Genomic DNA, 107,424 nt, shown 5'->3' with positions numbered 1-107,424 from the left:
GGTCAAACTATTGGTAATAGCTCCTGAAATAATAGAGTTTTTGCCGTGAAATTTTCTGTAAATTCCTAACTTTTAATTAGCTTCAAAATAAAAAACAAGTTGACACCTAAAAATTTTCACACCTTGAGCATGATGACATTTCTGACAGTAAGGTGTCACAAAAATTGACACTTTTCCAATACAAATTGATTTTTAATGTCAAATATATCATTTAAACCGTAATTTATTGAATATTTAGGATAACATAAGCATTTTAAACTCAGGCAACTTTATTCTAAAGCTTTTGTTAGAATACAATAGCTAAAATTCTTTTGTCAAAAGTTACCTTACGTGAACAAGGATCTTGTGTGCCAAATTTCATCCAAAAAGACCCACTACATCATAAGTTAAGGGGTGGTACAGGAAACCCCCCCCCTAGTTCTGAACCGCCCCTAAAAGCCTAGGTTGAATAGGCTAAGCTAGACATATTGAAACTTAATTTACAAAAAAGATTTTAACGTCCCCTTATTTTCTGAATTCACTAGCAATTAGAAAGATTTCAATTTAGATAGGCGTTTTTTGGGTCGTACACCGTATATTGAATATTCTTTGAAATTTTGAAAGAAATTTCCGTAGTCAATCGATTTTACCGTTCGATTGATAGGGATTTCAAATCAGAAATCAAGATTAAGATAAACAATATTTCAAACACAAGTTTTTTTTAATTTGTCTTTACTTTGTCATGAAAAAGGCTAAAAACAGGACCGCTTATGAAAGAACAAATAATTTTAACTTATAATATTAATTTACTATATATAATTTTGCAATTTGAGACGATTTAGATTTATTCTTACATTGTTTTATATATTCAAACTATCAAAAAGGTTTCCTTACTACATACGAAAAAGTTAAGCGAAAGGAAAAAAAAACTTGAATCTTTTGAGAAAACTATCACATATTCTCCATCACACACCACTTCGAATTATTTTAACTTTCTCAAGAAAGAAATAGCGAATAGACCAAAAGCAAAAATAGTCAATCAAAATAATTTTTAAATTATCACAGCTAAAGAAGTTTAATCGTAAACAAATTATTTTAATGAAAGATATATAAAAAACGCAATTCCCAATTGCAATCAAAAGTATTTATTTTCAAAATAATGTCTGGAATTCGATAATTATTTTTCGATGACGTAAGAATGTATAAATTAGCAAAGAGGCAAGAAAATTCGCGACTCCCTTTTCATAAGAAAAATTCTCGTGTTTCTTTTTTGTGACAAAAAATTTCATGAGAGAATGAGGCTGAAATCTTAGAAAAATCTGAACTGGGATGGATACAGTACACGTTTTTTATAAGAATAAACTATATAAGAACAGCTTCGATGGTCAAAATGTTAAGAACAAGTTAAGAACATTTTAAGGCTTTGAGGACTCTAAAATATCCAATATTTAGGAAATGGACAAAAATGCTCAAAAAATGGTGAAAATAAGAACATGTTAAGAATATTTTTAGGCTTAAAACTAAAAAGGCTAAGAAGGCTTCAAAAAAATTGAATGTTCTTATAAAAAAACCTTGATTGAATGATTCTATAGGAAAATTATATTAAGAATTTTTGTTGCTAGTGTTTCGGTGTTCATGACCCCTTCTTAACAGATTTCGATGAAATGAAATTAGGAGTACAACATAGAAAGGATAATTATGAAAAAAGCAAATTTTTGAATTTCTGCTGACGTCAGCATTTAATTTCCAAATTTCGTACTTTGCTGATTTCTGCTGACGTCAGCAAGATTTGAAAAAACGTTTTATTCAAAATGATCCTTTTAATGATATGCAACTTTGGTCCAAATTTCATGTTTATATCATCGGCCAAACTGGAGTTATTCAAGAAACAAGCTTTTGCTGACGTCAGCATTTTTTGCTTTTTTCCTAATATCTTTTTTTTTGATGTAAAAATTAATTTTCAAACAGCCATTCTAGTGATCTTCAGTTCAATAAAAAATGGGGTATTTGCTGGTTGAAAAGATGCTTGAGAATATGGAATATGGTCAATATTGTTGAGAGAAAAAAATACGAAGGTCAAAATTAACTTCTTGATGAATATTGTTGAGTGAATCTGCAATCTTACAACATTATCCAGTATTGGATGAAAAATAAATTCATCTGAGATAGGGTGGACCATTTAAAACAAAAGAAAAGTTTTTGAATAAAATTTTTATGGAGAAAAAGGATTTCATCTGTTCTGGTCTGTAAAATATATAAACATATGCCCTCCTCGCACCCCTCACAGTTAGTTTGGGGTTACTGTTTGAAAGTATTTTTTATGATCTGGACCATCAAGCCCCGAGGGGTGTTATTCGGTAGTTTCTCAAAGTTAAACAATATTTGGTGCCTTATCATCTAAAGTGTTACGGTTTATTTCGACATGACATTTCAAATTCTCATCAGGAACATCAACAACATTGTTTTCACGTTTTTTCTGGTGATGATGGTTCTGTTGCGATGCAAAATCACTTTCAAAAGATGTCAGAAAATCAATAAAGGATCCGATCAACGAAAAAGACCAGAAAAAGAAGACCAGCTCCACAGTCGTTATCAAAACCAACATAAGAATATCGAGTTGATAATAATACTGTAGATTTGGAGTTATATCACCGAAACCTATTGTCAGCATTGATATACATGTGAAATAAATGAGATCGAAATAGCTGTAATGGCTCATCGCTGTGAATTTATAGAATAATGCTTGTGTTCCTACTGTGGTGAAAGTTAAGAGAAAATGAATAAGCGCAAATTTACGTTTAAACCATACAATTTTTTCATGTTTCAAGCAAGTGTTTTCAAAGCATACGATGAGATATTTGATAGTGTTGTTAATTGCTTTGCCAAAAAACAGAACAGTCGCTGACGCCATTGGAATACCAATAATTGCTATCAATATTGTCAATCCTCTGCCAGGAGTGGATTTCGGAACAATGTTACCATAACCTGAAATTAAGATCATTTATCAAGTTATTCCTAACGTTAGGAAATTTTCTTTATAGTAAAATCGCTTGATTTTTTTAGTCAAAGCACTTTAAGGGGTAGTGGAATCAAAATAACTTGGGTACCAACTTTTTTTCGGACACCCTTTGGTGTGATTCTCAGACAAATATGACGGTCTCAGGCTAAAATTATAGGGTCAAAAATTAATGAAAATTTTAGCTTAAGAAAAAAGAGACCTCTTGTATATTTTTGGAAAGCTCTATCTCGAGTTAGGTACAGAAATCACCTATACTTGCAATATATCTATAAACTTAATTTTTTGAGAGCTTTCCAAAAATATACAACGTTCCGTTTTCTCAAGCTAGAATTTTCATTAATTTTTCACCCTATGATTTTTGCCTGAGGCTGTCATATTTGTCCGGAAATCACACCAAAGTGTCCGAAAAAAAATTGGCACCCAAGTTTCTCGGTCGAACTTTAAATTGCTAAAAAACGAGGAATTAATCAAAATTCTCAATATATTTTGACCGAGATTATATTTAAACCACTTTCCCATTGAGGAGACCAATAATCTATTTGAGTTACAAAAAGATTCCAATTAGAGAGGGAGTTGTTCTGGTTCTATTCATGATGTGCACCATTGTAATGTCTTCTTACATTACACCACGGACCCAATAGCTGATTGGTTGTGAGTGACGTAAAATCAGTCAATACGTCACTTTCAACCAATCAGCCATTGGGTCCGTGGAAGACATTGCAATGGTGCATATCATGAATACGGGAGTTCACGGTTGATGCAGGTGTGGGATTTACCCACTTCGGACTGGGTTGCCGAGTTCGTAGAAAATTTCGACGGAATTTCAAATTGACCCATTTACTCAGGAAAAGAATTTAGAAAAATAGTTCAAATTGTCGGAAATTCTGCCGGAAATATTGATTTCTAAAGAAATTTTTGACGGCACTGTATATTTTGTTCTGGTCCAGAATATGTGGCGGAATTTGAGGGAAAATGACTTTGAAAATGACCCTTGCTATCTATCGAAAATCTTATTCGAGATATGACCAAATAAATATGTGGAGTAGTCTGTCTCACGACAAGAAAATCTAATACAAAAGCATAAGACTGATAAGAAAAATAAAATAGGTTACCGATGGTAAAAGTAGTTGTCAGCATAAAAGTCATCCATTTGAAAAACTTTTTATGATCAATGGTGCAGCTTTTCTGCGAATATTTGTCAATTTTGCATTCACGATTGTGGCAAAATTTAGTGACATTGATATAAAGTTCAAAAGCTTCTGTGTCATTCACAAATGTCGTCTGGTTCATTGTACCAACATTTTGACAAAGTTCGAAAGATTGTTGGTAGTCGGCTGGACATTGTTCGGGAACATGAAAATAACATTCTTCAACGAAGAAAAGGATGATTGATGATACAAGTGAGATAGCTAATGCAGCTATTGAAAAAGCGATGAATCGTTTCAAATTGTTCAGAATCTCTTTCCAGAAAATTATTTTTGATTCTTCAATGTCTTCGATTATCATTTTCCATCAAGACTTCACAGCTCTTCTTCCCGAAAAACGAAAACACAGGTACTGTTTGTCTTTTTGGGGGAAATAATTTTTTCACCCCTTTTGCTAATTATATTTCATTATTATTTACGTCGGTAAAATCTTTCTTGAGAACACAGAAAGAATCGAGTATGGGGTGTATTCAAAATATCAAAAATATCAATTATTTATATAAATCACAATAATTTTATTTCAATCAATAAAAATCAAATGAAATTGGGAAATTTTCTTATTGATTATACACGCTTTTTTATAAGAATAGTGTACTTTGGCTGAGGGTGAGCATTATTCTTATTTTTCTACTGCTCTAAACAATAGGTCTATTGTTCTAACTCTTAAATCTCACCCTGATATTCTTAAAGAATTTATTCTTATAAAAAAAAGCGTGTATTCAAATTTTCAAAAGTTTACAAAATCAATGAATTTGATTAAAGCTCGTATTCAGAAACGAAATTACTTGTTGACGTCAAGGCCAACTGCTGCGTGCGCTCAAAGTTAATATGTTTAAAGCAATTTGGACTTCTTACCCTCTGGTGTTAAATAATGCTCCTTCCTCGTTTGGTATTTTTTACTTTTCTTCAAAAAAAACTCGTTCCGAATTTTTTTACATAGCATATAAATATTATGCAAAAAAATCTCGGAACTCGTGAAGTATCTTTTGTATTGTACTCGCAACTGTCTGATAACTATTACTTATCGTTCATGGATACACACAGTAGATAAGGACAGTTAGGAAAATATTTAACGGGGTGTACGTACGACTATCTTTCTGCTTTGGAGAACAGCAAAAGTTCAAATATTTTCCCTGGTTTGAGAAGCTGTCATTTTCAACAATCGCTTCATCCTACTGGTCTATCGCGTTATTATTTTTCGCAACATAGTTTTCATCCATAATAGTTTTCTTTTCTTTCTTTGGATATCCAGCAAGGTCAGTTTCAAGTGATGTTAAAAAATCAATGATAGATGCCATCAGAGAGAAAGTCCAGAAGAATGAAGTTACCTCAACGGCTGATAAACCAATGATTTGGAATGTAGTGAGACTGCTAACATAGTCGAAATCAGGCGATATATCACCAAAGCCGATAGTCAACATTGATATACAAACGAAATAGAAAGCTTCAAAGAAACTTCTATTGTTGAACATTGTTAAATGATAGTACAAGGAATACAAACAAAACGTCAATATTGTTATAAGAAATTGTATTGTAGCCACCTTGCGTTTAAACCATACAATCTTGCCACGTTTCAAGCAAGTGTTTTCAAAGCATACAATGAGGTATTTGATAGTGTTGTTAATTGCTTTGCCACAAAACAGAACAGTCGCTGAAGCCATTGGAATACCAAAAATTGCTATCAATATTGTCAATCCTCTGCCAAGGGTAGATTTAGCTACAACATGTCCATAACCTATGGTAAATTCAAGAGATTCAAGATTCAATTTTAGGAATTGAGCGCACACAGATATCGAGATATTAGATATAGAAATCATTACATTTAGTAAAGTAATCTACCAGGTCTTGAAGATTTAGGGTACAGAAATTAGGACAGGAAGATTATATTTTTTTAAACTTGGACCATTGCATTGAAATTTTCCTTAAGTTGTTAAACAACCCTGTATCAAAGTATTTCCCATTGGAAAAATCGGAAAAATACCCTAAAATGTCAACCCAACTGGGAAATTGTCTTTGTTTTAATCCCCATTTGAAATTCAATGGAATTGTACTCCAAAACCATCCCCATTAGATTTTTTTCGACCATTTTCCCCCATTGGGATTTTGATAGAAATTCATCCCCCCCTGCGGGAAGAAGTTCCACTGGGACTGGGAGAAAGGGATATTGTAAAGGCTCTGGCTACAAAATTGCATTGAAATAACAATATTAGATAGGCGCAGGAAGTGCATTGAGAGATTTCTGTGATAAGTCACATTTACAAAATGAATTCATTTTAAACTTCAAATACTTACCAATTGTAAAAACAGTTGAGCATAAAAAACTCATCCATTTAATAAAACTGGTTGTTGTAAAATCACAATTTTCCTTTGAAGTTATTATAAATCCATCCTTATTGCATTCAACCAATTCAATGTGATTACAAAATTTAGTAATTTTGGTATAAATTTCAAAAGCTTCAGTATAATTCAAGGTTGTCGTCTGGTTCTTTGTATCGACATTTTGACAAAGTTCGAAAGTTTGTTGGTTATTGGCTGGACACTGTTCGGGAACATGAAAATAGCATTCTTCGACGTAGAAAAAGATAATTGTCGTTATACAAAGACCTACTAGGAGGGCAACGAGGAATACAACATATTTCTTCAAATTATTGATAATCTCAGTTTTGAACTGTTGCTTTGATTCTTCGATTTTGGTTAAAATCATCTTATCATGTGAGTTTATTCTTTGACGTTCATTCACAAATTAAAGATTTGGTTTGATACTTGAAGAATATCTTTTAGCTAGAATTTTTTTTTTTTATATCAAAGTTCTAATTTGATTGCTTTTCATTCATTTTTTCTGTTTTGTTGGCTTTTTGGGGAAAGAAAACAAATGGGAAACATTGATATGGGAAAACTAATTTATAATGCAAACATTGTGTGATCCGTGAAATCCCATCATTGGAGTTTCAGCAACTAATTCTTGATTTTTATATAGTAATTCTTTAAACAAAAGTATCGAACAATTTTCAAAGAAAGGGTCTATCTATCATTTTTTTTAATAAAAATTCCTGACTAGTGAAAAGCCTAGCCTTTTCGGTCTCATGCTCTTTTGTAGAACAATTTTAGTCAAAACCTAAGAAAAATCCCAATCCCAAGATTTCCGAAAAGGCTAAGAAAATTCTGATGAAGCCCTCTTAAAGTCAACACATTAAAGGAAGAAATTTTGGCGGGAATTTAATTTGGCGGACGAAGGATATTTTTGTCTAAAAAACGCCATTAAAAAAGAAAAAACCTGAAATAGCACACTGGGGGAATAAATAGAGCAACTTAAATTTGGCGAATAAGGGAAAAAATTAAATTTGACGGAAACTTAATTTGGCAGATTTTCACCAAATCCGCCAAAATTTTCTTTCCGTCAAAATTTCCTCCTTTAATGTAAACTATTTTAATAAGAACATCCAGATTTTTTGAAGCCTTCGGGTGTTCTTACTTTTTGAGTTTTAACCCTGAAAATGTTCTTAACATGTTCTCATTTTCACCATTTTTTAGTCTATTTTCTTAAGAAATCGGGTGCTTTTGATCTGCAAAGCCTTAACATGTTCTTAACTTGTTCTGAACATTTTAGCCATCGAAGCCTTTTATAAGTTCTTATATAGTTTGCTCTTATAAAAAAATATGTGAGCGAATAAAGTAAAGCAAATTTTAAACATTTTAAGCCACAAAGTCAAACAGGAAGAAGAACAGCTAAGCCTCAGTCTTATTAGCTGTTATAAAATAATATGTATTGTACAACCTTGTAATTTTTCTTAACGCCAAAAGTGCTCGATAAAAACTCTTAAGGGCTACATACACTACACAATATATTGTCAGGCAATATATTGATGATATATTGCTGAATGTCGACAATATATTGAAAAGGTGTCCGCAATATATTGTCAGCTCGATTTGCAATATTCCAACAATAAAGGGGGATTGTTTACGGAAAGAAAATTCCTTTTTATAATAGAGTACCAGTTGTTTACTTCGTACATTACGGTCCGCAAACCATATTGTCGAATATTGTTCGTCAATATATTGTGTAGTCTAAGTAGCCCTTTATAAAATAATAATACAATACGAATAACTGGTTTGGAGGTCAATACGGTAAAATATTGACCGCAGCCGAAGTACAGACCGAGCTTGCGAGGTCTGTGCGCAGGATAAGGTCAATATTTTACGTATTGACCGAGAAAACAGTTATATTATTGTGCTTATTAACTGGTGAACATTCTTTGTGTGTTTCTGGCCAAAAAAATGCATTTTCCACTCATTTTCCATTATTTTTTCGTTTCTTTTTTACCCAATATTTTCTTTGATTTATTCTGACGTCACTTTCTTATGAGAAGTCATTGCAACGTCAGTTTTTTAAATCATGTATGAAACAAATTTCCTTTTTCAAAATCATCGTCAGTTTGACCAAAGCACTGAAGTGGTCTTTACCGTTTTATATTGACCGCTAGAGAACCAGTCAAAATAGCGCATTTTCGTGTATTGACCGGCTTTTACTTCAACCAGTTAATAAAGGCGAGTATAAAGGAGGCCCCCCCCCCAGCGGACGCAAATTTCACGCATTCACGCAAAATGTTTTCGCAATTCACGCATTCACGCAAGTTTTTCTCGGAATTCACGCAAACCCAATTTTTTGGGAAATCGGGGAAATTTTCGGAAAAAATCGGGGAAAATGTCAAAAATAGAGTTACGTAATTCACGTAATTTCCGCCATTATGGAGTAAAACGTTCGATTTGCATAAAAAAGTATGACAAGGCTGTACTCGAGATATTATTCGACCGGATATGGTCATGCACTTGAGAAAAACTTAACTCAGTAGTGATTTTTTCATGTAGACCTGACTATAAAACACCGTGTTTGGTAGCGTCATAAGAAGTCCCCAAATAGAAAGCGTTACGTAATTTTTCAACTTTAATCACACGCCATCACGCAAAATATTTGAAGCTTCACCTTCTCCAAACGATCGTGACAAGTTAGAAGCTTCTCACGATCGTTTGGAGAAGGTGAAGCTTCTGCAGTTAACGTATCGCGATAGTAAGTGAAAAGATATGCGCCGCAGGCGAATTTTTGTAAAAAAAATAGCTTAAACATTATCAAAAATAGGTCAAACAAACTCGAGTATGACACCATGATGCTTAGCTCAAGGGTAAGGAGACGCAACCATTGTTTACGCAGAGAGGAATTTTTTGCATTTCTGTCACTCGCGTTTGGCTAAAAATGCTTTCTTTAACACCATTGAAAAAGAATGTAGTCTAAATTCGTTAGAGGCAAGGTACGATCGCTTGATAGCTTTTAAAATGAGGTAAAAGAATGAACATTTGTTGCGAGCGAGGCGATCAAAAAAAATTAAAAAGAAAGGTTTTAATCGGGGCTCGCGAATTAATTTCCTACGTGTAGGGGCCGAAAACATAGTGACTAAGGAGGCGCAACCATGTTTTGCGCCGACAGGAGAAAATTTCTATTTTAACCCTCTGATGTGCTTAAATACGACTCCATTTCAGACTAATTTTGCCAAGAAATCAGGTTATCGAAAGTCTACAGTAAAGATATTTTTGAAATAAGTTTCTTTTTATTTGCAAAAACGTGGTGAAGACTCATGGCCGCCTCCTGCCCCCAGTGGGTCTGGCCCTGGCCCTGGATCACTCATCATGCATAACCATGGTTTTATCTTAAACAAACACTTTCAAGGGGGCAAATTAGAGTTATTTAAGATTCGAGGGCCAATACATGTTTGGCCCGAGCAAAAATATCTGGAAATTTAAGGTGTCTAGATTGCTAGAAAGCGCATCTAAATCATGAGTCGTTTTATAAAATAGAGAATTTGAAAGTTGCTGATTTTTTTGTGCACCTTCACCTGACATCCCTTGAATTTGGGATAGGTGCGCACCTTGGGGTTTTCTACAAACTGTGAAAAGGAAAAATTCACGCGTTCACGCAAAAAAACAGGGCAGATTCACGCATTCACGCAATAGAAATATGGATTTTCACGTTCACGCAAGTTTTTTCAATTCTCGCATTCACGCATTGTTTTTTTCGATTTTCACGCATTCACGCAACCAAAAAAGCCCATTCACGCATTCACGCAAACCGCTGGGGGGGCCCCATAAAGAGATTCTCGTTTTTAAATCAGGCCCTCCAGTCTATACATGTTGGCGAAGAAAGTCAGAGAGTCAGGAGTCTAAAAAAAGAGCTTCGATTTCTCTTATACCGAGTCATGGGTACTAAAGTCTATTCACAATAAGTGTGCACTCTTTTTTCATTTACCTATAACTTTTGAAGAAATTCTTCAATCTTTATAAATTTGGTATCATTGGAAAGATATTAGTGAGTGGAACAATTTGAAATAAAAAAAAATTTAAGAAGATTATAAAAATGAAGATGAAAATGAAGAAGAAAAAAATGAAGATCTTGTAGAAAAGTGCTGTAACTATCATTTTCACTGAAGTGAATCTTTAATCATCGAACGTCATCACTGTGAAAAAAATTCTCAAAAATATTTATTCAGTCAAAAGATATCAAACAAAGTTATAAGCTGATTGACGTCTAAAAACGCTGTTTTCTGCAGTTTTTTGCTGTTTTTTGGGGTCAACCACTTATTAACTTTGTATCATAACTTTATATTGAATAAACATTTTAATGAAATTTCTTCACAGTGATGATCTCCTAAGATCAAAGAATCTCTCTAGTAAAAATGAAAGTTATAGCACTTTTCTACAAGATCTTCATCTTTTTCTTCTTCTTTTTCATCTTCATTTTTAGAATTTTTTTAAAGATTTTTTTATTTCAAATTGTTCCACTCACTAATATCTTTCCAATGATACCAAATTTATAAAGATTGAAGAATTCCTTCAAAAGTTATAGGTAAAAGAAAAAAGAGTGCACACTTATCGTGAATAGACTTTAATTTAGTTAGATTATTATGAGTAGCCTTATTTAGTTCTGTTAATTAAAAACACAAAAAGTTTGTATTATTTTAATAATTTTTTGGAAAGAGAATCATGATTTTAAGAAATTTGAAACATCTACAAGTCTATAAAAATATGTACAAAAATAGTGCAATTTACGTCAAATTTGTGATTCAAGTGCAGGAAAACATGTCATTTATTTAACGCATAAACATCAGCTAATCAACAATTTGAATACTTCGTCAGATTGCAGAAATTGTTTCTTGCAAAAAAAAAAAAAACGAATTTCAACATCTGTTATTCATAAATGTTCATGGCTTTATCAGCAAAAACCGGATTCTTGAAGTTTAATGCAAATTGACCACTTTCAAATTTCTCGTATCGCTTCTTTAACCTACATTAAAATTAATGGAATATTTATCACAACAAATATACAGATAGACAGACAGACAGATTGATACATGCGTAAATAAAATTTCATGTCGCGGGAAAAAAGGCTCTATCCTAAGACAGACAGAGATTCCAACGTTCAGGAATCAAAAGTAGGACTTTTGGATTAAACAAAAGTAAAATATCTAAGACTAAAATAATTTCCAAAGGGTAATAGACCGGGCGTAACTTGGATGGCTAAAATAAGGCAACTGCTGCCTGAATAAAGTTTATTGAAATAAGGACGAGTGTTTACTATGGAAAGACCACGGGTTTTTAATCAGTAGTGGCAAAATTTAACAAATTCAAAATTAAGAAAATTTGCCACAACTGGTAAAAAACCGGATTGTTTCCGTAGAAAACATTACTTATATAGTAGGGGGTCATTCTTTAGGACCAGTGACAACAATTTCCGGAGTGGAGTTTTTTTTGTTCATTCGCTAAAACACAAAACCACTTATACCATTGGAAAGCTCTCGAAAAACGATATACTAGAGGACCTTGAAGCGGATATGGTCGATTTCTCAACGTAACTCAAGAAAAACGGTGCCAAAGTGACGTTTTCTCGATGTTTGGCGTTAATTTTCTCGAGTTACGTTGAGAAATCGACCATATCCGCTTAAAAGTCCTCTATATCGTTTTTTGAGAGCTTTCCAAAGGTATAAGTGGTTTTGTGTTTTAGCGACTTTCGTCAAATTTCGGGTCCTAAGGGTTTTTGCTTGTGACGTCAGTCTTTTCCCCATGAAAAAATCGCTGGACCTAATCAATTTACTCCCTCTCAAAAAAGTTTCTAAATACATTCTTCTTTCGAATAGGCAAAAAAAATTCCACTCCGGAAATTTTTGTCACGGGTCCTAAAGAATGGCCCCTACTATCAGTGAATATTATGAATACAGTAGTATGTATCGGGAGGATATTGAGCGCAACGGTAAGTGAAATCGATACAAAACAATGTCGATAGTTGATGTACGGCTCTATATCGCCTCATCTAACTAGACGACGGTATTTTGTTTTTTTTACCGTCGCAGAGCAAAATGGACGGCGATTTTAGAGACACGACTACTTTGCTATAAACTGCCTCCTTAGATTTAACTCGAATACAGTCAACTCTCTGTAATTCGAACTTCTATAAATGGAATCTTTCTATAATTCGAACTAAAATATTAGTCTTCTCAGCTGGTAAGTGGTTTAAATTACTCTCTGTTATTCAAATCTTTCTCTAATTCGAAGAGAACATTTAGTCCCTTGAAGATCGAATTAGAGAGAGTCAACTCTACATAAACTCAATAATAATGAGAAATGTTTACCTTTGTTCTTTACAGAAGAGGAAGATGGAGACAATCATGAAGAAGAGGAGCAATACACCGAGAATAATGATGATCAACATTGGTGTCTTTTCAACGCCAGCTATTCGTTCATCAGAATTGCCAAGTTGTCCAGTGTTTATACAGGAGTTTTGTTGTTGTTGTTGTTTGACTGAAGATGATGGTTGAATGTTTTTTGAAGAGGATTTTCTTGGTTGAATGTGAGTACTAGTTTGATAAATGTTGGAAATTTTGCTATTTCTTTGGGTTGATTGAACTTTTTGATTGGAGCAAGATTGTTTTATAAGTTTTGTTACTGTAATTGTTGATATTATTTGTTGAGTATGACATTTTATTGTTGAGGATGAAGAAACTAGAACGTTGGTTGAAGGTTGTATATGTTTGATTGGCGTGGATTTAACTTCTTTTGTTGAAGATGGTGAATATTTTGTTCTCGATTTTGTTGAAGATGGTTTAAGAATTTTTTGAGAGTTGGATGATATGAGTACAGATGATGTTTGTTTTTGTGCTGGTGAACTTTGTTGAATAGATTTTGTTGATGAAGGTTTGACAACATTTATTGTTGATGAAGATGGTTCCAATTTTGTTGAAGAAGATTGTTGAAATCTAGTTGACTGGCTTGAAGACAATGCTGCAACATGACCTAAAGTAAGAGATTTAGAATTTTAAATGCTCTTTGGAGCATTATCTTGAAATCGATTCGAAAAGACTGTGTAAGGTGATTCTAATATTTCGATATAGTATACAAATTTCTTAGTTCTATTCAATTAAAATGGTCAACCCGATCTGTAATTCTTCAAAAGGAGTAGGTCCCAATCACCAGGGAGAAAAAGTTAATATATTTGATAGCGGATCATTGTAATAACTGTAGACATTTAAAGTAATTTTAATTCTTGTAAATTGGAACATAATCTCTCTTCCAATAAATGTATTTTGAAAAACAACAAGTTTTAAAATAATATTTTTGCATTAATACTCAAAAAAACTTACTTGAGGATGGCCGGATATCATTTGCTGAGCTTGAAGTTGCAAGAAGAAAAGATTTTGAAAATGATGGTTTAACTGCTAGCGAACTGGTTGTTGGAGGTATTGTGGACGTTGTTGAAGACGGTGATAAAGTTGTTGATGATTTTGTTGATGATATCGATGGTGGTTCACTTGAAGATGAGGACGATGGAGTTGTCGAAGGAGGTTGCGTTGGTGGAGGTGCCACATATTTGCCTACAAGTTTATCAGAGGTGAAAGCTCACATTAACTATTAGCGACCGCAGTCGGAGGCTACCCGAAGATTTCTCTTTTGATAGCTATCTACCCAAATGTAAAAGTCAAAGCTTTTGACAAAGCTCTGTAACTCGACATGAGATGTTTCCTTAACGTTCCCTTCAGATAACAAACCCATGAAGAAAATATTATAACTCGAATTTTCAATGACTCGAACAAATTTTAGTCTTGTGCACATGTTCAAGTTATAGATAGAGACTCTACTGTAAATTCAAAGGCTAAAAATTATTTTACAATAAAAATTAATTTGGCGGTTAAACAACTTCAAAAAAAAGTATAACAGTGTAGTATTTTGTGTAGGATTATATTAGTGATTTTGGACTGCATCCAAAGTTGACACCTATTTTTACTAGTAGTATTATTATCTGGCCTCTATGGACTTTACAACAACATCATAGCCGATTTCGCAATCAAAATTTAAATTACCTTTACACATGCCTTCATCTAACAATATTATTTTGTTTGACTCGAAGTCGGCTCTTTGAAATTATGCTGTAGTACAAGTAGGGCGTCTCCCTCTAATTCGAACTAACATTATTCGAGTTTTTTTTAGCTCGAACTAAAAGCCTACCTAAAAAAGCTTGACATGTTTTACAAAAAAACTTTCAGAATTAACTGCTTTAGAACTAGGTAGATAATAGCTGGGGAGGGATACAAAGGAAAAGGTTGAGTAAAAAAACTTTACTAAAAAGCTCACCGTGAAAACACCATGGTATTTTTCTATTATCGTGATTTTCTTTCCAACAACAACCTTTTGTTGCTATGCAATGTTGCTTATCGATTCCATGGAAACCACAATCTTTTCGATCGTCTGTTGGAATACTGCATGTTTCTAAAAGAAGAACATATCATCAGTCTAGCAATTCAATTATAGTGTCTTTTTGTTAACCTAAAACGTTGCCACATTGACCCTGAAGATCAGCTTTCATAACATAGCTAGATAGACAGACTACTCCTGAAGGAAGGTAGCCTGGGGGGGATACTTAGGCAAAAAGGGGCTGGGTATGTATGTGCAGGCGGTAAGGGTCGGTTTCGTTCTCCAATTGGGGATTTTCAAAACTGCATAATGATAGAAATGTATAAGATATTTCACAACTGACAACAAACATTGTGAAATTGGAAAATGAAAGGTCATTGAAGTGGAGGATCTCCTTTTGACCTCGGTGTTATAAAAATCATACGATTTCTAAGTAATTCGAACATCTCTTTCATAATATTGCCACTCAGGTAAAAGAAAACATACAAAAACATAATGCCTGGGATTTTACATTACATAAATTAAATACGCGTTTTTTTTGTAAGGAACCTTAAATTGGCTCCGAACCTGGATTTCCAGAGAATTTCAGCTTCAAAGTTCCTTATCGAGTTATCCTTATTGACTTGACTGCTAAAATTGGATTTGCTAAGTATGTAACGAATGTCTAAGTATAACACTGGACTACAGTAAAGAAAAAGGCGTTTATTGAATGTTGTTTCGTCAATATTTTGTCATTTTTTTGTTCAAGTTTTGTAAATGTGAGCAAGTTGAAGTTTGACTTTCTATTCCTTAACTTAATTTCTTATTCTCAGCCTGAGCAGTTCCTAAATAACAATTCCTTATTTTTCGGACCATTTTCAGCCTCTAAGTTTCTTACAAAAGTGTTATAAAAAAAACGTTCAGAGTAAACGCGTTTCAAAAAATCAAAACACATTTTAATAAAAGATTTGTAGCGAAGGAATAACAATCCTTGCAAACCATAAATTATTATCATAGGGTGTAATTAAATGCATACCTAAGCAATTCCTGCTCGGGTCGTACCAATTTGGCAAGCATTCTTTGTGGCCCTTGATACAAGTGTAATGTCCATATTGATCATCTCTTGGCTGACATGATTGGTGCGTAATGATAACCTAAGGGACAATATAGTATCATTTAAATGTATTTATCATAGACCAGAATTTGTAAATAGGATCATTAAAGGAGGTTCAGGGGGCAGTATCTGATTCTCCCATCCCAGTAGCGTAGACAAGAGGGGCACAAAATTTGTGTAGGAGAGCAGATCTTTATTACACAGTAATTATCTTTTATATTATGAATAGATAGTTACAGCGTCATAAAAATCTGCTCTCTTACACAAATTTTGCGCCCCTCCTGTCTATGCTACTGCATCCCGTCATTTTTCCCCCTTAAATTTCGTCACAAAAAATTTCTTTGCAATACTAGATTTGCGCGAAAATGCTGGAAATTTTGAATATACAAACTTCCGTTTTATACGGACTAAAGCGACCCAAGTTTCTGTCTCCGACATAGGGCTTAATTTCGAAAATTCCGTCCAAATTTTCGTCTAGTTCCTCCACCCCGGGCCAGAAAAAGGCTTGTTTCCGTTCCTATCTGCCAGCCGTGAAACCTTCACCATGAAACTCTACTGATGTTATTTCGGTCAAACAAAAACCGTGTAAATTTTCCTATTTATAAAAAACCCCGGCCAGTTAGCTTTTGATAAATCCGGTTGAGACGATTAAGTTGCTGAGTCAACGTCATCAAAATGATCAAAGGGCGACGTTAAGTCTGCATAGTAGACTATATTTCAATTCATCCCTTTCTACTCCCTTTTCATCCTCCCAGACATAAAAGTAACAAAAATATGGATTAAGAACAACATCCTTCCGTTTTGGCTATTGATTTTAGAAAAAAAATATGAAAGCTATAAATCTCTCGAGGACTTAAGTGTTTAGGAACATCGCATAGTTTCGGAATTCAGAATGAATTAACACCATATCGAGTATCAGGAAATATAGGTAATAAAAAACCTCGAATGTTATTTCCGTTGTAAAACCGGTTGTGGTTCGGAATTTACATTTCGAATTTATAAATTGAGAAAGTACTCGATTGTTTATTTTCATTTGGTGAAAACTTTAAATACCCGTCAGCCATTGGGGGAAGTAGGATAGTTCTCCCAATAGAAGGAATGCAAGATCATGGTAAATCTACTTTTTAAAGCCTTTATGAAACAAGACTGTCTTAAATTCGATTTTTAAAGGATCGGAAAAAAGCTGCCAACATATTGATTAGTAGACACATTGTGCAAGGGAAAGTTAACAGATTTTGATCAATAAAACACGCTTTTTTATAAGGAAAAACTATATAAAAAATGAGGGTTCGATGGGCAAAATATTAGGAACAAGTTAGGAGAACATTTTAAGGCTTCGCAGACTCTAATACACCTGATTTCTTAAAGAAATGGGCAAAAATACTCACAAAATGGTGAAAATTAGAACATGTTGAGAACATTTTTAGGCTTAAAACTCAAAAGGTTAAGAGCACATTCGAAGGCTTCAAAATTTTTAGATATTCTCACAAAAAAAACGTGTATGATATCTAATAAAAAAGTGAACGAAACATTGCAACATCCATAGACATTCCTTGTTTGTTTGTTAATAGTCAACGGTGTTCTCTATATCTAATCCTACTCTTTGGACGTGCTATGAATTTGTTTACATTATAGGTAAAAGGACTGGACTAAAAAATCATTGTCACGGACAAAAACTGTTCAACTGCTGACTTATGCAACTTTGAATGCGTTCGTGAGAGTATGCTGACATGCGATGTAGGAGTTGTAGAACGTTGTAAAAAAGAGAAGAGTTGAAGGCAGGAAAGTTTGTGATTACTTTAAATGAAGTTATAAAGCTAAGGATGATATTTATCATATTGCTTTACTTTTTCCATATCCCAAATGGGATCCCAACTTATTAAAATTCCCATACAAATTCTGATTAGTCTCATTTTCCTCAACTTTATTCATCCATTCCTGTCAAGAATGGACCTTGTACTCGGTAAAATGATAAAATGAAACCTTAAAAAGGTCGCAAACAGTTTTAGAAATATTTTTGATATATTAAATGTGTCTTTGAAGACAATTTCTGTTTAGACATGCTTCGGCATAGTGATCCATACTAGCATTTTTGCGACACAATTATTGACATATTGCTTTAATTGATTTATTAGGATGTATGCCTTGTCGGATAAAAGAAGGGGAGGAATCTTTATTATTTTCTGTCTTCTTTTTAGGCTTTTCTCAAAGTATAAAGCTTCAAACAAATTGAATACTGTATATACACCCGTCTCACAGCCATACTGGAACTTTTTTTCTCAGTAGGGAAAAAAATTCCTATTGAAATCCCAATGGGGATAGAAATTCTATTGTTCCAAGGTTAAAAATCCAGTGGTGATGGTTTTGGAGTACAATTTTTACACATTGAATTTCGAGTGGGGATGAAATCAAAGTCATTTTCCCAGTGGGAACGAAATTTTTGCCAAGTTTTCCAGTGGGGCTGGGGTCCCAGTGGGTCTGTGACACAGGGGTGTATATAAGTAAGTAAGTTTGCAACCACAGTTGAGGGCGACCCGAAGGCTCCCTTTACGTATAGCTGTCTACCCGAAGGTAGGGGAGGGCGCCAAAAAGAGAGGTATCAAATACCATTTTGGGAATCTTTGGTATGACCCGGCTGGGGATCGAACCCCTAGCCTTGCGCACCGTAGCTGGACGCTCTACGGTCATGCTTTAATATATGATAATGAAAAAGTTGTCCCTAGCTTTATGACAATTTAACCCTGTCAAATCTTATCCCTTGGTTACAAGCAATACATCATAGAGGCTTAAAGACAGGGTAAATGCAACGGTCCGGCGAAAATTGGAAGATCAATATCAAACATACTGTAAACCCTCGCAAATTTGAACTTCATAAATATTCGAATTAATTTTGTGACGCTCATAATATATTTTGTATAATTCAAATGCATTAGATTTGCCCGTTTGACTTTGAAATAGCGACAACCGACTGTAAAAGTGAAAATCAAAGCCGATTCGAATTTCCACTGTATAGAACTCCTAAGGCTAAAGTTATTCAAAGTTATAATACTTAAAGTCAGATTTATCAATAGCCATTAAGGCCGAGGTAAACGATTCGAACATTCCATCCAACATGCCATTTTCTCTCTGTTGGACGGAATGTTGGAATCGTTTACTCGAATGTAAAAATCGGAAAGGAAGAAAAAATTATGTTGGAAGAAGGAAAAAAGTGTTGGGTGGGAGTTTGATCGCCATCAAACATTTTGTCCAACATTTACTTATTTTTTTCGTGTTGGATCATGTTGGATTCGTTTACTCAGCTCACATCCAACATTTGAAAGGGAATTAGAAATAGAATCGAATGTTTTTTTGTCAAAAATTCGAAAAATCTCGTAACAAATTTAAAATGGTAGAGAAGCTACTAGCTCGAATGTTTTTTTTTCGGAAAATAAACCAAGTGCCCCCCCCCCGGGCACTGAAATTAAGCGATCTATCGTAGAGGTGTGACCCTTTAAAGGTACGTTTTTCAGGCTTCCCAAAATGCACTGTATATGTGTAAAAAATGAGAACATAGTTTTTGTTGCAAAATTTTAGAAAATTTGACCATTTTTTGCTTTGAAATAGATATAAATAAATTTCAAGAAATTGCACCATAAGAGTCGATTTTTAGCCAGAATTTTCTCTGCATTTTAAAATTCCAATTGTTAGACTATAATTTTTGTCCGCATGAACAGCAGTAGTGGCACTGGTTACACTGGGTATAAAAATTCTCACCATTTCTAATTTGAAAAGAATGAATTAAAAAAAGAATGAATGAACACCCATGTTGGATGAAAATGATGCTGGACATTGCGACGAAACGACACCTTTCCAAAATTCATCCAACATTCGTCCAACATTTCAATTTCTATGTTGGATGAAATGTTGGAATCGTTTACCTCGGCCTTTACCATTGGAGGCGCATTTGCGATAAAAAGCACAAATAAAAACATTTGACCGCAAGGAGGAAGGGATAAGAGGCTTTTTATGGTGCCAAATATATCTGCTATGTTTGTTTTAAAAAGTGAAGTGCATTTTATACAAACAGTCAAAAAATTTTCAAATTAAGCAGTAACTGTACTAGTAATAAAAGATTGGGCAATACTTTGAGAAGCTAACGTTTATTGGTATGTTGTATATCAACATTCCTTCTATAATCTATTGTGTCGATTTTATGCCAAATTGCATGGAACGACCGATTTAGTAGTCCGTTTTATGTACTGTTTTGGACTATTCTCCTATATTTTTGGGGAATCGTATTTTTAATATGCGTACATCGCGCCTATTTCGATCTTTTTAGTAACAAACAGAGGTAAAATTTCTTCGGGTGTGCCTGACAGAAAAAAAAAGATCTCATCCATTGATTATTGACGCATATCAAGATCAAGATTCATGTAGCTTCTGAGTTAAATTCAAATTTTACTAGCCAACGTTCTGGCAGAGAAATCGGTGTGGATTAGACCCATTGAGTTTAAAGCCCGAAGGGCTAGAGTTCAATCTCTAACCTTTCTCAGGCAAGAAAAAGTGAAGCCTTAAAAAATGCGCCATATTTTTGACGACAGATTGAATCTAGCAATTCCTTTGTTTACGATTGAAATTTAGCGGTAAATTTTAGTTTCAATCTGTCATTTGTGTAAAAACCAGGCGAGCCGCTCAAGGCCGCGCAACTTTGGTAGGATTTGTTGGCTTCAAATCCTACCAAGGAAATTGACTTCTAGCCCTTCGGGCTTATACTTCATTGATTAGACCTCAGTACTATCGAGCACAATAGAATACACGGGTTGCAAATGCATTCAAAACTCTTGATTACTAGAAAAAAGTTCACGCGATTTTATTCCCATGTCCCATTTTACTTGCTTTATAACTTAAAGCTGTTAACTTCATTACTGTTAATAAGTTCTTTTTGGTCACTTCCAAACGAAAATATGACAGAGGGGGAGTATAAGGGGGTAAGACACCCAAAATACCTCCCATAATTTGTCCATAGTTTCCGAACAAAAATATTACAAAATAAATGCATGGAATGGCATTCCGGGCACTTAACGTCTGATCATATGAAAGGAATTAAGCTCTTAGAATAGATAGTTTGATATCTTTAGAAATGTTGATGAAAAATGATACATTTGTATGGACGTATATTGTCAAGTGTTTGACAGTGCAGCTGACATGGGAAAATAATAAGAGAAATAAACAGAATCACTCGCTTCTTCGAGGTTTCCTTAAAACATAGTATAAGAAAGCCGCGGCTTTCTTATACTATGCTTAAAATATAGAAGAGCCAACAAAAAAGTCTAACACAGATAGAGGATAAGTCTAAAAATTCGAAAGAACATGGTTTAGGAATTTGATCATACAGGTATTGTAAAGAAAATTTCGAACTTTGATCATATTATACTACTATTATTATAATACCATTGCCGCTAGAGGTCTTTCTAAGAAGTGTATCCACGCCAGTTGGAATTTAAAAAAAGATTAGATCATAAAAGGCACGTAGTGGGGAAAGATCTTGAAACATCATGCCAATTGATATGTATTGTATGCTCGTTTTTCAATGGACTCTCTTATATAAATATTTGAAAGCAAATGGTAAGCTGGTAAAAGGGGTGGCCCAGAGGTGCGTACCCTAAAGAAAAGTATAGCTCGAAAACCAATTGAGAGTACAAAGTTTAATTGACTAGTGACTAGCCTTGATCCTGTATACACATCATTATTTACTCAAAAATAACATAAAACCTCTGCTTAAACAACCAACAACAATGACATAGCAAGAATTTTGGATGAGTTTTGAATGGCCCCTAACCTCTAAGAGGTTAAATTCACGTCAAATATTTGTAACTTTAAAAAAATTACTGTTCAATCTAAAATAAACAACAAACAATTTATTTAAATCAACTACGCAATCCACTCCTATAACCATCCCCCTTTACAACCTCAAAAATTATTGCATTTTTGGAATCTATGGAATCTAAATGCGAAATTCTCTTTCACTTTTTAAAAGCATTTGAAGGCATTTGAAGCAAATATCATGGTCACAGGAGCGTCTGTAAGTCATACTTTCGATGAAATTCAATGAAGTGAAAATTCTGATTTCTTAAAAAGAATACCTCCGCTACCCGGCCAGATCAGTAAGGAAGACAAGAACAAAGAAGTCTTACCTGTAAGAATTGAAGCAAGAAAGTAAATAAAATTCTCTTCATTTTCGAAAATGTGATTATAAAATGACGAAGCAAAATTTGTAGAATGTGAAAGAAGCTGTTGGAATTCGTTGTCCTCTTGATGCGGCTGTATCCATGAAATAATTGGGTCAAAAATGATTTTTCGTAGAATATATACTAAAAAACCTGATGCACAAAAGAATGGTTGTTTATAAAAGGAAAGAGCCGATTCTGGGCTTTGAAAAAACGTTGGGAAGATATCCCTGTAGATAATCAAAATAAACAAATAAACAATCATATCAAAATGTAATTTTACACGTTTTAGTGCGTTTCCTTTCTACTATAGAATAAGTTTTTGCTAATCTCTTTGCATGCTTAATCAGCAAAAATTTTCACCATCAATGAAATACTGTACACGTTTTTTTATAAGAACATCTAAAAATTTTGAAGCCTTCGGATGTTCTTAACTTTTTGAGTTGTAAGCCTAAAAATGTTCTTAAAATGTTCTTAATTTCACCTTTTTGTGACTATTTTATGTCTATTTTCCACGAAGTCTTAAAATGTTCTTTTTGGTCATCGAAGCCTTATATTCTCACATAGTTTGTTCTTATAAAACACGTGTACTGTATGCCAACAAAGTGTAGAAGGAAAGGAGGAACAAAGGGAGAGAAAGTAGGAAGTTACGTCAGATCGCGCCAATGAAGTTGCTTTATTTTTCTTTTGACCAATAGCGTGGAAGCTTTGCTCGAAAAAGTGCGATCAAAGCGCGCGCAAGTGGAGACCGGCCTTAACTCCTAGAATATTTTGGTAAAAATACTTCCTATTCATAAAAAAATCTGTCTCAAGAGATATAATGACCATGGTTAATTGTTTGAATACGAGGCAAGTGATGTTCGTGACGTAATTTATGAAAAGGTCTATTATTCCTTTTCATATAAAAACGGAGAGTATATGTTTTTATAAGAACAAATTTTATAAGAACATAAGAACTCGCTGGTCATAATATTAAGAATATATTGCGAACAAGGCGTCGGGCCTTTTATCAGCATATCGGCGCTTTATTACAATCATAGGGTGGATATGTAATCAATAAACAAATATACGTTTTACACTCAATCAACTTGGCCACTTAACTTATGTAAGAAATATAACCGAATACACCTTTTCGGCCGTAGTCGCACGTGCCACTTTACTATTTAATCATCCCCCTAAACTCGATCCAATCCTTTTTTACACCTTTTTATATTGTCTATAGGTGCGAAAAAAAAACCGGGCCGGTTTTAGGTTGGTAAAACGGACAAATAATGCCCGAACGGCAATTGGCGGCTACGGTCGAAAAGGTGTATTCAAACCCTACCTAAGAGATTACATTGTAGCCCCTCTTGCTTATACCCCACTGGTTAAGCACACTCATCCAAGCGTAGACGATAACATCGTCCGTTACAGTGATAGTAAAGGCGGGAAAATATGGCAGTATGGCGTTATGGCGGTATACGGGAAAAAATCGGCGGGAGAGTTTCGAAGAGTTTTGAAGACTGGAAACTCTACCGACTGTTAACTCTTTTCGGCAAAAAAACCCGTTTGCGAATTTTCTTCGGCTTTGGGCTTTTTTCTTAGATAGCGATTTGTCTTAGACTATAACATAGTCTAATCCAAGCGTTATAAAATTTTTGATACATGATATCCCAGGGGAGCATTCGATTCAAAAACGACCATACGTGTGGCCCAAAATTGAGTCTCCCCCCTGCGTGACTATGTCCGATTCAACTATTCGAAAACTTTCATAATTTTAATATGTAATTCATATTGGCAAATATTCTATTTTTAGAAAATCAAAGTTCCCACGAAAACTAGATAAACTTGTGTCTTTTAATAGAAATTACTTTTTGAATCAAAAAAGTGCTATTTTATACTGATAAACGAGCAAACTTTCATAAATGGGAAATCTTTAATATCGATTTAAGCGCGTAGAAAAATAAAAAAATTACCTTTAATTCTAAATACCGTTTTGACCTGATTCCAAAGAACTGCCTTTTCAAAACAAGTAATTTCTTGTACAAAAAAGTAACCATTTATGTTCTTATAAATTCATCTTTAGGTATGAAAATTTAAAAATCTCCTTAAATAACAAGACGGTGGCGTTTCCAAGGTGTCGAAGTGGTGACGAAATTTTGTATACTCCAAACCATTCCTTCTTCATATTCAAGTCTTGAATATTTGATTCAATGTGATTCCGGATCAATATATTTTAATAAATGATGATTTCAAAAAAAAAATTGTCAAAAATATTTAAAAAAATTTGACAGATTATTTTTAAATAATATAATTTTGATAGTAAAAAAAATTAATTGAAGAATGAAAAAGGAAGTACATATTTTTCCGGAGAAAATTCAATCGAAGAAATTTCTTGTTTTTTATTAACGAAATATTTATTTATTTTACATATTAGACCATTTATGAATATCTGACAGTTAAAATGTGGAACGGTGTGGTTGTTGTAAATTTCCAAAAAAGTCAAAGTTGAAATTTCTTTTACAAAATGAAGAAGCTTTTCGGTGAGTAATGTGATGTAATACAATGTACAGCAATGTTATATTTTGTACCGAAAATAAGCCCCCAAGTGGTTTACGTGATGACGTGATAAGGACTTTTTTCTAGTGTGATTACGTGATTTGGAAATTTCTTTTCGTGATTGCGTGATGAAAGGTCAAAACGCGATCGTAACTTGAAAAAATTTTGAGCCGTGATGCGTGATTTGGACTTTTTCAAAGTGATGCTTGCCATTCCTTGATACTGTGGTCTGAGTATATCGCTTGGGGGGCCTCCAAAATACAATCTAAAGTTTACTCTCGCTAATTGAGAGTTGAACATGAAGTTATTTTGTTTCCGATACAGAAAAATTCTAATTGTATAGAGTGTTTTAAGAGGGCTTTACAGAAGGACTGAGAATCAATTCGAAATTGGGTTCTTGTAGAAAAGAATTTGAATATGGGTTTGGATGATATAACCTTTTTTGGAAATTTACCCCCCGGCCCCCGGACATTGTGACTTTTGACCCCCGGATAGCAGATCTAACCCCCCGGACAAGCATTAGTTGACCCCCTGGACATTCAAAATTACCCCCAAACAGAGCAAATTTACCCCCCCCCCCGGACAAGGCAAATTTTGTAGATTTTTCACGACACCTCGGACACTATACCCTCCACCATAACATTTTCTGGAAGAGCATATCATGTCCCTATTATGGAAAGATTCGAATAATAATTCAGATTAGCAAGAGTCTGCAAATGTTCTCAAAATCCTAATTTTGCCCTTAAAAAGGCTAAATATCGGAATAAAAGAAACAAAGACAGGGATAAATTTGAAATGAAAAATAAAGGATAGTAAACCTTCATGCAGTAGTACTTTGAATAAACACCCCGGGCGTTTGTTAAATTTTTGGATTATAGAAGGGGCGTTTAAAAGAAGGGGGCTTTTATCAAATAAATAAGATAACTTTTGGAACGTGGATTGGAACCTTATATTGCCTTTTCATTGCTGTTTGAGTACAAATATGTCATTTTAGGGATGTAGAAATGGGTCAAAACCAGTTCGAATACATAAAGAGGACGATTATTGTTGCATAACTAAGTTTCTCTTCATATTATACTTGCTTACTGCTTCATGTTTCAAATAAACGCCGGTCCTAGGGGGAGGCGTTTATTCGAAGGGGGCGTTCGTTAAAAAATTTTCCTTAAAGGAGGGGCGTTTATTTGAGGGGGGAGTTCGAGAAAGCGGGCGTTATTTGAAGTAATACGGTATATGAAAATGATGAGTGTTATTATTTTTAGTGGCAACCATCATTGCGCTGGTTTTGGCCAACAAAGCTCAAACTGCTTCTTACTTTTATGAAGATTTCACATCATACGTAAGTGTATTCAAATACTTTCCTTCCATAGGCCAATTCACAGTCGCAAAGCGTAATGGGTAATCAGGACCACTGCGCGCTAATGACGACTTACTATTGGTTCAAAGTTTTGAAAAATGTTGTAGATTTTTGCGTCTAACCAACTGGAAACCGTTATCGCGACGCAATCAGTCCTGATTACTCATGATCTATTTCGACTGTGAAATGGTCTATGATTTCCTGCCATTACGAACCAAAATGAAGCTATTCTATTGGATGGAAATGACGTCAGTTAAGAAATCGTCCAAAAGATTTGTTTCATTTTGTTCTTGTATGGTAGGAAACTGTAACTATAAAGTCTGTTTCTATATAATTTGCAGTAGAGACAAGAAAGTTTTCTTTTGAACTTTGAACTTTTGATATTGCGTCTGCCAGATATCGTTTAAGGGGTAAGGGCGCCCCAAAACAAACCTATTCTTCAAAATTTCATGCCCTTTCCGATGTTAGCTACGGGAGCTCCGGAAATCTCTTAGTTCCGGAGTTAAAGCCCAGTGAAATTGGGTCCCGGAGGTCTTTTTAGGTCTCTGGGACTGTTTAAAGAGAAAATTCTATAGATTTGAGTACAGCAGCGTTTATCAAAAATAAGCAAAACAAAACAAATGGTCAAAGCCATTATTAACCTCTCAGACAGAAAATGGATTTTACTCAACCAATTAGTCTAGCAAGCTAGACGACTAATTCAGACATATTAGAAATAAAGCAAAAAAGTAAATTTTAGTCGTCTAGAAACCTTTGTGCACTAACTCCAAACAAAAAAAAGTGTCAATATCGCAATTAAAATTTTTTACCGCTCAAAACAAATTCTTGAAAATAAAATGTGTGTGGATTTGTGTGTTAAAAATGTTTCATTTGAGTTGATTTTATTTTGAGAGTTTGTTGTTGCTTGATAAATTGTTTTTTCGCTACGCAAGTTTCTGCGTAGCTAGGCCCGGTATCTAAAAGGCTGGAACACCGGATTCTTCCAGTCGTTTATACAAACTAAATCCCGTATCATTATTTGTGTTTATTATCAGTATTACATGCATTATAAACGACTCCAGTCTATCAAGCAATTAACTTTTGCATCTCTTTTTAGATCAACTTTGAGAAAAATGCAACAGACCCATTCACTTTCAAAATGTCGTTCGACGAATCAGAGCACACTTACGGACCGTTTGACGATCACGTGGTTTTCATTGTAGAGGCACTCGCTTTTGGTAAGTTTAACCAATGAAGTATAAGCCCGAAGAGCTAGAAGCGAATAACCTTTCTCAGGCAAGAAAAAGTGAAGCCTTAACAGAATGAACGTATATTCCCCGCCTTAAGTCTAATCTACTTTTGGCTCCCGAACCGAATTAAGCTTTACTGCACTGGCTGACTGATAACTTTCTCCTACAATTCTTTTTGAAGGTTGGACCCCCGTCTCCGTGACATTTGCCGATAGTGTGTCTGGCGAAGAGATTCATAATTGGTTGGCTTTCTTAGATTCTGATGTGTTTGATTTACAAGTAGTAAGTATGAGAAACAACTATAAAAAGAGTATATGGTACAGTTCATGAAGCACGGAGGTTTGGCTTTGCTTTTCATAGCACACCTCCTTCTCACAGACCCTCTGGGACCCCTTCCCACTGGAAAAATTGGCCAAAATATCGTCCCCGTTGGAAAATTATTCTCCAATTTTTGAAAAGCTGGCGAATGAAAAATTAACCCCGGCGAATTCTAGATAACTATACCGGCGAAAGGGGGTAGTGGGTTTAGCAACTGACTGTACATGCGGTGAAAGAATTGGCTTTTAGAATCACACCCTTAAATTGCAGCAAAAAATCAATGAATTTCATACCGCTACAGTGCATTTTTCTCAAATTTTCAACTCTTTTAGTGCAAAAAAATCAGAATTTCCGAGAAATAATTGCGGATTCGCTGAAATATCCACCCCTACAATGCATTTACCAAAGGATGCACCCTTTCAGTGCATTTCTGCTATCTTGAAAACCATACCCTTAGCCGCCGCACATACCCGTCGGTCAATTAACCGGACTGCCCTCCCCACTGCCTAAATGAGACCCCAAAACATATTTATTATCTTGAAGTTTCCACCCCCGGTAGTTAAAAGTTTGAATACAGTCCAACCAACACGCTTATTCTGGACCCCCGTCAATTAGTTATCCGAGAGTAATTTCTTCCTCAATTTTGGCACATGGAGATTATATCATCCATAGATAAAAAATAAATAACAAATTAAAAACAGTTGACTGTATTCAAAAATAAAGTTACTTTTCTTTATTTCTATTTTTTTTTTAGTTTCCCGTATCAACGGACCCAACAACTGCAGTAAGTTGATATCAACATCACTGATCTATACGTCACCCCACTGGATCGACATCACTGATCTATTTGTTAGCCCACTGGATCATTTATTTATAAGTCAAAGCGAAACATTTGAAAGAGGGCAAAAAATAAATTCCAGAATAATATATAAAACTAAGATAGTATGATAAATTTTTTATTGTTTCTAACGTACTCTTAGGTGCCAAATAAACGCCCCCCGCTTGTTAATTTTTGAAAATTTTCAAACCCCTGGACCTTATTAGGACCCCTCCCCGTTTATTAATTTTTAAGAATATTTTCAGTTAGCAAGAAGAAGTCGCCTTTTTTTGCTCCAAAAAGCCAATGAAATCGCTAGAATCTCACTGATGCGGGATAAAGTTTTTTCTTTCTCCTTGATTTCTCAGGTGGGAAAAGCACAAGTAAATCTAGTGTTCAACAAGAGCGATGTGGTGACAGCTCAAACTTACGTCAATGATATTTTACCGAATTGCACCATACGATATGATGGTGTCACCTATTTTATACCTATCTCACTCAATCAATTATCATTGGGCTATAATGATCATGTTGGTGTACCGGTGCAATTTTCTCAAACGTTTAGCAGTCCATTTGATCCGACTCTGGACTATCAGGTCTTTTGTGGACACTTGAATGTGTCAGGCTATTTTTATCACCCGAGTAAGTTTAACATTCTTTTATGTTGTGTTTTTATTCACCATCTCGGTAAACAAGCGTCCGAAATTCAGAAAAGGCCTTTAAACAGTTTTTTTTGATTCCAGACATGTGTCTGGATTTATTTTTTGCGACAAACTAATTCTCGACAACATATTTTTTCCAGTAGACACCCACCCAGCTTTAAACAGTTTTTCACTCCTTACATCAGGGCAAAATTTTCGAGGGGTCTGTATACAAACACAATGCAATGGTTAAACTCAACAAAAGATTTAGTTCACTGAACAGTTCACAATTTCTTAATCATCTTTAATTAATAACTCATAATTTTAATTTGAGAAAAGTTCAGGCACTGAGACAAGGGTATGTGTGACAATCAATCTTTAGTGGATAAGCGATTCTCTATTTTCACCTAGCTCTGACATAATACCGTGATACCTTATCGGCCCTTTTTACGCCGGCACTAATTTAACGCCGGCCCCTTTTAAAGCCACGAGCCCAAAAATAACGCCAATAAGGGCTGGTGTAAAAAGGGCCGACAAGGTAATGAATAGTGTACTGTTGGACGCATTCGCTTATCCCGAGATACGGATAGTTGTTTTGGATTAAGATTTTTCCAGTTGGACGAGTCTGACGAAAAATATGTATTAAGGAGACTCTCTTTCACACAGACTCTTAAGAAATTGAATAAACTTGTGCCCCTTTGAGACATTATAGTAAGTTTATGTATCTGTTTTTTCTGCGACGGGGACGGTTAGGGTCTAATATGGTTAGATCCTGATCAACTGGGTACGACGGTAAATCAGCACACTTTTACCTTCCTAAATTTCGCGGGCAGAACTACGACAGAACTTTCAGTCACTCTACCGTCCTTAAGGGCTCTGACCATAGTCAGAAAATTGATTTTAGTATCTGAACATAAAAGGTATGTTTTAGATTCTTTAACACTTTTAACAAAGAATTGCCTTTATAAATTGCTTTTTAATCAAATCCCTTAAGAGTAATTAAGAACTTAATTGCTAAGATGACGTTATGAACTTTAAAAAGACGTTAATAATATGTTGCATCACCTTCTTTTATAAAAAGTGCTAAGTTTTAATGGGTAATTAACCTTTTTGTTTCGAACTCTTTTCAAACTGTCCGCAAAAAATTGAACTATTTTAAATTTTGCGGAAAATTTTTCTAAAAAGATGTGTCAAAAGTTATGACTGTTTATTTAAGCATAATCCAGATGAAAAATTGATGAAAAACCACTATTTTGAAGATTTCGAGACAAAGAAGCATTTACAAAAATTTTCCGCAAAAATTCTTATTGTTCGGTAAAAGATACATCATCTACTGCAAAATTTTTTTCAAAATGTTTTTTCTTCGCCGAAACTAAGCTCTTCAAAGTTGAAATACTCTTCCTCGCAAAAGTCTTCATTTTCTTCTTCATCAAATTTTTTCAATGCAATTTTTGAATTTTAAGATTCAAGAATAGTTTGTCTAACAGAAAATGTATAACATGCCATAGTCTTGTTGGTTACATCCGTCAGAAAACACATTTTAAACACGGCAATTATGAAAAATTCACTATGGTCAGAGCCCTTAAAGGGGAAATAAAAAACTAAAGGCCGGACTCCACTTTCGCTCGAAATGGGGGACAGTTTTTTTCTTAACCTTTTTTGCCTGAAGAAAAGATTACGTCATAAAAAAGTTTCGCACAAACAAAAAACAAGTTGAAGGAAGTTCTACTTTTTTCATCCGCTATGTAAATTTCGACCAATGGAATTGCCTTACAGAAACATCAAAAAGTTTTCGCTCATGTCGCGCGAAAGTGGAGAGCGGCCTTAACTAGCTTACGAAGGAGGATAGTCGGAGAATATTAAAAAAAAACAATATGTCCATTTTACTTTTTAGTGAGTCCAGCGTACAGTATATACGACACAGACGATTATATCACATTTAAAGAAGTAGTAATATTCACTGGCACTGACTCCTTTTGGATAGGCATCGATTATGATATATTAACAATGTTCAAGTAAGAATTAATTATTGAGCTTTTATTTTCTATTTGCCCTTGTAGCTATTCTGAATCGCAGACCTCTACAAAACCGCAGGTAGTATAATAAGGAGCACGAATCCGTTAGTGGATGCCAGCAGCCTTGCTTGTAGCCTAAAAGTGTGTCCCAAAGATACTCGTATCCCAAAAAAAAGCGAACATAATATTGGAAACGAAGGAATGAATGAATGAATGAATGAATGACTGAAGGGATAAATAAACATCAAAAAACAAGGAAACTGTAAAATTTTCTCGGGGAACGGTGAATTTGTAGATTTAGGGATGTGAATTTGTTTAGCAGGCATTTTTCGTTGTCGAGGGACCCCTGCAATGTTATGTACGTGACTGAGGGGATAATGGATTTTTCTTTTCTTTTATCCACCAATCAGAAAAGGAGTAATGGTCAACCTGGGTGGTACTACAAACCAAACGGTGGTAGAAACCGATGCACAATTGAATTTCGATTGCTCCTATGGGACAAATAAAATTTCATTGACCGCTCACAACATTTTGACCAACGAATTTGATATCATACTGAAAGATAATTTGGCGCAACGTATCTACGTGGTGAATTCAACGTTGGTGAAGAAAGTGAACGAACCAGTTAAATGGAATAACGAGACAAACAATTACGAGGTTAGTAAAAGTCTATTTCAAAAATATAGAAAAAATCTTTCGAAATCTAAGAGGCGATTCTTATGTTTTCTACCTTCATAATGGTGGTTGTTTAATAATGGTAGCCTATACTACTAGACATTACTACTAGACGCTATTTTCTAGGTCATTTAGTGAGTTACTCTTGTTGGCCAAAACTATGTATACTCATATTCAATGTGACGTAATCAAACTTGATCTACTTCAAAGAATGAAGTATTTAAAAAGTTTTTCACGAGGGGGGTGGGGTTCTGCTAGGAAGGTCTAGGAAAGTTTATTAGGACCCAAAAACAGACGTCAGGTTTGTGTATGCTTAAGTTTTCAAAGCATCCAGGCATTACATATGCTTAATACATGCTTATGAATTATTATGGTCATAATTCACTCAAGCCAATTTTTTTTAAAGTCTAAGAAATTTTGCAAACAATCGATTCAAAAAGCGTCTAGATTTTTGATGCAGTGAAATGTGGCTCGCCGTGAAATGTCTTTTTTTACTTGACCACTTGCAAACCTTTCTGAACAGAAAAAAAATTGACGACTTGATAAATAAAATATTTCAGGCTGGCGTATATGCTTATGTTATGCTTAGGAAATCTGCAAATCCGAACCTTCATATACTATAAGTACTATTATGTACCTTTGGGTGAATGACGTTTCTGATTTCTTCTCTTTGCTCACAGCTTGCTTGGTCATATGAGTCAGGTGTGATGATGACAGTGACTGTCTCTGGGCACGAGATCGGTCAACCAGTCGTTATTGCGTTCATTGAAGAAGTCGCTGATGAAATATTCTTTTTCGTTGAAGTACCCGACTCTTCTTGTAAGTATTATCATACAGTTGACTAAAACTGTCCCAGTCTTTTTTTCGCACCTATATAGACAATAGGGAAAGGTGTCAAAAAAGGATCGAATCGAGTTTAGCGGGATAATTAAATAATTAAGTGGCGCGCACCTGACCGCACGACTACGGTCGAAAAGGTTTATTAGATTTTCAAGGGGGATTGGATTTTCCTCGAATAAGAGAGCGTATCGAATGGTAGAGCGTTGTTTACGATGGTTTCTTGTAGATGGTGACTTTCAATATTATCGAATTATCGGGTGTATGGAATTTATACAAAGTGGTGATGTTATTTGATGCGATACACATTTTTCATAAGCAAACTGGTTGCTAAAGCTCAAGCCCTGGAATTTGCCAATCTCGTAAAGTAAAATGTGAGCAAGAGGTGAGCTAGAATGCTAAGCAACTCCAGCCTGACCCGAAAATCGGAGTTGTTTATATGTGTAACAGCTTCATATTCAAATTTCCCAAAATTGTAGCTTTAGATGATTTTCACGTTTTCGTCATTTCTTTACCAGTTGAAGACGTATTCGTGTCGTCAAAGAACGGAGAACAAGACGCCCCTTTATTTGAAGAGCTGCCTGTCCCGTTCGATCTCGAAGAATTAATCCCACCATCGGTAAGAAGTATTCAAGATCAAATTCACTGACCTTTATTCAAAATCTTTGACTCAGTTATATCATGGAATTATCATAGAAACTGGAATAACAACTGGCTGATTTTTACCAATTTCTCAAATACTAGCCTTGTATTTTAGCATTTATTTTCAAACTTTTGGCCAGCAAAAGTACAAATGGCCAGCAAAAGGACAAATAGAAAGAATATAGAGAACTTTTTGGAAATAAGTGTATTAAACATTTTTCAAAATCAGAGTCTTTCGAGCCGCCAAGACAGTTGTCCTTTGCGGACAAAGTCTGTATTAATTGTTTTCTGAAACAATGGAAAGACAATACTTCGCTCTCCACCGTTTCATTCGATGTTTATCTAGAGTCTCTATAATAATTCCATGGTTATATACGCTATCTTTGTTTGGAGTTCAAAGAAAAAGGGACAGCCGCATGAAGCGCTAGATTTACTTTTCATTAGATATTTATGATGTAGCGCGTCATCGACATCCAGAAAAAGTTGTAAGCAATGCATTATAAGCTTCTTTGGGGTTCACATACTGGTTTTTGGACCTTTAGAGCGTCATTTCAAGTTTGAGCTATATACCGGGTGGGTTAAAAATAAGTACTGGAAAACCAAATTGACTCAATCAAAAATGAATCTTATGCTTTAAAATTTTCAACACGTTTTTTTTCAGTCTATTCCAGGTACTTACTGAAAGTATTGGAGAAAGATAATGTTTTTTGGAAAAATATAGCATATTTTATATGTCCCCTTAACGTTAACGTTTTATAACATATCTTACAGGAGTTGACCTACTACAACTGTAGCACACGCCGGTGTCCAATCGAATTCACTATTTACGGTATCGATGAGAACAAGACGGTGTGTAACATCTCACACAACTTTCTTCCCCAATTCAACTTTTCGTGTCACAGCATCCCAGACAACCGAAGTGCTTATGTTGAATGTTTCAACGAAACTATGGTTTTCACGTACAAAGCTTATTGGAGAGATCACCCCATTGTCAATATCACTTGCTATCACGATATAGAAAAAATGAACGTTTGGTATCAAGATGGAGTTGAATTAGAAGTTGAACCGGTTGAATTGAAATTTGATCACGGTGAAATACAACCTGATATGACTATGAATCTTCATTTCGAATATATACGTTTGGTCAAAAATGTCAGTCAAGTTAGAGTATTGGAGGTGGATTTTGACAGGAAAAAAACTGTAGTACATGACATTACAAACATTACCATGTTTGATTTCAATAGTACTGTTGGTCATATCCCTTTTACATTTGTCCACGGGAAGAGTTATAGAATCTGGTTCGAGTTACGAAATGGTGTCTACATTGATGTTTTTGCCAAGACCTTCACTGTCCCTGAAATTTCAGTCACCACTCTCAAGAAATATCATGCAGTAGCACACGACTTCTTAATAGACGGCTACTATCCTTACAACATCTCAGCATCTATGGGAGATGGTTTTTACAGGTTCAACTACACCAAATGGATCTGGACATACATGGGTCATGTCAATGAAACGGAAGATGAAATATTACATATACCATCAATGCCGTTGGTTAAAGACTGTTATTTATTGCAAGTCAGCGTAGAAGGCCTAAACAATCTAGAAATGCGTTCGAACCAAACGATGTGCACTGAAATTGGTATCAATGCAACCATGGAATTTGATTTTGCCGTTTCCCTTGGTGTTACCTCATTCTTTCGATCGCTTGTAACGCGAGAAGGTACAGATTCTTGCCTAGCCATTGATGTTGACGGAACATTATTTGCAAATAATATGACAGCTTGTACAATGCACGGAATCACTCAAGCTTTAGGTAATTGTTATAAATACAGTTGATACTCGCTATATAGAACTCGAACGGGGAATCTTATTCGAATTACAGAAGAGATTTGAATTATAGAAAATATTTTAAGTAGAGGGTTCTCCTTGGCAAGGACTGGAAATAACTCTCGTCCCAAGGTTTATAAGCATCAGAATTTTAACCAAACCCTACGTACTCGCGATATCGAAAACAATCAATAAAGTGTTGACAAATCGGACACGAGCTCTTGAAGATCAAAGAAACACGCTGAGACTGGTTCAAATTCTGAGGCTTATGAACTAATTTAAAGACCAACAGCTCTCTAACCATTGAGTTTGAAACCCCAAAGGGTCTAGAGAGGAATCTTCAACCTTCCTCAAGCAAGTGAAAGTGAAACCTTAAGTCTGCCCCGCATATCTAATGCTCATCCCTCTTCCATCTATCTTAAAACAGGAAGCGCAACACAGTTAACATTCAATCAATCTCAAACACAAAATGGTGACGCAATTGATCTAGCAATAGCAGAACATTTATTCTCGGCTGCCGGTGAATACACGATTAAGATGATCGCTAAGAACAATGTGCACGATCAAGTGGAAGAATATGAACAATCAATCATTAGTTTGGATTGCAGAGTACCTGAGCTCACCATTCTTGGTAGGTACAATAGAGTCTCCATAACTCGAATATCAATTATACGAATGTCTCATTAGATCGAACAAATTCGTTGCCCCCGTCAAATTTCCTAATGAACTCTTAAAAAAAACCTTTAAAAATCGAATGTTCCCTTAACTCGAACAAGATTTCTGGACTTCAGTAAAAAACCCTTTGTAACTAATCTCCGTAACTCGAAACCCTGCATCTCGAATAGCCTTAACAAACAAGAGCTTTTTCATCCTTTCAGGTATGTGAGCTTTCAAGCCAGTCTCTATTACTCAATATTTTCAATAAGTGAAACAAATCTTAGTCTCCTGTGCGTGTTCGAGGGATGGAGAGTTCAGCACAAAGAAGTAAAGTAAAGTTTAAAACAGCCAAGAAGAAAAAAAAATATCTAAAGATTTCTAACTGTTCCATTTTGGGTTTGTATCCAAGTCAAGTTTGGTTAATCTGAGATCAGATTGTGAATGTTTTCTGCACACCACGCTGAAGCTATAAAGGGATGTGTGAAAACATAACAATCTGACGAATATGCGATCTCGAAATCGTAAGGACCGCGTTCGTCTAAAAGGACTAGGAACAACAACAAAGTTGCCTGATTGTGTTTATGAATAGGGCGCCGTATCATTTTTTAGCTTTCCAGCGGTCAACAAGAATCTTGTTGTAGAATTTTCCGTGAGAGGACTATTTTCCTTAGATATGTAATTTTCAAGCGCCTTCAGAGGTTTACTGTGCGCGTAAGAAAATTATGAAAAGATGTTATCAGGTTATTTTAGTAGACACAGTGACTTCAGACATTTGATGCAAGACCAGAACACAACTCCCCTCCGTGTAGCTTTCACGCAATGATTGATAGATGTAAATCAGCCGGGACAACAAATCCTATTCTTTGCTGAAAACAACCGTAAAAAAAGACCTGTGGGTGTCTAGTTGCGCACAGGAGCCCCTCCTTAGCAGTTTTGCATTATGGCGCGATTGGGCGTGATCAGGGACTTCTCTGACAGGGAGGGCCTCACACAGAATTATAAAGAAATCATCTAATTCTATTTACTTTTAAAAAGACAACACACGAGGTTGACAGTGGTAGTTCCCCCTGCCGTAAAAACGCTTACTGTGCCCATTGGTTTATCCTTGGGAACAACACAACATCAACTAACAACATCGACAAACAACAATTTATACAAGCAACTAGATTTTAAAGAAATATACAAAAATAACACCATATCCAAAGACGGCCTCAGATCCTTTTCATCGTTCTATTTATTTTTTCTTCCGAATACAGGTGCTGGTTTGCAAGAAGACATCCAGGTGACCATCACTCGCGGTCAAAAACACCGCATTGAAACACAAATTGAAATTGACTGCTCTGAAAAACATTACCGCAACAATTTCACCATGTTCACAGGTTAGTTTGAGTAAAACATGTGAGCCACCTCAGCTTGCACAATGTTGTTTGAACGTTCATTTAACGTTATAAGAACGTAAAGGACGTCAGATGGACGTTATTAAGGCCGGTCTTCACTTTCGCACGAAATGGGCGACAGTTTTTTTCTCAGCCTTTTTTGCCTGAAGAAAAGATTACGTTATAAAAAAGCTTCGCGAACAAAAAAAAAGTTGAAGCAAATCCTACTTTTTTCATCCGGTACGTCAATTTCGACCAATGGAATTGCTTCATTTTTCAACCGAACAATGACCTTACAAAAACGTCAAAAAGTTTTTGCTCATGTCGCGCGAAAGTGGAGACCGGCCTTTATATGATGTTCTGTGTCAGCTGGGACACTGGACTCAACTTATGTATTCGTCCAACTACATAGTGGTCCGATTTGTTCCTATTGTGAAAGTTTCGTTTTCAGAAACCAAAAGTTAAAACTTAAAAAGATGAAACAAAAGACCCTTAGGTATTCATTCCCCAAAGAGACAAATTTAATAAATTGCACTAAGATTTTAATAATTTTTAAAGTTCCATGTTTCTTGAGTTATGTGAATCTTACTCACGGCAGACATCCTCATACCCCCTTCTGTTCTTCCAATTCCTATCTCTCTATCTCCTTTTCTATTTTCTGACCTTCTGAGACTTGTTTTCTGATTTCTACTAACTTTTCTATGAATTTGATACTTCAAATTCAAACTTTCTCCAAATATCGACCCGACCGGGATTCGAACCCACCAAATGAAAGAATCTCTGATCAGAAACCCAGCGCGCTATCCGTTGAGCCACACTCGCACAGCAGAATACAAAATTTGTAAATACTTATAGAATGACAAAAAGGACGGAGGTAATGTTATTATAATATGGGTAAAAGTACCCCTTTTTTAACCTGACTGAAATTCGAGACTGACCCTACCTAACTGATAACAACAGAACCCCCGTCTAATCGGATTTTGAAAATGCGGATCAAAAAGTAGGATGAGGATGTCTGCCGTGAGTAAAATTCGAGTTATGTAAGTTCCGCCATTATGGATAAGTAAACTTTCAAATCTATAGATGCTTATCACTTGCAAATGCAAATCGCCATGATGGTAAAAATGACTTCTCTTAACTTTAACAAAACATGAAAAAAAGCTCTATTATAGAAATATTCGAAATTGATTTCGAAAGTTGGCTCGCAATCTCGCAAGCCTGGTACCATTGTGACTCTATAACACAACTAGAGTTATATATATATAGTATGAAAATACAATGTTTTCTCCTGTCAGACCTACAAACAACAAAGAGTGGCCGAAATTCTTTTTCCTCTTAGAGAGACGATGTTACAATGAAAGGGTAATTAGTCCTCTCTGGGTCCCTCTGTCTTTATATATCTATGTAATCCATAAACAGGATATCGTTTGGACCAACCGATACCTTTCAGCAGTGAAATCATGACACAATCATTAGAGCTGCACTCACCACCGTCAGCCTTCGAATATGGCAAGTACAAGATCTGTAGCACAGCTTACATGTTAGCTGAACCAAGGTTTAAAACCATCAAATGTGGTTACTTAGAAGTGATTCCATCTCCACTGTTCATTGACGTCGTTGGTGGCAATAGTGTGCAGGCTGGTACCTCCCGAAACGTAAGTCTCTTAAGTAATGATAACAAAATTGATAGAGTCGATAATCCATTAGCATTACTATACACCTTTTTGACCGTAGTCACGCGGTCATGCGCGTGCCACTTTATTATCCCCCTAAACTCGATCCAATCCTTTTTTTACACATTTTTCTATTGTCTATAGTTGCAAAAAAAATGGTGACTGGGACGGTTTTAGAGTGATAAAACGGACAAAAAATGCACATGCGCCAATTGCCGGCTACGGTCGAAAAGGTGTATTAATAATTCATTAATATTTATATCGAATCGAGGTCAGGAATTTTTTATTATCGATTATCATCAATTACATTCTAATAACATTTAGAATCGAATATTCTACCATTATTATTAGTTTTGATTGATACAACCGATTTATAAGATCTATACATAGTAATCAAAAATCAATCGAGTGCTAAAAAATATTAATATCGATTAGCTATCGATTGTAGCTGATGATGGATCTTATCAATTAAGACTCTCTGGTAAGGGATATCTAATGACTGTAGACGGCATTGAACTTGGATAAGACTCTTTTGGAACTAATTCGCATTCGTTTAGAAAAGAAAAACAGACCTTCAACCAAATGTGTCTTTTTAAACGATAAACACTTTCAACTTCTTGATGATATGGTTGTAACTAGAAAATAAAATTTGTTGGAACTAACAGGATATTGTGTTGACCAGACAAGTTTTCGACCAAGTTTTGCAATATGGTCTAGAAATGGTAGTTTCCAATCTAAAAGACAGCTGCTTTAATGCAACTACCTTATCGGCCCTTTTAAGCCGGCGTTATTTATGTTGTCACTGACATAATAAGGGTCGGTGTTAGGGACAGGAACTAAAAAATCAGGATCGAGCGGGCTAAAACGTAGCCCGGGGTCCACTTAAAGCTCTTTTTATAGACTGGATGGCGCGATTAAGTGGCCCGATAGTATATGGTAATATGCCTTTGCTTAGGCGGACTGTAAAACAGTCCGCCAGATTTTAGTTGATTTTGGAAGGTAAAAACGTTATAAAGCAATGTTTTTATTTGGGAATAAAGGGCTTTCAAATCTGTTATTGATGTTCGTTTCTCATTTTTGATTATATCTTTCAACTCCAAGTAGTTTTATTGTTATTTGAACTTGTAAGATTTTCTCTCAAAATGGCGACCTCGCCAAACGCTCCTAGTCTACTTCACTGGACTCAGCGTCATAAAAAAATATCAAAAAGCAAAGTTCAGCCAAAAGTAGACTCTAGTCTAACTAAAACGGTAAAAACGAGCTTTGACGTGATAGGGCCGCGGTGTGAGAAGTTCCAATTAGGTTCTTCCCCACCTGTTTACAACAGGATTGTTAATCATTTTCTTAAAATTTAAAAAAGATTTTTCTGGCGATAGAATTACCGTGCAATCTTATTTTATTTAAACAGTGAGTGGAGCCTCTAACTCAAACCTAACCATAATAACTTGAATGCTCCCTTAACTCGAACAAGTCTTGTGGTCCCTCCAGTTAACAATGCCTTACTCCATAAATCGAAATTTTCTTAAATCGATCAAATTTGTGTTATCCCCGTGTGTATTCGAGTTATGGAGACAGACACCACTGTATTTTAAAATTAAATTCATTTTATTGAACTTTTTCTTTTGATTTTCTAGTACGTGGTCAACACAACCTTAACATATGATCCTGATGAGTACAGAGGATTGCAATTTTATTTCCTCTGCCGTGATTTCAATGATCCAGAATTCAATTTGACTTATCATAATGTTAGCACACATTTGGAGGAAAGTAGACCTGGAATCGTACCCATTACTGCTGCAAATGTAAGCCTTTTGAATTCAAAAACGCACCACTACACGTTTTTTTTTTTAAGAAACACACTTTTAAGAAACATGAGGCTCAGAATGCCTAAAAACTAAGAAACATCTAAGAAACATGCTGAGGCTGAGAATGAGAAAATAACATTTTTTAATTCGGTTTCTTTTGAGAACCTTCCAACCCAGCCTTCCATGAGGCTGATTATGTTAAAAAGTTTAGAAACATGTAAGAAACATTTAAGGCTCAAAAGGCCGATTTCTTAAGAAACATTGAGGCTGCTTGGTAAAAGTAGTTTCTTAAAAGAAAAAAACGTGTAGCACAGTTGTCTGTATACAGACCCAGTATCTACAGCTAATTTCAAAATTCAGAGGGTCTTCTGTTGTATTTGTCTTTTTTCATTTGAGATTTTTCAAACCGATTACTGCGATGGAGTGTTGGTGAGAGAGGGGAGACAATGAGAGAAAGTGTTGATATTCATAAATCATACTTCATCGCAGAGGTCTTCGTACAGGAATTTTTTTATCAAACAGACAATGCACGCAGAGTGTACTACGCAGCGATAAACGTGAGATACACTCTGGTACAGAGTACTATCACAACAGTGCCTAGAAAAATCACTGAAAAGTTGACTGTTTAAATCTCTAAGGTGTGTAAAGTTTAAATCGCAGACCTCTATAGATATAATTCCCATATAGAAACTATTTTCGCTAGAGGATGAGCAGAAGCCTAGGGTGGTGTAAAGTATCTTGAAATTTGAACCGCATAAGTAGGATAATTGTGCCTTCATCAACGCTGTGAAAGAGACTGATTTTGAAAACCCCCATTCATGATAGTCATGATGTATTGTTTTATAAGGAAGCACCCAAAATAACCTGAGCGTTTGCCACTAGTTTTATAATACACGGGTTGCAAAATTATATCAGTGCTGTCAAAACATGTGATTACTCGAAAAAGTTCACGTGATTTTATTCCAATGTTACTTGCTTAACAATTTACAGCTGGTAACTTTATCAGTGTCAATAAATTCGAACAAATCAGAAATAAATGTCATGTAATTACAAGCACATAAAAATTTCGAGTAAAAGCGTGATTTGTCTTCAGACTTTAATCTTGCAACCTGTGTATAGTTTAAATTCAAAATCAGTGTCAGACACCTCGTCTTTTTTGGATGTTTTAAAAAGAAATGACGTCGTGAATATCACGAATCGCCCTGTTGAGTTGTAAAAACCAAGTGGAAACCTAGCCTGGTCTAACCCAAATTTTAAGCTTTCGGCTGGGATCGAACAAGGGTCTCCAAGGTCTGTTTCAAGTTCGGTGCATAGGTCCCGCACGAAAAAAAATACCTTAATGTTTAAACTCGCTATAAAGGATAATGGTGTAAGCCAAAAACCTATCCATCCCAAATTTTATTTTCAGAGAATCAACTTAACTTAACCTCGCTTTTTTTTATATCGTTCAATAGGACAATGGCGGTTGTTATGGGACAGGACCTGGTAAATTGAAGACTGTAACTGTCTACGATCGAATGACCAGATTATCAACTTCTCAAATGAGAGTTGGAAAGAGGTAACAGTGATCAAACAAAGTTTTCTTATCTTACACAATAAATTAGCCCGGATTTTCAATATTTTCTAAAGGAAGGAAAAGTCTCCTACATACTTCGGAAATCTGACGTGACGAGATGGAAGAACTTTGTAAAGAGATAAGATATAATTTCCCCTGTTATCTCAGTTTTACTTTAAAATTGAAAACCCTACAGAAAATATATAGCTAATAAGTGACTGGGTTAAGGTTTGACTACAATGGACAACTAAAAGTTCAGTGGATGCTACCGTTCGCTAAATAAATGACGTATGTTTTCTTGTCTTATTAGTGTCGAGCTAAGCGTTTGCGCTTATTCATCAATGCCAGAGGACAAACCAAGGTTTCAATGTTCCAAACAAACTCTCACAATTATCGAAGGTGACCCACCAAATATTTACCAACTGTAAGTATTCTTGATAAATATTCATTACGTAATGTTTTATACGTAAGCACAATGAAGTATAAGCCCGAAGGGCTAGCAGTCAATCTCCTTGGTAGGATTTGAAGCCAACAAATCCTACCAAAGTTGCGCAGCCTTGAGCGGCTCGCCTGGTTTTCACACAAATGAAAGATTGAAACTAAAATTTACCGCTAAATTTCGAAAAAAATATCAATCGTAAACAAAGGAAACGCTAGATTCAATCTGTCGTCAAAAATGCTGCGCATTTTTTAAAGGCTTCACTTTTTCTTGCCTGAGAAAGGTTAGAGATTGAACTCTAGCCCTTCGGGCTTTAAACTCAATGCGTAAGCATCTACAAAAGACTGGGTGTTTGACATTAGTTTTGAATTTAAACAATAAAACGAGTGGCAAACGCCCGGCATATTCTGGATGCTTTCGTATAAATCATTACTTCTTGAATATCACGAATTTCCATGATAATTCAGTAGGAATGTTTTTAGAGATAAAGCTTTGCTTGGGGACTGGTGACGTCATATCACAACATATATGCAACAAATTCAAATAGCACAAGCATGTAGTTTTCCTCTCCATTAGTCCCTCTAGTGTTTCGCGCGAACAAAAAAAAGTTCTACTTTTTTCATCGGTTACGTCAATTTCGACCAATGGAATTGCTTCGTTTTTCAACCTACCAATCACCTTAAGGCCGGCGCAAATGAATCCAACATTTGATCCAACATTTCAAATTCATTGTTGGACGAAATGTTGGACGAAAAGTCACGTGGAAAAATTCGAAAAGTTACATGAAAAGTCATTTGCGCAAAAACGTCAAACATTTTCATCCAACATAAAAGTGACGTCAATCTCATTAAAAAATGTTGGATGAAAATTTGACGGCGATCAAACTTCATCCAACATGATTTCCAACAATTTTCTTGAAAAGTTGCAATTTTATAACTTGCGCAAATGAACCCAACATTTGATCCAACAATAATGTGCCACTGGAGTAGGAAAAGTGGAACCTGTCAGATACACATCTTGAAAATTAGAAGATTTTGGAGCCTGTTAGATATCTATCTTCAGAGCCTAAAAAGGGACCCCTAACCGGCCGCACGTATCCAGTACCTAATTTTGTGTTATCCCCGCCCCGGACGTAATCAACCACGGTGTGACAGTAGCGCAAAAGTTACCTTAAATGATAAATATTCTTCCCTTAGTGGGACTCTTTGAATCTGACTTTCAATTTGTTCAATCTCTAATAGGGGTATAATCAACCACGGTGTGACAGTAGCACACAATGACAAGCACATGGTACAAGGACTATGTAAAGAAGACGAATCATGTAAAGACAATGGAAGACCTATTATATGGGAATGGGTACTAGAGAAGTGTGCTGGCGAGCATGCGCCCTGTACAAATGTCTCAGCTGCTGATTATACAAGAATGGTTGAAACGCCTAGAAAGGGTAATTTATAGCTACTCTCATATTTTCAGTTTACAAAATCTAACGAACTGTAAAATATACAGTGGAATGAACATCTATATGGTAATCCCTGCTCCAGGGGGGTGGGTTACCAGGTTTACGAGGTGACAGGTATCTCCGAGCAAAAAAACGAAAATCGACCCTTAAAGAGAGGAAAAAAGGCGTTTTTGGGACCCTTAGAGAGACTTTTCCCAAATTTTTTGTCCAATTTCACTCGATTTTTGTCCAAATTTTTGAAAATCACGACCCTTTTAGAGAGGTAATATTTATGAATTTTGGACCCTTACAGAGACTCAATTTGCTTTTCAAATGGTTTTTGTACCCCTTTGAGACACTTTCGAGGGTGTGAAAAAGGGACCCTCATGGCTCGCACATAAAGGGCACCCATTTTGCCTAAGTATCCCCCATCCGGATCTCTGCTAGAAAGTCAAGCCAGTCTGTGTCTAAACTCAACGGTATCCCTTAAGTGACATTCGAACTCACGACTTTCACTTTTGCAATCGCAACCGACTGAGCTATCGAGTCACTCTGGTAGCACATCCGGGAACAGGAACAATTTTGAGTTAAAAATAACAAGCTAGATGCTGAATGGACCTACCTGATGATGAAAGTTAGATAGCAATGCAAGGAGAAAAATGAAAAAAAAATCAGTCAGAAAGCATAACGCAAGAAATTCATCATTGATTGATGGTAGGGGGAGAGGAAAGGGTTGTAGGGAAAAAAATAAATAGAAAGTTCTGGTCGCAAAAATCAGTTTTATTGACAATTGAATCATGCTTGATGGTGAGCATTGTTATCAATAATGTTTTTGTGTGAAAAACATAGAAAATATAAGGAAAGAATCCAATGAAAATCTGCAAAAACGGCGATTTCCGGAATTTTCAACCGGAAAAAAATTTTTCTCAAAAATCGAACTCGGCCATGTTTTGAGCATTGCGAATACGCATCTTTCTGCAAAAAATCAGAAAAAACTAAAAATAAAAATTCGAGAAAATGTCAAAAAACCGGTTTTTCCGGCATATTTCCGGCATTTTCGGCCGGAAAAAAAAGTTTTTCGAAAATCGGGCTCCGTCACATTTTAGGTATTGTCATATTGCGTCAGTGTGCAAAATTTCATAAAAAAATATAAAGTACAGCTCGAGAAATTCAAGAAATACTGTCTTTCCGGCGAAAATGGGTTGTTCCAGCGACTTTTAAAATAGTTCTGGCTTCAAAAATCAATTTTATTGAAAATTGAAACATGCTTGATGGTGGGCATTGCTATTAATAATGTTTTTCAATGAAAAAACAGGATTTGAATGAAAAAACAACCAATTATAAGGAAAAAGTCCAATGAAAATCTAGAAAAACGGCGATTTCCGGCATATTTCAGGCATTTTCGACCATTTTCTCAAAAATCGGTCTCGGCCATGTTTTGGGCATTGTTAATACGCATCTTTGAGCAAAAAATCAGAAAAAACTAATGATAAAATCTCGAGAAAATGCCAAAAAAACAGTTTTTCCGGTATATTTCCGGCATTTTTGGCCGGCAATGAATTTTTTTCGAAAATCGGGCTTCGTCACAATTTAGGTATTGACATTTTGCATCAGTGTCCAAAATTTCATGAAAAAATAGAAAGTACAGCTCAAGAAATTCAAGAAATACCGTTTTTCCGGCGAAAATCGGCTGTTCCGGCGATTTTTAGAAAGTTCCGGCTTCAAAAATCAGATTTACTGACAATTGAATCATGCTTGATCGTGGACATTGCTATTAATAATGTTTTTGTGTGAAAAAACAACGAAATATAAGGAAAAAGTCTGATGAAAATCTGCAAAAACGGCGATTTCCGGTATATTTCCGGCATTTTAGACCGGTAAAGATTTTTTCTCAAAAATCGGACTCAGCCAAGCTTTGGGCATTGCTAATACGCATCTTTGTGCAAAAAATCAGAAAAAACTAATGATGAAATCTTGAGAAAATGCCAAAAAACCGGTTTTTCCGGCATATTTCCGGCATTTTCGGCCGGAAAAGTACGTTAATTGAAAATCAGGCTCTGTCATATTTTAGGTATTGCCATTTTGCATCAGTGTGCAAAATTTCATGAAAAAAATATAAAGTACAGCTCGAGAAATTCAAGAAATACCGTTTTTCCGGCGAAAATAGGCTGTTCCGGCGATTTTTAGAAAGTTCCGGCTTCAAAAATCACTTTTATTGACAATTAAACCATGCTTGATGGTGGGCATTGCTATCAATAATGTTTTTGTGTGAAAAAAAAAACAACGAAATATAAGGAAAAAGTCCGATGGAAAATCTGCAAAAACGGCGATTTCCGGGGGGTATTTCCGGCATTTTCAGCCGGAATAGAATTTTTCTCAAAAATCGGACTAGGCCATGTTTTAGACATTGTTAATACGCATGTTTGTGCAAAAAATCAGAAAAAACTAATGATGAAATCTCGAGAAAATGCCAAAAAACCGGTTTTTCCGGCATATTTCCGGCATTTTCGGCCGGAAATGAATTTTTTTTGAAAATCGGGCTCCGTCACATTTTGGGCATTACCATTTTGCATCTTTGTGCCAAAAATTAGGAAAAACTAATGAGCCAATCCCGAGAAAAGCTAGTAACGAACGGACGAACGGACGAACGGACGAACGAACGAACGAACAGAGGTTAATTTATAGGACCTCCACCGGGGTAGGTCCAAAAATGGTAGAAATTTGTCTGTCTGGAAGAAATTTCTCGCAATTTGTTGGTAATTTTTCCCTCCATAAATAAATATGCAGATTTCTATTCAAGTCAATAACAGACTAAAATTTTAAAGTGGATTATGAAGATTCTATTGGGGCGATCAATGGTTGTACAGGCAAATATAACTTTCCAGAAGGGAAATTGGTTTTTCATAATTTCACATAATCTAAGTTATTTCCCATTTTTAATTGAAAATTGATATTCTTTCTTCCAGGCGTATATTACGGTGCGCGTCGTGGAGAATACGATTCAGACACCTGGTACAGGCTATACACATACGCCTATCGAACCGATACTGTTTACGGTGTTGCTTCTTCGTTGTTTTACGTCAACTCACCACCTTATAACGGTAAAATAATGTGGTTAAATTCTTTATTATATAAGGGGGTGAAGGAGGGGTTACAATTTGGCCTCTTTATTAGATCTATTAAATACCAGGAAAGATTTTTGAAGTAAAAAAAGAAAAGAGACAGACGGAATTAGTGTAACGCTCCAACTGCCCTAATGTTAAGTTTAATTGAAAACTTTTAGTACTGTAGAAATGTAGAAATGCGGACAATATAATGCACATAGGGGATTATAAATAAGCTAGGGATAACTTAGTTAGATTAGTCGGATTACCTTTAAGAATTCCGTCGGAAATTTCCCCTCAGTCCACTTTTTCTTCCAAATTTGAGCCACTTTTTGGAACACAAGTGGTTTTCTTGTTCAGAGATGCTGGCTAGATTGATCTAGCCAGTAAGGGTGTGCACGGTACTGATAGTCCCATGCATACACCTACTCTGTAACCCAAATCTCCCAAATGAATATAGTTGGACAGACATTCTTATTTCTTTACATATCATTTCAAAGGATAAAACCTTCACATTTCTTTTCTCAATACAGGAACCTGTCGAAGCGCAAAAGATTCATACATTCTATTAGTTGGAGCAACTGAACTATCATGTCAGTACTGGACAGATGCCAACCTTCCTTTGACCTACTCATTCTACACTGTCAAAAACAGTGTTGCAAAAGAGTTTTGTCGTTCTTACAATCCCATTTGTAATGCTTCTTTGCCAGCCGGCAATCCAATGGATGATTATAAGTTGACTGTATTCGTCAATGTCAAAGACAGTCGTGGTGGTTTAACAACTTACCCTATAAATGTTACGGTAGGGTTTTATTCAGAATTTACAAATTTGTTCTTTGTTTACTAACTTTACCTTATCTCTTACAGAGACTCAAATGCTTTTTAATGGTTTTTGTGTATCCCTTTAAGGAGCCTCCCAGAGTGTGAAAAAGGGACCCTTATGGCTCGCACATACCCGGCAATCATTTTTCCTAATTATACCCCCCCCCGGGCTAAAGATCTGTATTTCAGTAGATCAGTTAGATGATATTTTCGGTTCTTAAAAGCCAAATTTGGTCCGAGTCTCGGACCAACCAAATTTGGTCGGAAATCAGACCTAACAGGTCCACGCATACTTGGTACCGAACATTTGCTGATCCCCTCTGGGATGTACAGAAATTATAAAAAATAAAAATACTTTTCGTTATTCAAAGGTTCAACCACCTCCAGACATCGATGCAAGTATCAGTGATATTAATGGCGCATTGTCAGGTGAAGACTCAAGGCTAAACGTTTTACAGGCTAGTGGTAACATTGTTGAAATGACCAATGATATTTACGTGTTTTCCAGTCTAATCAATTTAGCCCCTGATATGCCGAGTAATAATACAGCAAATATGACGACAGAAGAAAAACATGAGATCATGGATATTGGATTGAATAGAATCAAGGTAAAGTGAAACACACTGTTCTTTGTAGGGTTTTTAAAACTAAGACGTCCCTGTGTCTAGAACCCGGTGGGACCCCTGTCCCACTAGAAAATTCGACAAAAATTTAGTCTCCGTTGGAAGTAAAAAAATGAGTCCTAAATTTGTAAGTAAATTGAGTAGAATTTTTGACAATGGAAAAGATAATAAGTATCTATCTATAACCTACTGAATAGCTTCGCGATCAACTTGCTAATTTCACCATGTCCATCAACACATCAGACATCGAACAACAAAATTTTCTGACCGGTACAATGTCAGGCGTCTTACAAAAACCTAACGAGGTATCACCAGATCTACAGAATCAAGTATTATCAAAGGCTGAAGATTGTATGAAATCTATGTCGACGAATATTGGTGCATTGGACAGCGCAGGGCAGATCTTGGCAGTGACCGGCGTTGCAAATATGGTCCAGAAATCAATGGCTGCCAGCAGTTTAATGACCAATGTTCAAAAAGGAAATGATTCAGATTTGATGGCAATGAAAAGTTTGGGAAGTGGAAACACAAGTGCTGTAAGATTTTGTGTGTTTTTAACAATGTCAAGATCCACTTCACCCACTAATACACAGGTTGCAAAGTCAAATTACGCTTTTACTCGAAATTATTATATGTTTGGTACATGACATTTATTTCTGATTGGTTCGAATTTGTTCGAATAAAGTTATCAGCTGTAACTTGTAAAGAAAGTAACATGGGAATAAAATCACGTGAACTTTTTCGAGTAATCATATGTTTTGACTACACTGCCATTCGTGTTTTGCTTGCCTTCATTTACGTCGAAAAGATGATTAAGATGATTTTTGAGAAAATTAAATGTAAAAGAAAATTCTGTCTGAATTAAACGTTTGTTTTCTTTAAGATCAGTAATTTTACGGGCCCGACAGACCCTAAAATTCCAGAAATCGAATTGATTTTGGTAGTACATTTTTATTTTCATTGCTCTACCTGCCAAATTTTGGTAGTTTTTCCATGATTTTGAGAATCTTATGTTCAATTTTTCATTTTATCCATAAATTCTTTTTTGTGTCTTATCATTTTCTATTTCGCATTTTTGTCAAGATGTAAAAGTTTTAGCTGCCTTTTTAGGAGATTTTATAGGTGAAATAATTTTATTTTCATTTTTTCGCCGACCGACCGAGCGACCCTCTTTTGGGTAGCTTGGCCCGTAAAACAACAAATCAAATTGGCCTCGCCTTATAGAAGATGGGAGGAAAAATTTCGAAAGAGATAGTAGTAAAGATTTTATAAGCTTTTCAATTAATAACAAATAGATTCAGATCGGTTTAAGGTCATTTAAGCAGTATTCAAAAATCCCGAAAAAATATTGATATCTGTTCAAGGGACATATTTGAGTTCGAATAAATGAAACTATAATTGTTTCAATTTCTTTGATTTTTCTTTCTAGCTTACTGGTAACGTAAATAAAGCCCGAAGTCAAATTGACGGATTGCAAAGCATGCTGGGTCAAACTGTACTTCCTGGTGGCGATACTGTCCAAATTGAATTGGATGGACTATCTCTCGGCGTCGGCAAATCCTTGCCAGGGACAACCGCCACATCTTTTGGTGCCGGATCTGTGTCCATCAATTTCAATGCTAAGATGCTTGAAGATCCGAATCTGTCACTTCAAGAACAATCTGAAGAATTTACTGAAGTAAAGGTAATGATGGAGAAAGCTTTTTATACCAGTTTTTGTTATTCTTAAACTATTGAATGTTTGAAACTAAGAAACATCTTTCAGCTCTTTTAAATTTTATAATGAATTTTCTAAACTATTCGATTTATGTGGTTTCTACGGGATAATGTGGCAAAAAAATTAAAATTTCAAAATTCAATTTTCTGATTTTTCCAAACCTTGTAGAGACTAGATCTGAAAAAAGTACCCTTAAGGGCGGCACATACCCGTTCCCTTTACTTGCCTGGGTACCCCCGCCCACTCCCAATATGATTATATTATCAATGTCAGCGTCAATTGTTTAACTAATATTTTGTCACTCTTCCCCAGATTGTGCAGATGGAGAATCCATTCGGATGGGATGAGACGTCGTCCAAAATAAAATCCAAAATGACAGGTAAACCAACGAAAAATGTTTATTGGTCAAAGCACAGTTATTTTTGTCTCAGGGCGGAAATAAAATTTAATCAACGAATTGGGCAACATTCTTCAAATTTTGCAGAATTTTGTTGAATTTTGTTGAATTTTGACATAGAAAAGCTTCTTTTTGTCCCTTGCTGAGACGGGAGAACTCGGGCTTCTACTCATTCTCTAGCGAAAGAGTTTGTTGTAGATAGGAATATCAGTGGTCTGCGATTCAGACTGGGAAAAACTTAGTACACAATTCATTTAAAGAAACTACAAGAAAAAGGATTGGGCTCAAGTTTACCAAGGTTGCATAGCATCGAATGTGTTCAGTTATTGCATTTCCACGTCTAAAGACCCATTTACATTGGATGTTGTAATTGGAGCCTAATCCCTCTTCAGGGTCTCTACCATGTAGAGTAAAATACTGAGACATTCACAGTACTGATGGGTAGAGAGTTACATTACTATAAATAGAGCTGTTCTTTTAACATACATGTGAGATTCGGGACAGTTTTTGTCAACCTTATCCCCGTGTATCCCAGGCTTTATTTACGTTACTGATGGACACCATAGATTTATTTGGCGCTATCAGTAAGCATCAAAACCATAGATTTATAAAGCCCGAAGGACTAGATGTCGTACTTTTGCTGAAAAGTGTGCCGTGGTTAGGTAGGAAATTCTACCTAGGTCACATGACATTACAATAGAATTTCAAAGCTTGACCAATCAGAAGCTTTGCAGGTTTTCGAAAACAATACCAACAATATTTTTTTCAATATTCAATTTTTTTTGCTTGGAAATATATGATCAAAACACCGGTAATACACAAGGAAATAAGTTGCAATTTTGTAAGTTAATCATACAAGTAAACGTCACTTCCATTTTTTCCTTTTTAAGGTATTAACATGGCTGGCAAAAACGGACCCAAGAGCGTGACAGGGACACCAGAACCGATGGAGCTATGGATTGAGAATCACCCTCTCCCAGTCAACGAGTCTGAAATCTTTGAAATGAAAAATAACAATGACACCAAGAACTATTCTTCAATGTCAGTCGAAGACAATGGTGAACAATGGTCGTACCACGTCACTGAGATCCGCAACGAGAGCGCGCGTATCGTGATTGATTTGTTCAATAAGACGTACTGCTCTTCTTTCACCGTTTATATGAGACAAGACAAACAGCCGACGACCGAGAAATATTTAATGAAATGGTCACTACCGAATAATGAAACTTGCAAATGGAAAAACGAATCTGAACATATAGGTACCGTATTTATTTCTTCCAAACCTCTGTAGAGTTTGTTATAATTGAATCAGAATTTATTTTTGACTGACTCAGTAAATACCACGACTTCTCAGCACCAAAACCTTTTGCGTATCTCTATTCCTCCCAGTCTGCCTTGCCCCTATCAGTCTCTTTCTAGTCAATTACATTGGAAATATAAAAAATAACACAGATACTCTATCGTTTGATTGGTGCCAAGAAAGCAAAAAAAAAACTGTTTGAGGTTCAATGAACTGTTCTTGAAAGCGACGTCAATTTTGTGGGGGCTCACGAAGTCGTTGAAGTGGGACGCCAGCGGATACATTTTAGGCCTAGATTTGCTAGATTTACAATCATGGTGAAAATATATTGAAAATTTAGCTTATTTCCTCGTTTTTCGAAATTTGGAATTCGGGCGAGAAAGTCGTATTTCAATTCCGGAGGGGTTTTTAGACTTACAGGCTATATTCTGAGCCTTATTGGACTATTTTTTAACTTTTGGATCCACAGTCTAGCGTTAAAACTCAGAGGAACAACTCTATCCTTCCATCCTAATTTAGAAAGCTTCAAAATGGTTTGTGGTTATAAGATTTCGTAGGAATTTTCCCTTTTTTCTCAAATATTACGACCATGATTGTAGAACCACTGACCAATGACCAGGGTATATAAAGATCAGTGTTTAGAACGCATTATATTGAAATGATTTTTCCTTTACGCAGGTGAAAGCATTAATTTGTTATCTGATGAAAACCAAGACGAATTTGAATGTCAGCTGGCAACCAACCTTATTTTCATTAGTGATAAGGAAGGACTGGATGGAGATTTTCATTTCGGTAAGTCATTCAATCTCAATAGACTGATTCTGTATAACTTCATTATTTCATCCACGATCAGCCATTTTATAGAGGAACAGTAGCAGGTGGATTTACTTACACCTTGCTTAGCTCAAGGTAGACTAGAGTCTACTTCTGGCTAAACTTTGCTTTCTAAAAAATTTAGATGACGCATAGTGCCACTTAATCGCGCCATCCAGTCTATAAAAAAGCTTTAAGTGAACCCCGGGCTAAGCTCAAGGTTGCAAGTTTTTCCCGTACACACTTGCACATAATTTTCTTGATTGTTTTTTTGGGTGAAATCTATATCAGTTACTCACAGACAACTTTTGGTTGATTGCTTGAAGGTTGTTCCCAACTGGATTTTGTATAATTGAACTATACCAATGCATAACAAACGGGGGATAGGTTGGAAAAATATATAGAGAATGACACAAAAAATACAAATAGTAATACCTTGAGTTTATCATTTGTGATGTATGTAACCCATTCATTGTGATCGTTATGCGTAAAACCCTGAAGGAAAATGTAATAAAAAATACAAAAATTAACAAAGTTAAACGATAAGACTGTAACATATGTATATATTGGGCTTTGCCATTAAAAAACCATACAGGGGTGGACGAACCTTTTCAAGGCAAAAAGATACCCCCTGGAAAATGGCAAAATTTGCATAAAAACCATGAGAAAATTTTTTTTCACGCCTATAAGTGAGGCTGGACGAACTAAAATCAGTCTTTTACCCCTGGAAATTTTAGAAAAACTTTTTACCCCCTTGGAAAAATGAAAAATGAAAAAACACTTTCCTTCGAATTTCAGGTTTACACTGTATACCTTGGGAAATCAAGATCCAAAAAGAGAATTTGGAAAGCTCGGATATCCATGGCGACGGAATCAGCCGTAAAAGGCGGAGCACAATTATTGATGTTGACAAAGTAGACACAGAATATTGTGTTGTCATTAAGCCTCCTCCACCAACACCAGCTCCAACTCTCGGCCCTGGCGTCATGGTGCCGAATGATCCAGTTTACACTGAAGCTTCATTAAACTATACTTTCGATATTACAAAAGCTAAATGTCTCTTTTGGAATGAAACAACAGAAACTTTTGGTTCTGATGGTTGTTGGGTGAGTGTTTCTTGGGGTAACTAGGGATTTCGAATTCGACAAGTCAACCTTGTCTGTACACAGACCCATTATCCACAGCTAATTTCAAAATTCATTGCTGTAGAGAGTCTATTGTCATTGTTATTTTCTTATTTGATATTTTCAAACTGACCACTGCGATGGAGTGTTGGTGAGAGAAGGGAGACGTTGAGAGAAGTGTTGCTATAGATTATACTTCAATGCGCACAGAGTGTACTACGAAGCGATAAAGTTAGATACACTCTGGTACAGAGTAGTTCGATATTCAACACCCTTTCCATTCAGTTCATCTATCTTTCTTTTCTAGTACAAACCTCGCCATTTTAGCTAATAAAACTGAATTTTTTTTGCTTTTTTTCAACCAGAATATTTCCTACTTTTTGACTAAAATTCTCGCGTGAAATTTCCATCCATGGTGATAACGAAACAAAATTATTGAAATTATTATCAAATATATATAAAAAATTATATCAAATCTCAGTGCACGACGATCGATTAAAACTTTTTCAGAAGCATCCTAAAAAGTTGTCTTTTGGCTACAAAATATACCCTATGGGCGTGGATCAAATTGAAATGAGTTGGAATGGCACATCTAGCCTATTTTTTAGAGTTCAGCATTTGTTTTCGTTCTTAACTTTTGAATTTAAGAAGAGGTGTGTTTTGAGGATATTGAGAAAAAAACTGTTTTTCTTATGTACAGGTTGGTTCACTGACAACACCAGAGCGTACACAATGTTTATGTACACATCTTACTGATTTCGGTGGTGACGTCATGGTAGCGCCCAACCCCATTGATATGGGTGCGGTGTTCGAAGGATTAAAGAATCTGGGGGACAATCTTGGTGTGTTGATGGTCATTTTAACAATCTTTTTGGTGTATATCCTACTTTGTGTTTGGTCAAGAAAGAAAGATCGAAAAGACGATATTGATGTAAGTGTCAAACTACTCTCGCTAATTAATGTTTGGAAAATTTTCCACCAAGGATATTCTTACTCCAACCCCCCGCTTATTAAATTTTGGGAAAACGTTTTTGGAAGTTAGCCCTTTTTTCTGCTGTATTAGCCTCATTTTCTTGTCTATCAAGAATCTCTCCGGGGAAAAGAGACATGCTCGCAGGTATGGTTCCGTTTCGCTCTTAAACGAATTGAAGCCATTCTATTGGCTAGAAGTGACGTGAAAATTAAATTCTACCAATAGCGTAGCTTCTTTTCGTCTGGAAGCAAAACGGAATTAAACGTGAACGTGGTCTGATATAAGGGACAATATTTTTGAAGCCTGGACTAAATTCTATTAATTCTAGTCCTCAAGAAGAGTAATATATAACGCCGGGGCGATAAATTGTTACTGTAACACAGGGGACTTATTTCAGCGCGAGGAGAATTTGGCGGCATTGGATATTTTAGTCAAAATCTTACCACGAACCCCACAGCTTAGCTTTTTCTGAAATTTAGCTGCAGAGACGAACTGTAAAAACTTTAATCCCGCATGTCTCAATCACATTAATATCCAAATAATTGAAGATCGAGAGTACATATCCCCATGTTAATTGTTTATCATTTAACTTTATAGAAACGACTGGTGACGGTGGATTGCACCAGTGGCGATGAATCTCAACAAAGCTTGTTATTGAATATCATTACTGGTGCAGGGGATGGTAGTGGCACCACAGCAAGAGTGTCATGTGAAATCATGGGTAAGTCTAATTCATGATATTCATGACGTAATGTTTTATACGGTAGCACCTAAAATTGATCGGGCGTTTGCTACTAGTTTTATTATTTAAATTCAAAATTAGTGGCAAACACCCGGTTTTTTAAAACATTACGTCATGAAAAACAGTTTATTGGTTGATTGTTTTAGAGAAAAAAGTATACAACTAACTGCAAAGTATTAGACAAATTCTATTATATTTCCTCTTTCCAGGGAGCAAAGGGAAGACCGGAATCATTCCACTGACCTATCAAGACAAATCACTATTCAAAACACGATCCGCAGTTGCCATCAAAGTGTTACTGAGTCAAGATATCGGTGACTTGGAAACCATTCGAGTTTTCCACGATAATTCAGGTTCGTCATTGTAACACTCTGAAATAATTTTCCAAATCTTTAGGTCGACAAAAATCTTTTTATGCAAAAAGAGAAATCATCCTCAGCCTACAAGAAACCAAAGCTTCGAAGTGTACCAACAAAGAAATCTTGGTTACATCCGATCATTGTCATCTTTACAGATTGTGTCAAAGTTTAAGCCTCGTTTCACAGTTCTGAAATCCTCTAAAATATTGTGACTCCTCTATGAGGTTTTAAGGAGTTATTTGAATCGGAAATTTTCCAATCAGCATGTGACACGATGGACCGATGACCAAGTTGTCAGGGCACCAGTACCTCAAACCAGCGGGGTTCTCGGTTCGAGTCTCCGCTCTTCCAAATAATCCGTTCAGTTCTTAGATAGCCGATCCGGCTATCCCGTGGAAGCAATCGAAAGACTGTTTAAAAGTCCTACATTTACTGAGCTATATCCACCTAAAATATTGAGTCTATCCTGTCACTTATCGATCTATCTACAGTACGAAAAGCGTCATGAAAAGTTTTTTTCCTTGAAAATTTCAGGGAAGAGTCCACACTGGTATTTAAGAAGCATCCTTATCACCGACATCCAAACCAAGAAGGAATATCCATTCATCTATGACAGCTGGTTAGGAGTTGCCGAAACCCAAAATCCAACCATCGACACTACACTAAAACTAGCTGACGAAAAAGACATGAAAAAGTTCCATTTGGTCTTCGCCACAAAAATCTCACAAGGCCTGTTAGATGGACATATCTGGTTTTCCATTTTCCTAAGACCGAAACGTAGTTCGTTTACCAGAGTTCGCCGTCTATCGGCATGTCTGGCTTTACTCTTCTTAACCATGTTGACAAACGCGATGTTCTTTGGTGTGGGTGACAATCCAGCCAATAGGAAGATTGTATGGTTAGGTGAATTCAAAATCAATTTCACAGGAATTATGATTGGTATACAATCGAGTCTTATTGTGATTATACCAAGTGTGATAATCATCGAAATTTTCCGCAGGGTCGCACCAAAGAAAGAAAAGAAAGGTACAATTCATTAACTCTTTCAGTACTACTCACAGATTTATAAAGCCCGAAGGGCTAGATCTCGTGCTTTAAGCCATCGCAAGCAAAAAAAAAATGAATATCGGAAAGCTTCTGATTGGTCAAGCGCTGAAATTCGATTATAATGTCACGTGACCAAGGTAGGATTTCCTACCTAACCACGGCACACTTTTCAGCCGAAGCACGACATCTAGCTCTTCGGGCTTTATAAATCTATGGTACTACTGACAAGCTAAGTTTTCTTCATTTATGAACGATAATTTTGGCTGCCGGTAATTTTGATTGAAGACCTAACTAAGAAAATGGCTGAAAAGATAGATCTTGAAACCAACCAACCTAAACATGAGCTATTTTGCTTTAGCCAAAGCCGAGAAAATTGTAGCTTTGAAAAAATCCTTAACTTTCAGTTTCGCTAATCTTTCTGATATTTCTCAAACAAAAGTAAAGCGAAGTGCTCTTAAAATGATAGAACTGACGTACGCTTTTGCCAACCGACCCCCAACCACTGCTCCACTGCGTACTTACTGGATGGCCGTAGCTTGATAGAAGAAAAACCTTATTAATTTATGTGGAAAAATAAAGATAATATTTTCTCTTGTAGACAAAGTAGAGAATGCAAGTGAAGAATTTGAAGATGCAGAAGCTATCGAAGCCAGTCAAGAAAACCAGACAAAAGAAAAAGAGCCGTTCATGTTTCCGAATTGGTTCCAATATATTGGTTACTTCTTTGTTGTGGCTTCATCAGGAAGTTCAGCATTGCTCTGTTTCTTCTATTCCATGATGTGGGGACCAAAGAAGTCAAATGAATGGTAAGTTCTCATTGGTTAGAAGTGACGCATTCAAATGAATGGTAAGTTCTCATTGGTTAGAAGTGACGTATTCAAATGAATGGTAAGTTCTCATTGGTTAGAAGTGACGCATTCAAATGAATGGTAAGTTCTCATTGGTTAGAAGTGGCGCATTTATAGTATAGACTGGTAGCCCATTTATTACGAGTCCTTTTTGCTGATAGCTGATATATACACTTGTCAAAAATTAGATTTCAACGCCATATTTAAACCTTCATACTAACACTAACAATTGATTTTTTCCATTCTTAGGCTAGCATCCATGTTCGCTGGTTTCTTTCAATCTGTATTAGTAATTCAACCTATCAAAGCTGTCTTCGTAGCTATCTTATTCGCAGCGATCTGCAGAAAACCAGTCAGTGAAAGACAACCCAAAGAAGAAGAATTGAGAAGAAAGCCACTCAAGAAAGACAAGAAAAAATACGTATCGGTAAGATAAAACAATTTCGTGCGGATTAATTCTCGAGATTTTAGCGAAATTTGACTGTTTTATTCGCGAAAATTTCCAAAATTTATAAATCTGAATCTTCTGTCGAAACCCCTGGGAACCTAAAATAAATTGTGAGAATAAAGAAGCTGGTTCGCGAATTTTAATCCACGCAAAAATTTTAGGTTCTGAATTCACAGAAAAAGGTTTACACAAAAACGTTTATCTAACACCCAAGTAACGTTCTATAAGATGGACTAACCTTGTATTGCCAACTATGTAGAAAAGAAAGTCACAAGCCCTGCATAGTTACTCCAAGTCAGGAGGGCCTATCGCTTAATTGGAATAACAGAAAGACTCGAATAATAAACATCGAACCACGGAAAGTTTACTGAAGTAAAAGAAAACTCGCTATTTAGAACATTGACCTCATCCAAGAGTTTCAACTCAAGCTCTGCCGGGGCTTTGAAATCGCTGCACTAGACCTATCTGCTTCTTTTCTTTTACAGCAATCACAAAAACAATTGACAGACGAAGAATTAGATGAAGAAATCGAAGAACGAGCAGGAGTCGATGGATTGATTGATGCTGATGAAGTCCCCATCATAAGGTTAGTGAATCCGATTTCCCCGATTCTCCTATGTAAATATTATTTCGTAGAATTCTACAATTTAATATTTTACATACGTAGGTGTGAGCTGATGCACGATTCTCCTAAATACTGTATGCAATCAGATAATCCCGACGTATTGAAAAGTGAATCGTGCATGCAAATCGTTGAATCGTGCATGCAAATCGTTGAATCGTGCATATATGCAAATACCCTGAACAAAGTTTCTCAATCCCAGCCAAGCAAAATCTTTGACTGGAGCTTTTCGAAAGAGGTCCCCGAACGGCAACACTACTCAATAGAGGTCCATAATGAGATGGATTGATTGACGCTGCTGAAGACCTGCCTATACTTTCATGAAGAACATTCATCCCGATTTCCCCGATTCTCTCACATGACAGCATTTCGGGAAATAGGAAAGCTTGTCTTAGTAAACGGAGCGTGAATTGGATATATTCTTACGCAAATTTAAAACAGCAAAAGTGATAAACTCTCCTACAGATTAACGACTTCAAATTTCCTTCTTTCTTAGACCAAGTGATACGTTCTTGGAGCGTTGCCGTAAAGCACGCATCCGTGAAAAGATGACTGGAGTGGTTTTCAAAGACATTTGCGTGTATCTCATCTTTTTGGGATTGGTAGCGAAACTTGCATACGGTGAAAAAGACATGCACACTTACTATTTCCGTGAAGATATGATGAATATGTTTCAACAATCCAAATATCAAAATGGTCCAGTTTTCGATTTGGTAAGTTAAAAAAGTGTTACAGGTGACAATAAAAGCCAAGCTGAGTAAAAAATTGACTATTTTTCAAAAGGCGACTTCAAAATAAACGAGGTACTCATCCTACTCATTGGTAGAAAATTCTTCGGTAGAAAGTGATAAAAAACGCTCGGTGACGAGATGTTTTACCGACAATTTTTTTTACCGACAAATTTTTAAAATTTTCAAATTTTCTTTTTAACCAATGATTTCTGGTTACTTTGAACGTTTTTTCGTTTCATATTAAATTTTTTCGCACTAAACTTTGGGTCTATTGGCTACTTTTAAGACACATGATTGCCATAGAAGCTAAATAAAATTCAATAGTCCTCACTTAATTGTTTTTCTCCAGCCTTAATTTTTTCAAAAAAGCAAGATCTTTTGACGACAACTACACAAAAGCTAATAATACCATCGGAAAGAACCCTGAGTAACGAGGCATTTTTAGATAAAATTTGACAATCTGGCTAGGGAAGTCGTAATAGCAATACTATAGTTAAACAAGAAACTTTCGCGATCTTAGTAAATAAATAAATTATTTATTCATTTACAGGTCAGTAACCATGGTTACATGTATTCCTGGGTTCGAGATACACTAGTACCTAGTATTTTCTCCGGACCATGGTATAATGATGAGATGCCAAAGTATCAAGGGTTCATAGATAACCATCAAAACTATTTGGTCAGCATTCCAAGGCTTCGACAATCACGTGTTCCACTAAGTAAGTGAAAGTAGTTTTTTTATTACTTATAGTAGTGGGAAATTTGTCGCTCGATTTTTTTAGTCAAAGCACTTGTTATACATTTTTGGAACGCTAAGGGGTAGGGGAATCAAAATAAGTTGGGTGCCTTTTTTTTCGGACAATTAGGTGTGATTTTCAGACAAATATGACGGTTTCAGGCAAAAATCAAAGGGTCTAAAATTAATTAAAATTTTAGCTTTGAGCGATTTTACAAATTTCCCCCTGCTATGATATTAATAGGATGTAATATTTTATACGGACAAACCCACTAATACACTGGTTGGAAAACTAAAGTCAGAAGACAAATCACGCTTTTACTCGAAATTTTTATGTGCTTGTTACATGACATTTATTTTTGATTGGTTCGAATTTATTGACACTAATCAAGTTATCAGCTGTGAGTTGTAAAGCAAGTAACATGGGAATATAAAATTACGTGAAATTTTTCGAGTAACCACATGTTTTAACCATAGTATAAGAAAACCGCGGCTGGAATATGTACCACATTGTCTTCTCAGTTAATTGCTGTTCTATCTCTGTCTCCGAGCTTTATAAGAACATTAAGATGCTCAGTTTATTATTGGTAGATAGTTTTTGAAATTGTTCTCTTATTTTCCTTCACAAAGAGTTTTTTTATTGCTAGATATCTTTGAATCTGTACCCGAGAGAACACTTGGACTAATTTGAACATATTTTAGGGGTATTTTGTGGAAAAAATAGTTTTTCCCCAAAATTGAAATTACAAGAACTATATTTAGATGACAACTTTCTTGTCAGTTTGAATGATAAATTTTGAAGGTGCTGGCTTGAAATTTTCACAGTATGTATTATCTAGATGTAATTTTTCATTGATTTCTAAAAAGATTTCACTGAAATATTGCGAAGGCATTCGAGTCACTTTGTTTATTTTTGAGTTCTTTCAGCCCAGCCATTTTGTGCTTGTTTAAATTTCTTATTGTTGATCTTTCCTTTACAATGATTTTATAATGCAAGTGTATTATCAAGGGTATATCATTAATGTCTAAAACACACTTAGAAGTAAGTATTAACGACAAACCAATAAAATTTACCATTAAAGATGCTACATTACTGATCTCTTGATCAAATAGTCATCAAATACGACAGAGATAGAACAACAGAAGTTCAGATGTTATCATTCTAGCCGAGGCTTTCTTATACCATGTTTTAACTGCACTGATATCATTTTGCAACCCATGTATTATGAGTTTAAACAATAAAACGCCCGGGCTATTTTGGGTTCTTCCAAATAAACGTCACGGGTATCATAAATGTCAAAATTCATGTGAGCAACATTCAAGCTCGAAACAAAGGTTACGTAGAATATCACGTAGAATATATAAGATAAATTCGATCTGTGTTTATCATAGATTCATGTCCGATACCTGACGATTTCGCCTCCTTAATCAATCACTGTGAGAAATTCTACGATATGACGGACGAAGAAACAGGGACGTATCAAACATCCTGGAAACCTTTAAACAAAACAAATCCCGAAACGTGGTCCAAACGAAAACGTAGGGACACGTCTGCCGTGTGGATAGCACAGAACCCAGACTCTGAAGTGGAAATGGAAAGAAGTCGACGTGGCCGGAGAAACACGGACGCAGGTACCGGCACGTCCACTACCACACCGAGCCAATACCAAAAAATGACGACGGGCAGCGGGCGTAACAAACAGCTAAGGCGGCGAAAACTCATGATTCAAAACAACGGGGGCGGATCATCAAACCTCCCTATTTATTACGTAAATCCTGAAGCTCTCTTGCCGGACGGCACTGTCGTTTCTTGTAAAGATCGATGGGAATTCTTCTCCAGTTCTGAATTGAGAGGATTTCCTGTACCAGGGCGTGTGACCACATACGGAGGAGGTGGATACGTGGCCAACCTTGGTTACAATGAAGAAACATCGTGGACAGTACTGGCTGATCTTCACTCCAAGAATTGGTTTGACAAACAAACGCGTGCTGCATTCGTTGAATTCACGGTCTACAATGCAAATGTTAATCTCTTCTTGACTGCTTTTTTATACACCGAAACATTGCCAACTGGTGGTGCTTTCCCATGGGCTGACTTCAAAGTCTTTAACGGTTATAGATATTCGGCTAAAGAAGGTCTGCAAAGTTTATGGGCTGAATTGGTTTTCATTTGTTTCATCACCTTCTTCGCCATACGCGAGATCCGAAAAATGATCCGATTCAAGAAAGCTTATTTCACCAGTTTCTTCAACTGGATCGAAGTCGTATTGATGCCACTATATCTCATCATGTTCGGTTTAATCGTTATACGTTGGTTAACAACAGCTGAGAATATCAAATCTTTTAAACACAATCCTAAGGATTTCGTTAGTTTCCAGTACTCTGCAGCTGCTGACTCAGCATTAATGGCTGTCATTGGAATTGTCTGTTTCTTGTTAAACATCAAATTCCTGAAGCTTCTACAATTCGCAAAATTATTCTTCGTGACGGGTCAAGTCATCAAAGCGTTTGCTTATCCTCTGACGTTTTTCATGATTCCTTTCACACTGTATTTCCTGTTATTCTGTTGGTGCGGTCATCTCGGGTTCGGTGCACAAAACGAGAATTACCAAACAATCATTCGATCCATCGTAACCCAGTTCTTACATTTGTTAGGTGCTACCGACTTTGATGGTGTCCGCGACGCATCGCCGATCTTTGGTCCCATGTATTATATAGCGTATGCAGCTTTTATGATGTTTATCGTGTTCAATATTTTCATGGCCATCATTTGCGAAGCGATCGATGAAGATTATGATGAAGAGTTTGAAAAACAAGCTGGTGATATCCAGGTGAGATATCTACTTTCTTATCGGCTATTAGACATAACATACCAGTGAAGCTTAAGGCCGGTCTCCATTTGTGCGAGCTGCGATCGCACCTTTTTGCTTAAATCCTTTTTGCTAGGAAAAAAGATTACGTCATAAAAATGTATCACGCAATCAAAAAAATATTTGAACACATTTCACACACTTTTTTCAACCGTTACGTCAGATTGCGCCAATGGAGTTACTTCATTTTTCTTTTGACCAATAGCGTGGAAGCATCGCTCGAAAAAGTGTGATCGAAGTGCGCGCAAGCGGAGACCGGCCTTTAGTTTTAATATTTATGATGAGCAAAACGATGCGGTTGGTGATGTGTTTTAAAATGTTTTAATGGTTTTTCGTCCGCGACGGGAAATGGATTTTTTTCAGATTATTTAAATTTTGGCAAATTTTAAACCGAATTTAGAGATGAAAAAGCCTGTTTTAAAAATTTGCTGCGACAGAAATCTTCCGGAAACGAAAGAACTTTAACCACTGTTTGTGGTTCGATGTAAATTCAAAACTAGAAAGACGAGCAAGACAGAGTAAGAAATTACATTAACTCACTTTTTCTCTTCCACAGATGGTTGAATTCTTAACAAAGAAAGTGAAAGACATCATTGGGATCGAAGATGTGGAGTTAGAGCTAGACGCAGATGGAGAGGATCTGCCAGAAGAGAAACTGAAGAGTACTGAAAAAACAATGGAAGACTTCGATGATACTATTGAACGATTGTATCATTTGGTTGACAAGATGAAGGTTCCAGAGGTGAGTGGATTTTTGGATTGTTGTTTTCGTCGCTGGAATAAATGGAACTGGGTTATGGGGAAAGTAATTGAAGATCTGAAGGGGGATCAAAATTATGAGGGAGGGTGTTTCTTTTAGCCCTACTCCTTATAAGGAAATAACGGCTCTCCATCATAAATTTTGAACCCCCTTCAATTCTACCACTTTCAAGGGACCTCTGGAAACTTCGTCACTTGCCAAAAGATCCGCCCCTATTCTCTCAAACCCCGGGGGGGGGAGCAGTGGGTTTACCAACTGACGGTATGTGCGGCGAAAAAAATGGCTTTTAGAATTGCACCCTTACAGTGCAGAAAAAAATCGGTGAAATTCATACCCTTACAGTGCATTTTTCAAATTTTAAACTCTTTAGAGGAAAAAAAATCAAGATTTTTGAGCAAAAATTTTCAATTTTTCCTAGATTTGCTGAAATTTCCACCCATACAGTGCATTTATCAAAAGTCCACCCTTACAGTGCATTTCTGATATTTTGAAAAACGTACCCTTAACCGCCGCACATACCCGTCGGTCAATTTGCCTGACTGCCCCCCCCCCCCATTTCCCTCGGACGTTTTGCATTTTACAAAGTATACAGGCTCGGACACAGAGGGAGGCTATAACCAATGGAGGAGAGTGCACTTTATTATCGTATTACCTTATATGGTAACTAATTACTCTCCATGAATAAGATAGCCTCCCTCCTGTATCCGACCCTGGTATACCTTTAAAACTTGATCCCTCTAAACACCCTTAAGATACGACGCTAAAAGAAGGTTTAAGCAACGTCGGGTGCAAGTTGACCATCATTAGTGGAGATTTTTTATTTCATGGTGTTATCATTTCCATAAAGAAAGGTTTAGTAAAGGCTAACGCTGGGAATATTGAATAATTAATACATCTTTTTCATGAATTTAGACTGGTCAAGGCCTCGCAATATAGGTATGAGATTTGCTTCTAGCCCTTCGGGATTTTACTCCATTGGAATCTTAATCAATATATTGTTTTCATGGATTTAGACTGGTGTAGCGGAGGAAGATACTGAGAGCTATGGACCAGCGGAACAAACAAGTATTGAACCTTTTGAAATGATTGATAAAGTTGATGATGACGATGGAGTACAGGCTTCAGCAAAAGAAAGACCAAACTCGCCTTATGTTCCAGAGGCTACAGACGAAAGGCCTAAATCGCCTAATGAGTCAGAGGCTAACGATGAAAGACCTAATTCACCTGATGGGACAGAGGCTAACGATGAAAGACCTAATTCGCCTGATGATCTTCTACTACAATGACTTTGAAAATGACTGTGAGCTATTGAATAGTTGGCAAAACTAAAAGAAAACAAAAACAATGGTTCAAATTTGACTCTAAAAATATTATCTAAAAATAGTATATTTTCACTTGCACACTATTTTAAATGCATAGACACACTAAAATATTTTCAAGCACCCTGACAAAACTGAGATTTATAAAGAGAAAAGAAGTCAAAGTGACACTGAGTTCAAGGTAAAGAGGAAAATTAAGGTGTCGTCAAAGGTAAAACTAATCATCTCTTATTCGAACCTTTCTCCGATTCTAAATTGAGGATCAAATTAAAGAGCTTAGTGAGATTTTAATTCATAACGGAAAACTATAATTCCTAACGGAAAACTACAATTACAATTTCCCAATTTGGTAGAGTTTGGAGGCGGTAATTCTGACCGCACTATTCTATAACTTGTCTGAGTTGGAAGTATTTTGCCGAACAGTAAAGACAAACTTTGGGCCCCCGTTCAACAGAGATTCTGGGTAGCTTCTAAATATTTTGGTATTCTTTCTTATGTGACCTACATAATTTGTAAATTATATTTATTGGTAGGTATCAATGTTAACATAATACTATTACATCAATATGATTAAAAAATGCGAAATATTCTTTGGTTCTCCGCTAATTAGCTGAACTTTTTCAGCCGTTAAATTCATATTCCAGACCAACCCCGAGTTTTTGAAAAGTAGCATCTCAAAGTATCTCTACTTCTCTTGTTCTGATTCTCTTTATATCCAGGATAGTTATTCCGACGACCCTTCGGACCCACTGATACTTGGAAAATTGGTCAATTATTGTCCCCAGTGCAAAGTTATAGTCCAATATTTGTTCCTGTTGAAAATAATCAAATAAGAAAATCCTCACTGCGAAATATTTTTTCCCCAATGAATTTTCTGACTCAATCGAATTTAATTCCCAAGTCATTTTGAAGCGGTCGCCAACAGTGTGTTTGAAACACGCTGACCTAGTATGTAAATATCAATCCCCATCGAGTTTCAGTCCATTATTCTTACCCCCACTGACTGAAAAATCCTACAGGGTCTGAGAGAAGGGGGTACCCTCCCTATCCTATTTTAAAAACCATTTGAGATTTAATTCCAAGGTCTACACTGTGTAAAAGAAATGAGTTCCTCAAGCCACTTATCAACTTCGTTCATCGACAGCGTTAATTACTTGATAATTAGAAGCAAAAAGAAAATTTGTCGTCAATACCATTCTTAATTTGGTAAAGAAATTAGTATAAGACACTTTTGCTTGCTTTATACTGTTATGAGAACAAAACTCGTTAAAAATGAATGCTGTTGCGAGTTTTTGCTTTCATTTTTGGAATTTATGGTTTGGAGGCGTTTGACTTTTTTATTTTATCTGAATACCTAAAAGGCAGAAATTTTAGCGGGAATTTAAATGGATGGCAGAAAAGAGAGGAAATTCGATTTAGCGGGTGGCTGAAAATAAATTGGCGGGATTCTAGTTGGCGGTTGCAGGATATATTTGAACAATATACTTTGAGCTATTTCATATGCAAAAACGAAAGGCATGGGGTCTAATCATACGCTTTACATGTTACTCCCTTTTACTAGCTATACTCTTTTTTTGTAAGAAAGGTGTTTTTTCAATTTATCATGAATATTCTTAACTTATTATGGAAAATCATACTAAAATGTTCTTACAGTATTCTAGAATGTAATAGATACGGGCCTCATGCAAATATTTGGCATTTTTGTTGAGTCTTTTAGCATTTCTGGGTAATAATTGGCAATTTAACGGTAAAATGCTCTAAAAATGTCATTCTTAGGTTAAGTTGCCAAATTCCATGATAGTGGTATTCTTACCATATTCTTAATTTTTTGGCAAATTTCATCATAAATATTCTTATAAAGTAAATCCTTATAAAAAAGCGTGTAATATCAAGGGTGCTTTAATGAAATCGTGACGTCATCAAGGCAAAACATTATTAGTTACAATATAGTTTGCTAGCATCTCCATGTAATATTTTAGTAACTTTGTGCAATGAAAAGAGATCTTTACAACGTTTGAAAGAACAAATTAACAAGAGGACGATTCGACTGTGATAATTTGTTAGGATAAGCAACCAAAAGTAACAGTATTACGGTTAGTTTGTTCGTTTGACTATAATTCCTCTTTCTTTCTCAAGTTGAAGACATACCAAGATAAATTTGTGTTAGGATTGTTAGAGTAATGGTGAGTTTTCTAGGTAAAGTTGTTGCTAAATTCTATCGTTTGTTTATGTTTTTTTTTATAAGAACATCCAAAATTTTCGAAGCGTTTGGATGTTCTTAACTTTTTGAGTTTTAAGCCTAACAATGTTGTTAACATGTTCTTATTTTGACCACTTTGTGAATATTTTTGACCGTTTTCCTAAGAAATAGGTGTTTTGAGTCCCCAAAGCCTTAAAATGTTCTTAACTTGCTCTTAGCATTTTGGCCATCGAGGCCTTGATGTTCTTATATAGTTTGTTCTTATATTAAAAAAACGTGTACTAAAAAATGAAATCAAGGAAATTGCGTTTGATGATTACTAACTTGTTTGTTTTTGTTTTTTTTGTTTACTTGCTTGTTTATGTTTGGTTGAATTTGACGTCTTAGTATAAAATTTTAAATTGCTTGTAAACTCCCAATGATTTTTGGATAGACTTTTTCTCATAAAAGAAAACTAAGAACAAAATAAGAACAAACTTTATAAGAACATGAGTCTTTGGTGGCAAAATAACAAGAACAAGTTAAGAGAATATTAAGGATTTGCGAACTTTAAAAAGCGCCTAATTTCTTTTAAGAGATGTTCCAAGAATACTGACAACATGGTGGAACTAAGAAAATGTTTAGAACATTTTTAGACTTGAAACTCAAGAAGGTAAGAATATCGAAGCCTTCAAAAATTCTGGATGTTCTTATAAAAAAGCAACGTGCATTTCCGTAAAATGGCTTGAATACAAAGGGGATAACCACTTTCATCGATACAGGTGTAGTGCACTAGGCCAGCGAAACTACTCTTGTGTCCTTAACTGTAGGGGGTGGAATAAGCAGGGGGTAGATACTCCAGATAAAAACCAACAAAATGGGGGGTCATAATTAAGTGCTAATTATCTGATTTTGCTAAAAATCCCTAGGAAAATGAAGGTTTTTGGCCATTATAAAGTGATATGGGGCTGATTTTTTTCCAAAAATTGCAAAATGACCCTCCCTTACAATTAAGAACAACAAATTCACCACAAATCTTCTACGTGCCCTGATAACCTTCGCAAAAGAGAAAAATTCTATGAATTAGGCACAGTCATAGGATTGCTGGCACTTAAAAAAAGGGAGCATATCGAGAACAGTAAAGCGTCGTTTATGAGAGTTTCTTGTTGACAGTGACTTTCAATATCATCGAATAATGGAGCGTATCGAATAGTAGAACGTCGAACTAGAGAGTGTCAACTGTATTCTAAATAAGGGTCAAGTTTAAAAGAATCCTCTTCAAAAATCGATCTTGTAGAGGCGCCTTGCCTTTTTGTAACACCTTTACGAAATATAACAATGTTGACTTTAAAGAGTACTTAGGGACAATGGAGAGCTATACTATAAAGTGTTTTGAAGCAACAAGGCAATCGTGTTTAGCCAATAGTTGGATCAGGTTACAAAAATTCTGTACTGGACCTCTTTATAAACGAGGGTCGTCGATTGTACCTTTTCAAGTCTTCGGATGTTCTAAACTTTTTGTGTTCTTTTTTTATTTCACCATTTTGTGAGTCCATCTAAGCGTTATATATTCTTATATAGTTTGCTCTTATAAAAGACATGTATTTTAAAATAATAATCATTTAGCACATTAAGGGGATAAAATCGTCGACTTCCAAGCCCGAAAAAGGGCTAGACTCGAGTAAGTGGTTTCATTTCCCATCCAGAAAACCATGCGCGTGGTTTTCACACAAGCGCCGGATTGAAACTAAAATTTATCGCTAGATTTAAAAAAAATGCAATCCTCAAAAACGAAGGAACCGCTACATACAATCCTTAGTCATGGTTATGGCGCGTTCTAGGCGCGGTCTGGATGGGAAATAAGTGGCTTCACTTTTTCTTGCCTGGGAAAGGTTCGAGATTCTAATCTAGTCCTTCGGGCTTTAAACTCAATGGATAAAAGATAGGGTAAAAATCACTCATTCAAAATTTCTTTATCATCGACCAAATCATTCATCAAATCAAGTTTAGTTAGCGATGCAAGCCATTTTTTATAAGAACAAACTATATAAGAACATAAGGCTTCGATGGGCCAAATATTGAGAACAACTTTAGAACATTTTAAGACTTTATGGACTCTAAAATACACATTTTCAGAAAATACACTGAAATTAAGAACATCCGAAGGCTTCAAAAACTTTGGTTGTTCTTATAAAAATACATGTACACAGGATATGTTAGATTGTTGATTTCAGACGTTACTTTACTCAGATTACTCATGAAAAATGATGGGAGGGATCAGGTTTCTTTCTGAGTATAGAACATATCGTACTGTTTAACATCCCAAACATCCTAAATGGTTGACTTTTAGACTAACTTTAAAGCATTGAATATAGATATTCAGCTTAAAGAGTCTTTGATGCTTTAAAGCTAGCTATAGCCTAAAGGAGCAGTTCTTTATGCAGAGTTGAATTTTCTTTGAGAATTGCTTAGCTTAAGCATGTGCCAACTCAATAGCCATTTAACATTATCGAACTGTCCAGGTACCTGATTCTTTGAAGTCATAAGACCTCGATCTCTAGTTTGATGGTTCAGATTTTTTTGGCATTTTAGCCTCCAAATTGTTTCATGTTTTTATCTTTAGTACAGAATGAGGGATTCTAAATTTTATACCCGCAACTTTTACTACTTTAATCCTTAGTTTGCTTAACGACTAGTCATTCCAGCCTCGAATAGTTCTTAGTTCTTATATTTGTTGTTTTTCGTACAAGCCTCGTTGTTCTTATGAAATTATTCTAATAAAAAAAGAAAGAAAGAGTTCATCTGTAACTTAAAAATTCCATTATTCTTTAGATGAATCCTTATAAAAAAAACTTTCTTGATCAATTGGTAAGATTTAGCATTGGTGTTTACTTTTGAAATAGTTTTGTTGATGAGTTGTGAAGTTGACTTTTTAGTGTCTGTATGTTTCATATATTATGTTCGTGTGTTTCGTCTTGTTGGTTTGGCTGGACGATTTGTCTATATTTGTTGAATTGTATAACAAAAAAAGAGCATGTGGCGGGTAGGAAAGAATGGTTTAAGTTTTTTCTAACCTAAAGGACTAGGTCTGCTCAACATGCACTTTATTTTCACCTCAGTAGCTTCAGAGAACTTACACCAAGACAGCCGAAGTAGACCTGCCAACGAGATCGACCTAACAGTTAAAGTATTAGCAAAATTTGGACCGTGACAGACGAAATTTTGACATTGCCAGATAAAATACGGAACTTCATTAGCAAACATTTCTATATTTTAAGGAGCGTATAAACTATCCAAGGTTAAAAGATATATCGGGTTGTTCGATATAAAAGGGAATTCAAGTTATGGAAAGTTTTCTAGACTACTTTATCGATGCCAGAGAAATACCCTGTTACTGTAGTCCATGACATAGAAGATCAGTTTTCCCATTAGATAATTGAGGTGTCTTTTTCAGTCATTTTTTTCGTTGTTCTAGGCTTTATGGTTCAATAACTGTATGTAGTCTGGAAACTAAAGAATATCACCATACTTCAAAAGTTATATCATCATATACAATCCCAAATATTATAAGAATGAGATACTGCAATGAAATACGAGATATCAAAACAAAATAATGTCATAATAATACCTCTACTTGATTTCAAAAAAATTAGTTTAGTTTGTATCATCGTGCAAGATGTTAGGTTTGACGGAAAGACTTCATTTGGTCCTTGTAAACTCAAACCTAGTGTGTTAGGGAAATATGGTGATAGATTCTATACCATCACTCATATATCACTCTCTCTCTCAATCCGGTTGATAATCGAAGTATCGATTGACGTCAAAATGAGCTTAGTAAAAGCTCAAAATTGCACGGTATACATAACTTACACGTTTTTTTTTTATAAGAACAAACTATATAAGAACATAAGGCTTCGAGCCCAAAAATTTAAGAACATTCTAAGAACATACTAAGGCTTTGGAGACTTAAAAACATGCAATTTCTTAAGAAATTACATCAAAATGCTCAAAAAATGCTGAAAATAAGAACATATTAAGAACATTTTTAGGCTTCAAATCCAAAAAACTAAGAACATCCGAAGGCTTCGAAAATTTTTGACGTTCTTATAAAAAAAAAAAACGTGTAGCCTACTTCTGAACGGCTTTGGCGCAAAGATTGAGAGATGTATAAATTTAAGCCTCCATAACTTGACCATGCTCGGTTTATACAAATTGGGTTAAGTTAGGGAAATTTCTAGTTACAGAGGTTTATAAGGCATTATTAACTGAAGGGACCATAAAACTTGTTCGAGTTATAGAGGTTTGAGTTAAAGAGACTCCACTGTACATCGAAACTCTTTTACATTTCAGAGATTTTAAAAATATAATAAAATTTAGTAAAGACACAAAACACTAAAAAGGTGAAAGAAGAACGGAAGAAAATGATGGCAACATACAGTTCATCAAGTTCATGTGATGATATTCTTCATGATGAAGTTTTTATGAAGGTGAGTAAAGCCAGGGATCTTATTTTTATTTTTTACTTTTTCAGTAAACACAGATTAGCATAATTTGATGATTTACGTCGTACCTGATTAACGTCAATAAATGTCCATCAATGGCAAAAATGGGTCAAAAAATTTAGAATTTTTTTCTAAGATTGTCGGTCATATTTCTTAATTTGCCTGCCTTTCGTTATTTTCTGCTAAGAATTGCCGATTTTCAGTCAAAAGGAGACATTTTGGCCTCAAACTGAACGGTGGGCGTGAAGAGTCCAAAGGTAGAGGCGCAGTTTTCTAAATGCTCGTAATATACTGTACTTAACGATTTCATTAACATTCAATCCGATGATTGGTTAAAGTACAATGCCTTAGTGGAACGGAATAGCGTTTGATATAACTTTCCGTCAGGTTCTTTTAAAAAATCGCTTGAAGAATCGCAAAATTTATCAAAAGGTGAACATTGAATTTGCTTACCAGGAATCACTCAGCCTAGTAAGCTTTTTCCCTATGTTGGTTCTTTGTGTTAAATAGACAAATACAAATGGAGAGAGATTTTAAAAATATTATTTTGATTTAAAATAATTGGATATTCCCTAATTCCCCTTGACTCTCAAGCTTGGAACAAAAACGGATTTATTTTACAGAATCAGCAAAGATTTGAAACAAAGTTTACTATGAAAACGTTTGAATAAAAACACACAACCTCAACGAAGGAGACATGTAAACTGTTACACCAAAGCTAAATAAGGTTTAAAGCAGGTTCTCCTCCGCTGTTAAACTTGATCAGTTTTTTTTCTAAATGAAGTCATTAAGCCCTAAAAATAACATATCACTAATCAAGTAGGATTGGGACCAAATTAAGACAAATGTTTTGAAATCAAATACAATGGACTTTTCCATCGTAATTTTACTAAGATGAAACACAACTTTTTGGGTAAGTCAAACCCTTCTCAGAGTTTGGATTAGAAAATTTCAGCAAGTATTTTGAAAGACTTTTCGTGAAAATGGAGCCACATGAGGTAAGAGTATTAAACTTAAATCTGTTTACATTCTACGCAAAAAAACTTTGCAGTTTTTTCAAACAGATATCTTCTTCAATTGGCTAGGCTTGAATTTTCAAACACAATAAGTGAAAACAACTGAAGCGATTTCGGGAACGAGAATTCGAGAGTTAAGTATTCGTTCGACTCCTTCCGACTGACAGTTTTGTAGTTTTTTGGAACTAAATTTGCAAAAAACGTTTTTATTGCTAAACTATGTTGCTAGACATAGATAACCGAAATTTTGAAATATCTTGGGCGATTGTAAAAGCTATCAAGCTACAAGACAAATAGGAAAAAGTGATTTTCCAAAAGTGGCAAAGCACCGTATAACGTAAACAGACGGCAAGACGGGTACCCGTGTTTTTAATATCCTCTCGTTTAAAATCTTAATGGATATTATTGCAAAGATTGTTTTGTCATCTGCTAAATCAAAGCAAAGCTGTACTTTGCATACAGTGCAAATGCTTCAGTGGTCAAGACAAATCACAAAATCTAAGAATAAGCTTCAAGCCGCAAGAAAATTACTCAACTAACTTGCTAGTCTGAATCGCAGACCTCTACAAAACCCGAGTTAGTATATATAAGGAGCACGAATCCGTTAGTGGATGTCAGCAGCCTACTAACTTGCTGTTTGAGGAAAGTTTGCAGCCGGTAGACTTGATCACCCGATGATAGTTTTGGAGGGCAATTTGTTCCATCAATTTTCAAAAGGGGATCAAATCAAAGTCAATTTCTTAAATTGGGCTGAAATTGCAGGGTATTTTACCATCAGGGATAAAATGTTTGCCGAATTTTTTTTAGTTGCGGGGGTCCCACTGGTCCACTGTCTGTTAGCTATACTCTCATGTTTACAATGAAGCAATTTAAATTTTAAGCTTGGTATGAAAGCTCGACTGCACGCATTCCCGAAATTGATTTTGATATAGGGGATGCGTATCGTTTATAAAATTCCCGTCCGAGAGTTACCCCCGTCTTTACCGAACAGTGTGAGTGAACGTTACGCTTTCTGAGTGTCTATACACGAAAAACGAAGGAGAATCATATCAGTTTTATGAAATTTGTGTAGTGGTAATGAAACGCTATAAATTAAAACAGACGTTACTCTCCAACGGGAATTTAATACACCATACGCATCCCCATCCCCTATATAAATACATATCGGTGGGCATGCATGCAGCCAGTATGAGAACCAGAGCTCAGGCGTGTGCAAGTAACCAAGGGTTCAAAATAATTTGTCATATAATCGTGGTTTTAAAATAAGAGAGGGATCAAATTGACCATAGAGTTAACCAAAATGTTTTAAAGTCAATTAAGATTTTTCAGTATCATGACTTTTGTCGGAATGCAGGCAAGACAGTGAAGTTACTTTAATCCGAAGCTCCATAACTCGAAATTTCCTTAACTTTTACCGGGCCTCTTCGAGTTATGGACACTATAAATGTTTGAAAAAAAAAACAATCAACCAAAGCATACACCTGGTTGAACATTGCGTTGTATCTTTCCTATGTTATCTAACGGCAGGTTAAGAGATGACAGATTTTGTTAAGGAGCATTTCAACTCCCGTACTTATTGACTAATATTTCTGCCTACGACAGAAATAGGTTGGACAGTATTCTGAATAAAATATTTAAGAAGGAAATTAAGATTTATCACCTTGCCCAAAACATTAATAACATTTCCAGCTAGACAAACGTAGAGACAAGAATGCTTACTAACTTCCTAATCAAGCCAAGAACGTAGGAGTCAAGTAGATACAAAGAATATATAGGAATGTAAAAATCGCAACAGATTTGTTTTCAAAGAAAGATTTTTGACATTTTTTTCCGTGAGAATATTCATCTATTAAGAGGGTTAAGACGGCATGCCATCACCAATATGAGACCATCTGTGAAAGTAGAAAGTAGATAATGATAAAGCAACATTCAAAAATGTGTTCCATTTAGTTTTATATAGATGATTACTTTTTTTTTATTTCAACAAAAATTTGTAATAATCTCAGTATCTCAAAATTTCAATCCTTTCTGGTTATTTTGAAACCCATATAAGAGACACAATGACAGCTATTTTGTGTATTGTTAGAATCCTATAAGAAACATCTTTAGGTGCGCACCCAACTGGATTTCGATATTTTGAATCTTTATAGTTCATTATGAGTCCAACTAATACAACCAGATACAACTTATAATTTACAGAATGCTGAAATGTAGTTGTGGTATAGTGGTTATCATCCTTGATTCCCGCCTGGGAGGCCCGAGTTCGATGCCCACCGTGTCTCTACGATTCACTTAGCAAGTGAATATACCTTCGCCCGGGTCAACCCATGCCATGTGATGAGAAATGGGTACCATTACTCTGATACAAGAGTGTGGGTGGATTAGACAGACATTGTGACGTGCCGTGGCACTCATAAGGTACGGCCCATCCCGAATGCATTCGGAGGGCTTTTATATCTATCTGAAATGTTAAGAATGATATAAATTCAAAACGCTACATTTTTATCATTTCATTTATATGAGGATCCCCACCATTATGTGTCATCATGATACACTCTTGGTAGGACAAAGTATTTCAACACTGTCAAAACAAGAATTATCAATCCAAAGAAAAAAGCCACCTTTCGTTCTGGTCGATAATCCTCTACTAATCTTCAATAGAATGTTGGTATTGAAAGTTCTTTAACATGAACAGTAATAGAAACCAGCAATAAGACTTCCCAAGGCTCCTACATTGTATTTCTTATTTATAGGCTGACTGTGAGAAATGTAATACAATTATACTAATAGTAAAGCTTTATAGTATACTACTGCTGCTGGACAATTTCATTTTGTTTTGATTTTTTTATCCTTGTTTTTTAAAACAATTATCATTTTTGTGTTGGCGAAACATTTTGTTTCTATATATACTAAAAGGATTTAAAACTGCAACTATAATTTCACCTCTGGAGAATCATCTGAAAAAACAAGCAGGTCTAGAAAGACTCGATGTGGATGGATCCTTAGAGAAAAACGAGTTTTGTTGGAGTTTGTATGTTTTACGAGAAGAAAGAGGTGGCGAAAGATTTGATTGAAAATATGGTCACTGCAAAACGAATCGAGGTAATAAAATCGTCCCCGATGGTAAAGATGCCCTGAAATTATTCAGGGTATCTGGGTATCTATCCCCTGGGAAAGCGCTCTATCTATGACTTTATTCCCATTGGAAATTGAATGGGAAAAATTGCACTCCGAGACCATCCACATGGATGCATTCGCGTTAGTGACCTAAAAAATAGATTTTCTATCCCCATTGGCATCACCACTACTGAGAAAAAAGTTTCTACAGGGCACTGAAACAGGGGTAAAATGAGCTTTACAGTTGCGGATCTTACAGTGTAAGGGGATAGTAAAATCTATGATCTATGAAAAAGGGCTTTGTTATCATAGCAATATTCCTATCATGAAAAACATGCTAGGTTTAGAGTTAGGGTTGCCACTGACCTTTTTATATCCCTGGACCATGCTAAATCCGCCATCTTCGATCGGAGTTTCTTTGGTTGGTACCCGCAAAGAAGCCATTGTAGTGTTTGAAACTTTGCCTAACGACAAACGGCGCCACATCATTAGTGTACAAGCAAAACTAGATCTAGCGCTCTCTCCGCGGGTACCAATTTCAAAAAAATTACGATCATAATATTTTGCTTGGCCGGCATTGAGTAACTTGGTCCAGGGATATATGAAGGTCAGTGGGGTTAACCCAGCCTATACTAAACGTCACCCGCGTTTCTTCTGTGACGCAATTATCCCGTAAGGTGTTACATGGTTGTTAGTGAGGTACTTGCTAAAGCTATCGCATCGTTCTACGATATTTTAACTGATAAATTAGATTAATCCTTTGAAATTCCTGGCACAGTGACAGTGTGAAACTAAAGTAGAGCTTAATAAACATATTGAATACATACACGTTTTTTATCAATTTTATCGCAGTTGTCTGAATTGCATACAGCGCTGTTTACTTTTTTTGTCTGAAAATCAAGCATAAACCAATCTGTCTTTTTTGAACTGCCGTAACAATAGGTTTATAGTTCTAGTGTTTGGAGATATTTCCATATAGTCTTTGCAAGTTTTCTGTTTTTACTGGCGTGCAGTCAAAAATGTACAGTACTGTACAGCACTGGTCATTATCAAAACCCTGGGCTGAAAATATATTGGCTATATCGCAGTTTCTTAGAAATTTGGTATCGGCAGTACTGAAATTGAGTGTTGGAAACTAGTTTTGATAACAGTGGTAAAAAGCAATAGAGTAGTGTGCCAGCCTGTCAGTTCTTAAATTTCAAAAATTGAGAAACTGTTTTCGGTGCTTATAAAGCTATAACCAGGGCAAAGTAGTCCAAATTTTAATCGAACGTTATCTTCCAGCGTTGAATGGAATGTAGGATGAAAAAACTTTAGCTTTCGATCGTCTTTGATCTTTGCCACAAATGCTGGATAAAATGTTTGATGGCTAAAAACCTTCATCTAACACGTTTTTTTTCTTCTTTTTTGAAGTTTTGCATTGGCATAGAACCAGTCCAGCATTTCATTCAACATTCGAAAAATAGCAGTTTCCCTGGTCTTAAGCGATGAGAGGTAGTGAAATAAAGGCGATAGAAACATTTTAGAAACACGTGATTGATGTATTAGGGAGCTCATCTTAAATCAACCCCTAAAATCAAACGATCTTAAAGTAAGTCAAACATTTCAACAGTAAACAAATCGATTGACCGATCGTTTGATACAACAATTAAGAGATCTTTGGATGACGAAACTTTTGTTTATTTTCCCGCCGGTGATAATAAAATCCTATTTAACCATATAAGTAAAAAAAGTCTGCGGTTTTAATCTTTAGTTGATGAAAGCAATTTACGGAATAAAACACTTTTAGCTACATGACCGACCTGAATTTAAACCTCTTGTAAAATCTCTAGAAAAATACTTTCTTCAAATTCTCTACTTAACTCATAATCGAAGCATAGTTTCAGAAAGTAAGCAATAAGATAGCTCAAAGGAATGCATAATTGTTACAGACGGTTACCCCAACAGACAAAAATGAATTTTTGAAGTTTTACAGGGATTGATGAACCAGTGGGGATGAACCGACGAGATAATGAGGTACCAGACAATTAATTTAAGATTCAATTAATCAAGGAGGGAGAGAGAGATTGAATTTGTGATTTTGATCGAGAAAATGTCCTGAGAGTAAAATTAATACATTTAATTTCTGTTCAAACTGATACCATGGAAGTTGATGAGATGGGTTTCAAATAACAAAATGATGAGCATCCGAAGAATGCAAAACATCTGATTGCGTAAAAAGAATTCACATTTTTTGACCACTTCAAAATTACTCAAAAATTCAAGGTCAGAGTTCGATGCTTTGTTTTATAATGATGACCGCTGAAATAATTTCATTCCTGGGAGTTGGTATGAGAGTGCTTTTTCAGACTTTCTAAAGTTTCTCGATGTGTCGAAAAAAAAAGATGAAAAATTAGTTGGGTATTTTTTGAAAAAGGAAAAATTAAATACTGAGTCCACTAAACATCAAAGTAAACACTCGAGTTCATGATATGCACCATTGCAATGTCTTCCACGGACCCAACAGCTGATTGGTTGAAAGTGACGTATTGACTGTTTTTACGTCACTTACAACCAATCAGCTATTGGGTCTGTATGTCAGAAGACAGAAGACATTGCAATGGTAAATAGACAAATGTCCATAACAATATTCATCTTGCCGGATTCAGTAGACTATTTTGTTTGGAATAGTCTCAAATAGTGGTTGTGAAAGTGGGAATTAGCAAAAATACAAGTAGTTATATCCCTTGCAGTCTTCATTGCGCAGAGTTTGCCTTAAAGCATCCAAAATTTGGAAGGTGATCGAGTGCTGAAAACAATCAATTTTGACGTCACTTTTCCCTGAATTTTTTCTTTGGTGTGTGATAATGATCAATAGGCAAATCGGGATATTCGAAATGTTTTATACGGCACCAAATAAGACCGGCTGTTTGCCAGTAATTTTGAATCCAAACAATGAAACTAGTGACAAACGCCCGGACTATTTTAGGTGCTTACGTATAAAACATTATAAGTCATGGATATCATATATGCACCGTTTTAAAAGGATCTTGACTTGACAAAATACCTTAAATGTCCCAAAATATCTAAAAATAAATCCGAGCTTTAGACATCATTACGTCATTGTAAAGGCAACGTTGTTTTAGTGACAATGACAAAACAAAATTTCTTTGGCAATTAACCGAAATATGTTGTTTATATATAATACGCTATAAAGACGAAATACCGCAAGGACATACTACATACATTACGGTTAAAGCAATAGCATCACATTAAAAATGTTGTATTGAAATCTATCTTATAGCATTATGATTAAGTGATTTATTTCTAAAAACATTGGTTAGGTTGGCAGGGGGATTGCCATGTTAACATGTCTGTTTTATCGGTCAAAATGATGAAAGCCTATTTAGCCTTCTATTTTGATTTAATTCCATTTTGATGTTAATATCAAAAGAGGGAGGCTAATGAGTATTTGACGGAGATAATGATTCTTAAATAGGCGATTGATCACTTCATTCTGAACATAACGGTTTGGTGTGTATGAGAATGTGGAAGTAAACAGATAATAGAAAACAGGGATTTTGAACTTGGTTAGATCGGATCTGGTTAGGGTCAGGTACAGTGAAGTCTCGAAGACACATGGGGAACACAAATTTGTTTAAGTTTTCGAAATTTCGAGTATTGAGGTTTACATGTGAGGCATTTATAAGGCATTGTTAGAACTGGAAAGGACGCAACAAACTTATTCCAGTTAAAGAGTTTCCACTGTATGCTCCTCAACTTGGCGAAAAAATACTTTCTCTCTTTAATTCGAACATATTAAATTTCTACGAGTTCAAAATAATGAAAGTGTTCGACGTAAAGCATGGTCAATTTTAAGCTAACCTTTGATCTCTAGGTATTAACGAAGCTCCGGGTATTGCAGCGACTCAAAAGAAAGACAATATCTATTCGGTTTTGACAACCGCATTTCGCCGGAGAAAAACTTATAATATTGCACCACTGCATTACTCCCAGGAAAAGCTACTAAAATTGGACCACCGAATCATCCTGGAAACTTTAGTCGAAAATGGTATATTAGGGAGATAACGAGATAAATCTTTTGCGAAGTTCTGTCGCCGGAGACCAGCTCAAATTTCACTCAGTACTGGACACGAGTGGAGCGAGGAGAGACTCGCTAATAAAACAGATTGAGTCTTATTGAGACATTTTATATCTGGAATGAAAATAAATTGAGTAATCAAATCCAGTAAGATTGTTTGTGAGAATATCGGTTATAGTCTTTGATCTTCTAAGTGAACTTGGTGACGATTGAATTAGTATCACTTGAGGTTTGATACGATTAAACGATGACATTGATTTTTTCTTCAAATCTTTTTTTAAAAGCTGTAAAACTTATTCTAATGGTAGTAAAATATTTTTAATTCTACAGTGGGATTATAATGTCTTTTCCAATTGGTTGAGAGTTTAATACACAGTGGAGATGAAATTTGATAGTTCTCCCGGTGCGATTTCGCGGAGATTTCTGTAGGATCTTTCCAGGTCTATGAGATGGAGTGTATTGATATCTGTCACAACTTTATTTAAATTGGAGATTGTTTAACTCTTGGAAATAAGTTCGTAGAATTCGAAAAGGAGAAGTTTTAATTAGCGAAATTTAACTTCATAAAACCTCGTACCGAGGTCCTTGTTTGGTATTTCATTAAAAAGTGGTGAAAGTTGCTCATGGGTACGACATTGAATTGTACAATCAGAGAGTAATGGGAAAGAGATGAGCTTCAGAGAGAGTATCACTTGAACTTGACGAGATTATGGTTATGGTGAATAGATGGATGAGAGAACAGTTTGAATGTTGATTGAAATGATTAGTTTGGATTATAAGATGATGGAAATCGTTTTTGATTATGACTTGATGATTATAAGAGGAAATGTGGAAAAACTTTGTGATCAGAATAATGCTAAGAGTTCAGACGTAAGGGTTCTCTCTCTGTACGGAGCTAGAAATACAGGGACGTAGGGAAAGGGGTCATTTGATACTACTTCTTTACTGAGTTAGTATAGCCAGGGTTGGATAAATGCTCTGTCTATAATGACTTGTCTTGGCTAATAGAAAACAAAAACAAAAAAAAGAAACAAATACAATGGCAAGTAGCAGTGGTGAAGAAGTAAGTTAAAAAATGAACCAAATTGAGGCCCTTCTGGTCCCAAAACGTTAAAACAACATTCATCTGACATTTATAACGTCCATATATTGTTAGCCCTTTCCGTGCCGATGTCGTATATATCCGACATGCAAATTTTCACTCTACTTGCCAATGTCGGATATATCCGACATCAAATTTTTTTACCTAATTGCCGAGGCCTTTAAAAAAGAGGGAGCTCTATTTGCCGAGAAATCAGCTTTTAGGAAAATGGTTTTCTTATTTTGCCGTATATATCCGACATAAAAAAATCCAAATAGTAATAGTGACAGTATATATTAAGTGCTCAAAAGATTTATTTCAGGTTTATTTTAGTCTATCATAAAATATAAAACAAATGTCAAATACAAATGTCAAACATTGGCAAATAGGAATAAAATATCCTTGTCGTATATATACGACATGCGGCAACACGAGTTAAAATTTGCATGTCGTATATATACGACATCGGCAAATCAGGTTACTAAAAAAAATTACCCCTCGGCAAATGGATTGGGGTACAAAAACAAGGTAACGGCACGCAAAGGGTTAGATAGACGTTACAACGATGTTTGAGAGCTGGGGTGTAGTCTCAAAACAGATCATCCATTCTGCTCACACTATTCCGCTCTGCTCCGTGGCGAATACGATGATCTGACCTGGCTGTTCAGCCAAAACTATCAAACTGCTTTGTCTTTTGCTAAAAAACGAGACCGAAAGCAACTTGGTTCTAATGTTTTTGTATATGATTTACGTTTGGTGCGATTATTTTGCTTTAGGCAATCACCGCGCGCAAAAAAATCATTTAATATTCATCTCAAATCTGTATGAAAAAGATCAAAGCGGTACGCCAACCTAGGCCGATTCTCATATGGATTCATAGCCTTTAGATTGAATATGTTCCATGCACAGAGTATCAGAATCTGCTCGCGAATTATCTTGGTTGGTTTAGTTGCATTTCGAATCAGCCATGGAGAGCCTTTATTTGACTTTTAAACAGTTTTTTAGACTCGTTACACTCTTCTTTTTAGACTTCATTGAACCTGAATATCAAAGATGGTACAAGGAATTACTCAAAGGTAAGACGGCTTAATTATTTCCGGGTTTGTTAAATACAACCGTAGCCAATAGTTCACCTTAAAATGGGGTACTGTAAGGGAAGGTAAAGTTATTGAGAAGCTCAAAGTCTTACTCCAGTTGACTAAGTTCAATTTGTTCGAATTACAGAGAGATTCTAATTATAGAGAGTATTTTAGGGTTTCCCGTTGATTGGAATCATAGAAAGTTCGAATACATTTTTTATAAGAACATCCAAAATTTTTCAAGCCTTTAGATGTTCTTACCATGTTCTTATTTTCACCATTTTGGGAGTATTTTTGTCAATTTTCTTAAAAAATCAGCCATCAAAATGTCCTTAACTTGTTCTTAACATTTTGCCCATCGAAGCCTCTTGTTCTTATATAGTTTGTTCTTATACAAAAACGTGTAATAGAGTCCACTGTAGGCATCGTTTTCGGACGTTCCGATGCGACAATGATTGACGTCACAGAAGCTCGTAAAGAGTAAGGAAATCTTTAAAAAACGTGGCCGTAATCTGAAAACGAGGAGAAGCGATTTAGATTTTCTCAGCTCCCGTCTCACAAAAAAAAAAGTTTATGTCCGATTATTACAAAAATGACAGGCGCTTTTAATTGACAGCTCTCATTAAAACTAATTATAAAAAAAAGTCATTTTCAACAATGAAGCATTACTTAATTGTATGCTTGTTCGTCTTTTTTTGTTATGAAGAAGTATTACTTTTATTCATTTGTTGCTGTTTTCTTTGAATGTTATTAAGAAAAGTTTTCTCCTTTGAAGATTTCACATTGTATTTCTTACTTAATTGGTTAGCTTCATTAAGCTTCTAAAGTACAGTGAAAATAATAAACAATTTGATGCGAATTCTTTTGATATTATATTGGTATTGAGTGGCAGAGAAAAATGTTATGATGGGAAAGTAATTTTGAAAGACTTTGAAAACATTAATCAAAAAGAAAAGAATTGGTACAAAATTGGTACAAAAAACAGAGAGCACAACCTTTGTTTAAAATCATAAAATAAAATTTTTTCGCCATCATCAGTGATATTGGTGTTAGGACCAAAATTTGTATTTGGACCAAATTATGTTTGGATCGTTTCAAAAAACGAGCAGTGTTGAAAGTCTACAAAAGATGATTCTACGCGAGGAAAAACAACGAAAAACGAATGCTGAAAGACCGAATAAACTTAACATCAGATCAAAGGTAGATCCTTGATACTTGTAAAAACATCTTAAATTATATAAGAACAGCAAGGCTTAAAAACGCCAAAAAAATAAGGATAATATTGGGAGCAAACCTTAGCCTAAAAAGGCTGAAATTTAGGCAAATTAAGAGACAAATTAGTAAAAATTCGGTATTCATATCAATTAATCTTGCTCTGGAACTATAAATGGCCGAATCTCAACTCTTCTAATGCGAACCTATATTCTATTAACACTCTCTGTTCTCGAACTAAAATAAAATTCTTTCTTTAATTCCAATCTTACTTTGGTTCGAAAAACAATTCTTGGCTCCTTGAAGATGGAATTAGAGATGGAGAGATAGAGAATAAACTATAATTTCAAGGAGGAACCGCCAGCCCTGGTTTAAAATAACTGTTTGACCAGCTTCTATCTTTTTCTTACAGAGCACAGACAGTGGATCGGATCCAGACGACAGCAACAATAACAATACAATAATCACACAACAATCTGAACAAACCAAGAATACCAAACCACAAGGACAAAGTAAGGAGAAATTTTTTTACATGGTTTCGGCCCATTTTTAGTTGCCAAACGATTTAGGTCCCCCTTGAGTTAATGACTTTCGGGGTAGCTTGGGAAAACAGTTACAAACAGTTTCGTAGCCGCAGTCAAGAGCCTTGACTAAAACAATTAGGTAGTACCCCATGAACAAGACAACCCTAAAAAATTGCAAACTTTTGGTAGCCCCGAGCCCCATACCTGGTTCCCTTTACAATGGAGTTTATTAATCTAGACTAGTTTTGATTTTGAGTATTTTCTACCTGTTGCGGAGTAAAAAGGTGAAATATAATGTAAGCTCACCGTTACACTTTGTAATTGAGACCGCCGCTTCCAGGAGATTGATTTTCTTGGAAACCTGTAAAAAAATTAAAAAGTTGAAAACCAGTTCATTACTATTAATTTCCCCTTTAGTTCGCGCTGGTCTACGTTCATTATACCTTGATAAACCAGTCCGTGTGAAGTTCGTCAACCACTCGGGAAAAGAGGTAAGCGAGTCATATTTTTGTTGCCACCTTCAAAATTGGAATGTGCATCTGAATATTTTTTTAAGCCCACAGCAATTTTCACAGCTTTAGCCTAATCTCAAAACAAAACACCTTCTTTTCCAGACCAAAATCTCTACCGTTTTGAGCCATAGTCCGGCTTCAACTGTTTAAAGAAGATTGCCGGTGAGGGGTCCATTTCAGACTTAGTTTTAGAGTTTGGCAATCACAACTAGGCTTACCAGACAGCTCTGTAAAATATCACCTACGAAGATATAGCTCTGCAAGGTTAACAACCTCACCTAACTTTACTTTTCTTCAAAAAAAAAAATGAAAAGACAAAATAATACAAACTGTCAGAAAATGTGTTGGTTTGAATTTGAAATGGCTGGTGGTCATCGAATGGTTCTAATATTGTTTTGAATTCCCGCTGTTAACGCCTGTAAAAATAAAAATGATGGAATAATTACACGCTTTATACACAACGCGTGCATACTATACGGGAATTAAAATTGTCCAGATTTCTAGCCTATACTTAAACAAATCCCCCTAAATCCCCCCGAAAAGAGTTCCGCGTAGGGATAGGACACGTCACTTCGCTAAAGCAGGCTAAAGTAGTGTCTTGGGCTACAAATTTACTTTATCTCTTATCTCACATCTTGGTTCTTATTTATTCATTGTTTTCAGGTTCAGTTATATTGGATCAACTTTGTCGGTGAATGTGAAAAAGCTTTCAAAATTTTAGATGGTAAATCTGAAGTCGTTGACACATTCGAAACTCATCCTTGGATTGCAGCAAATGCCAGAAATAAGAAGGTCTCACACGCCTTTACCATCGGAAATAATTTGGTTTATTACCCTTTGATGGGACCGAATGGAGGCAAATATGCAGTCGCTGAAATTCGAAAAGCACCAGGTAGATTTTATCTCCCACCACTGATTTTGTTATTTTCACTTACTGAAATATTGAAAAAAAAAAAAATTTTGGTCATTGTTCCGTTTTACTGAAAAAATTAAGATACATGGAAATTGAAACTTAAAACAGCTAGTAACCTACAAACAATTAAAATGAGTAAATCCCTCAGGTGTGGAAAGTACATTTGACACGTCCTTGGACCATGAACTATTTTTCCTGTGCTAAGAGTACTATTTTTCCTGTGCTAAGAGTACAATTTTTAACGGATTGGAATTATATTGCAATGTACGATAGTTTCACCCTAACTGAAGAAATAATTAAAAAAGAAAAAGTCGCCTGATTGAAGAATTCCAGTTCAGTGAAATTAGATAACCTTTTTCTTGTTTAGAAAAACTAGCAGATTTAATATCGCGACCAAATGGTACAGAAGTCTTGGTAAAATTTATAAACAGAACGTCGAGACCAGCTTATCTTGAAATGGTCAATCCAGAAGGTATTTATAATGACTATATACTTGCATTGACTTAGTAGACCTTGAAAAACTATGCACTTAGTAACCTCCGATTGAATTACGTTAGATAACATGGCTATTGCTAGAAATTTCGAAGGCTTGAGTCTTGAAACTTATGTATATGGGCTTTCCCAGAAAAAAACCGTACACCCCCTGTTGAGGAGGTAAATTTCCGTTCCTAGGGGGTAAAGTTTGAAATGTTGAGGAATTCCATAGGGTTTACAAAAATCCATTAAAAATAAGCGGAATTCCATGGGGTATTGTTTGAAAACCCACAAAAATTTGGAACTCCAAAGGGTTTTGACCCTTAAGTTTCTTGGAATTCCAGGGGTAGCTCATACAAAAGGTTTGACCTCCTCAACAGGGGGTGTACGTTTTTTTTCTTGAAAAGCCCTGTGGTTTAAGAAGAAATTTTTCTAGACCTTTATTTTTAAAATTGATTAGGCTCAGACTCCGGTTGTGTTCTTGTTTTAAATTGTTCTTATAAAAAAGCGTTACCACAAAAATAGGAACTTTTTTTAAATTAAGACCTTTAAAGTGCTTAAACATGCTTTATAAGGATAGCACCTTATAATCAACGATATCTTCTTTTTGACTAGGCGATAGAGAATTGAAACACACGTTAGAAGCAGGACAAAGTTGGACGACGTGTACACAAGAAAAGACGTTCTGGATCACCACTATGGATCAAGAAACGGACGAAGGACTCTTACTGAACTACGGATGGTATTATTCACCTGTCAAAACCAGAATGAAGAAAGAACGGTGCTATATCACTGATTGTAAGCTCCTCTCTAAGAACGCCCAAAAATTTTGAAGCCTTTAGATGCTCTTAACTTTTTGAGTTTTAAGCCTAAAAATGTTCTTAACATGTTCTTATTTTCTCCATTTTTTGAGCATTTTTGCCCATTTTTCTAAGAAACGGCTGTTTTAGTGTCAGCAAAGCCTTAAAATGTCCTTAACTTATTCTTAACATTTCGGCCATCGAAGCCTCAAATGTTCTTAAATGTTCCTATAAAGAAACTTTTTCATTGGAGAATGAGCAGAAGCCTCGGACGCCCTTTAATCCAAACCCGGTCAGGTATGGAAGCCTGGAAGGTTCATCATGTTAGCTCCTTCTAAAACAATACATTATCAGTTAACTCTGTTTTATCTCGAAATATTTACTTGGATCTTCTGACCTTATCTGAAAACTTGGCAGTTTTTGGGAACGCGACAAAAATCCCAACAGTTTTGACGATACCTCCAGTTTTGGAAGAACTCGCATGATGACACTTCTTGGCTTTTATACAAAAAGATGAAAGATGTCTCCTTTAAATGAAAAGAGATTTCATTGCCCAGGTTATCGTCTAGTGTTTATCTCAGTAGGGAGGGAAACCTACGTGCTTGTGACGCTTATGACTATACGCAACACAATCAAAACTGGTTTCTTTTTTATCTTTAGGTTATATTTCTTTCCATAAAAACCCAAAAAGTATACGAAAGACCTTTAGCCGATCATTACAGCGCTTGAAACATTGTTTTCAAATAAGTTGTATTTCTTTTACAGATATATAAGGAGTGGGCCAGCAGCGAAGAGACGTAGATACTAACAACAACACAGCACATACGTAAAATTTATCCATTGAGAATAGCAAAAGAGAGAGGATGGAGAGAGAACTTGTGTCTAACAAAAAGATGAAACTCCTCACAGCAAGGTCAACAACCATGATGAATGGATACTTTGTATAGCTGGAGTGAAAATTCACCAGAAAAAAGCTTCAAAATAGTTAGAAACATCTAAAGGAAAAACTATTAAGTGACATCACGAGCATCCAAAAACAAAGCTCATGGTTCAATAGTCAAAATACTAATAAATTTTGAAAGTCAACAAAATCCAAATTTTTATTATAAAACCGTAATATTATTTAAAAGATATCAAATATTATACGTAACGATTTTCTGCAGGTTTTATCAGGAAACTGTGTTACGATATTTATTTAAAACATCGTTACTACAATACTTTTTGGAAGCAATCATCATTTTGTAAATTTTTTCTATATTTTTTTGATAGTTGCTTTTCTTAAAAAAAAAAGAAAAATTTGTATTTTTCTTTCCTATTAAGAATCGGGAAATAAATAATTGTTTTATCTCTGCCTGACATTTCCCAGAAAAGTGGTACACTGCTCGAAATTTATTGTAGACTACCCTAAATACAAAAAAAATGAAATTATTCCTAAACTTCCACCCTGAAAAATTGTCACTAGGACCCATGGGAGGGCTCATATCATATCATATCAGCTTGTGAAAGCTAAACATATTTTCATAAATTAAATAAACGGGGGGGGGGTCCTAATAAAAACGGGGGTCCGTTTATTCGGGACCCTTAGTAAATATAATGGGTGACACCAGTTTGAGTGACACGCTTTCAATTCGAAATTGATAAAATGGGTCAGAAAGTGTGACCCGTTCAAAAATTCAACCAAAATTTGTCTAAATGAAAACCCGACGAAAAAACTAATATCGATAATTATTTTGACGTGTCTCTATTAGACTAGCTAGCTATTTAACTGTTTGTGGTCCGAAGAAATTTTGTTTGTACAGCCGTCGTTTATTATACTATAACGGTTGGCATAACTACCAAACGAAAATAGACCAAGTAAAACCTAACCGCTCTGTAGGAAGGGGTTAAGATCGAGATCAAAAAGAAAGACGCTAGAAAGTCTCGTATTAAAATCAATAAAGTAACTCGAAAAAATCAAAGCACAAAAAATGATTATAAAATTATGATAAAGTATAAAAATTAATTAACCACGGTCATTTTTTTCTAAGTTTTTTAAAGAAAAGCGCTAGTTCAAATTTTAAAGGCTTATATCTCTGGATCTAGAAGGAATCAGAAGCTCGTTCCTAGTTGGTTGGATAGCTTAGAGACTCTTCTTGCCTGCCCCAGTAGTAAAACTTCAAATTAATTCGCTAAAGGACAGAATCAAGTACAGTAGGGCCAATTTTGGAGGTTCTTGGATCACTCGTTGACCAAAAATGGTCAAAAAACGGTTAAAATCTTTAAAAAGTCGATTTTTGTCAAATTTTAGCATTTTTTTTTTTCTTTTTAGCTTAAAATCTCGCTGAAAAGACTCACTTTTGATTTTTTTTTTGCTTGACCATGAAACCCAATCCAATCCGAGTTAGACCAAAAATGAGGATTTCTAACTCAAACTTGGCATTACAGGGGCGCTTCGCCCTCCTATATAGCCCATGTGTAGTATACTCGTCATTGGTACTTAAAGGGTTAACGAAGGAAACCCGGTTTTGTTTAATCTCCGAGCAAATTCTGATACAATGTTTTTTTATAAGAACCAGTAAAAATTTCCTGAGACTCAGCTGTTCTTATTTTTTGCCACTTTGAGCCTTAAATTGTTCTTATCCTGCTCTTATTTATAGGGGCATTTTAAGCGTTATACCCAATTTTTCCTACTTTAGCCCCTAAATTGCTTGAAATTGAGTAATTTCAGGCTCAGGATTGTTCTTAAATTGCACATATTTTTTGGCGATTTTGTCCTTATAAAATTATTCTTATAAAGAATGTACTCCACGCATGGCAGGCCATGAGTCATGAGTCCGTAAAAGAATCTGACCTCTTTGATTTTTTTTCATCCAGATTTGGGATGGAAATTAAATGAGCTTTTAAGCGTACTCACTGGTGGATTTAAGACAATAAAGCAAGTACGTCGTAAACATGCGAAGGAGTGCAACACTCGTTTATAAAACAATGAAATTACAACTAGTCATAGCTTTCACTAAATGCCCCCACAGAAAGGTCATGTTAAGCACTTATAAATCTTTTAAAGCTTGAAAGATTAAAGCATTAAAAATAATCAGGAATAATTGATTGATTTAATTATTGATTGATTGATTGATTGATTGATTGATTGATTGATTGATTGATTGATTGATTGATTGATTGATTGATTGATTGATTGATTGATTGATTGATTGAGGTATTTGCTTGAAAAAAAATTTTATTCCATTAACAAAATACTTGAAGAATTCATACAGCTTGATAATCTAATAAAATTTAAGGAAAAGCTGGAAAAGCTGGAAAAGCTTCTCAAAAATATATTTCAAAAATTATGGTATCATTAGCTTACTGGTTTTCACATATCCAGTTTGTTTTTTTCTCCTAGTTTCTTTCTTACAACAATATATGTCATGATTACTATTCACTAAATAGACCTTTTCTGATAATGCCGCAGACATCTTAGATTGTAGGCAAAATATATAGCGGTGAATAAATCAACAAGGTAACCAATCAGAAATAGCTTGTTTTTTCATTGGCTGCTATACTTCAACAATTCTCTATTGCTACTGAGGGAGAGAGGGTACTGCGTATAAAATTTATCAAAAAGGTCTGCGCCATCTCAAATTGGGTGAAAATAGAAACCAATTCTAGTTAAAGCCCGGGCTCCACTTGCGTACGCTGTGATTACACTTCTAAAGCAAAATCTTCTATGTTGTTGGTCAAAAGAAAAATAAAGGAATGCCATTGTGTTCCATTCAAACGTACAGTCGAGAAAAGTTGAAATGCGCCTAAATTTTTTTTCAAGTGCATACTTAGTACTTTTTCATGATGCAATCTTTTCTCCAAGCTGAAAGGATTGAAGCCATTAAGATGATCGCAGCGCAGACAATGAAGAAACGTGCCTTCAGGGAGCTTGGCTTTGTGAGTTTATAGCTATGTACTTTCACTTTATGGTGTTTCTATGACAACTGCATGAAAAAGCTTCGAACGTGCGCATATGTAGTGGGGGCATCCGAGATAACGGGATCACGGGATTGGGCCTTTTTTCAAACGGTATTTCGGGATTTGCATCAAAATATAACGGGAAAACGGGACTGGAGCCATCTGCCGATACCGGGATTCCACCCTTAAATCTAACGGTAAAACGGTAACCAATCAAATATTTCTCGGGATTCCGGTATTTAGTCATTTCAAGGTTACAAATGCGTGATAGAAGTCTTTTTAGAATGAAGAAGTATCCACATTAAAAATCTTCGCCTGCGGCGCGAATGGATTTCCGCTTTCATTCATAAAAGTGAGAATTGGAAGCTTCACCCAAATTATTTTCATTAGATGCCTTTCACCATTATTTTATACTACCCTTTTAATTACACCCCTGAAAGATTTTCTGCAAAGTTTTTTTTACTGTGTGTGGCATGTGAGTGCAGTTAAGTGGTATATTAAGAAAAAAGTTTTTAATCGCAGTGAATTTTGTTGAATTGAAATGAATTGTAACAAAATGGTATTGGAGATGGAAAATCTCTTGATTGTAAAGGGTGGAGGATTTCAAATTCCATTGCTTAAAGCTCAGAAATCCAGTGGGGATATGTAAACTTTAAGTGGTTCATTCCAATGGGGATGAAAGTTCAGTGTAGTTTTCCTGGTATGAATGATGCGTGGTCCAGGGCCTGAGCCACTTAGGGCTGGGGGCTATGATGGCATTCCACGTTTTTGTAAAGAAAAGGAATTTTTAATTCCCATGATTCAGACTTTCGTTTCGAGAACCGCATTTCTTGGCAAAGTCAGTTTGAAATGTGGTCGTTTTTAAGCAAATCAGAGGATCAAAATTGAAAGTTTCTCCCGTCGGCGCAAACCATGGTTGCGCCTCCTTAGTCACGATGTTTTCGACTCTTCGACGTTGAAATCAAGACACAGGTGATTTAAACGGCACACTGCTTTTTGAAGTTAACACTTTCTTTTCCAATTTATTTTTTCAGAAAAATTAAGCTTCAAATGGGAATTGTGGCTCTAAAAATGGGTTCTAGGAAAAACTTTGACACCGTTGGAAAAGCTCTAGGTCTCAGCTTCCTAAAGCAACAGGACATTTTAGCTGAAAACGCAGTGGCTCTGAGCTATGACAATTTGATGAAGGGCCGGTAAACAGCCCTTTTCAGACCGTATAAATAGTACGTTATCAGCCGTCTAGGGGTTAGGCAGTTGTGCCTGTTTCCAAACAGAGGAGATGAATGGCAATATCTTGTCAAGCTAAAATTACTTAAATTAGAGTATTCTAACAACATGTTTTTCCAAAAAAAAATCATATGGTCATTTTTTTCTTAGCGAGCTATCAAGCGAAGCTACCTTGCATCTTAACAACTCTTAAAAAATTTAAATTACATAATTTCTAAGTGGCGTATAATGATTAGATCAATATTCTGCAGTTTGGAAGTATTTTCGAAAAGCAGAGCATTTTTAGCCAAGCGAGAGTGACAGAAATGCAAAAATTTCCTCTAGGTGCAACCATGGTTGTGCCTCCTTATCCCTTAGCCAAGCATTATGGTGTCACCCAGGAGTTTGCTTATGACCTATTTTTGATAATGTTTAAGTTGCTTTTTTGTACAAAAATTTGCCTGCGGCGCATATTTTCTCTCGCCATGGTGATACTTTAACTCGAGAAGCTTCACTGTTTAGGCTTCTTGGGGGCTTCTTATGACGTCATCAAACACCTCACGGTGCTTATAGTCACATGCACAAGAAAAATCACTACAGAGTTAAGCTTTTCTCAAGTACACGACCAGATCTAGTCAAAAAAATCTCGAGTACGGCGCTCTTTTTCTCTCTTTATTTTTAAGATGCATTTTGTAAGCGAAGTAAATAAACCGACCTCAGATAATTACGATCCATTATCAATGTTTGTGTTCCTTGAAATACAAATTGTAACGGGACCGGGATTTAGTGGAAAAGTCAACGGGATTTCGGGATTTTGCCGAAAATTTAACGGGATTTCGGGATTTTCGACCCTCGGATGCCCCCCACTATGTAAAGTTAAACGAATGTAAACAAACTTTTTTCAGGTTTTTGAAATAGATTTACCACACTGAAAAAAACAGTGAAAACACTCTAAGTGAGGTAAATCTATTTTGAAGATCAAAAGAAAAAGTTTGTTTACATTGATTGACATTCAACATTCATTCAACCACTTTTGGATTCAATTTTACATAATTTTATACATTCAACTTTTTTGTACTTTGGCGGTTTCTTGTTTTACTAAGTTAAGAAGGACTTTCTCGAGTTACGACCATATGATGGTATTTAAAGCTCAAGAAGCTATAAACAATAAAGGTAGTTATTAATAAAATAACAGACAAAGATAAATTACAGTTTGAACAAAAATATCAAATGTACATTTGAAAAATTGAGCAAATTTCTTTAAAGATTCCAGAAAAAAAATTGAAATCATTGCTGAAGTGAACTTCTGACTAAATTACAGTAGTTAGTATTCAGTTTCAAAGACAAGAAACAAAATTTGACATACAAAACACTTTTTCCAGTCAAATAATGAGCTCATCATCATAACCAGTCTGCCATTTTGTTTGTTTTGATTTGCACAAGTAATATTGTAATTCGTGTTATATCATACACTGTTAAAATTTGCATTTATAACACTCGCTTCAGCTTTTCAAAGCTAAATCAAAACTAATAAATTGTAATATGTAATAATGGTAATAGCATATAACATATAATATATTTATACTACCGTCCCGGAAAAAAATCGAACATTTACGGAAGAGACTAACTACGGGGATGCTTGCGCGACAAAACAAACAAACGCAACAAAATTTCGAGATTACAGTCCAATATCTATGCGTGAAGCTATGAGTGCCTCCTCGTCGCTACGCTCCTGCGGGGGCAATTACAAATATATTCATCTGATAAGTTCGACAGGGTCTAAAACCACCTGTGCGTACTGATTGGCTAAAGTTAACCAATTGCACAAATATCAATCAAATATATAAGCAAAACATAAACATTGGAGCCCAGTCTCTTTCGCTTTCGCTTTCGCTTTCGTTTTCAAGCAAAAAGCAACGCGCCTTTGAATATTTTGGTTGAACAACCAGGTCAGATTGTCACATTCTCCATATCCCTTTAGAGTAGAACGTGGTATGCCCAGAATGGATGATGAGCTGTTATGACATTAAAAAAGTCAGAATTTTGCTAGTAACGTCATGATTTGGTAAAAACGACAATTGAACTATAATTGTGTCACCACTTTCAAGATAATTCGGATAGCCGCAACAAGATTGGTACCCAAGGCTATATAAGTTATCGAACCTTGTACGGTTTGATGGCGTTAGTTTTATTCCAAAATAAGTTCATATCTACGGCACAACACTTGCAGAAGAACACGTATAATATTGTAAAGTTCTCGATAAAATGGTGGATTGTTTTTTTTCAGCACTTCAATTTTCGGCAAAGTGCTCGCTTCACATCTTTGTTGAAAAGCACAAAAATGATTGGATCGATAATCCCGTTACACATTCCAATCATTTCAACAGCAAAAGTGAATGGGTCAAACACATGCGCATAAAAGCCGTCCGTAAACAAGTGTAGGAGAATATGCACCAATGAGGGTGTCCAAAATATCGCATAAGTTGCTACGATCATAAGGAACCCAATGATAGATTTCTTTAATTGTTTTCGTCGTCTTTGTTCGGTTAAGGTGTGCGAGCCAACCATGTTTCGTATGATATCGCTTCGGTGACGCCGGGCTAGCAACCATACTCTAAGATTCAAAATGGTTAACACGATGATTGAAAAAGCCAAAATGGTTGCCATGCAGCAATATAGGATAAAGATACGGTGCCGGAAATACCAAATGATGACTGCAGCAAAGGAGCCTGAAAATAACCAAGAAGCAACGATCAGCGTCATAATTTTAGTTTTTGATTGCCATACGAGAGGGTTGAGGATGACAGAATATCGGTCTTTGTTGGAAATCAACATGCAGAGAAACATCTGTAGCAACAGTGCGTTATTGAAGATAACAATGTCTGTGTCCAATTTGAGATATGTCAGAGATGACATAATGATATGTCCTAACTGTAGGTTTAAAAAAAGGTAGGTCGAACTCCGATATAACGGTCGTCTCTTGTGATACACCAGAAAGCTAAAAATGATCAAATTGAGCAGAATAATGAGTGCTGAGTCAGCATAACGGATGATAGTGAAAATGTGGAGTTTGTCTGGTGAAGTTGAATTTTGGCGTATTGGTATTAAGGCGGCATTGGTAGGTTTTAAAACCCCGAAGAAACGGCGAAGTGGTGGTTTTGTCATTGCATGAAACAAAGCCTTATATTGTGACCAAGAATATTCTCTTTCGCTTTAACTCTTCGTGACCTGTATGATAATCTCTGTATTCCATAGTGTTCTAAACCTAGAATCAGAACGCCATACTGTATTTTGTATTGTAACTGACTTTCAAAAAACTTAATTGAAGTTAACTAGCACCTCTCAGTAATGAGCTGATCCAATTTTAGGCAAAAAAAAAACCTTAAAGTAGTTTTTTAAGTACTTTATCTTTCGAGCTAGATGTTTTTTTTTACAAATTGACAAAATTTCGAAACCCATACAAAACTAAAATATTTTGATTTACGTTGATTGAAAATTTCTTTTGAGATTGTATCATTGACCTTATCAATAGAGAAGATTGCAAAGATAGCCAATGTACATGAACTAATTTCCTGGAAAATTAATTATTGATGATTACTCTATTAATAGCTATTTTCTATCTGTTGTACTGTTATAAATCCCCTGAAGAGAAATAGCATTAAAATAATTACAGTATTTTGTGGACTTTCATAACGCCTTTTCACCATCATAAGAAGTAAATTCTAATTTACGGGAAATCCCAAGGCAAGTAGAACTTTCAAATATTTACGAAAAAGGCTTTTAAAACCAAAACATATACCTATTACAATAATACTTCAATTTAGATTGTAGAATTTGGGAACTGAGAGTGAACTTTTTTTTAAATCTGTAAATATCTTTTGTAAATGGTTTAACGATATTTTCTTTTCAACATTTTCACTCGTCATGATCAGATTTGAGACCGTGATTGGTCAATTTGGTGATGATTTTTTAAAGTACTCTTCTTGATAAAGGATAGAGGGGAACCTTCAATCTTAACTGATATTCCGATGGCAGATTGGCGGCCGCCAACGCTGAAGCTCTAAAGGAGCGGGCCAATTTCCCATCGGAGAGGAATGATAGTCAGCCTTTGATGTGCCGCATCCCCAGTCGGGTTCAACTACCCTTGCACGTGAAGCTGAAAATTCTTCAGTTAGACGCGCCAATCCCTGAAAACGAGGGCTGGGTTACGCTGCAAAATCCTTGACGCGGTCTTGCAAAAGTCCGTAAATCTAAACCTTCCAGATGTTGAAAATTTGCCCGATAACCATCAATCTTACCTAGATAAGTAAAATTTCGGCATCTGGGTGCCAGATACCCTTCAATCAAGATTTGCGCAAGATGATAAATTGAATCTAACCCTTTCTTTGTTTTTCGCATTTTAGACTTTTTCTCGAATTATTTTTGTAAATGTTATTTCCAATTGGCTGCCGGGGCGAGATGCAGGTTCTTAAATTCTAAAAAGTATGAGGTAGGGGAACAGAAAAGTTGTTACTTCACATTTGAAATTTTAGAGCATTATACCATTAAATTGCCAAACTTGAAACGTAAATCCACTTTTTTGATCTTGAGGTATGTATTACATGCTAAATTTTGACTTGGATTGGATCCTACCCTAAGAATACCGTTAGAATATTTTAGGATGATTTTCCCAAAAAGTTAAGAATATTCATGATGAATTGGAAAAACAATATTCTTATAAAAAAGCGTGTTTACATTTTGGTCATACAAGCCTTGTGTTCTTATATAGTTTGTTCTTATAAAAAATCGTGTCTCCCCACCAGAATGCCTTTATAGTGGGCCGGTGGGGTCGTTTAAACGCCGACCCTTATTACGCCAGCGACGAAAAAATAACGCAAATCTAAGGGCCAGCTTTCAAAAGGGGCCGACTATAGGATGCTTATGCCTCAGGAAAAAACAATTGTGTATTTTCCTGTGTGAAAATTCTTAGTATGGTGTTAAGGTACAATACGAGTGGAAAATGAAATGAAATTGAAAAAAAGTTAAGAAATGAGTTTTACAAAAAGATTATAGGTTGCTTCCAGACTCATTAAGACCTCTTATTGAGACGCTTATTCTAGCAGAAACAATAGTTTGGAAAAAAAATATTTGAATTTGAAGATACAAAGTAAACAGTGTTTGAACACTATATAAAACAAATTATTAAAAAGATCAAAAAATCTTCATTGAAGCCCCTATATATTTTTGTTGCAATAATTTTTTTTAAAGAGACTAAACAAAAGATTGTTTATGTTGTTTTTAAAACATTAAAAAATGGCAGCTGTGTTCGAACTAATTTTTGCAAAACGTTCGAAAAACTAATTAGTTGTTTAGCATGGTCTATTAGTTTCTTTGCACAATACTCAATGAGAAAGCGTAAACAGACCACTTTAGAGATCATTTGCTTGTGCTCAATATGAGCTTGTTTCCTTGCGCATGCGTAGTGCAGTTTCTTTTTTCCAAAACAAGCGTGCGGTTTCGAATGTCAGGGAAAACCGGCTTTTTCGGCAAATGGAAATTTAGCGAAACTTTCATTTATTTTAAATTGAGATTTATTTTAACTTGGTAAATTATACTGTAAAAGGTTAGTAATTTTTGTTTTTTTTGTATTTTCAAGGTTTTTGTGTCTTTTTGAAACCTTTTTGAAATCGAATGTTTTGAAATAATAAGATTGTTCGAATTATGCTGAAAGTGTGTATTGGTTAAGCATAATTGTTTATAGAACAGTAGCTTCCGATTGGCTGAAAAATGCGCAACGAATCAAACAGAAAATTGTATCAGTGAAGGATTTCAAAAAAAGAAAAGATTGGTTCGCTTAAAAAAAATAACTTGGTGAATAATTTTGATGAGTTTTTAAGATTGTCAACTATAAAAATAATCTATCGAACTTCGAGGTGAGCTTTGTTTTGAAGTTTGTTTTGAAATTTTTTTATTGTCGTTAATAAACAATAGCAATCAAAACAAAGGAAGACAAAATAGAGCTGAATTATTCCAATTCATTAACGGGATGATCTAATCAATAGAGCCACCTGCTTTCAATAGAATTCTATTGTTAAATCATTCGAATTTTTCTCAATCGAATTCTGTCAGTGGTGAAAATGAAAACAAGCTATTAGCGTTTACTGTTGAATTCATGCTATGCTTCCATTATTGAAGAAAAAAACTTTAATTTTTTGAATGCATGCGAAGGGAGGCATAGACAGACATAGCCCAAAATAATTAACATCGCTAATTAATTTTTTGGGGCTTTTGGTTTTGTCTCTTTTGACATAACTTGTTTTAATATCTTCTTGTGTATATATTGTATAGAAAATTAAAATTTATAAAGTAAGTTGGCATTTATTTTAACTTTGATGGTTGTATTGATGGATTTTTTTTTGGGATATTATTTTTCTCATTTGATCGGATTCGATTGCCAATGTTTTTGTTACTTTCGATGATTTGGTTTCCCAGCTCATAGTTAAAAGATTATTATAAATTTATTACCTGTCCTGCTTTAATCATTTTGGCTTCTGGTAGAATTGTTTTTATCATTGGGTCAAACTCCCGTCAAACTTTAATAAAATTTATATTGAATACAAACTTCAACTTCAACCTCTTCTAGCCTAAATATTCCTTGAAATACATAACAATCAAGATATTTCACCCCCTGTAAAATTATATTTTCTCAATGCCATGGCTTTTTTATGATGAAGGATTCAGGTTCTATAATTTTGCATAAAAATAACATTGTTTTTTTCTCGTACCTTAGAATGCATTGGTCTCAAGGCCTTGTGTGCCTGCTATTTGCCGTCTTGAGTTTCGGCGTTCAAGAAACTGTAAGTAAATTCATTCTTAAAAATTTTTTCTTTTAAAAACTTTTCTTCGTCTTTATTTTCGATATCCTAGATAGATTCAAAACTCAATATTTTCCATTTCCAAAAACCATTTTTATCTTCAAGAAGCAATCTTTTTCTTTTTGAAAACTTATCTTTTATCTCCAAAAAGGGTCTTGCATTTTTGTATCTAATTAAGAAAACCACGGTTAAGACACGCTAATTTGATACTCATTGAATTACTAAAGTCCTAAAGTGAAATTAGTCTATGGTATTATACCGAATTCTTTTGGACCCAGACCTTGTTTCAATGAGATTAAGGTTGACAAGACTAGGGTGTGTAAATTAACTTTTTTACATTTACAACATAACAAACACATACCTTTTACTCATAACATAACATCACATCACTTGACAATATCTTTACACATCTACCATCACATTACATTCACTGACCACCATTGAGATTTGACCATGACACCAACATTGAGGTATTTACAAAACAGCACCTGAAAAATAACATACACAGATCTGTAAATTCTCTTTGTGGTTTTTGTTTTTTGTTTTTAACGGCTTTAGACACTTATAAAACAAGATACTCTATATGTATATAGATTTTATTGGGGAAATTTGGCAGATTGCGTATTTGCGACCTTTGGTTTATAAACTCCAGTGAACCGAAACTTAATTAGTCGTTAAGATAGCAAGGGTTAAAAAACACGGAACATAGAATTTACATAGAACAGACAGAGAGACAGAATAACAGTATTTAAACAAGATAACAGTATTTGAACGTAACAAAAAAAAACAGACCAGACCAGACCAGACGATATACGACCGTTCTCCGAAAATGGAGAAACTAAATCACAAACGAGAAGACAAGACAAGGAACTGGAACAAACCTACGTACAAGAAAAGAAAAACTTTACTCAACAAAGACATCGACAACCAAAATGATATCTGATTATCGATAAACAATGCCAAAATCTTATCCATTATAGCAAGAACAACAAGCCAGAATGTTACCAGATTGGCCAAAGATTGGTGACAGAATCACGCAGCCTTTTCTTGATCAACTGATGGTCAGTCAACTGTTGGAACAGAATCTGACGCTCGGATTCTTCTTGAAAGGGCTAAATGGACCACCAGGTCCTCCTGGTCCACCTGGTTCCCCTGGAGAACCTGGTCCTCCAGGTTTACCCGGTGCACCAGGAGCCCCTGGACACGTTGGTGAAGATGGTGCTCCTGGTCCAATGGGTCCTCCTGGACCATTGGGTTCTGCTGGTGTCCCCGGTTTCCCTGGAGAGAAAGGAGATCCAGGTGCAACTGGTTTGCCTGGATCTGCAGGTCTTCCGGGTGCTCCTGGTTTACCTGGTCCTGAAGGATTGGTTGCAGAAACCCGTGATAATGTTGCAGTACAACTGAAACCAGAGGTGAATACTTTGTAGATTCTTACCCTAATTTAAAAGAATTTCATTTTGAAGTCATTAATCAGATTTATCTTGCATTTTTATCTGGCATCTTTTAGATTTTGATTTCATACAATTATTTTGATAAACTTATACGCCAAAGTTCTAGTTTTGACTTGATTGAGGGCAAAATTGATGATAACTCTTGGATTCATTATACATGAAGAATGATGGAAGTATATTTTGATATATCTTTTTCTTTTCCAGAACTTCACAGAGAAATGCGAAGGTGAACGCTTGCTTATTGATTGCAAAACATATAACCATATCCAAGTCAAAGATGTATACTGGGGTCGAGATGATACTTCCACCTGTCAAAATGCACCAAACGGTTTAGTAGCTGACAAATTTTGTGATGGAAATCGTGAAAATGCCAAACAAAAAGTTGCGGGACAATGTAAAGGCGAACAGGCTTGTGAAGTTGTCGCCTCCAATATTTTCTTTGATGATAACAGTTGTGGAAATATATTCAAAGTGTTGAAAATTTGGTATGAATGTGTACCCGACTCCAGTCCGGGCACGGAAGATACGTACGGATCACGGCGTAAACGGAAGCGTGCAACCAAGGATAAAAGATCTTTTCGAGATAGTTAGATTAAAATCAATGACCCAGAAATTCTAATACAAAAAAACCATCTAGTCAGTAAAATGAAAAAGTTTCATGTGCAGAGAATGTATTATAGACAATTAACTAAATAATCTGCGGATGAGATTTTGATCAAATTATTGACTTGCTGACAACGTTGGTGTTTCTCAGTTATTGCCAGAGAAGAGCAGAAAGGTGACGACATTGCTGAGAGAGTAAGACAAGAAAGAAAGACGAGCTCCCACGAATTTTTTATAACAATAAAGCTTTTTCACATAAGACCTGTATATATAATATTTTAGTTTAACAATTTATGAAATGATTCCAACCTTAGGTGTATGGTGTTCTTAACAGATAATTCTAGAGGGCAGAGTGTCTTGTTTTATAAGGTCAACTTCCTAAATGCAAAGTTGATTGAAACCAATTTTTGTAATATCAAATTAACAGTTAAGCCATAAACATCTTCTTTATTTTCAAGAATTTTAGAGTTTTTTAAGGTCATGGTAGAATGTCAAGACCACCATCGATCGCATCAAATAAAAGGGCGTAACCACCCTCCACCCTCCTCTCAATCATCACCACTCAATCACATCCACCATTCATACACCACAATCATTTATTCACTCAAAATCATAAGTCTTTTAGATAATCCACTCACACATTAAATCATAGTCATTTTATCTAGTTGTTAGAGAATTTTAGACCATTATATTTTTTTGTGTTCCTATTTTTTTTTGTTTTCAAGACCTCATATATTTGTAATTTCAAATTTGACATAAAACTAAATTATCAATGACAAACAATGAAAATATCTTTCCAACTAATTTATTTTTGAGGAATTAACAACTTTAACAAGGACTTAGAATGCTTCTCCTGTATTATTTCTAACTATATTTCTATTGTAGTAGTGGATAAATAAATGTATAAACTGAATTCAATCAAGAATCGAACGAAATTAATTATTTTCTCCTTTTCTTTACTTTTCAAAAACAACAGTCAACACAGATGCAAATGGGAGGAGATATGAATAGAATACTTCCAGATTGGCCAAAGATTGGTGACAGAATCACACAACCCTTTCTCGATCAATTGATGGTCAGTCAACTGTTGGAACAGAATCTGACTCTCGGATTCTTCTTAAAAGGACTTAACGGACCACCAGGTCCTCCAGGACCACCAGGACCATCTGGAGAACCAGGAGCCCCAGGTTTACCCGGTGCACCAGGAGCCCCTGGACACGTTGGTGAAGATGGTGCCCCTGGTCCAATGGGACCACCAGGCTTATCTGGAGGCCCTGGTATGCCCGGATACCCAGGAGAGAAAGGAGATCCAGGACCATCAGGTTTACCTGGATCCGCCGGTCTGCCTGGTGCCCCTGGTCTACCTGGACCACAGGGATCAGCTGGAGATTCAGGACCTGAACCAATCAAACCGGTGAGTAAGAAAAAAACGTTCTTTGTCAACATTCTTCGATGAAAACTTTTACCGCCTTTAAACAGGATGTCGACCAGGATTGTATTTTGGCTATGGAGATATTAGATTTAAGGTTAAAACTTTACAATCTTGCACTAATCGATCTAGCATTTCAGACATTTCGTTTTCTATTTTTAACTAAAGAAACAATTAGACATACTGTAACCAAAATTCTAGCATTTTCTTTTCAAACAACTTTTCAGGAGTTCACTGTTGCATGCGAAGGACAAAAACTTTGGATTCAGTGTCAACAATACGAATTGATCAAGATCAAAGAAGCATACTGGGGTCGTGAGGACCACGTTACCTGTTCTGATACACCGGCCGGTCTGAGCCGTGAAGTCTGTGACGCCAACAGTGATAATGCCTTCACAAAGGTCGATGCACAATGCAAAGGTCAACAAAATTGTGAAGTTGTCGCCTCCAATATTTTCTTTGACGATAACAGTTGTGGAAACGTTTATAAATATTTGAAAGTGAAATACGAATGCGAGGCTGACCAGCAGAACAGCATGGACGTCTTGAAAGAAGGCGGTCGCCGACGACGAAAGAAGAAGCGTGACACCAAAGAGAAGCGATCCTTCAGGGATTCATAAATAGAACTCTCTCACTTTCTCCTACAAAATGTCCATGCGCGCAAAACTTTCTATTTTTTTGACGAAAACAAAACTTCTGAAGACTTTTTTTACAGGACTTAATAGAACCAACTTTATGGTGTATCATCGAAACCATGGATCAGCAAAATTTATTTTTTGCTCAAAGCAGTATAAATATTATCGACGGTAGAGAAGTGTGGTGTAATATTTAGATTAGGCCATATTACTTGCTATGTCTCCAAGTTATAGAGTTTAAAAACTAAACAATATATTTTTCTATGAATTTTATATTCTATTTTGTTATGAAAATACTGGGAACTATTCTATATGCATAAGCAAACGTTGCAATTCTTTATCATCTTCCTCGGCCAAAATTTACAGTAAATCAAGCATCTTCCTATTTGCGGGAGAAAGCAATAAATACTAGTACAGTAGCTTAAAGGATACTGTAGATTGTCCTACATCTTAGTTATACCCTTCTTGTTTGGCTAAAGTCGCAAAATTTCATCAACAAAAACAGAAATCGGAATTTCAGGATTTCATAGTCGCTGTTTATTGCGATGAGATGGTGGTCAGAGGATAAGGAAATTTTAGACTGGGCAATTTAAAGTATCGTTTTTCAATTGTACATATCTTCAAAACTGAAACCCAAAACAATAAATTTGACAAACACAAGTTTCTTTACAGATATGATAGTTTACAAATTTTTATAGCAAAATTTGATATAATATTTTTTTACATATTTTTTTGAAAAATGTGACTTTGAGTGCCCTCGTTATCCCTTATGAGTTCAGAATGGACGGACTAAAAACCATACGGGGTACACACCCAAAGAATATGCATTTATAAAGTAAAAATTTGATATTTTTATAACTGATAAATTATTATTCCATATTTACAAAAAAAATATACTCTTGTATTTTATGAAGTTATATTTTTTTAAATTTTTTGGAATTTTGTGTTTTTGTTGTAAAATTTTGTGCAGTGACATCCCTTACTATATAGATTTATATAAAAAAGAGTGTAGAAATTAATTTGGTAAAATTTGAAATTAATCCCGTCTCCTCCTTTTGGAATTGACAAAAAATCTCAGAAACTAGATGAAGATTTTCGATGAAATTTGGTCTTATTTAGGTTTATTTAAGCTTGCGATAGTCAAAATCAAGCTTTGTTATCATATTCGAAATAATTTTAATTTTTTTCCATTTTTGATGAAGTTTTTTAGGGCCTAATCCACAAAAACCAAAAAAAGTCAGTACGGTCAAATAACTTAATATTAGTGAGAGCCTTTAAGGGAACTATTTTTGACTAGAATTTATTTTGGCTAAAATTTGCTAAAAATAAAATTGCTGCCTCGCTAAAATAATTCTTTTTTTCTATTTTCGAAAATAACGCCAAATCGTTTTCTGAGAGGCTCATGCAAAATGCTGTCATCCCATTTCATGACCATACAGGGGGGTGGACGAACATTTCCAGGGGGTAATCCGAGAAGAATTTTCAGGGGGTCTAGGGTGAACAACTGATTTTAGTCCATCCACCCTCACTTTTAAGACATGAAAATAATTTTTTCCAATGATTCTTTTGCAAACTTTGCCATTTTCCAGGGGGTATCTACACTTTTCCAAGAAATTTGTTTTCACTTGAAAAGGTTCGTCCATCCCCCTGTATGGAAATTTTAAGGAACAGCTGTCATCCTTTCTCTCATGTTTCAAAACAGAAACAGTTTTTAACGTTTGACTGGTCTACAATCTCACCAACAGAAACACCATAAACACTATCCAAATGCAACAAACGAAATTTCAAAATATGAAAATAATGATAGAAATATGAAACAAGAGAAACAGAGACCAAATGGTTCGTCCGTGTATGAGAAGCTTGATTGAGTAACATTAAGACAAGAAACATGTAGTTTTAATTTCATCTTCCTTTTAAAGGTTTCCCTAATATCCTCGAGTATATTGGTGAACGCTCCTATTCCATTATTTTCCACTGCTATTCAAGAAATAGGCAACCAGACACCCATGTTAAGACTTGTTGGGAGGATCAAGGGGGGGGGGGTCAACAATTTCAAAAGATTTATAAATGAAGGGATCAACAGATTCTAAGGGTTTGTATCCATGAGGGTTCAAAATTATGGTGTAAGATTCTTGGTCAAAAAGGGGTCTTTGCAGTGGAAAAGGTAAATTCAGAGTGGTCTCTTAAATCGATGTTGTCACGCTAATGTTTGTGTCTAGTCAGAATCAATAACCTCTTCAAAACCGCAGGTAGTAAAAGGAGCACGAATCCGTTAGTGGATGCTAGCAGCTTAGCCTGTGTCTTAAACCCAGGGTCGAGTTTTTAAATATTATACTTTAATCGTAGAAATTTTAGCGAGACTAATTTTAGCGTTTTAGCGAGTTTTTCCTCGCTAAAACACGCCGAATCGACGGATCGCTAAAATTTATCCGTGCAAAATTTCTGGTTATATTGCCTTGATACATTTTTATCAATAGGAAGGGTTTCAGTGCAAAGAAATGCTAGAAAACGAATTCATTCAATAACGTAATACGAGTATTCGCTAAAATTTATCCACGCGAAATTTCTTGAAATCGTGATTCGCTAAAATAAATCCAAAAAAAATCAAGATTTTCCTGACTAAAATTAGTCTCGCTAAAATTTCTACGATTAAAGTATATGCCATATTCCACAGTTTTTTTCTATGCTCCTGGCAACTAACGATCTGCAAAGGCTGTTAAAAAAGTGGTAAATAAATTAATTGTACCATCCCCTAAGGGGAATCGACCTAAGAACATTCGACATTAAAAAACTAACAAATTTAGGATATTCATTGCGCTAAAAAAGCGGTTAAAAAAGCGGCTTTTCGCATTTATTACAGGGACAAGAGGGACTATCCTCGTGCTCATTTCTACGACGAATGTATCGACAGTACTTTATTTCTTCGTAAATGTTCTTTTCTGGTATATTTTCCCCTGAATGGATTTCCATTTCTTTAGCAATCAATTCCTGTTCGAAGCGATCAATGATCCTGGAAGCTCTTCTCAGGTTCCCATCAAATATGGATGTGCGACGAGTACGTTGTGCGACATCTAGTGGCGGAGGTGCCGCAAAATTTGACGATCGTCGCCGCTCGGTTGATTTATCTAGCAGTAAAGGTGCTAACTGATTATTTGATGAACGACGTCTCTCTGTTGTTTCCACGGTAATAGTTGCCCCTGGAGACAATGATGGTAACGAAGGCTCTGGTAATGGCGAAAGAGGACGTTGAACTTGTAAATTACTCAAAGTTTTGGTTTTCTTCAAGGAAGGCATTTGATTGATAAGATATTTGTTCTCAATTTTAGGTAACTTATAAACGGATGAAAATTCGCCGCTTCGCTTTTTCTTTTTGGTTGTGTGGCCATCTGTCTCCTTGGTTGAACGGCCTTGATTTCGGCTCACTTTAGTTGATAAATTTGTTTGTACCGGAGGTTTGAGATGGTTTGATCTGTTCCTGGTTCGTGAAGAATGATATTCTTGGTCATTGCTTTTGCGAAGAGATAGTAGTTCACCAACTTGATGTGTTGTTGACTGCCTTCTTCCACTAGTCATGGTTTATATAGTTTTCTACTTTTGCTAAGAGGAGAAGAGGTTTATTACATTTGATGAAGAGATCCGGCTTGAAACACTAGGGAAAAAAGCCAGAACACTCTCACTTCATCCACGATGTATTGTGGAGTCAGACCACAGTCTACTACGATAGGATACCAAATACTGTTAAAAACACTAAAATTGATGGTCCAAAAGGTTGAAATATATCATGTCAGAAATTCAAAAATGTTCGACAACGATTAAGAAAACAATCGCTATCTGAAATATACTAAAACTGAAACATTTTCTCTATTTTTACAAAGGATTTACAAAACTTCTTATTAACATACCAGCAGTTTCAATGGATCGAAACAAAAAGATGTAGATTAGAAGCATGAAGTAAAATTCATTGATACCCAATTAGACTCTGACTGTTTTGAAATTTTAAACGCAAAATATTATCAGTGAAAAAAGGTCAAAAACAAACCGAACAATAAAAGTATAACTTCAAATCCAATTGTGAAGTTGATTATTTAAAGGGCTTCAAAAACACATTGCTGGAAGAGCAATTCTCTTTTATTATGCTTCCCTTCGAAAAAAAGTAGGGGCTTGCTTGAGGCATTGAAATTTGATTTCAGTAATCCCGATATTGGACCAAGCGTATATTTCGAACATTCCGATATTGACATATATTTTACAAAAAAGCAAGTCACAAATTACCTTTTTCAAAAAACATACAACAAAAATAATATACAAACGTTTTTACATAAACTTGAATGAAAGATAAATGTGCAGAGGTTTCTATCCTACTAGCCCAGTTGATTTTAAGGAAGGAGTATTGTCT

General features: G+C 35.5%; 6 protein-coding genes and 1 long non-coding RNA gene across 10 annotated transcripts; 3 read left to right on the top strand and 4 right to left on the bottom strand.

Moving 5' to 3' along the window:
* Positions 1-1,146: 1,146 nt before the first annotated feature.
* LOC136810921 (TWiK family of potassium channels protein 7-like) lies at positions 1,147-4,598 on the bottom strand. The gene is made up of 2 exons (XM_067067507.1): positions 4,111-4,598; positions 1,147-2,964 (listed from the first exon to the last, which is right to left on the bottom strand). The coding sequence occupies exons 1-2, from the start codon at positions 4,502-4,504 to the stop codon at positions 2,351-2,353; spliced, it is 1,008 nt and encodes a 335-aa protein (XP_066923608.1). The 5' UTR covers positions 4,505-4,598; the 3' UTR covers positions 1,147-2,350.
* Positions 4,599-4,778: 180 nt separating this feature from the next.
* Positions 4,779-6,921, bottom strand: LOC136811004 (TWiK family of potassium channels protein 7-like). The gene is made up of 2 exons (XM_067067614.1): positions 6,496-6,921; positions 4,779-5,938 (listed from the first exon to the last, which is right to left on the bottom strand). The coding sequence occupies exons 1-2, from the start codon at positions 6,905-6,907 to the stop codon at positions 5,376-5,378; spliced, it is 975 nt and encodes a 324-aa protein (XP_066923715.1). The 5' UTR covers positions 6,908-6,921; the 3' UTR covers positions 4,779-5,375.
* Positions 6,922-11,199: 4,278 nt separating this feature from the next.
* LOC136810950 (uncharacterized) lies at positions 11,200-22,337 on the bottom strand. The gene is made up of 6 exons (XM_067067541.1): positions 22,198-22,337; positions 15,947-16,064; positions 14,872-15,006; positions 13,884-14,114; positions 12,876-13,536; positions 11,200-11,533 (listed from the first exon to the last, which is right to left on the bottom strand). The coding sequence occupies exons 1-6, from the start codon at positions 22,237-22,239 to the stop codon at positions 11,437-11,439; spliced, it is 1,284 nt and encodes a 427-aa protein (XP_066923642.1). The 5' UTR covers positions 22,240-22,337; the 3' UTR covers positions 11,200-11,436.
* A 2,223-nt stretch (positions 22,338-24,560) lies between these two features.
* LOC136810946 (polycystin family receptor for egg jelly-like) lies at positions 24,561-65,474 on the top strand. The gene is made up of 39 exons (XM_067067532.1): positions 24,561-24,752; positions 26,028-26,104; positions 27,219-27,339; positions 27,533-27,633; positions 28,424-28,453; positions 28,855-29,128; positions 31,022-31,142; positions 31,553-31,799; positions 32,498-32,636; positions 33,173-33,273; positions 34,068-35,112; positions 35,554-35,757; positions 37,040-37,162; positions 38,579-38,814; positions 40,467-40,634; positions 42,092-42,195; positions 42,503-42,616; positions 43,873-44,075; positions 47,036-47,170; positions 47,707-47,975; positions 48,367-48,603; positions 48,816-49,154; positions 50,048-50,302; positions 50,648-50,714; positions 51,623-51,991; positions 52,711-52,824; positions 53,644-53,951; positions 54,670-54,900; positions 55,540-55,663; positions 55,894-56,037; positions 56,578-57,069; positions 57,689-57,896; positions 58,188-58,365; positions 58,872-58,972; positions 59,505-59,721; positions 60,290-60,458; positions 61,868-63,306; positions 63,902-64,087; positions 65,119-65,474. Exons 1-39 carry the CDS (start codon positions 24,737-24,739, stop codon positions 65,389-65,391), a joined length of 9,279 nt encoding a protein of 3,092 aa, XP_066923633.1. The 5' UTR covers positions 24,561-24,736; the 3' UTR covers positions 65,392-65,474.
* LOC136810960 (uncharacterized) lies at positions 53,278-85,134 on the bottom strand. The gene is made up of 3 exons (XR_010847179.1): positions 85,058-85,134; positions 84,522-84,576; positions 53,278-53,340 (listed from the first exon to the last, which is right to left on the bottom strand). It is a non-coding gene; the product is annotated as an uncharacterized lncRNA (long non-coding RNA).
* On the top strand, positions 73,029-88,244 carry LOC136810954 (uncharacterized). 4 transcript variants are annotated; one of them, XM_067067550.1, is made up of 8 exons: positions 73,029-73,103; positions 82,429-82,476; positions 84,104-84,203; positions 84,633-84,706; positions 85,391-85,619; positions 86,008-86,112; positions 86,730-86,912; positions 87,680-87,995. In XM_067067550.1, exons 1-8 carry the CDS (start codon positions 73,089-73,091, stop codon positions 87,685-87,687), a joined length of 762 nt encoding a protein of 253 aa, XP_066923651.1. In that variant the 5' UTR covers positions 73,029-73,088; the 3' UTR covers positions 87,688-87,995. The 4 variants fall into 4 exon arrangements, with proteins under 4 accessions (XP_066923651.1, XP_066923649.1, XP_066923648.1 ...); XM_067067548.1 differs by lacking the exon at positions 73,029-73,103 and adding an exon at positions 76,026-76,223 and having other exon boundaries at positions 87,680-88,241; XM_067067547.1 differs by lacking the exon at positions 73,029-73,103 and adding an exon at positions 81,301-81,382 and having other exon boundaries at positions 87,680-88,241.
* A 10,066-nt stretch (positions 88,245-98,310) lies between these two features.
* On the top strand, positions 98,311-103,087 carry LOC136811033 (collagen alpha-1(XXV) chain-like). The gene is made up of 7 exons (XM_067067636.1): positions 98,311-98,401; positions 98,826-98,892; positions 99,891-100,322; positions 100,566-100,947; positions 101,116-101,159; positions 101,941-102,378; positions 102,621-103,087. The coding sequence occupies exons 2-7, from the start codon at positions 98,827-98,829 to the stop codon at positions 103,011-103,013; spliced, it is 1,755 nt and encodes a 584-aa protein (XP_066923737.1). The 5' UTR covers positions 98,311-98,401; position 98,826; the 3' UTR covers positions 103,014-103,087.
* Positions 103,088-107,424: the final 4,337 nt, after the last annotated feature.

This window comes from Clytia hemisphaerica, unplaced genomic scaffold, assembly GCF_902728285.1.
Source record: "Clytia hemisphaerica strain Z4C2 unplaced genomic scaffold, Clytia hemisphaerica genome assembly, whole genome shotgun sequence".
NCBI classification, from domain to species: domain Eukaryota; kingdom Metazoa; phylum Cnidaria; class Hydrozoa; order Leptothecata; family Clytiidae; genus Clytia; species Clytia hemisphaerica.
Note: the sequence above shows the minus strand (reverse complement) of the source record. Positions and strands in the feature narration are given on the sequence as shown.

Excerpts from the sequence above, each read along its gene's own strand:
- LOC136810921 (XM_067067507.1), bottom strand. The coding sequence starts at position 4,504 with ATGATAATCGAAGACATTGAAGAATCAAAAATAATTTTCTGGAAAGAG. Across the intron at positions 2,965-4,110 it reads GACAACTACTTTTACCATCG|GTTATGGTAACATTGTTCCG; the intron begins GTAACCTATTTT and ends TCTTAATTTCAG.
- LOC136811004 (XM_067067614.1), bottom strand. The coding sequence starts at position 6,907 with ATGATTTTAACCAAAATCGAAGAATCAAAGCAACAGTTCAAAACTGAG. Across the intron at positions 5,939-6,495 it reads CTCAACTGTTTTTACAATTG|GTTATGGACATGTTGTAGCT; the intron begins GTAAGTATTTGA and ends AATTTACCATAG.
- LOC136810950 (XM_067067541.1), bottom strand. The coding sequence starts at position 22,239 with ATGAAGAGAATTTTATTTACTTTCTTGCTTCAATTCTTACAG. Across the intron at positions 14,115-14,871 it reads AATACCATGGTGTTTTCACG|GCAAATATGTGGCACCTCCA; the intron begins GTGAGCTTTTTA and ends ATAAACTTGTAG. Across the intron at positions 13,537-13,883 it reads TGATATCCGGCCATCCTCAA|GTCATGTTGCAGCATTGTCT; the intron begins GTAAGTTTTTTT and ends CTCTTACTTTAG.
- LOC136810946 (XM_067067532.1), top strand. Across the intron at positions 35,113-35,553 it reads CGGAATCACTCAAGCTTTAG|GAAGCGCAACACAGTTAACA; the intron begins GTAATTGTTATA and ends ATCTTAAAACAG. Across the intron at positions 38,815-40,466 it reads AGGCTGGTACCTCCCGAAAC|TACGTGGTCAACACAACCTT; the intron begins GTAAGTCTCTTA and ends TTGATTTTCTAG.
- LOC136810954 (XM_067067549.1), top strand. The coding sequence starts at position 83,560 with ATGTTTGGATCGTTTCAAAAAACGAGCAGTGTTGAAAGTCTACAAAAG. Across the intron at positions 83,680-84,103 it reads AACTTAACATCAGATCAAAG|AGCACAGACAGTGGATCGGA; the intron begins GTAGATCCTTGA and ends TTTTTCTTACAG. Across the intron at positions 85,620-86,007 it reads TGAAATTCGAAAAGCACCAG|AAAAACTAGCAGATTTAATA; the intron begins GTAGATTTTATC and ends TTTCTTGTTTAG.
- LOC136811033 (XM_067067636.1), top strand. The coding sequence starts at position 98,827 with ATGCATTGGTCTCAAGGCCTTGTGTGCCTGCTATTTGCCGTCTTGAGT. Across the intron at positions 98,893-99,890 it reads GTTTCGGCGTTCAAGAAACT|CAAGAACAACAAGCCAGAAT; the intron begins GTAAGTAAATTC and ends TATCCATTATAG. Across the intron at positions 100,323-100,565 it reads CAGTACAACTGAAACCAGAG|AACTTCACAGAGAAATGCGA; the intron begins GTGAATACTTTG and ends TTTCTTTTCCAG.